The following is a 144179-nucleotide window of genomic DNA, read 5'->3' on the forward strand; positions in this document are numbered from 1 at the left end:
TGAAATAATATATAATTTAATCAATCATTAGTTTTTTATTTTAAAATTAGTTATCATTTAATATATTTGTTTATTAAAATAATTAAAAAATAAATTACAAAAGCTAGAAAACCTAACCATTAAAAAAGAAAAAAAAAACATATTTTTTGTGATTGTGACATGAACTTGTGCAGTGTTGAGAACATCCATTGTTCAGTGATAATGATAGAACAGTCTTTCCATGGAATTTCCCATCACTCTGTTTTCGTCAATTCTGGTTTTCGAGAGAACCATTCAACCATGGTGGGTCCCGTCTCAGTCAAACCCTAATTTTGCATTCCTACATTGAATCTGAACCAAACTACCAAATTCTCAAACTCTTGTACCTCAATTCTTCATCAACTTCGTTTTCAGAATTCCATAAAAAGTATCAACCTTTTTAATTGCAAAAACATAACAACTATAACTGTTCATCATAGATTCATTTGTTTGGCCAGGAGTTGGAAATTTGAACACGACAAAGAACCCAATTCACTCAATTTTTCATCTTCTTCCAAAAGCTGTTTCAATTACAATAACTTTCCACAACTTATACATACAATTATTTTAATTGCACTTTTCAAGGTGGTGGTGGTGGAGTACACACTTTTTCCTTTTATAAATCTAAGTTTCTGTATAATATTTTATATTTGATTTTATTACCAAAACTTAGTGTTTTTTTTTTTTTCAACACAAACACCAATTTTTCTCAAAAAATTAAGAAATATATTTTTTAATTTGAGTTTTGTGTGTTGTCGAAATTTAAATCTGATTCACTCTAATTAAAGTATTTAAGAGATATCAATATATAAAGAATACATATATTATTATTTTTATGAAAAAAGTAAAAAGAAATGCTTAAGCAACTCTTTTAGAAAAATATGACTTCTAATAGTATCGAGATATATCATTATTTAATGAAGTCAACATATAAATCTCAATTCTTATGAAAAAAAAATCGAAAACTCCTTTTAAGGAACTTGTTTTTTAATTAATTATTTAATGAAACGCTAGAAAGCTGAGTTAATAAATAATAAAAAGAAAAAACTACAAAATAAATGGTAATAATTTACCCTTTATAATTTCATTAAAAAATAAACTTTATTTATTTATTATTGTTATTATTGTAATATACCACATTTTGGATGTAAAATAAATAATGTTAGAAAATAAATACTAACATTCTGGTTGCCTAAAATTTTCAACCGTATTAAGCATTAGTCTTGTCGATAAATAATTAGTATTAATGATAAAATTTTAAGTTTCGCACTTTATTTCTTGTTTTTTCCTTTACATATGGACATATGCATGTTCCTCTTGATGATTTAAACTTACCCTTATTAGTATACCTATTAACTATTAGTCTTGTCAATAAATAATTAGTATTAATTATAATTTTTTAGGCTTTGCTTTATTTCTTGTTTCTTCATTTATATCTTGACATATGCATGTTCTTAGATCTTGGATGATTTAAAGTTACCCTAACATGTGAAGTTGATATTTGTATACCTGTGTTTAAAAGGGGTAAGGTATTAATATTTGGTATGTATTTTTAATATAAATCTTATGAAAGATATCAGTTTTCTATTATTAAGTTATATGTATGAATTGTTTGACTAGATTTATTCATAAGTAATTTCTTTTGTGTTAAGAAGTTTGTCATTTTCTTCTTTTTATGTTTGAAAATTGTTGTGATTGTATTTGTTACATGACTAAATAAATAGGGTTTTTAAGTCCATAAACTGAATTTGGAAATGTATATGTACGTGTGCATATGTATACACAACATGAAAATTATTAAATAAAAATTAATTTTAAAAACAAAAATTATTTGATTAAATTAGAAATAATTTTACTTTTTAGTTTTTTTTTTAATTCTCTCGCTTGAGTGATATTCCATCGAGAGCACCCAAAATTTCATCATAGATCTCGCTTGAGTGAGATTCCTTCTTAATTGAGCGAGAATGGACCCGAGAGCACCCCATCTTTCCATTTTATTCTCGCTTGAGCGAGATATCCAGAAAAGTTATGCATAAGCCTGTTTAAATTCTAAAACCAACGTTTCATTCAATTCATAAATTTATAAAACTACATATTACATTTGACTTGATTTAGTAATATTCAAATACATTCATTAACTCATTCAATCCCAAACTCATATACATCCTACAACATCTACTATATCTACAATTTCCAATCTACTTAAATTAAGAAATCTTGCAAATAAAAATTTGGAACTGGTGACCATGTCACCCTTACATCTAGATCTTCTAGCCTAAGGTTTTATTGAAAATTGAAACTAGCTTTCCTTACCTAAACTTAAGTAGATACTCACTAAGAGCTCCAAATCTATCAAAAGCTTAAAGGTCACTTAACCTGCACCAAAGAGTCCTGATTACAAATCTAACTATACCTAACCAGGATCCTGAGATAATAGAAATTACTTCCGAAGACACAAACATCTTATGCAAGATTAACTAAAGACAAACCTAACCAGATCAAAACTAACTCAAAGGAAAAAGAGCCAAGAATGAACTTACTCTATCTAAGATTTTGATCGAGCAATCTTGTAGAGTTCACTGCTAGGAGTCCAATGACGAACTTCGATCGTCAAACTGATGAGCAAGGATGTCAGAAAGGACAGAGGAAAGGAAAAATGAATTTTTAGAGAGTTAATGATTATTTTAAAATAAGATCTGAATAACTAAATTTCTCTTTATATGCTCTTTTAACTTTAATAATAAAATATTCAGGTGCCATTTTAATTATACCAATTCTATTTTAAAACTATTTTTCTCGGTCCTTACACAAACTATAATAAATACGTTACCTACTTATTTTGCATATAAATTATAATAATATTAATATTAATAATTAATAATGTTTATATTAATTATTAATAATAATTATTATTAGAATATGATGTAATGGTTAAATTTTTTATATGTACTACTAGAGTTCAATAATAAGTAAGTAATTGTTACTTATTGATCTCTTCTACTTGCATGCATGGGTGAGAGAAGGATAAAAATTAAGAGGAATTTGAAAATGTTGTAAAGAAGGAGAATGAAAATATGAGAAAAATAGTTTCATGCTATTCTAAGGACATTTATTGGATTCTAATCACACCCCTTATTTAATCTAATCTCACTCCCTTTTTGTTCTAATAATTCCTATAGCCCAATCAACAACCCACACACTCATTTCACATAATTTCAAACTCATTACCACTATATGAACAAATAATGAAAGAAATTTACAATTAAATTTATAGATACAAATAAATTACACATAAAAAAAATAAAAGATTTCTTTTCTTTTTTCATACACAACTAATCGACTTTAGTACTTTAATCTCAAAAGACTATGCTTAGTTTTTGCAAGAGAGAATAATAATAATAAGCAATTGAAATATTAAGATAAGATGTAACAATGCAAAAATAAAATAGCTGATGTAAAAATTAGTTAACATTTATATTAATTTTAAGAAACTTAACCCATATTATAAATTTCTAATATTTTCCTTACATTTTTTATCTCTTATTTCTTTATATATAGATATTTATGTTCTTTTCATCTTAGTATTTTTTTTTAAATGGAAGTGAATTATCCGAGACTAAGAAAATAACTGACATCAAGTTGTAGATCTATATAATAGTTGAAAACTAAAAAAAATGAAAAATTAATTCAATCTTTATATAATATTTTTTAATTTTATTATTATTATTTATATAAACAAGTTTTATATACTATTGTTATGTTAGGATAGGTAAAATAAAGTGTTTTGCTAAAAAAAAAATTAAATAATAATTAATTTAAAAATAAAATTAATTAATTATTATATTAACTATAAGTTAAATATTATTTTATAAATTAAAAAATTATTAATTATTTAAAATAGTTTGTATTATTAATACAAATTTATAAAGTTGTTTCTAAAATAGTAAGTTATCAAGATTTTAATTACTAATTATTTTAAATTTTAAATTAATTATTAATTAAATTAATAATTAATTTAAAATCTAAAATAATTAATAATTAAAATTTTGATAAATAATGTTAAATATTAATTTATAATTTTTATTAATAATAAAAATTATTTTAAATATCAATAATAAAATAATATTGAACTTAGTGAATAAAATGATTAATTTTATTTATATAAATAAATTTTTATTTAATAATTATCTTGTAGTGTTAGTTACATCAATATACTTTACAATAATTAGTATTTTTATGATGGATTTATATTTTCGAAAATTTACAAAAATAACTTGAATTATTGTAAAATATTATAAAAAATATATTTTAATTTTTTTATTGTTTGAAATAATATTATAAAAACAAAAGTAGAATAGAAGGATGACATAGAATTAACAATTATATATGTATTTTATAGAAGAATGAAATGAAATTGAATTGATTTTTGTGTTGTGATTGGTTGAATTTGGGTGGGGTCTATGACATAGGTGGAACCCTAGAAGCAATGAGTTGTGTGAAATAGGGAAGAAAAAATAGGAGAATAGAATCACGCGTGTGTTGGTAAGGAATGAAGATGAGATTGGCGCGTGGGGTAAGGTGATCCCACGTGGTGAGATACATTGCACAGAGCCAAACACAGACACTGAATCGGTATTAATTGGAGTCTAACCACCACTTGCATTCAATATATTCTCCTCTTCACTCTCTCTCTCATATCCATGCATCATTCATTTACCATTCCATCATCATAAATCATTTACCATAATCATCATGTCATATTCTGTCTCTCACCCATAGGATACATTTTTGTCACCACTTCTACCACATTCCTTTTAATATTCTTTTTCATAACAATGCATCACCTTTATGCTCTACCAATCAACTATAAAAATCTATTTTAAATAATTCAATCTTATATACTTAATCTTATTATTTTTAAAATAATTTTACTTTACATCTATATACATATTATTAAAGACAATTTAATTAAGAAGTGTTCTTCTTAAATTTTTTTTTAAAACTAAATTCTTTAATAGATATGAAATTATGTATTTATTTTTCTATTTTTAGTTCAAAGAAAGTAGTTCTTGCATGATTTTTAATATTTTTTCAATTTTTTTAAAGTAATATATTTTTTAAAATTTCTTAAATGGTGTTTTAGATAGACAGAACAACAACATTCCTAAAATTATATATTAACTTAATAAATAGATATAAGTGCTCAGATAATCTCCAATGTTGTAGATCATTAAAAGAGGATATTTTAATTTTTTTATGACTCTTACTATTTATATTCTAATAATCTTTTATTTATTTAATAGAAAAGTTAAAGTTGTTAAAGTTAAAATTATCATTTTGGTACAGAACAAACTTCTTGAATCGACGTTATGAAGAAATAGAAACCACTGGATCATTTAATTAGTAGAAGAGATATTGTTATAAGACAATTTTTTTTTTTAAATTTAAGCTTTTATTTTTAAATTTGATATTATGTGAATATATTATATATATTGAGATTATGTTTACATAAATACGAATTCATGTTTCTTCAAAAACTAATAATTTAATAAGAATGGTAAGTCCAATAATTTTTTTTTATATAAAGTTTTTATATTAGACAGTGTAACTTGACATCTTAACTAGGTTGACTCTCCAAATAACAACAATCATTTGTCATCACATGAAAAAAGTATTATTAAAAGATAAAATAAAAAGAAAAAAATACAAAATAATAAGGGATTAGACAAAAACCTATATGTTAACAAAAACGATATATAGGTAAACTATACCTATTCATAAAGAACTTTAAGAATAGACTAAATGAAAACCTATTATACCAATGAAATGAGTCTCTATGACTAAATCTTAAATTAGTAGCTTATCCGACGAAAAATAAGAGTAACCCTAAATATTATTTTCTCACAGTAATTAAGACAAGTGTTCCACAAAGGAGGTGCAACACGAGGGCTTCCCAAGAGGTCGCCCAAACACACTTAACTGTGGAGTTTTGATGGAATCCGGTGCATTAGTCGGTACGCCCAATAGTTTTACATATTTGAAGAGTCAATGTCAATAGTACTTTAAATACATCTTCTCACTTAATCCTACAAAACACTTTTTAAGAACAAAATCGTAATGAAACTCCAAACTATAAAACAGAAATAGAGAATACTTTAGATAGAAAGATTAACTGTAATAGTATCATCTAAAGATAGTTGAGATTGGAATAAGAATGATATTTAAAATTGAATGGAAGCAAAGACACTAAGAAGTGTTTGAAAAGTAATGTGATGTATTAGAATTAGTATGTGTGAGAATGAAGAAAAAGGTGAAATGAGAGAAAAAAAGGGCATGCAATGAACTGAGACACGTAGAAAGAACGTGGGTTGAGAGATAAGCGTATCATGGTGACCACACCCACGCCCATTCCCATGTTGATTCTTGTCTCGTCTCTTCTCTTCTTCTTCCTATTCTCACTTTCCAACCTAAACCATTCTTCCATTTTTAAACACACTATCTCTCATTTTCCTCAACAAATTTCTCAACCATCTATTCGATTCTCTCATTTTCTAAGAATCACCATCACCCCAATTAAATACTATTATCTCCATTTAGTATAAGTAAACGTAAATTTCATAAAATGGAACAAGTTTCATCTTTTAAATAATTTCTCAAATCAACTATCAAACTCTCCTAAATTTCTATCCAATTTGTTTTTTTTAACAAGTCGTTTTTAAAATCTATTTTTTTAACTAGTTCTATGTAAAAAAAAACTCTTCATTATGATCTTAATTATTGTCTACAAGTCTATTTTTAAATAATTCTCATCCATTATAAACCCTAAGGCAAATAGCTATATATAGACTGAGAGTGCATGTTTTTGTTGAGCGCAAAAGTGATATCTTCTTGTTTTTCTTTTTGGTTTTTAAATCTTAATTTTTTATTTCTTTTTTGCACTTCTTTTCATCTTTTATGCTCCATGTTAAAATAAATAAGAAGTGAAAACACAATATGTTATCTACAACATTTAGATCAAAGTTATCTTGTAAAGTTATAAAGTTAGTAGGCATTGAGTCATGTAAATCTTTATTCCTTTTTTTCTTGCTTGCAATTTTCATTTCTCCTCTTAAGTTTTTCTCTCTCTCATCCCTATGAATCTTTCACTCCAATTCGCATCATTTTCAAGATCACATCCTACTTGTAATAACAACAAGTGAAACAAAGATCATTCATATTCAACTAATTTTCCTTTCGAAATAAGTACCCTGTTGCTCTAAAAAATCTTTTAATTCTCATTTTTGCTTATGTTTGAACTTAATATTGGTTTAGTTAGTTAGGAAAAATGATTATTTTAACTTGTTTAATTTTGCATTAAAATTTGGTTATGTTTGATTATGTTGTTCTAAGTCTTTAAATTCTTATGCTTTCCAACTCTTTCTTAGTTTGTTCTTGTGCTATAAACACTTATAGGTAAGAGAAACTACTTTTGAAAGTATTGTCATACTGTGAATCTGTTTAGGAAGTGAATAACTATACAAATTTGATCATGTAAGAATGGAAAAATATTGTGCATGTATAAGTTGGAATTCTCACATTAAGTCAAAGTGAGAAATTGGAGTCTTGAAGAGAGATATTTAGTTTGACTTAATAAATGTGCAAGTTGGAGTAGAGAAAAAAAGGTGAAATTGAGGGTTAAGAATTGTTAATAAAATTAAAATTGATCAATGTTTAGATTTTAATTATACAATTTGAATTGTACATTGAGCTTCTATGGTCAAGTTTGGTGGTGGTATGATTGTAGAACTAATACTATAAGTAGTAGAAATTGAACATTTTGAACTTATTAGGACAATTGCTTTTTTGTTTTAAATAAAATGGTTTGAGTTGCTTTTAAACTTGTTGCATTTTGGATCATTTATGCATATCTCACTTATTGCAATTCTCAAGCGAGAGCGGTGTGTGCGTGGGCGTGTGCGTGTGTGTGGGTGGGTGTGGGTGTGTGTGTGGGTATGTGGGTGTGTGTGTGTGTGAGTGTGTGTGTGTGTGGGTGTGTGTGCGTGGGTGCGTGTGTGTGGGTATGTGTGCGTGTGCGCGTGTGTGTGTGTGCGCGCGCGTGTGTGTGTGCGTGTGTGTGTATATATTTGATGAATGATTGAGGAATATTACGATGAATTTGTATAAGTTTGGTTCATTTATAATAACATTCCTAATTTTGAATATCCTATCTTTTTTCTTGTTATTTATGTAGTTAGCCACGATTATATTATTATGAATGTACTATGTACATGAGTACATGTAGGTGCATGTTCAGGAGTGTACTAGCATGCGAGTGATATATTAGATTATGATTAATTTTGGATGAATGTACATAAACATGTTACGAGTATATTTTGAAATATTTTTATTTTTGTGTAAACATTTTTAAGAAATTGTTGAATGAAAGCACACTTAAAAGTAAGTGAAGCTAATAATATTGTTATACAATGAAACAATGGTCTTGGATGTATGGATTGTATGGAACTTGATATTATATGAATTGTATGATGAGGTTGTGGGTTGGAAATGGTGGTATGTGTTGTTATACATTTTATACTAACTCTATGAATGCTTTGAAAGTAGAATAAACATAGGTAATGTTTGAGAAACCTTGGGGAAACGTTGTACAATGGGTATAAAGGTTACTATCAGGATGGATATTGCTCAAGCAATGTGTGTTTGCTCAGGAGAGACCCAAGTGGTGCGCATTAATTGTACTAATCTCCTTACGTCGCTCATGCGACATGGTGTATGGCTCAAGCCTTGGCTTGTAGCTTGGACAAGAGAGCCATCTAGATAATCCTATCTCATGTGGAAACATATCACTCAAGCATTGGACATGACACTCAAACAATATGGACTTGTGGCTCAATCATTGTGTAGAACGCTTAAGTGTTGCAGAGGTTTTGCACATATGTCTTGAACATGTGTTAGTGCATTACATGTGGTTCACTCAAGCATTGGATGAGAGCTCAAGTGTCCAAAGGCAGTGGTGAAATTCTCTAGAACTTGTTGGATTATTTTCAATGAGTGCTTAACATTAAGTGTTGGTGAGGACACTCAAGTAGTGGACACTCAATCAATGAGAGGGTTGCCAGAGCGAGGATAACCCCGATAGGGTGTTGCACTCATTTAATAGATGTATCCTAGTTTCACTATTATCTAGTCACAGAGACAGAAATTTATGTGGTGAGAAATCAAATGAGACTTACTTAGGTTAGGTCATTAATTCATTTGGAACTGTTTGAGCCTTGTTTGAAATGTTAAGTTTTGTTTTAATGAATTAAAAAATGTTTTACCATGTTAAAATGTTTTTAAAATTGATAAGTTTGCAAGGAAGAACATTTTAGTCATTAAAATAAATTAAACATTTCATAGTAGGATTGTCTGACTATTTTAATAGATTAATATAATATTTTAATTTATTAAAAATGCATTTTAATGGCTTAAAAATGTGTAGCAAGACATAAGCTTGAATTGATTAAAACAAATTTGAATTGATAGGAAGAAACAACTTTATATAAGAGTTATCTCAATCACTTTTTGAACAATTAATATGAAAAAAAGTTTTGAATAATTTTTAAACATTGAGATAAGTTTTACAAGGAAGAGAATCACTTGAATTATTTTATTGAATAAATGGTTTCAATATCATAGATTGAGCAAAACACATTGTGGTCATCGTTGTATTTTTTTTCTTCTTATCTTGTGTGACTTGTCTATGTAAACTTGTTCCTTTTTCTAATTTCTTTAGTGTATTTAATCTTGATTGTGATTGTCAAAGATGTTTCTTTTGATAAGGTTTCACAAGTGGTGGTGCAAGATCTAGTAAGGTTCAAGATCTTGTAAGATTCAAGATTTGATTGTGTGTTCTATTCTTCTTGCTTTCTCAAAGAATTCTTATAAAACTTGAAAATATGGATTGGTCTAAATAGAATGATTAGAAATGAAACAATATCAATCTTTATATTTCTCTCTTATCCCATACCTTTTCAATTGATATTGTTTTTTCTTTTCTGAAATTAAAATTAAATCTTTAACAATATCTCAAATCTTTATAAGACTTGTTTAAGCACGTTAATAAATTTGATTTAGTAAAAATTAATCATCACCCTAGTGTAAAAATCTTTTGGAGATCCCATACCGATTAGAGATTAGAGCCTTTCATTGTATATAAGTGAGTGTAAACCTCAACCCTATGAGCCGGTTTTATGGGGTTGAGTTAGACTTAAAGTCCATTTCGTAATACATACATCAATTTAACACATCTTAAACTCAAAACTCAGTGCATATCTCTAATAAAAAAAACCTCTAAAATTATTTTAAGAATTATTCTTCAATAACAATACTTAATATTTAAGAGTATTTTAATAAGAACATTTTTCAAAATATTTTAGGACAAAATCTAGTATTATCTTATTGTCCAATCAATTTGAAGTTATATTTCTATAACATATCCGAATCAAATATTTTAATAAATTTTTGAGAAATTCTAATTCTGAATAAATAGCAAAGCATATCATACATACATATATATAAATAAGTTTTGTTCATATTTCTAATCATTTGCCTCCTTTAATCACCATTTTAATCTTATTTCTAAATAGGATTATTTTTTAAATATCAAGAATTGAAAATAAGCTTTCATTATAGTATAAATTATATATTAGAAATATTAAATATAAATATAAATTAAAATATAAAATATATGTATGATGATATTAATTATAAATAATTTATATATATAAAGTGGGTTGTGTTACGTGATCATGTGACACTAGTCTTGGTGATGCTTCTTTTTAGTTTGATATTCTATGCACATAAACATGGTAGGTGCTAGTTAACATCACCGTTTTTTTAAATGGATAAGATCATTTTTATTTTTCATACTATATAAAAATAAAATAGAATAAATATGTATTTATCAAATTTAAAATTGAAACATTTGATTTCAGTTTGAATTAATGATAAACCACTTATACAATTTTCATATATATATATATATATATTTTGGAGATAGAGATAAAGACATTTCATTATATATAATTGGATACAAACCTCAACCTCATGAGTCAGTTTTATAGAGTTGAGTTAGGCTTAAAGTCCACTTTGTAATATGGTATTAGGGCCATTTCGAGCCTATCCTAACGAGTGTTTGTTGGGTTTATCAGGTCACCCGCCATCGGGTCGTTATCGGATGACCCATCATATGTTATCCCACACACGAGTTGTCACTCATAAAAACATTTTATTGTATATAAGTGGATGCAAACCTCAACCTCATGAGTCGATTTTATGGGATTGAGTTAGGCTTAAAGTCCACTTCGTAATATATATATATATATTTTTATTTTTTTTTATGTGTGTAATTAATATTTTCAAACAAATTATCTTTTTTTATACATAGTCTTTCTAATATTTACACCGTGAGTTTCTTTTTAAGGAAATTTGGTTATTTTATGAAAATTTTAATTCTTAGATCACATTTGAATAATAGAGATTAAAGAAAATATAAATTTTAAAATAATCATTTGATCATTAGTTAATTATAATTTTATAAACACATGTTTTGTTTATTTTTTTAAAATATTTTCAAAGCATACATTAAAGTTATTTTCATATAAATTAAGTTTATACAAAATTGTATATTTCAAAATATTCGGTATCCCATTTGATATACATAAAAAATGATATAATGTATTCCTTAAAAAATATATATAAATGTTATTTTTTACTACCATCTTATATTTTTTTGTAAGTTTTGATACTCAATCAAAATCATATATAGTTCTAATTCAGTGATAAGATAAATTAAAACTACAATATGCATAAAATGATTCATAATTAATAGTTTATATAAGTTACATTCCTATTATTTGATTTCTCATAACTTAAATTTTTTTTTATAATTATAACATATTAAATAATTCATTCTAATAAACCCCATACGCATTTGTTAATTTATTCCACTTTTGTCTTAGAATAAGTAAGATTAGCAAACTACACCTTATGATGTATTTAATAAACTCGTAGTTATAATTTACTAAGTCATTCTTTCTTAAATATAAGTCATACCACTAATTTTTTTAGAAACAATAAATTAGTAAATTATAAGTACTATTCGTAAATTCAAATAACAAATTAATATTTATGGTAAATCTTTTTATTTCTTATGATAATTATCTGAAAATTACAACAAACATTATTTTTAATTAATTATATGTGAAAAACAAACACTTTTTACACTACTACGTGATGATAGCGAACATAAAGTTTAATGGTTGACAAATAGCTTATAAGTTATATTTACAAGTGAGAAAACATTTTATTTTAATAATATAAGAAATTTGAATTTATATTTTGTAATCATCAAGAATAAAATGAAAAAAAGTTATTAATTATCATATAACCATTTAGAATGTCTTTTAATTTTTAAACTCTTAGTCTTAGCTCATGAAACACATATACAAAAGGATGAAAAAAAATTAAAATGTCTTATTAAAATATAATGATTATAACACCTTAAACTAACTATACATTAAAATATAACAATATGTATATATTTATAAATTTATTTTTAATTAAATGTGTGGTTCTAACTCATGCTTGATTGTTCAACAATTTTTTCTAAGTATGAACTTGTTCTTCTACGTTGTTATATTTCTTCTCTAGTGAAAATATTTTTTAATCACAAGTACCTTAATGATAATTCTTAATTTTACCATTCTTTACCACAACTAGATATATTTATCTAAAATCTATGATAAGAAGACTTTCGATACTAGAAATCTACGTAACATTTTAATGTTATCCATTTTATATTGTACTCGTCTAAATTGGATACCAATACAATCCAATGTATAAAATAATTGTTGTTGGATTTTATTTGAAAGAAACACTGAAGATATTTGACAAAGATGAATCATGAACAAATTCATATAAGAGATCATGACATCATTTTTAACCTAAAACTTTAAAGCTCTTTGAGTTAAATGTGACGACTTTGTCTCTTATATAAATTTTTTCATGACTCATTAATATCAAATTCATCGAATATCTCTTCTTGAAAAACCAACTTTTACTTTCTAGAAAGTAAAATCACATAAATCACCATATATCATTTAACATCAATCACTCCCTATTATCAAACATCATTAACATCACCATTTATATTAACATATACCCTATTTTCATAATTAATAACTCATAACTCTTAACATTTCTTTTACACATTTTATTCTCATTTTTCACATGCACAATCTCTTCTCATTTTATTCTCATTTTACACATGTTATCATATATAACATTCATATAATCTCATTTAAATTTAAGAGATTGAGTAAAAAGGATGTAGAGGGGTAAACCAATTTTTATTTTATTTGTTATGCATAACTAGCTAGAGTTCCTCAACTATCATTACTTTTTTTTTCTAGAAAGTAAAATATTAAATTGATATTTAAAATAGTAAAAGACTAATACAAGAATATATATATATATATATATATATATATATATGAGAATAAGATAAAATTTTGATAAAGAACCTCAATGAAAATAACTTTTTAGTTGAAGGAGAAGAAAAAGTGAAAGATTGAAGAGAAATGAAGAAAAGTTGTCAAAGTTGACGCAGCCACAGAAAGTTTGAAGCACTGTAGAAGGGATGAAAGTTGAAGATGATTGGGTAAAACTCTCTTTGTAAAACGACAACTTGAATAAACAAATATTAAATACAAATATTTGACATGTTTAAGAAATAGTTTCTTGAGATTATTTGTTAAATAGATTCAATCTTTCAAATAAAATTAAAAGTATATATTTTAAAAATAAAATAAAATATTTAATATATCTACAGCAAGAAAATATTAAATTAGTTTTTAAATATTACAATCGGCTTGTGATGTTATTAGCATCAGCTACGGACTTTAATGTGACAAAAAAACTAATTAAAAAAATTAAAGACTGTAAAATTATTTAAATAAATTTTTGTATTAATGATGGTTTAGTCGACGGTAATAGAGTTCATTTAAGCTTGACATTAACAAAGTTGACTAAGTTAATCAACATAAATGGTTTTTATTAAAAAAAATAAAATAAAAACATAAAATTATTTTTAATGAGTACTTATTTGTGTTAATGTAGGATTAGTGTTAGCTTAGCCGACGTTAATAGACTTCATTTACAATTAAACGTGTCAACCTAGTTAATTATGTGATGACACTAAATATTTTTTTTATTTTTTTAACATGTAAAATTATTTATGTTAAAGTCAGACTAGCATCAGATTTTAATAAGATTAACATCAATGTAACAAACACTAATTTTATTTATTTTTAATACTTATATTTATTTAAATTAATGTCGACTTAGTCACACTAATTTATTTGCTATAAATTTGTATGTCTTTGTGACAATAAACAAAAACTGTAAATTATTTTTAATCTAAAGACTCGTATTTAAATATGATAAATTTTCTCACTTACAAGTTTTCTCTCTCATTTTCTATATAGATCTCCGTAGGCTCATTTTCTTCATCTACATTCACCTCCTTCACCAATAATCATCTCCTTCACTCATATTCATCTCCTTCACTCACATTCATCTCCAATAGTCACACTCATCTCCTTCTCCACATTAAAGACTTAGATTTAAAGATGATAAATCTTTTCATTTACAATTTTCGTCTCTCATTTTCTCACACTCAACTCCTTCTCCCACAATCATTTCCTTCACTCACAATCATCTCCTTCATCCACACTCTTCTCCTAATTGTTTCATTCACACTTATCTACTTCATCCACATTCATCGTTTCATCAACACTCATTTCTTTAATCTACTACATTTTTTCCTAGTTTTTGTTTATATTTTATTTTGTTAAAGAAGAGACATTTTATGAGATTTTTTTATAAAATTACTCTCATTAGTGTTGGTAAAATTGACACACTTAAAATTATTATTAAAAATATATTTGATCTACATTAAATTAAATAAATTTTAAGACTGACGTTAAAATTTTTAGACCGACGCTAAATTAAATAAATTTTTAATTTAAAATACATTAGCGTCAACATTAAACTTTAAAATAAAAGACATTAGCGTCGATCAAGTTGAAACTAAATTAAAAAAGTTTAAAATGAAAATAACATTAGCATCGTCTTGGACGATGCTAAATTAAATAAATTTTAAAATAAAAAATATTAATATAAGTCAAGTTGATGCTAAATTACTATTTTCTTGTAATGTATGATTATGATAAAACATGTGAAACAATTCCCACACAACATGCATTCATCTAATTCAGAGCTCTATTTCATCATCTTCATCACCATCTCCTCTTTATTCATACTTTTAACTCAACAATTCTCATGACTATCTCTTGGAGTGACAACAAATCAACATTTCTATCTCATATGAAAATATAATTTCTCACACATTTTAATTATCACGGAATAGAGTCACAAATAATAATACTTCGGATAAAAAAAATTAAAAAATGGTCACAAACTAAACATTTAATTTGTTTATATTAAGAAGTAGACTTTGGGTCTAACTCAACATCATAAAATCAGCTTATATTATGAAATGTCTTAATCTTTAGTCGATGTGGGATCTCCAACACACACCTCTCACGCCAAGGCTACCAACTTGTACGTGAGACTATATATTATGGGTGGTCCGATAACATCCCGATAGCGGGTGTCTTGATAAGCCAAACAAACAATTGCTAGGATAGGCTTGAAATGACTTTGATACCATATTAAGAAGTGGACTTTAAGCCTAACTTAACTTCATAAAACCAGCTTCTCATTCAATCGTTTCCTAAACAATATTTTTTTTACTTTTCTTTTTCTTCTTTTTACAAGAAAGTGGATTTGAACCCTTAGCTATCTTCTTCTTAAAATGAGGTTGATCCTTTATGTCCATCGGATTCCTCCTTCTTCTTCCAATACTTTTCTTTACGTCCCGAACATCTCCTGAATCCTCTATTTCCATTTTTTCAATTATAAAATTGTAAAGTTCCTTGTAGTCTTTCGTAGTCAGATACAATCGTTCTTCTTCATAAGTTTTTACTTCCTACAGTTCATATTCATAAGTTTTTACTTCCTACAGTTCATATGCAAATGGGTATTTAAGAAAGAGTGATTTTCTGACAACATATATAAGAGGCACATCAGGTACCTTTTGCAGCTCTTTACTCAGCTCAGTGTCCTGAGTTGCAACAAAGAAATGTGCATAACTTCTTTTATCAATAGCCTCTTTTATGCAATCAACTGCATTCAACCATCCATCTTGCTTACATCTTACAACTATAAGTTTACGGGTCGCCGCCTTCGTATGTTTAGAATTTGAGTAACCTAATAGTTTTATTTCTATTTCATCCAATTAATCCAAAATACACCTCGTAATGTATAGTCTGACATTAGTATTGAGGATATATGCAAGTGCATTCTCAACTGAAGTTATTTTATTCACAACAAGGTGACAAATGAATGTTCCATCACATAAAATTTTGTATGACTCCCTAAAACCGAAACGACTGTAAAACCTTAAACTTTAAGCTTTAAAGGTTTATAAGGTGATCTTATGAGTTTGTGCAGGTCAGATAAGATACAAATACAAAAGTTTTAGAAAATATTCTTTGCACAATTCTTTCTTTCTTCTTTCTTTACACTTACACTGTTTTGGTGTTTTTCTATTCCTCTTTGCAGGTTTCTCAAACACAGCGTCAACATGTCACATGTGTTGGGAAAAACAGGTAATTTTCCCACTAAAACAAAACCCTAACAGAGCTACCCGACAAATAATATTGAATAAATAAAGCGGAATAATAAAAGAGATAAAGAGGAAAAAACACACCCGAAAATTGTTAATGGAGTTCGACCTGTTTAGCCTAATCTCCGAGCATAGCAAAAACAACTCACTTTTATTATTATGAGAGAAGATATTACAAATTGGGATATATAACAGTGAAGGAGGAGAGTTTAATTTATAATCCTTAAACCTCCTTCCCAAACAATGAACCCACCGATGTGGGACTTGGAATTAAGCCAAAATCAACAAATCTCCACCTTGGCTTAATTTCAAGTCCCACCTAACACAAATCTTCTCAAAACATAACAAAAACAAACTTTACAGTGCTTCAAATTTGCACCTCCGGGCGCCAACTTTAAATATGCAAAATATTAACCAAGTCTAAACAATGTTCAAACTTGGCCCTTGTAACCACCTTGCCTTGTAACGAACATCTTCTTTATTAGAAAATTCTTCTTTCTTTGCAAATACCCATTTGCACCCAATTGCCTTCTTACCTTTTGGTAATTGTGCCAGCTTCCACATCTTGTTCTTCTTCAAAGACTACATCTCCTCTTCCATCGCACCTGCCCAATTACCACTCTCTGAACTCAGAATGGCTTTTGGGTAAGTGGATGGAATGTCATCAACAACTGGAAGTGCATAGGCAACCATATCCATGAAACGAGCAGGCTTTTGAATATCTCATCTCTGTCTTCTAACTGCAATTGGCGCTGATTGTTGTTGAGATTCTTGGGTAGGAACCTCTTCCTCATCTAACTCTTCTTCTGCCATAGGAGAGTCACTTGTGGTATTTCGTGTTGGGATCACCACTGTTGGCTCAAACTCCACCTGCTTTCGGGCATACTCCACCTGTTGCGGAGTACTATCAGCTCCTTCTAGATTTACCTTCTTTAACATGGCAGATTCATCAAAGGTAACATCCCTGCTGATAATCGTCTTCTTTGCCTCTAGACACCACAAACGGCATCCCTTCACTCCAGGACTAAAGCCCATGAAAAGAGCTTTCTTTGCCCGTGGATCCAACTTTGATTCAATCACATGATAATATGCAATAGAACCAAAAACATGCAAAGAATCATAATCAGTTGCAGGTTTTCCAGACCATACCTCTAACGGGGTTTTGCCATCTATAGCAGATGATGACAAACGATTGACGAGATGTTGAGCGTATGTCACAGCCTCAGCCCAAAACTCTCTGCCTAACTCAGCATTAGACAACATACAACGAACTTTCTCCACAAGTGTCTTGTTCATACGCTCTGACACCCCATTCTGCTGTGGTGTTTTTCTAACAGTGAAGTGTCGAACTATGCCACAATCTTGGCATACCTTCAGGAACGGATCACTCTTGTATTCTCCTCCATTGTCTGTTCGGAGAACCTTAATCTTCCTTCCTGTCTGGTTTTCAACTTCAGCTTTCCACTTAAGGAAAATTTCAAGCACATCATTTTTGTTCTTCATAGTAAACACCCAAACTCTCCTGGAAAAATCATCCACAAAAGTGACAAAATAATGCTTACCTCCGATTGACGGAGTCTTGGCAGGTCCCCACACATCTGAATGCACATAATCCAGAATACCCTTGGTATTGTGAATTGCAGTGCCAAACTTCACTCTCCGTTGTTTTCCCAGAACACAATGCTCACAAAATTCAAGTTTGCAAGCCTTCATACCTTTCAACAATCCTTGCTTGGTAAGAATTTGCAAGGATTTCTCTCCAGCATGTCCCAACCTCATATGCCACAACTTCGCTGCCTCAGCATCCTTCTTAGAGTTAGAAGTTGCTGCCGCTACTGTCTCCATCACTGTACTACCTTGATAGTAATACAATTGTTCTTCATCACGCCTTTCAACATCACCAGTGCTCCTGAAGTTGCTTTAAGAATTCCATCTTGCATCGTCACGACTAGGCCTTTAGATTCTAAAGCTCCCAATGAAATGAGATTCTTCTTCAACTTTGGCACGTACCGTACATCCCGCAAAATTCTAGTGGATCCATCATGATTCCGCAGCTTGATTGAACCTATCCCAGCTGTCTTACATGGATTATCATTACCCATGTAAACAACCCCGCCATCAAGTTCTTGAAATTTAAAGAACCAATCCCGAATGGGACACATATGATAGGTACAACCTGAATCCAATATCCACTCATCTGGATACGATGATGCTGAAAGCGAGACAATTAAAGAGATATCTGATTCCACATCACTTTTGCATTCTGCAACATTTGCATCTTGTGGAGCCTTCTCTTTCTTCTGCAGTTTTGGACAGTCTTTCTTCCAGTGTCCTTTCTCATGACAGAAAGCACACTCATCTTTGGCAACGGCTCGACCTTTAGACTTAGACATCCCTCTTCTCTCCTTTGTTTGGCTTTGCTGACGACCTCTTGCCACCAATGCTTCTTCTGATGTCGTTGATTTGGTTTTCATCTTATCCTGCTTTCTCAATTCATGACTATATAAAGCAGAACAAACAACATCTAACGACACATTCTCCTTCCCGTGAAGGAGCGTAGTCTCCAAATGTTCAAATTCATCAGGAAGAGATGATAACAACATCAAAGCCAAATCCTCATCCTCAAACTTCACATCTAAATTCAACAGGTCTGCTACTAATTGATTAAACATAGTGATGTGTGCATTCATAGTAGTACCTTGTTGGTAGTCAAATCGGAATAACCTTTTTTTCATCAGGAGCTTGTTCTGACCACTCTTCTTCAGAAACTTGTCCTCCAATGCCTTCCACAGTTTGTGTGCAGAAGTCTCGTTTTTTACAGCGTACTTCTGCTCTCTGGACAGGCAGGATCGAATAGTTCCGCATGCTAACCGGTTGATGATACTCCAGTCTTTCTCTTCTACCTCTTTTGGTTTCTCTCCTTCAATAGCAATATCAAGACCCTGCTGAAAAAGAGAGTCCAAGACCTCTCCTTGCCACATGCCAAAATGTCCAGTGCCATCAAATATTTCTACCGCCAATTTCAAAGTGGACACGGGGAACCTCGACCATGATGATGAGGAGCCCGACACTCTGGATACATCCTTCGCTTCTTCTTCTTGATTTGCCATTACAAACTCAAAATATAATATTCAATATCACAAATAATTTCAAACAACCCAAGGCGAACCTTCGGCTCTTGATACCACTTGTTGGGAAAAACAGGTAATTTTCTCACTAAAACAAAACCCTAACAGAGCTACCCGACAAATAATATTGAATAAATAAAGCGAAATAATAAAAGAGATAAAGAGGAAAAAACACACCCGAAAATTGTTAACGGAGTTCGACCTGTTTAGCCTAATCTCCGAGCACAGCAAAAACAACTCACTTTTATTATTATGAGAGAAGATATTACAAATTGGGATATATAACGGAGGAGAGTTTAATTTATAACCCTCAAACCTCCTTCCCAAACAATGAACCCACCGATGTGGGACTTGGGATTAAGCCAAAATCAACAACATGATCATAACTCCCATATTTTTCTAGTTCTTACTCCTGATATTCCTGAAGAGGATACTGACCTTGAGGACGAAGATTATATCCACGTAAAGGTGAAAAAACAAAGAAAACACGAAAAAACTTTAAACTTTTACAATGATCATTTGAATGATTGTCGAACTTTATTGATAAATATCCACTTATAAAAGTTTTATGAATATTCAAATTAGAAAGAACGAGAAAAACATATAAAAAATTATTTAGTGAGTAAAGATGAAATTAGACGAATAATCCTTTCAAAATAAAATTATATTTATAAGTTTTGTAAGATTAAGTTATTATCTAAATACAAATCGCTAATGCCTATCGCTAATGCCTATTTTGTTTTAGTGGTAGACTTAGTTTATTAAATAATAATCTATTCATGATTTTCAATTATGAATTCAAATTGAAATGATGAATGATTAAATAATGAATACATGTAATTAATTTCAATATCTATAACGATCAGAATCATTCAAAGGACAATAGTGAGATTATAACACGAGAAAAACTTAATTAAGGCAAAAAAAAAAGAGTAAGAAATGTGAGAATGGATCATAGAAATGTAATTTATGAAAAAGAAATGATCTAGAAAGGAAAGAACAAAAATGACAGGCAAGTTGAAAGATGAACAGAGCAATAAAGAATAGTTAAAAACTGGAGAGACGTATCAAGAGTGTATATATTGGGATCTGCTGTTATGATTCTGCTTATTCCTATCACCACCACCATCACATTCTTCCCTAACACCACATTCTTTAATACCCTTTCTTTATTATTTAAATAATACCATATTTATTATATCCCACAACCAAATCCAAACTTATAACACCAAAAATACTAATTTTCATTTTTTAATATTTTTTTCTCTCTATCCTCATCAAATAGAATATTGCAACACTCATAATAAATGTCCACTTGCAATATATTGTGCAAATCAAAGTAAGAGTAAACCCATCTTCACAACTTCCATTATTTTTTTTAATAAATTATAGTATAAAATTTTTTATGTATTAAATATTTTTATTCATAATACTTAAATTTATAAAAATAATAATTTATACCAGACAAAGATAAAGAAGTATTATGTATGACCTATGTAGCACAGACACGGACACGGACACGGACACGATACAGATACGAACACGAAAATACGTATAATTTTTAAAATATAGGATACGAGACTCAGATCTATATATTATATAATTATAAATTGACAATAAAGATTTATTTGCACTAAATATTTTTCAGTTTTGTTTTTAGCAGAAATATATTTTTCATGGTTGGTTCGAAATGATTTGTTCCTTATTTCTATAATCATAATAAAAATTTATACAATAACTTTGAGTTTTTAAGAAAATTAATGTATTTTTTGTTTTAAAAATTGTGTTGAACCCGTGTTAGAATTTTCAGAAATTCAACAAATATTTTTTGACGTTAAGATTTAAGTGATAAGTATCTTATGACTATCGTATCCGACACTGACATTTAAAGATTATTTGAGCTTGATTAGTGAATGACTCCTTAGATACTTACTTGACTAGTTATGCTTCAACTGTTGTGTCTTCTAATTTTACCGTTTTCAATAGATTTTAATTAATATAAATATAAAAAAATGTTTAATAATATATTGATAGCACTCTTCTACTCACTGTTGTGTTAAATTAAAGTATTATTATCCCAATTACGTAAACTCAAAATAAAAATATTCACCTCAAGTTAACTTAACCAACCGCACACATCCAGCACGTGGGGCCCACACCACTTGGGTCCATCCATCGAAACTCGCGCCAGAGAGAGAGAAAGAAAGAGACCCAATCCAATGCACCACGCGCCACGCCGCGTATATAAATACCCAAAACCGGTTCTCCACTCTCTCTGTAATTCAATTTCCAAGCACCAACGTTAGCGTTTCGGAGAAACCCACACACACAGTAAGAGGTTTCAGACCACGCACCTTGTCGGAAACTACGCTTTTACCCTCTCGCGGTGTCGGAGAGGAACATGATCGTAGGGAGAACAACAACAACATCATCATCATCGACCACAGAAACATCATGGTGCGCTGTTTCAGCTTAGGATCCGTTCTCATTCTGGCGGCGCTCGCTGCGTCCATGGTGGTCCTGCCGCTCATGCTGCCGCCGCTTCCGCCGCCGCCGCTCGTCCTTCTCTTCTTCCCCGTCGGGATCATGGCGGCGCTCATGCTTCTGGCGTTCTCACCCTCCGATGGCCACGGCGTCGTTTACGCCTCGTAGGATCGGTGCCACATTTCGGTGGTTCTGGAATGTTCTCACGGGATCGCTTCGTTTCGGGGTTTCGATTAGTTTTTTTTTTCTTACGCTGTTTATATGAAAGGGAATTAATTGTAAAAGAAAAAAAAAGAAAAAGAAAAAGAAAAAGAAAAAGGAAGAAGGAAGGATTCATTGTATTGCGGCATAGACACGGAAATTTCATTTTTGTTTAGTTATTATTTATTACTAATTCAACCATTTCTGCATTCACATTTTTATGCTAATTTAAAACAGTTATTATGATTAAAAAAATTATTATTATTATCTCGTTATTACGATCAAATAAATACTTGCAAAATAAAATAAGAAGATACGTGAAGAATGAGACAGAATATATTTATATTTATTTATAGAATATTGGATTTGCTAACTTTACTGATTTTTTTTAAAGTGACTATTTGCAATTTTATATAGTTATTTATTTATCTATTTATTGTACTTGTAAGTACGAAAAAATGTAAGAGTGTAAAAGATGAATTGTTCTTCCTTTGTGGTAAAACATTTTATTATTTTAATAATTTTTAAATAATGGCAATTTCTATCATTTTTAATTCATGGAAATAACTTTTGAGTTATTTTTTTATGAAAATAGTTGGCAAGTTAACTAAAATGAAAAAAAAAATCATACTTTTTGACTGAAAAGATTATCAGTTTGAATTATTAAATTAATTTGCTGAATTAAAAATGTGTTTTATTCCATGATAAGTATTGTCCTTAGTCTTTTAAAGATAAAAGAAAAGTTAAAAAAGAGATGAAAGAGTGTAATAAATTAATGTAGAAGTGTAAATGGTTTAATTTTGTTATAATTTAAGACTTGATTCAACGAGTTTTGTCGAGTTTGTAATTTTTCTTAACTCAATTAAATTTATTCGAATTTTAATTGAGTTGGATTAAATCAAACAAATGAGTTTATTAAAAAAAATATACTTTTCTATAACTGTATAACTTCTGTATAAATTTTAATAATTAATTTTCTAATTATACTTTTATTTTATCATACAAAATATAGATGTATGTGTTTCCGGTAATTAATATAATATGTTTAGATTAAGTTAGATGAAGATGGAAACTTATTAATTGGGTATCTAACTAAAATTTAATTTGGTAAAACAAAATTAAATCTAATAAAATTCAAATAAACTTTACTCAATTGATTGAAATGTGGTTAGGTTTGGTTGATTGAGTTTGTAGGTCCATTTTGACCCACCAACATTTCTAATTTTATGAAATTGATTTAATATTAACAAATTTTATAAACAATTTAAATATTATAAAAATAACACTGGGGTATAAATAAAAAGTATTATATTGAAAAACTAAAATAACCTTTATTTTATACATTTTTAACAAAGTAATTAAAATTACCTATCAAACTCATTAATTTCATTTAAAGATTGTACTCTAACATCACTTTAAATAAATAAAAAAACCATGTTTACTTCTTTATTATGCTTCGAAAGGTTATAATTCTTTCACTATTCATAATAGAGGTATTTTGGAATATTTATAACTGTTCCTGAAATTTGCATAATAATAAAAAAACAATTTAAATTTTATGGGTACTAAGGTTAGCAAATAGTATCTTTTTTGTAAGGATATTTTTTATACTATAAAGAATTTTCTTAAAAAAATAAATGAAGAATGAATATCATATTTAAAAAAAAAAGTTATAAATCATTTTTATTTAAAACTTATTTTTTAACTTTTTAAAATTTATTTCTCTTTATTTTTTCTAAGATTATGAGAAGATTTTCTATTTTTTTTTTAGATTTGAATTATGTCCCTCGAGATTATATTCAAACTATGTGAAATATATATAATTGATAAATATGAATGCTATCATTATTTTTTTTAATCTTTCTTATCTGTCTATATTACAAGAAAAACATACTCTCACACCAAGTGCTTAAAGAAGGATTTTTTTAAAAAGTAATTCAATTATGTTAATAGTAAAAAAGATTTCAATAAATAATTCACTATTAGTTAGTGATTAATTCAACCTATTTTATTTTTCAATGATATTCAAGGATTATATTGGATTTTTATTTTATCAATAATGAAAAAATAAAATTAAATGAGATACTCAAGGATAAGGATCATATTGAATGCTTAAACAACATTCCCCTATTCTTCAAAAGTACCTTTTTATTTAATTAAGTTAATTATTTTACAAAATATATATTATGTGATTGGTAATTGAAATGTATTTGGTTGAGATTTAAATTGTATATGTGTTCAAGATATTATAAAGAACTTACTCAAAAGTTTGAGGAAAACTTATTATTTTGAAATTTTTATTTTTTGTATATAATAATATTGGAAAAATATAGTATAGTGTTGTGTATATGTTTTGTAAAATAATAAGACATGTAATTAAATATGAATTATTAAGAAAATGAATAAAGTTACAAAAAGAAAGTGGAAACTAGTCTTTTATTTATTCAATCAATTTAAGAATTTATTGAATTAAAATTTCATGAACAGTAGTTTTTTTTTTTTCTGAGATGAGAATGAAAATTGCAGGTTCATTCAGTAGTGTTTTATGCGTAAGGGCTGAAGATACCATACTTGTAAGTAAGAAAGCTTCTTTTGGAAGAAGATAAAGATTCAAAAAGACAAATCTTAAATAATTAATATTTACTTTAATAAAAATAAAAGGATTGTAATTAAAATTTGTTTGCTGTAACAGAAATTAAAAAAAAAATGTATAATAAAAAATGAAACTCAAACAAGTATAACATATTTCATTAGTTATTCATATATCATTGTATATATTGGATCGACTTATTATTTTTTAAAAAAACATTTTTTTTTAGTTTCTTTTGTTTTTTTTAAGTATTTTCCTGATTTTCTTATTTCAAAGAAACAAATCCTATCTGGTTCTCAAATAAACATGTTTTAAAATTATTTATTTTATGTTTAAACAAATTTATTTTATGTGACTAAAACTATTTGAAATTAATTAACTTTTGTTATTTTTGTAATTGAGGTTATATTTTCAAATAGTTTTAATCATAGAGAGAATCAAATAGTGTTAGTCACAAAATATCTCAATTACAAAAATATTAATTATTAATTAATTACAAAAAGCTAATCATATTCACATACATTTAAAAATAACCAACTATAGTAAAATAAATATTGTTCAAAATTTTGAATCGCATTTAGAAATAATTTTTTTTCTTGAAATGTTTTTCATCGAAACCTCGTATCGTAATAATAGAGAGTCGTTGAAAATATAATCTCAATTAATTAAAGAATATTTTGGGGAGATATAAAAAGCTGAAAACAATTAAAAAAAATTATATTTTAATTTACTATTTTTTATTATCATTTATCATTGAGTCTGAAAAAGGGTATATTTTTGGCAAATATATGCTTTTATATTGTTCGATTGAATAACCCAAATGTTAGGTGAAGTATGTGTTTAATTGTAAAAAGTTGAATAAGCTCTTTTTTTTAAATATATTCACTAGTTTTAGTTACAAATAATATATATATATTGTTATTTTCCATGAAAATGAGTAGAAAAAGGTTAATGTGGAGAGAGAAAATGTAAAGAAAAATGAAGTAGAATTTAAAGATGATGAAATAGTTGTACCAAACTTACTTGAATTGAATTAGTTGACCTAAGGCTGCTAAATAGACCATGAAAGGGAAATGTATATGAATAATTTTTATATTGTTGACATGCATGCATTGTTTTGGATTGGAAACACAACTAACCTTAAAAACATTCAAAAAACATTGAAAGAATAATGTACATGTGCTACACCTTTGCTTCTCAATTTGATTTCAAACCATGTGACAATAAATGCAATACTTGTGAAATGAAAATAAAAAAAAAATAGATTTAGATAATCATAAACCATAAATCCTAAATTCCAAACACTACTTAATTCAATCGAATTGGAACAAACAGTAATAAGTGACTCAATAAATCATCCACTACAGAAAAATCATTAAATAAAAATTGATTTTCTGATTTTAGAACAAAAAATAACTAATAATTAGTTGTTGTATTGACTAAATTAGAGACCATTGTAGAGACTAAAAAATTATTGATTTTCTAAATTAGTTTTTATTATTAATAAATAGTTTTTAAATTGGTATCTAGTTAGCTACCAAGATTTTTGCTACCAAATTTAGAATCTAAATAATCGGTAGTTAAAACCTTGGTAGTTAATTAGATACCAATTTTAATTTAGAAACTATTTATTAATAATAGAAACTAATTTAGAAAAAAAATCTTAACAACTAATTATTTTTTTATCTCTAAAGTAATTTTTATTTAATGTTTTTTTTTGGTGTAGATTTCATTTTTTTATATGTTGTTCATTTTATTTTTCTCCTTTTTCAATATGGACTTCCAATTTTACATTTAAATTTCTCACAAATAAAAAAAAAATTAAGGAAAGATTATACTTCTCCTTATTAACATAAGATAATATTTTGTTTTGATTTCTTAAAATGATGTTGAGATTACTTTGTGTACACTTAAAATATCTGACAGTATTATTGATCATAGTAAAACATCTGATAGTATTAATTATTATTTCCAACAATATTTATTTTCTATCAATATCATGGAAAAAAAGTATTTTTTATAAAAAAACTTTCATAAGGATTAAAATAACATTTTAAAGTCTATTTTATTATTGAAAGTAATTTTTTATTTATATATTCTTATTCTCTTATTTTTATAAATACATATTCTTACGTATTCAAAACAATAGTATTTATTAGAAGAAAAATAAACTATTTTTTTAATATTCATTGAAAATTAAAACATCATCCATGAAATTGTTATGGTATGCGTTTAAAACATCGAGCAATACATTTTTGAAAAAATTGAAAAAGTGAAGGTTGTTAAAACTATTATTATAATATGCATTAAGTCTTTAAAAACTTTAAGCATGATTAGATAGAAAAACACTCATTGTTTCTCTGATTAAAGAGAGAAAGAATGATTATGCTTTTTTTTTTATGTCATACATTTGTTGCTCAACACCTAACCAAAAACAAAGTTATAGGTTCATCAAAAAGATCTTCACCAATAATGCAAATTATGTTTAAATCAATTTTAAATTTTAATTTAATTAGATCCAATTCAAACCAAAGTATTTGATTCTTACTTGGTTCATTTAGATACTGGATTTGTGATTTATAATCTAATAATCCCAACCAAACCAATTATATATATTTTTTATTAATTATTTCGAATGACATTTTATAATATACTTATACAACTTTTTAAAACAATTCTAATTATTATTTAGTTTATGGAAGTGAATTATAATAAAAAAAATGTTGTTTATTTCGTTTAGAGAAAGAGTTATGTATGAATTTTTGGATAAAAGTATTTTTTTTCTTCTATAGATAAATTTGTATATTATATTAGTTTAGTCTACATTCAATAGATCTAAATTAACCTTTTTTTTATTAGATTAGTTTAGTCTGAATTATGTTTTTTTTTAATCTAAACTAATCAAACCAATAAAATTTGAAGATTTAATTTTTGTTTTCTTAAATCTGATCCAGATCAATCTAATCAACATTAACATATTTGACCTAAAATATTAACACATTAAATTCTTAAGTTTTTCTCCATCTTTGAATGAATGAAGAAGAATATCTTTGATCAGTAGTGACTGCTTCAATGAAATTTCACTTCAATTTCCTTCTGTCTTCTTCTTAACACAACTTTATTCAATACTTCATCACTTGTTCAATGAATTATTATAAAGTCACACTTTCTCCATACATTTCATTGTTAAAACGATTCATTTTAGTCAACTTATATTTTGCATATTTTCTTGGAATTTAGTATTTTAAAAATTCAAATTCACTATTTTTATTCTAAAATTCATGTTCTAAAACCACTTTTATTCTGAATTGCCTTTTAAGGTACATATTTGAACACTACAAACCATGACACATGATATCTAAGAAAGTCACCAAATGAATGTCATAGTAACAAGTGCCAATATAATAGTAGAAACTAATCAACATTTTAACTTTTTTTGAGAAATAAAAGCCATTTTTTCAAAGAAACTAAAACCATATTCAAACCACTTTAAACTGCCAAACTAAGAAAAATAAAAGTAAATTCTTCAGAAGCACCCTTTTTTGAATTTTTCCTTTTTCCTAGAATATCAGAAGCATGGTTGTCACATTGAAATGCACCCAAAAAACACATCATCAAGGTGACAGGATAATAAATTTGAAGCATGTAAGCTGAACTAAGTCACCACCTAACACACACACATTGTCCCTAGAAATATCATATTTTATAGTTTGATGAATGGGGTGCTGCAACTCCATGATTATGTTACATGCATTGTCCTTCCATTTGACATCACATGTGGTACACTACAGAGCATTGTCGAGGTCAAAGCTTACACAAATATCATGCAATTTTATAACCCTTCAAGAGGAAAAATCATATGAATCGGTTAGCACTTCAATTCTGTCCAAGATTTGATACCATTGCACCAGACAGCATATTGCAGGATCCAGGAACAGAAACTGTGTCAGCTGATCATAACCCTTTGCTGTTTCACATATCCTTGTCAATGATGTCCCTCATCATCTGTATTGGTATAAGCCCTTCAGTTCGTATAGCATCTTTGTTTGGATCAGGACTAATAAAGAACACAGTCGGCAACCCACGAACCTGAAATGCATCACATTCATGTGTGTTCTTTAAAAAACTGTCACAATCCAAATTTCAACTGAAGGGCAAAACAATTATCAGGGGTCTTGTCTAGTCTAGGCTTGAAGGTTGAAACACCAACCATTAAAATAGTGCTTTTTGTCAACCATAATACCAGATCTAGACATTTGGGGTTACTATCTTCAAATAAACAAACAGGATTAGCATGTGTTGGTTTATGAGGAAACTGCTTAGACCCCATGATACAATGCATGTTTATTTTTGTCCCCCCATTTTTAGGGTACAGTACCAGAAGTTCACGTGTCATTTTGTAGAGGAAAAAGTACAAAGAGGTCTCAGTAACAGGATACACCACAGTCTAGAGACCCTCATTTGTAATACTAGGATATGAACATAAAAGCATGAGGGATGAACCCATTTACTCTTTATTATAATAACTCTTTGACAATTTTAAGAAAAAATAATGTTTTTTAATAGATCTCTATTTAGTATTTGTGTGCATGAACACATTGTAAACAAAAATGGGCGTGTATTACCTGCATGTCGCGTGAAAATTCATACTCGTCATCAGTATCAACCTTAACAAACACCGCCTTGTTTTCGTACTCAACTGCAAGCTGAAAAAAAATTAAATATGGATGGTTATTTTTGAGATTTCAAATCAACTACTCAACAAGACAAATGTTGAGGGAGATGGTGTGAAATTAAGAACCACCCTATTGATTAAAACATGACATAGTTATTAAATTAAGGAAACAAGACAAAGTATGCAAAGATTGTTCAAGTATTGAGTAAAATGTCAGTGCTGAGGGAAAGAAAACCAACCAGTTGGAGAACAAATTCTAGATCCCCAGATGCTTAAATTGGTTCTACCAGTAAGAAGATATATGCATTCAAACAGAAGATGAACTATTGCAGCCAACTTGATTGTCAGAATTTGCAATGTGTCCTTTAGTGAAGTTTATCAATGTATCTCTTCTAGTGATGAAGTAAAACAAAATATTGAATATTGGCTAATAATTATCATATAAATTAGTGCTAACATTCGTTTGAAATTTCAATAGAACTTTTGTATAAGTGCTTTGCTTGTCAACTGGTTGCAAAGTTGCAGTCAATACTTTGAACTTCATTAATAATATATGCACAACCGTTTTCAAAATCACATCGTCTCTCAACTAAGGATGCATTTGAAAAAGAGTGTTTAAGCTAATCTAGCATAAGTGTTTGGGATCGCTTATGATATGTCCATAAGCTATTTTCAATTTATTTATATGAACTCTTGTGGATAACTTATGAAAACAGTTTGACCTTGTTTCCTCTTCAATTATGGAAACAATTTACATGTAAGTACTTACATTATACGCACTAATTTATTATGCGCTTAATATGGTGTTCATAACCAAACACAATGACAAATGACTAAAGCCTCTTCCTGGTCTTTTAATACTTCCTCTTCCTCCTCCTCCTCTCACCTCACCTCCACCTATTCACTAAGTCTTGCTTGTAGATTAAATTTCAATGCATGAACCCTAATCGTTGATCTAATTCATAATTATTTCCGTCCCCTACATTATCATAAAGTTAAGAACAATATTATACAAGATTTTACTGAATATACAGCATTAGATAAGGAGAAACTACTTCCGATCCTCTTGGATTTTCAAGATCTTCAACGTATTATGAATTTATGGTGAAGAATCAGTTTTGTTATTGATGCCATTAGAATCCTGAAGGGTATGTTCATAATGGCTACAGCACAATTACAACCGTAAATTGGTAAACACAATAGCTAAAACTCATGAATAGACCAAGACTCATGTAACTTAGTTCAGACACGTTAAAAGACTTATTGCAATTTATAAAGCATAGAGGTTCAATCTCCTTAAATAGCATTCAACAAGCCCGAATCTATCAAGTTATTTTTGAGATCAATCTCAATATCTATTAATTCAGAATATGGCACAAGCTCCATCTGAGCAAGTTTTGCAAGCAACCAATACTCTCGCATCTACTATTAATTCAATCATATGCACAACAAAATAATATTAGAGAACATGCTTAGAAGTCATGAAAATGTTGTATATAGCCTGGTCATGTGGAATAACACTGAAAGGAGGGCAAGGATTGCTTATTAAATTATCAATTACTTGCAGAGTTGTCAATAATGCACTATAGCAACATGGCGGATAGCAGTGGCCCCTGGCCGCAACGCACTGCCCTAGTGTACTGTAGGCTCTGAAGTGGTCACCATAGAGGCTTAATGGTGTCTAAAATCCTGAAAATAGCCTCAATGAATTTGAACAACATTGCGACTACTGAACATCCCTGTGCGACCCTCTGCCAACCACTGTGTGTGGTGACTCTCACTACCCTTTTAGCAGCTTTTTTACTTCTCTCATTCTGATTCTCTGGTTTTTTACAGTTGTCTCTTATAATCTCATTTTCTTGCACTCACCAATCTCTGTTTCTTTTAATCTCTTTTCTGTGATTTGTCTCTACTTTGTTCTAAGTTTTCTCTTTATTTCATTATTGTCTCCCGAGTCTATCAGTCCGAGGTCTGTTTTGCAACTATCTACCAGCGAAAGACTCAAACCCTTTCGTTCCTATTTTTATTTATCTCTTTGGTTAGTCACGGCCATCCTTTGTTACTATCTACTTGTATTTTGCTTAAGAGCTAAGACCTATAACATTAATGTTCTTAAAATGTTGCTTGTCCACAAAGAATCTATTTGTAATTTTTCCCTTAAAACATTTTTGTACATAAGTTTCAACCGTGCATGCTATTGGAGTAATGATGATGGAATGAAATATGATAGCCGGTTAGCAACCAAAAAAAGTAGAGAAGCAACAAGCTTCAGCTTATCCGTTGACAATTTTCCATTCCATGTTGGAATAAAATCAGATATGATACAATATGAAAAATAATGAGTTTTAGCAAACAGTTTTCATGTGAAAATCAAAAACCTTTTACCATTTTGTTTTGAACCACCGGTACTAACAATAACCTACATATAATATTGAGTGCAAGAACTAGCTAAAATAACTATGGCCTCATTCACATTGAAAACTGATAAACATCGTGACACTGTTAGGAGGATATAAGGAGAAGCAGTAGTTAGTTGAGATAATTAGAAGGATTAGTTAGACATAAATAGAACAATAAGGATTTAGATTTATTATTGTCATTGAAAATTGAGAATTGATTCTTTGAGAAGGGGAACCTTGGAAGAGTGCTTTCTTCATTGTACTTTTCATTCTATTCAATAAAAACCTTTCTTTTCTTTCTCATTTCAATTCTTGGTTCAAACACACTCAGTGAACATGAATAATAGAAAACCTCAGAAGGGAACAATGCACTTGGAATATATAAATCCATAATCTGTTAAGATCAAACCAGATAGGCTGTCCAACAGATTGGAAACCCTTAATTTTGGGGGCAAGGAAAATGAATAACATGTCAAATTCATTGTCATACTGGACAATTAATGATGAAATTAATCAGTGTATAGAATCAAGGTTTTAAATTGAAGTTGAGATTGCAGTTGTAGTTTTGTTGCAAACATTGACATTGCAGACCAATGTGGCAAAAAACTGCAGCAGTGTTGTTCCAAAAACTTTGATGTTGCACCAAATATGCAGTTGCAGACTTTTTTTCAAAGGCGAGTCAAATATAAAATTGAAACAGAAAAACTAACATAAGACATGCCATTGTTTGTACCTCCAACCAGCCCCCAATAACTATAATAACAATTTCTTTATGCAAATAGGCAAACTTTGTTAACAATTGAATTTCTGGCACTTGTCTGTTTCCTTGTAGGAAAATATTTGTCAAATATTCAATGAATCTAATCTATTTTTTTGGTGAATAGTATTTAATCAATCTCATAACAAATTCTAAAAACTAATTAAAGACTAGAAGCAACGGAGGCTGATTCAAATAAAGGTTGAATTCAAAAATCAGTAATAATACATTATGGCATTGTGCTTGCCTGAAAGTTGAAACCAACATCAGATAGGCAACAACACATCCTCGTAGTGAAATCAGAGCAAAGGTTAAGCATTTTACAGATAATTTAAACCACGTACCATTTCAAGTTCTTGAGCCATTAAGATGCATGGTCCACACCAAGTTGCATAGAAATCTATAATAAGAGGAACTTTTCTTTCTCCCTTCACCAGCTCCTGGATTTCCTCAGCTGACAACTTTTTCTACAAATCGAAAATAACAAACAATGGGATCACTGAAGTGTCAGACTACATTTAATTTATTGAATAATAAACACAAAAAAAGTAAATAGCATATGTTTTGACAACGTTATTTTTTTACATTGTTATTCACTCACAAACTGCCTTCAAAGTCATGCCAACAATTATTTTTTTATTGATTGTGAGTAATGCATTGAAATTGAATTAAGAAAAGGTTAAACCCTTCTATATTCTTTCTTCTTTTCCAGAACTCCTACATTTACACAGTAAGAAGTCATAAGGAAACAAATAAAAAAAAACTCTTTTTTAAGTTCCTACTCATAAAGGGTAAAAAAGTAAAGAATTTTATTAGAAGAAAAACCAACTATTACATCAGAAACAAAAAAAACCATTCATTACATTGAAAACTGGTAACATTTTTGCGACTTAAACGGGTGTACAAAAGAATAATAAGAAAAAAAAAAAACACAAGAAAAGACATTTTGTTGAAACCTAGATAAACTGTTATGAAACATGAAAATTCAGAAAGAGTAACATAGGAGGCATGGGAGGAAAAAACAAGATAGACCCAGAAAGAATATGGTAGAAAGTGAAGTGTTTGAAGTGGCATACCACAAGATAGTCATCCCTGATATATTTTCCTTGGGGTGGCTTGCAGAGGAACTTTCTGGGTATGGTGGAGAGTGAAAGAGGCTTATTGTTGTTGAGGTGAGTGGTTGTGGTGAGAGGATAAGGGTGGTGGTGAGTTAAGAAAGAAGGGTTTGGTAGAGAAGAAGAAAGGGGTTTGGAATTGAAGGGTGAGAGGGTGGGCATGGTGTGGTGAGGAACATGGCAATGGGAGAGAAACATTGTTGTTGGTTTGGAATTTGGAGAGAGAGAGAGTGTTCAATGCAGAGAGGGTTTTTGAGTACAGGGGTTTACCATATCTACTTCTTTCATAGAGATGCATAGATAGATAAAATTTATCTTTAACCTAGGTTTTTTTTGTCACTAAATAATAATAATAATATAATTTAGACAAATTATTTCTGGATTTTTAAAAACAAATGTTAAGGAAAAAACCAATATTTCATTATTAGTTTTAGAAGTTATTTATTATGTTTTCTGAAAAGTACATTAACTATTTTTTTATTTTAAAAGAATTAATCGTTTTAAAATTTTAAACATCTCTTTTAATGGAAAAAATATTTCTACTTCGAACAAAACAAAATCTTCTAGGTATGTCTTTTCAAGTTTTAATATGTTTTTAACTATGTAAATTTCTCTTTTCAAATTTAAAATTTATCTTTATTTCTTTAGATTTGAAATATAATCAAAATTTTCATTTATTAACTACAAGTTATTTACATAATAATCTATTTTAATTTTACATTTGTATCATTAAATATCTAATTATTTGTATGTTATTTTTTAAAAATATTAATCTTAATTTCATATGAAACTTTTGGACGAATAAACGAAACCATTTTTTTAAAAATTACATGAACTAAAGAAATTAATTCTAAATTTAAAGAATGAAAAAAAGTTAACAAATTTAAAAGGAATAAAACATTTTTTTTATTTCCATCATTTGGATTTGGCACATTGGGAAAATGGCTTCTTAATTTTCCATTAAATGAAAGGTTCACCAAGTATTTTCTTTTAAAAAAAATCTAAGTACATAGTTTTAAAAAAATTATTCTTAAAAAGAAAAAAAAATCTCATTTTAGTTTTCTGGAAAAGTTAAACGAGAAAGATATAAGAGAACTTATGCTTTGTTGACTATCTATATCTTCTATTATTTATTCGATATTTTTTTTCTTCCTTTCTTTTCATCACTTTTTGGAATTTCTTTTTATCATTATTTTCAATACATAGGTTTCAATACAGAGGAAAACACACTGAGAAAGCATTTTTAATCACATAAACGAGTCACTATAGATTTTCATGGCATAATTTTATTTTTTTTAGAAAATGAAAATAAAGAAACAAATTTGTTTCTTAGGAATACATGTAGCTTAAAGTTGAACATGACTTGTCATTTGTTATATATAAACTTTTTATAAATTTTCTATTTTAGGTTTTGTACATATCTTTTACACATACATGATTGTGAATAAAGATATACTAACATCAACAACAACAAAATTACCAAGCAATTTTTTATCTAACGAGTATATAATCTTAAACACAAAATAGTTAGTATATTATTAAGATTTAGTTTATTAAGTTTAAGAGATAAGATTTAAATTAAATGAAAAAATATAAATATCTTTTAAAAAGATATTTATGAAAGAAATTCATTCTTTATGTGTACTAAACAATTTCATTTTTCTAGAACTTAAAATATTATATATATATATATATATATATTGTTAACATTCCAATTTTTTTTTCATTGAGATGGGTCTAATGATAGATTATGAGAATTATAACAAGATATGCTTATTAAATTTTAATAAAGAAAAATTTCTGATTAACTGTAGTTTTGTTTCTCTCATTCTATAGTTTTTCTTCTCTTCTTTTTTTGCATGTGGTTATATTAAGACTTTATTGGTTAGATTTGTTTAGGAATAGAAACTCTCAATTAGATTAAACTATTATAACTTTCTATTGTAAGATTTTTATTGCTGAAGCTCTTTAGATTTTGTATTCTTTGAAAGGTTCAAAAGATTATATAAAGACTTTCTTTCCTTAAAAAATTATCTCCAAGTAAGAGAGTTAACCATAGATTATCTCAGTAAGAGAGTTAATCATAGATGTTTTGGTATTCGAAGTTAAAACTTTAGAGTAAAAAATACTTGACTTGATTTGATACTTTTGAGTTGGATTGCTATTTGATAATAAATATGGTATTAAAATATGTTTATAAACTTCATTGAGTAATTATTTGAATGTTGAAATATGAATTGTTGAGGTGGAATGTGTATAATTTGAGAGGGTTATGTGGAATTGAGTTATATTTAAAAAAGAAAAAAAAAGGTAAGAAGGGTCTAACCCACGCTACAGGCCAAAAATTATATTAAAAAAAACAAAAGAGGCATAAAAAGAAGGATGATAAAAACCTATAGTCTATTTATGGACTTATTTGCAAATATGAGTCTAATTGGAATTTTGTTTATTTTTGTAGACCCAATCAAGAGGATAACTCTAGTATGAAGGAATGTACCAAGTATATCCAAAAAGACCTCTAACTCATCAAAACATAAATTAGAGTTTTGGTCAGAAGAATATAAGATGATTGAGTTTCAGCTAACTAGTCAACATTATTTTTGGGTCAAACTTTAGTTTAAATAAATTGTATAAAGTTGTTTAGGATTTCATGGGCCATGTATTGGGTCTAGTAGCATAAAATAATTGAACCAAATATTTGGGCCAAGTAGCATAGATTTTTGGACTTGTATTTGGACCAATAGCATAACAGGTCTAGTTAGGGTTAAAAGTGACTAGCCAAGGTAACAATTGAGCTTATTTGAACCCAATGTAACCCTAAGGTGTTAGGTGTGTTTGTGTGGGTCTCACCGACACTATGTAAGACTTATTACTGAAACCAAATTCACTTTAGGTTCACTTTAAAGACGTGAAGCTTTTCCCCAATTTCTCTGAAACCAAATTCCTAGTTCAAGAAACCCAAAATAGTGCCTCCAATTTTTCACTAGTTGTTCGATTTCTTCCTTTCACCATTTCTTCCTTATTGTGGTTAGTGTAATGGGGAGAGATTAGAAAGTGAGAAACCCTAATCGATTCCAGTTATTGAAATCGTTTGTCTTGGCTAAGCAAATTGAGTTCCAAATCCATTTCAATGGGTAGGCATTGATTTCAAAGGTGAGTTTATTATTCGTTTCAAAGTTCATTCTCAGTTACTAAGATTGGATTGCATTTTTAATTTCTAGTCTTTTCTGCATTTGGATTTAATTGGTACAAAGGTTGTGTAAAGATTTTCTAACGAGGAGCTGAAACGGAGTTGAAATTGCCACTACCATAAATCGTGACTATTATATGACACTAGGGTGACATCTCCATTTTATCTAGGACTGAGCCCTCTCTGGTAGCATCTCCATTAGTGAGGATTGAATCCTTTCTATTAGCGTCCCCATTAGTAAGGACTGAGCCATCATTATTAACCTCTCTTTAGCGAGGATTGAAACCACTCTATTAGCATCATTTTTATAAGGTCGATGCAATTGTCTTAACTTTCAAGTATATATTGTCCATTTTTTCTCCACACAATGTCGACACAAATACACACTTAGTGTCTATTTTTTAAAATTAGTGATGAATTTTAACAGATTTTAAAATGATATTTCTTGTACTATATAAGAATATTTATTTGATCATATATTTATTTGATCATAGCACCATTATATAAGTTTTTATGATATAATTTTCTATGGTACTATAATTGTGATTTTCAACATTTTTATCAAATCTCTTTAGAACTTGTTTTGTTAATTAGGATTATTATCTCACTAAAAATATTATTTCAAAAGCATAATAGAAGGATGCCATGGAGACTGAAAAAACTTAAAAGATTTAGTTTTTTAGTTGGATTATTATTTTTAAAAATAAATGGTAAAATATGGATTAATTCCATTATGCTTTTACATTATTTGTATGTCTATATTTGAGAATAATGTTTATTTATTTATGTAAAAACTTATTCATACAGTTATTTTTATGTTATTAAAGATATTTCAGACTTTTATATCTTACAAAAAAAGTTTCATAAGGGCTTTTGACATGAGTTGTTAAGAATTACAAACCAATAAAAAATCATGAAGTGCCTAAACATGACAAATTGTGTTTTAGATGAATAATATTGAGCTTTTATTGTAGAGTAATTGCCATGAAAAGACCACAAATATGCCAAAAGAGGTGAGACACAATGAAGAAACATTCCTTCATTTCTTAATTAATGAAAGAGAAGGTTACAATTAAAAGTCTATATAATTAAAGTTATAGGAGAGATAATGATTTTACCTCTACCCTGTATATGGTGTTCTCTTTCACTGGTTAGGCAAATTACACATATATAGTTGCTACAACTTTCTCCCTCCTTGAATCTATATATCCCTCTCATGTTGATCAAATTATAAGCTTTGTACACATACAATCATGTCACCATGTACCTGTCATGATTAACTTCTTCCAATTCTCAGTGAAGAATCAACACCTTTGTTGACACTTGCAAAGATCCTAGCAATCTCTAGTTGAGTATTGGCTATGATTTCAGTTCTCTTGAGCTCCATCTCCCCTCTCTTTGCCTCAGCTTCAACTCTCATCTTCTCAATTTCTTTCATTGTGTCCATTCTCGTCTGTTCTGATCTCACCACCACTTCTGCTAGCCACCTTATGCTTTCTGCTATGTCCATGTCTTCATTGTTGTTGTTATTGTTATTACTATTACTGTTCCTTCTCACCCTCTTGTTGTTGTTCTCACTTTTCATCTTCCTCTTGTTGCACCTCACCTTCTCCTTTTCACTGTATAGAGCAGGTGTGCTACTATCCGAGTCCATTAGATTCTTGTTAGATACATGCTCAGATGATTTGCCTCCTAACCCATCTTCCTATTAATGCCAAAACATTAATATTTATATAATATGGTGTGTGTGTATATATATATTTTGAAGCATAAGAGCACAATGCTGACACACTCAAACCATCTTAATTCCAATGGCTGTTCTAATGTCACTTTACTTGCATAATATATGGTTAATTTTATTGAAAGGTAGCAACCTAGTTCCTACACTTTAAGAGACACCTATTTTTGTCCCTTGCAATGATTTTTGGGTAGCATAATGCTTATTTAGTATAATGGAAGAATTAGGTCAGCACCTAATAATGGGTCTTGGTAACTTTTTACTTAATATAGATTAACTGTTTTAACATGAGTAATCAATGTAAATTCTATACACTGTTAGCTAATAAAAAAGTCCAGATATTATATTTTTAAAATAATTGTTATAAAAATAAATGAGTTTGCATTATATAGCAATTTATAATTACATCACAGCACAGAAAAAAATACACAAGACAGTGACTTTTACTGACTAATTTTTTAAAATAGAATATATAATAACTATTGAATAAGTCACATAGTTTAGTCATTTTTCAGTTCATGTTTGGTACTGTTCTTTAAGAGATGAGTTTCACTTACTTTCTGTGAATTGTCTTGTAAAGAAAATCAATCATACATTTTGAAAATCCAAGATTTTTTTTCTCTTTATATGATGAAACTGATCAAGGTCCTTGAAGCAACAATCATACATATTTTATGAACAAGTTGAGGAAAATTATTTGCAACAGTACTATTATGCACAGAATGTTACACTCACAGCATAAAGCGCAATAATTAGCAAAAAAGTTTTGAGCCATGTAGTGCCAACTTCACCAAGTTAAACATCCTTCTGAAATGGATGAGTCATGATCATACAAGGAAAAACAAAAGATCAAGCCAAAGTTAAATAAATAACCACACCCAGAATGAAAAATTGTGCAGCATATAATAATCTATGTCTACCTTGGCTGGTCTTTCAACACCATTGGATCCATGAGAGTTTTGTGCAATTGTGAGTGGTGGAGGAGCAACAGAAGGAGGAGGTTGTGAAGCAGCCAGTGAAGGAGGCTCCAGCAGCACCATAGCCTGGTTATTATTGGTGGTAGCATGTGGTGGTTGAAATGATGGTGCTATTGTTGGTGTTGGTGGTGGTGGTGGAAGTGAAGATACTGGTCCTGTGCCACGCAGGAGAAGATCAAGGCGAGAGTACAAAGGCCAAGATGATGCATCAGCAGTGGTTGCAGACTCTGATCTGTACCTTTTCTTCATGGACTCAATCTTGTTCTTGCACTGAGTCTGAGTCTTTGGTGACTTGGTGGAGTTGGCTCTTGATGAGACATGTTTTGCAACATCTTCCCAGTCATGGCCCTTGAGTTTGGCTCTGTTTCTGAGCACCCATTTGGCCTCATAGGCCTCAAGAAGGGTCGACACAGCCCCTTCACTCCACTCATCCCTCTTCAGCCTATCACTGCCACCACCAATGGCTTTCCTTGGAGAATTGTCCTCCTTGATGGTGCCATGATTAGGGAGGAGGAGGAGAGATGATGGGTGGCTATCATCTTGCTTCTCTGATTTATCCTCCATCTCTCATCCCCCATCTACTACAAAGCTTTTAACCCTTTCTGTTAAGCTGCTAACATGCTTCAAACCTCAGTGTGAGAAACCATCAAATAGAAAGGGTGCACAACCACTAGCATTAGAAAGAGAGCTAGAAACAAAAAAAGAACAAGTAAAATGGAAAATAGCACTAGTGGGCGGTGGAAAGGAAAATAAAATGTTCACCTTTTTGTCAAAGAACTCAATCATATCAATGCCCTTCAACCTTTCTTTTTCTTGCTTTTGTGCAAGAGGTGGTGCTCCATAGTGTTGTTACCTTATGATTTTAAATCCTAGTTAATTATTGCAACCCTGACTCTACAATCAAGCTTTTAAATTAGGACTCTTTTACTTTGTTTATACGTTACTATGGTGGCATACATCACTTAAATATACGTCTCTTAAATTAAATTGTGTGTTTATATTGAACACATATTGAACATCGACGACACTCGTAAGACACGTATTGAACATCGACACTCGTAAAACACATTTATATTGAACACCGACGACACTCATAAGACACGTATTGAACATTGACACTCGTAAAACACGTTTATATTGAACACATTTAATACCGACAACACTCGTAAGACACGAACATCGACACTCGTAATACACGTATTGAATACACGTATTGAACATCGACACTATTACGTAAATCCATATCCGTATATATATATATATATGATACATAGCATCAGAAACATTTGATATTGAAAATTTTGGTTGAGTTAATTTGGCTGTTAGCGTTGATATGAAGCCAAGCATGACATGGAGTGGGCCAAGGAGAAGGGTGGTGGTGGTGGGTCAGTCACGTGGGTCTGTCACCCACTCTCCACTCTCCTCAGAATCCTCATCACACAAATATTTTCACAACCATTCACCACCACCAACATCACCACCCTCCACCATCAGTCAATGTGCTCCCCTCACTCAAAACACCAACACTTACATTAAGCTTTTACTCCATATACTCAAATTTCTACTTTATTCTTAATTCAACTTTACAAAATCAAATTTTAAATTTTTCATAGCATTCCACTGAATTTTTCTATTTAAAGATCAAATACTTTGAATAAAAGATAATTTAATTGAGTTTTAACTATTTTATAAATTTGAGTAATTTTAATTAAATTTTTATTAAAAAATTTATTACATTGAGTGCTCTAAATATTTTTTTTTATCTTCATCTAATTACTTCATCTTTGATTTTACTATTATTAGAAGATATTTATTATTTATTTTTATCTTCTTATCTTTAAGTTGTTGTTCAACTTATATCTTTTTTCTTTGACATCTTTCATCTCACATGATCAACTTGTTTTTCAATAAAGAAAGAACAAATTGACCAATGAGTTAAAAGAGACAAGAAAGGAAAAATAAGTTGAAAATAATTAGATAAAAAAATAAGAACAAAATCTTTTAACATGAATTCAATTAAAAATATTTAAATTTATAATATATATTTAAAAATTAATTAAACCTAAAAAATAATTGAAATAAAATGTTGATTAAAATAATTTTTTATAAAAATGAGTGATTTAAGAAGTTAGTAAATATTAGTTAACAATCTAATTAAAAAAACATATGTTGTGTCTCTTTCAATGTGTTCTTTATAGCCCCTCTTATCTTATCTTTTTTGTGATTTGTTTTTGTTCTCTCTCATGTCATAGGGTTTCTCAGGTTGTGCTTTTGTTAGGTATGTTAATGTGGGTTTTGAAAGGTGATGCAGAGAGAGGCACTAGACCCATTGTGGTGAGGAATCATGCTAGCTAGGCCACCTCACCAAAACCCTTTCTTCCACCACTCATTCTTCCCCACCTACTACTCTAGCCCATTTCATTGTTAAATAATAATAAATACCTTTATATTCATCAAATTTAAATTATTTTATAAAAAACATCTATTGTTTTTAACATCTCTAAACATACTATTTTTAGAAACAAGTTAGATGTGAATTACTCCATTACAAATTTAAGTCATTTTAAACTTGGAATGTAATATGTCTTATATTCAATCTAAGGAATGTGCTCTCATCTCACAATTATGATAATTTTAGATTATACCATGGTTTAACCATAGTTCTTTAATATTCAACTTGATACAGAAAGATAGATGCAGAATGAGTCCAACTATTATTTGTAAGTTGATTTTCTAACATGTTTAAAATGAATTTATGAGATGGTTTATCAAATACGATTTTACATATAAGAAAAATGTCTAAATGATATGGTGAGAAGATTATGATATTTTTAGACCCATCAAAGGATCATGTTATTAATTTTAATTTCTTTAAAGTTGTGAAGGTTTAGCTTTTATATACAAGTGTCAAATAAATAACAATAGATCTTTTCTCACTCTCCCCCTTTCCCTTCTTTGTGACATCAGTGGAATAGATTGACTTGTGGTTTTGGAATCAATTCATATTCTCTTCTCCCAATTAATCCTTAGAGAGAAGAAAGTTTTGCAAAATACTGTTGCCAATTGGTAGATTATCATGAAACTGTCATCACTACACATTTCTATTATAATGAAGTGGGTTTAAGAATGGGAAAAATGTTTACAAAAAATGGTTTTATAAAGAAGAAATTACAGTAAATGGTACACAACTCTTTCTATACTGTTAATGAGAAACCTGGAAAAATTAAGATTTTTGTGTATAATGTTATGTCTTAACACTATCTATTTTCTTTGTTGGATCATAGCAATGAAGATTTTTATAAAGCACATGGAATCCCATGAACAGTGCAAACTGCATTAAGAGAACCATTATGAAAAGGGTTTGATCATAGAAAAGGAAAAGCTTGTGAGAACCAACAACCATGCAAGCCACTAGTGTGTGTGTAAAGCAAAAACCATTATTCTAAAGCAAAGCTTTTGGAAGAAGTCTCCCCTCATATAAAAAGAATGAAAGGCTAATGGTAGAAAATATGGCTTGCAAAGTGAATCCTCTTTATGCTATGCTTACAAAGACAACACAAAAAGAGGGTAATTGAAACCTTCAGCAAGCATGAAAGGACATGCAAAACATTAGATGAGAAAGGATACATCATGCTTAGAGACTATGAAGTGCTTATTGCTTCATTAGGTTCCAAATTTCAAAATGGCCTCTGATTTTAGCCCCTTGAATTAAGGAAAAAGGCATGGAGTTTATTTATGTTATCCTTTTGTATATTTTACATTACAATCACACTCCACCACATCAACATTTGGAAGAGAAGTTAAGATGAAACCTCAAATTCATGCACTGCTGCTGCTGATTCACAGTGCACAAAACTTGATGACCAAATCACTATCATATGTTTCATTTCATTTCATCCAACACCTTTTTTTCTTCATTACCACAATTCGGTTGAGTGAAATGGAACCAAACCAAGTATAATTCACTGTTCTTCTTACCATTTTCTTCTTTCCCTTGAATAGAAACTTTACTATAATGCCAAAGAGTGGTAATTTCATTCCATCACCATTAGATACTCACACATAAAATCAAAATCTACAACTTTATTTCATTCTTAATAGAAGATGGATGAAAAAGAGTGCATATAAAGCCAGGAAAATCTTCTGAGAAATATGACAGATTACAAAATTTACTTGCACATCACTCCATATAAATAGCAAATCTATGGAAAGGACCATCAACATTAGTGCTTTTTCAATAACTATATAACCCAGCTTCCATTGTGCAGCAACATGCCTCAAATCATAAAGCATGGTATTCCCATATATGGTAACAGTAAGTCAACAGCCATTTTCAACATGTCAATGTAAGCCAAAATGTTGGTACATTCAGCAAGTAGTAGATTTTTGTTTCAGATTTGCACAAGGCTACCCTCAAACCAGTAGTCACAATCTGATTTCCTTGAGAATGAATTTTGTCCCTTTTAGTAAAGTTTTCTCCATTCACATATCAGAAATCAAATCCTAAAGTGTTTAAAGAACTGTAATTATCTATCAACTATGTCGAACCTGGTTGGTACATTATTACAAGTGTTACGAACCATCTTCACTACTTCCAAACGCTAACAAACAATCTAATTCAAAACCACAAGGAAAAAACAGAGGTTGCAGTAAAATCAATAACTTTGTTTCTACTAGAATGTACACACAACAAATACTTCCATGGCTCAGTTTGGTGAAGCAGAGTTTCACCAACCAACACCTGGTACCACCCAAAACTAAACCTAACGTTCTTTTGTCTAATGTTTAGTGTTAGATAAGAGTGTAGTGACATTGGAATTTTAGCATCCAAGCTGAGATAACTTTACATACAAAAGGAAAGAAAAGAAAAGAAAAGAAACCAAGTTATTCCCTGCAACTTGAACCCGAATCAGGGTCAACAGGGTACAAATCCTGAACAATTTCACCACTGCTTCCACCATCAAGCAGAAGCTTGAAAAAGGCCACGGCTTTGCTCTTCCCTTTGGGGCTACCGTGTTCCTGCACGTAGGAGATCCCATCCAACGTCCCAACCTTGTTCCTAACCTCCCCAACGACTCTCTCACTCCCATATCTCACCAAATTCAACAACGCCGCAACAGCATTCTCCTTTGTCCTCAAACTGCAGCTTCCATTTTCCGAACACAACATCATGGCCAACCTAGAAACCCCCGAAACCTTAAGACACGCGTCCTCGCTCTCCTCGCACGCCGCAATCTGCGCGATCACCGCAGTAGCATCCTCAATTATGCCAACTTTCCTCGTCCCGTTCTTGTCCTTCGCGACCAGATCGAAGAGCACGGGCACTGCGCCTAGCCGGACCAGAGTAGTTCGGCTCGGCGGGTAGAGTGCGATTCCAAACAATGCTTTCAGAGCGTCCTTTATCGTCCTCGTCACCGAATCAGGATCACTGATTATGCCGATGAGGGCATGAAGAATTTCGGGTTTTGCACCGACGGCGGGGCGGAACTCGGCTACCACGGCGAGGAGGCTGTGGAGGGTGGCGGCGGCGGATTGGACGGCGGAGGCGGCGGAGGATGTGGCGTGGCGGGATAGGAGGTGGGCGAGGGCGGGTAGGAGGGTGGGGGAGGAGAGCAGGGGGCGGCGGTCGGAGATGGAGAGGTTGAGGAGAGTGGCGGCGGCGTGGTCTTGGATGGGGTGGGAGGGGGAGTAGAGGGCGCCGGCGAGGAGGGGGACGGCGCCGGCGGCGGAGATGAGAGGGCGGGCGGCGGGGTCCTCGTTGGAGGTGCGGCGGAGGTGGCGGAGGGCGGCGAGACGGGTTTGGTCGGAGGAGGAAGTGAGGGAGCTGACCAGAGTACGGATTGTCAACAACTTGGTGTCCATGGATTGAATGCAGATAACTTATGACATAAATTTTAAATTTTTAAAGTTTGAATCCATTTGGGTTGTGAGAATTGAATTGCAAATTGCAAATATTTATTGTTGGGAAGTAAAGCAATGTGATTGGTTGGTGGTGTGGAGTGAAAGTGGAAGAAAGAGTAAAGAAAGTGAAGTGTTTCTCAAACTGTTCTTGAAACCTTTGATTCAGTCAGAGCCTTAAGATTTTACCCAAATATAGTTATTAAAAATAAAATAAAAAACATATTAAATATATATATTCATAAAAAGTAATAAAGTTATAACTCAAACTTCATAATTTTCTAGTAAATAAAGCCTACTCTTTTAAATTTTAATTATTTAAATGGATGAGATTTTTTTTTTGAAACAAAATATATAATAATACACTCTAATTTATTTGGTTTATTGACATGACTAAATTATTGTAAACTCTCTTGCATCTGTATAAATATAAAAAATGAAAAAAAAAAAAAATTTAAAACGGTTAATTTAGGTAGCTAGGTTTTACTCGTTCTCATTTCCTTTTTGTGGAGCTTGGCGAGAACAATGATTAGTTTGGTGTGAAGTGTTTGAAAAATTACATTAAAAGAAATGAATGTTTTGAATCTAACTTTTAATCCTGGCTTATTGATTAGGTCAAAGGATCTTCCAAGAAAATTATAAATTTTTAACCATTTTTAATTTACTATAGCATTCCTCTTTTTTATTTATCTTTTTTTAGTCTCTAACATTTTTAACTGTCCTTATAATAAACTATAATTAGTTTAATATTAAATATTAAAAATTACAAATACTAATTAGCATAATTAAGATGATACATATATAATGTCATTTAAGATAAATAAGGTAATTCTATATTTTATTTATACTTTTTGTTTTAATAATTTCTTTTAATATTGTATTTTTATATAAAATAATTATTTTTTCTATATATTAATCTTAATATACCCTTATAACTAACATATTTGAATTACCAACACTCGTTAAGAATTGATTTGATTTGAAATGATTTCTTTTTTTTCTATGCATGAACTTTACCCGATTCTAATTTGTAGAGAATTTTGTTTATGCATGTTAGCTCGACTCAATACGAAAGTAATATTCTTATGAAATTAATATAAATAAATGTATAGATTAAGTTTAAATATGGTGAATTGTCAAATCAAGTATGAAATTAATTGGTTCAGACCATTTTCAAGGCTATAAGTGATTATCCTTTATTAAGATTTCTTAAAGTTTATCTAGAAGAAATGTTTTAAGGTTAGCATAAATAAAATATATTCCAATATTTATCTAAAGAAACAAAAATAGTTAGAAGAATACTTGAATAAGAATTGTGTGAAGTGGAATTTGAGAAATTTTGAAGAAATTAAGTTTGTGGCTGAATAGTTGAAGGATGATCATTGAATTTGTTGATAAAATAGTGGGTGGAAACTTACATAATATTTCTTTTTTTACGTTCAAGTTAGTAAGAGTTAAAAAATTTATTTAGTGAGTAAATAAAAAGATTGAGTGAGTATTTTTTAGAAAATCAAACTATATTTATGAATTTTTGAACCTATATTAATATTCAAATATAAGTTGATACTAGCTATCATACTATTTAGTCTCTTGTAACAAAACCAGTTTTCATATTATTTTGAGTTGTTAGGATTTGTTGGTGGTTATATATGTGATTTTTGGAAGTTGTAACTGTATCTGATTATCTCGGAGCAGGTTGGTGCATAAGTCCCCGAAACTCAGAATCCATAAATAAGATGCAAGTGAATTGATTTGATGGTTGAATGAGTTTTATTATTCCTTGAGCTCGATTTAAGTAAAAACTTTCAGGGTTGCATTTTCACAACCTTAAAGGTTGAAGCTTCGCGACCTTAACTAGGATTGAGATTTTTCCTTAACCGATGTGTACTCGATATATAACATACAAACATGTGTTAATGGTAGGATTATTCCGCATACACATTTATTAAGTGTTTTTGTTCATAATGATGAGTTAATGTATTTTACAAAGCATTATGTCATTTATGCAACTAATATTTCACTTTTTCATGTCATGTAGCCCTAAGACATGTTGTTTGGGTGTTTTTTCGTTTCACGCAAAATAGGAAATGTTTGAAATGCTTAATTTGTTTCATATTTGGTATTACCCTGCCTTTATTGCTTCATATTTTCCTTAATGTTGCTCCAAGCATAATCTAACAAGTTTGTTTCAACACAAGAAGTTCAAACATGCTCAAATAAAACATTCATAATTAAACTAAGAATATGTAGAGATTCATCTTTGTCCATTAAATTTCACATGCAAACGTCAACACCTAAACATGCAAATAATCTAACGAGAAATCATCCTAAGCGAAGGGAAAATGGGAGAATTCACTCTAAATAAAATATGACTATTGGATTATCTTGTCTTCTCTACTAACATCATTAAGATAGATTAAGATATTCACAAAGATGATTGATTAACTCATAATCTTAAAAAAAAAATAGAGAAAATGAAGTTTGAAAAATTAAAATTTCTTATTTATAAACTTTTTAACTTAATTAATAAAATATTCATATATTTCATCTCATTTAAATCATTTATACTCTTCAAACCTGTTTTTATATTTACCCAATAAATATTTTCAACTAAATATATTTTATAAATAAGCATAAATAATGTGATAATTTTATTAATGTATAAAATTATAAATATATATTTGTAATATAATAAATTTATGATTAATATATATATATATATACTAAATATATATAAAGTTTCGTTTGGATAAGAACAGTTATTAAAGTCAAGGCCAATATAATTCAATAATTTTTAAAATACTATTGGTTCATTTAATTTTTTTGATATTTTTTTTAATTTATTAAATTTTATAAAGGTATGAATGAACTTTTATTGGGGCCCAATTAAATTATCTTCTCAAAACATTTATTTTAACCATGTAATCAATATAAACTATTTATTTTCGAAAACAAGGACTAGTTATGTAAGAAACCTTAAACTTCAAAATCTTATTTTAATATAATTTATTCATATATCATTTATTTCAACCATAATTGATTGAGATAACATTATTGAGTGGTACTAGGAAATCTATCCATATTAATTGATCTATAAATAGATGTACAACTTCTTTGATATGACATACCTAGATGTACAACTTCTTTGATATGACATGCTTAAATTGCATACAAATTTAGGTGCTTCTTGAAATCAAATTATGTAGATGTGACTGTAAATAAACTACATTAAATGTTTATAAAAGTAAGTATGACAATGTATTTTTTTAATGTGTTATTAAGATTGTATTCCCACATGACAGGAGAGTTTTTTAAAAAAATATTTTTTTCATAAGATATAATTATTTATAAATAAAATCTCACTTATTGTTTTGAATTAAAATTAAATTAATATTTCAATTTTGAAAAATACTAAGTAAAAATAAAAATTATATATATTTTAACCACTAAAACAAATTTATACATGATTTTAAATATGATGTAATATTTTAACCATCAATTAGTCATTGCTTATAGTAATTCCAATTAAATGCTAACATATTATAGGTACATAATGTTACAAACATCATTAGAGCAATGACAACTTATCATTGTTTTTATGTAGCCACATATTTTTCATTGTATTACTGAATAGTTGTTATGTAAAACAAGATTCCACTAGAGCAACATATACCATATATATTTTTCATCCATTAGATAAAGTGGGTATGATACTTGTGTTATAGCAGACAGTCTTTTCATTATATTGTTATATATGTAGACGATATTCTGATAGCAAGAAATAGTAAACTTGAGCTACAAAAAGTTAAAACTGAACTGAATAGTGAGCTTGAAATGAAGGATTGGGAGTTTCTATGAAGATATTAAACATTGAGATCACTAGACAATGTGACTTTAAGAGTTTGTACTTGTCTCCTGAGACATATCTTAGAAAAATCCTTGATAAGTTTGGCATGACCAACTTAAAACATGTTTCCAATTCTTTTGTTTCTCATTACAAGTTGAGTGATGACCAATCTTCTAAGATGGTGAAGGAAAAATGTTATATGGACGGTCTTCCATACGCTAATCTCGTTGGTTCTATTATGTATGTTATGATCTACACTCGCCTTGACATAATTTATGCTATGAGTGTTGTAAACATATTCATGTCTAACCATGGATGAGCACATTGGCAAGCTCTTAAGTGGATTTTTAAGGGGTCATTTGAAAGAGTCTTGGTTTATGGTGGAGCTAGACAGTCTACCAGATAAGTTCCAATAGAATGGTTTGTTGACTCAGACTTTGTTTGGTGTTTGGACACTAGGAAATCTCTCACTGATTGTGTTTAATCCACGTGGTACTACTATCAGTTGGAAGGCCATTCTACATAAGGTAATGACTTTGTCAACCATTTAGGAAAAGTATATTGCCTTTATAGAGATTGTGAAAGAAGCTTTGTGGCTTAACGATAGGAGCTGAAGGTGCAAGACTAGGCTTTTACAATATATTGTCACAACAATAGTGCTATACAACTTTCAAATAACCAAGTTTATCATGAGAACGAATTATATTGATGTGAAGCTGCATTTTGTAAGAGAGGATATTTCTAGATGGTTTGTGAAAGTGACAAAGGTCTCAATGGATCATAATCGCTCTAATATGAATACAAAAGTTTTGCTTGTCAACATGTTCTTTCATTGCCAAGATCTAATTCGGTTGATAAGTGATTAAGCCTATAATGAGCTTAGAGGTAATTAGTGTTTTATCACTTAAAAGATTTGTGTCAAAGCAAGATGAAAATTTGTGAAGATTTGAATCAGTAAAAATCTATATTCAAAGGTTCCTATACCACCTAGAGACAGTAGACCATCTGTGAGTTTGAACGTTTGATGGTATAAGACCGTCTATCTTGACCAAAACTTCTGACTAGATCATTTGCTGCATCGATTTGACTTCCAACCTCAGTTGATATTTCCATCTCCTAATTGAATCACTGTGCACTTAACTTTACAATTGTTTAAAGCATCTTTTCGAAAGTTAGTTAGATAGTTTTATTTGTATAAATAAAACTTTGTAGTCAACGATTATCTTCAACTTAGTTGAGAGTTTCCTAGTGAACTAGACTTTATGTTGAAATCTCATTTTCTTTCTTACTAATTTTTTAGTAAATTTTCGTTCGTGGTACACTGGATTTCAATTGAACAAGTAAATATTTTGTCTGATTATTCATTCATTTTTTGTTTTTGTTTTACCTTTTGTTGTTCTTGCATTCTCTTTCATTATAGTCTAGTGATAGATACATATTAGCTATTCTCCTTACATACGAAAATATTGAAATTGAAATCTCATAAATTCAATGAACTTGAATAAAAAGGACAAAAGAACTACAATATATAAACCCGTGACATACACCATGAAATAGCTATAACAAATAGCAACAAACTTTTAAGCACAAATTCAATTCCATAGACATAAACATATATATATTAGTAGCTCAAAATCTTGCACTATAAAGTTAGATAGCTAGCAATGCAAGCCTTATTAGCATACTCTAGAACCAAACTTCGTAGAAGAAATAGCATGATCACCCAAAAGACTTTGCAAAGTGAGACGATGAAATAAAAATAGGTTGTTTTTATTTGGTGCAAAGTTCACGAGCAACACCAAGCCTTGAGTTGGGGACGTCGAAGAGCACACGGTGGTTTTGTTGTTGCATGTTGGCTATGACGTTCAGCACTGAGTTAACGTTATCAGGAGCTGAAGCCATGGCCAAGCATGTCGTGCTTCCCGCAGAACTGTGTATCAGAATGTTGTCCTGTGGCAGGGTTACATTCATGCCTGAGAAGATGAAGGTTATGGTCGGTGCAACTATTGGCACTGTGTAGCATGTATCAAACCCTCCTAGGGATGTCACCGTTAGGTTCGCCTTTCCCCCTACTCGTCGCCGGAATTCATCCCGGACCGCCACATATGCCGGCGCAACTAGCCGAGTGAACACCGTGCCTGCAACAACAAAGGATAACGTTTATCACAACCTATATTTTTTATACAACTACATTACAACTTCCAATATTATTATTTTATATAATTTATTTTCAAATTTATTATAAATTTATTTTTAAACTCATCGCATTTCTCAAATTATAATTTTTCAACTAGAAATTACAACAAGTGATGCGAGTTATAATCATCTTATATGCTTTTTCCATCACTAAATTGTTTTTCAAAAAAATATTATTCATTTTTGAAAGACTTTTTATTTATTGTTTCCTTTATTAATTAGTTTCCTTTTTCACAAACATCATGATATTTTTAATGTTTAATTATGTTTTTAATCTTTAAAATTTAGAATGAATCTTATTTTAGTTTCTCATATCTGAAAATAAAACTACTTTAGCTTCTCGATGTTTAGAAAAACATCTAATCTTTTAAATTTATCATTTAGAAACTAAACTAAAATTGATTTGAAAAAAAAAACATTTTAGTATTTATGAACTAAAAATATATTTTCTAAGCTAAAGGACTATATTCAATTTTTTTGTGAGAAACAAAAATCAGATTTAACAAAAATTTTAAAGTGAAAATGAGTTTACTTTGGTAAAAAAAACATGACCATCTTCAAACTTCATGTTACTTAAAAGTAAACACTATGTTGTATTTAAAGTATGTTTTGTATTATTTCATTTTGGTTGAATGAGAGAAGGCATTACCGGAATCAAAGATGGTGCCGGCTCCGGTGGCCGGATTGAACCCCAAGGCCTCCGGAGGAATATCGACAACTCTCCGGCCAACCCTAATTGCAACCAAGTTGACATAATAGAGTGAAGATCTTCTAGGATTCTTGAGAAGAGGGGTGTACTTGATCCTAATGGGCTGGGCCACAGGCCCAAGTCTGAGTGACCCAGAAAAGTTGAGTGATTTGAAGCTGGGCAAGCAGTAAGAGAAAGTGGACTGATAGAGGTTCTGGGTCTGAGAGAGCAAGGATAATGGGCCTCGGCCCAAGCCCAACAGCCCCTGTGGTGGTGTACTGGGCCCAGTGGTCTTTGCAACACAGCCGAAGGTGTAGGCTGGAATAGGGTCAGTGGCAAGAGTAACCGTGTCTTGAACCAGGTTAGCACCAATGGTGGAGCCACCATAAGTCAAGTTGAAGCTGCAGGAGCTGCTTCCACAACTAGGGTTAGGCACCTGAAAATTTATAAAATTGAATTATGATTAAAGTTTATTTTTTTAATAAAAAAGAATGTTTATTATAATTTAGATTTATAAAATTTAAAACTTGGGATCGTAAAAATAAAAATTTATTTATTCTTTACAACAATGAAAATGACCTTAGTGAGTTTTTTTTTTATATACAAAGTTCAAACATCAAATACATTCTATGAAGCTCGGACAATCCTCTTAAATGACGTGTCGGTGTCTGATACTCGTATTGGACACCGACACTTGTATGACACCTGTAGGACACGTATTCGTGAAGTGTCCAATTCAAAAAGTATTTGTTAAATTTCTGACAATTCTAATAGGTTCTAACACAATTTTAAAAAGGAAAAATATTTTTTTTCAAAATTCAAACTTTATTGTATAAATTGATATTATAATTATAAAAATAAGAAACAAATCATTGTGAAGCATTCATGAAAAATATCTTTCTACTCTAAAACATAATCTAGAACTTATTTGTGCACATAAATCTTTATTGTCAATTTATATAATTCATAATTATATAATATATAGATGAGTGTCTGTGCAATACAGGTTACATCCCTTATATTTTACACTAAATTGTTTTAATTATTTAAAATAATACATCATCTGATCAAGATATACAAAGTTCAAGGATCAAATCTTACTTACATTCCTTATATTTTGCACTAAGATTTTTTAATTATTTAAAAACAGTACAGCATCAAACCAAGATATTACTAAACAATTAACACCATAAGAAGGTACAATTTGAAAGACAGAAAAGAGCCTTAGAAAGAGGTTGGTTTAGCATAAAAAAACAAGTCTCGTGAACCCTTCCATCCTTGTCAGGGTGGCAAAGACTGCAGAATTGCACATAGTTTTCAAAAAAATTGGAATTTTTGGATGGAAAAAAGGCACAGTAAGTCAACCCCACAAGCTAAGGGACAAGGGAATGCATGTTTCTATGTGATGATGATAACTAAGAGAATCATTGGACTCTCTTTCTCCTTCCAATTCAAGAAAATGAAAAAGACTAATCACAAAAAATCAATCTTGGCCCTCCAAACTATAATGTTTTTATCGATTATCACAATTTTCTATGTGCTGTACTCTATTCTGGTGGGAAAAGAAGTCACATGTTTCTTAGGAAAAAAAAATGTATGGGACACCACTAAGACACAAAGTGACAGAAAGATTAAGAAAAATATAAACATTACATGATGTGATAAGTAATAATAATTAATAAACAATTTTAATAAAGTGAGTGTCTTCTTTGATTCTTTCTAAGTTTTTAATGATTTCTAAACTCTGTTTCTGTTTTTTTGAACATCTCTTCAACATTTTCTTTTCTATTATATTTTAAGTTGATGGAAGAACAGTGAAACAAATAACTAATACCAATAGTTAGAAGCTATTCAGTCATCACAAGAAAAATAATGTAAAATGGATTTAGATCTTGGCATGTTGTGTTTGTCTTTTCTCTTCTGGTTGCATCTGATAGTTCTAGCATGAATGCTACATTTTAAATAGGAATAGCAACTTTAACCTATTAAACTGGTTTATGCCTTTGTGTGTTATTTACACTTGCATTAACCCTTTGGATTATTATATAAAAAACATTAGACTGTCATGATTTTATAAGCAATATAGCTATGGAGTTTTAGAAAAGCAAAATAACAAAATCATGCAGAATCTAAAAGACTTTGTAAATGTCAGTGTAGTTTAGTAAAGAAAAAAATGATAAGATTCAGAAATGTGGCTAACCTGTTTGCATTCAGGAGCACCACAGCTAACATTCTTGAATGTGGTGGACTTTTCAGGAGCAAACAAGGTTGATGTGCAGCCCTCACAGGCAGTGCAAGGAATCCAAGCAGCATCATTGCTAGTATCCATGGCCAAGAGCAAGGTTTGTGGTGGGGTACCTATTTTGGCTCTTACAATGTAAGTTGGGCTCTGAATAATCTGTCTGCCAGAGGCAATGGGAACAACTGACCTCCCAGCCACCAAGCTAGCCAGAAACTGCATCCTGGATTGGTCCTTGGCCTGCAGTTGTAGGACACTCTCTTCCCATGAAAGTGCCTTTGATGGCCTAAATGGGGAACAAGGGCTGAATACATGGAAAACTTGCAGGGTTGAGCCATGGTCTTGGGTGTCACATTTGGGGTTCAGCCCTTGGACTAGGGAGAAGAGTAGGAACAGGAATAAAGGAGAGAGTGAGAGTGTTGTTTTCATGGCTATTGATTTGCTGGTGTGGTTTTGGTGCTTTCATTTGAGTCCTTTATATAGTAAAAATGAAAAAAAAAATGAACTTTTTATTTTTTAGTATTTTTAGGGAAAAAGAGATTTTTTTGGGGTTTGTAGTGAGGAAGGGGTATGGGTCACTACACTTAGTGGTATTAAGATTGTGGGGGTGACAAGTAGAGTTATTTAGAAGTAAGTGGGAGGTAACAGTCTGTACTCCATTTGCTTCTGTAGCCTACTCTGCTATTTCCTCTGTCACAATTTCAATTTGGAAATTACACCTTCCACTATATACTCCAAATTTTTCAACTAAACAAACTTTTTTAACAACTCACTTATAAAGGGTAGGTTGGATCTAGATATGAAGTTTTTTTTTGGTTAGAACAGTTTGCAATGATGCAGAATTATTTGGGTTCATGGATTTGGGACAAATCAAGTAGCTATGACAGATAAATGGTTAATAATAGTGTGATTTTGCAGGGATGCTACTGTTCTAGAATGTAAAACTAGCAAAGCCAAGCATAATTGAAAAGTTATGGGTTGAGATAAAGTGTTCTCTTTCACAAACCAAAGTGAAGTGTTCTTTGGTTGTTAAGGCAAGAAAGGATGGTGCAAATGTGGGGGCGTGGAAGTACCATAATGCACTATATATAGATTGGACTTGGAACACTTTTTCAGAATATCCATTATTGATTTCTCCTCAAATTTTAACTGCAAGAGAATTGCTTTGAAGACTTGGAAGAAACTACATAGATCAGGTAATTAATTTTCTTGCAAAAGAGACAAAGCAAGCATAGCACCAAACCAGAAACCGTGATTTCAGCTGAATTCTTGTCCCTTTTCTTCCATAGTTGGATTTACCTTTTCACGGGTGGTGTTGCATTTTTTTTCTTATCTTATTCCTTGACTCCACCACACAGTTATAGCCAGGCATTATATTTGCTATGCTGCATCATTATTACAAATCATTATACTCCAAGAAATTCATACATTCAGCTTGGAACCTTTACAATAGGTTTCCCTCTTCACCAAATTGTTCCAGCTATGTAGAATGAAATCTTACAAGGTCAATTTCACTGTCTGTGCTATAAACTTCAGTCTTTTATTGTGAACAAAGTTGTTCCCATCCCAACTGACATATTCTGTAGTATGTGCAGGAATATACTATATATATTAATGGAGTCATATATGCATTATGGTATTTGTTTAAACAAAAGAAAAGCTAAGTGAAAACTAGGTCCATGCAGGTAAAATGAATCAAATCTGATGAAGTAGTGCCAAAATGATTAGACCCCAGAAGCTGATTTGTTCAAGAAAAGTGTAAGAGATTCTTAATTATCATTGCTTAGTGCTGATTGAGAAAAGTTATAGTTATTTAAATATAAAGCTGCACTATTATTTGCCGTGTAGGACCCCCAGAAAATGGGAGTTAATCATACCAAAAAATTGATTTGCTCTGTCGGTACCATGAATGAAAATTGTGAGAGGTTACACTCATAACCACATACAGACACCCACTAAGTGGACAACTGACATGGTTGTTTCATAAGCAATAAAGATTAAATATTTGTAGTGTGATCTTGATCTGATCAGTGAAGTTTAAGAACATGGAACATTTAATTTGTGGAAGAGATTTATGGTCATTTTCTTCACTTCACTTTCAAATCCCTTGATAAAGACCCTAGTGCCATCAAGCTCAGCTTTGAAGGAACCACCTTGGGGACATTGTTCTATTATACAAGTTAATAGACATCAGGACCAAGGGAATCTATGCCATTGGCAGTGTCACATGTGAGTTCATCACTGTGCTTGGCACTTGAGAAAAGTTTGAGATATAGTCATGTGCATCCTGGTTTACCTCATTCAGAAAAACCAATATCTTCAGTATATATTACACTTTTAGTTTGAATCCATGCCATCCAAAATGACAGAATTTGAATTCAACAATAAACTACAACAATTTCACAAGACAACAAATTACTTCACTGGTTACCAAACTTCATGAATTTTGACTGTCTTGGATAAAAGTGCAGTTTTAACTTAGACCAAATTAATCAACTTCCTTTTCTCTGGGGCTAAAAGTAGGTGCAATCATAACCTTTGAAAAAAAAGGCCCTTTTAATCCTATTACTGGTTAACCTGTGAGCACAAAGGCACTGTTAAATGCTACTTTTTCTTCCTAAGCTTTAATTAGTACATGATACACTAAAGAAGTCATTAACCAGAAAAAGAAAATTGAAAGAGTTTGAACATAAGTCTCTCTTAATCTTGGAGAATAAATCATCTGCAATTATTGTAAGTGATTCCATGACCTTTATGTGGAAATGCATATGCATATAGTCAAATCTTATAACAAAGTATCTCATGGTAGGAAAGAGTAACAAGGTTTATATTTATATAAAATGAAAATATTAAATTTATATTTATATTATTTATTTCAAAGAAAAATAGGAATGACAGAATTATTTTTGGTGGGGCTTAAGAAAAAGAAACTTTCACTAATGGGAATGGGAAAGTTGCAATTTTTTAGATTTTTATGGAAATTAAATACCTTTAGAAAATTATTATCTTTGGTGGGACTAGTTAAAGGGAAACAAAATTGTCACTCATGAAACAGGGAAAGTATTAAATAAACCATTTTCAATAACATTAAAGTATTAAATACTCTTATATCAAAAAAAAGAGTAAAAGAGTTATTATTAATTTTTTGAATTATTAGAAAAAAATTACAGAATGTATTTATGGTATTAGTATGAATTATTAAAAGGGTATCACCAAAATTGTAAAAAAATTCACTACTTATATAAAAAAAATATTAGTAATCCAATGCTTACATAAATAAATACAAAGAAAATCTTTTCTTTTTCCAATTAAATAACCCATTTTTTATTATATTTTCTTTATTTCTATCTATTTTACTTTTTTCCTGTTACTTCTTTACCTCCCTACTTTTTTATTTGTACAAAGTGTAAATATTTTAAGGCTAAAAATAAACAGGCATGTCATAGTAGCCCTCCCTCCAAAAATAGAAAATAGAAAAAGCATTTTAGTTTTTCTCGGTAAAGAATTTCTTGTGAGTCTTGTTAATATTTTAAAGTGAAAAGCTTGAGGGGTTTAACAAGGGTAAATAGGAAATGTAAGGTTCTAATTTATTGGTAGTTAGGACTTGAGAGTTTGTAATAAGAATAGATAAGAGATTAATTAACATGTGTTGATTGAGAAAATTAGTATAAATATATACACCAAAGAACATTTTATTATCTTTATGCCCCTTCTAAATATCACTATCTTAATTTGTAATTAATTACACAATTATATTAAAACATATGACAGAAAAATATTCTCATAATATTAGAAGATATGAAAGAATATTATATCATGTTGAACATGAGTGGACACATATTTAGTAGTAATGTTGCTTATGAGAAATTCATTTTGTATAAAAATGACAATCAAATTCAATGTGTTTAATCTATTCATGAAAGACAAGATTAGCAATAATATGAATAGTTGTTTGGCTATTGCATTGGAGTTTCATAGGATGCCAACAATCAACTCTTAGAGACAAGAGTCTAGCTTTTAGCCATTTTAGTTCACAAATTGTGATAGTCATGGATAGATACTCAGCTTCAACAGAAGAGCGAGAGACAATGTCGTTTTTCTTGGTTTTCCAAAAGATGAGGGAATTACCAAGAAGTACAAACTAGGTTGTAAGTGAGCGTCTAGTTAAAGGACAACTTGCCCAATCAGTCACACCAGTCATAGAAGAATATTACAATTAGCATGAAACGAAATTTCTTGGCCTAGATTACCCTTCAAATAACAACTAACACAAAGAACTACTTGTTAATGTTCTTGATGTGGATTTTGTATGAATTGTGCAAGCACGTGCACAAAATAGGAAAAGATAAATAAATCAAATGTATCACTAGTTGAGGATAACATTTTGGGTTGGAGAGTGACGGTCCATTAGCCAATGGAAGAAGATGATTTAGATAGAGATAAAAAAAAAAGGTTTAACTCCAAGCATGTCAACTTCATAAATGATGTTAAGAATATATTTTTTTTGAGAAAGAGTTTCAAGCTACTTTAATGTCCAAAAATAGTTCAAAAGACCAAGATCCTTCATGCGAAAGTAGGTGCATAAGTATTGTTTAAAGACAAGTATGACATTTCCTGAAATAATCATTTCACCACTATAGACTAGGACATTGAGTTGTAATGAATTGTTATAGAGTAAAAAAGGAATAATCAGAAAGAGATTGCTTGAATCCATATTGTTCCAAGATTTTGATCAATTTAGCAAACCAACATCTAGGACGTTGTTTTAAACCTTATAGAGACTTTTGAAGACAACATACTTGATTTTAAGTATGATATTAGCCTCAACGAATGTTTAAGGTTCAATTATTGTAGTAATGGCTACCAAGATATGCCTATATTGTGCAAAAAAAATATTCTAGTTTACATAATGAGCTATAGGATAAGGTGTACCTAAGAATTGTGATGAGCAATATGAACTTTTTGAGAGGTGTAATTTGCATATAATGTTGACTACAAAATCTTTTAGATGAGTGGTAGGTATCTTAGTGCATCTGTCATGACCTAGAGATTCCTCATTTACAACATTTCATGTATATTTTCATGGTTATTGTCATGTCTTGTTGCTATGTTAAGAAAATGGGCATACGAGAGTCAAAGGTTGATGATTTTTCTTACAGATTTTCATTTGTGCCACTTGTCTTATTGATCTCATTGCCAACATGAGGAACAATATTTTTTTTGCATGTGACTTTGGAGCATTGCTTTGTTCTTGATTCTCATATACACTTGTTGTAGAACATAATGTAGAATTAATGTGCTCATAAAGTGGGTTTTGTTGATCATTAGTAAGATAAGGAAAAAAATTCCCATATAACCAAACATCTCTTAAAATTAAGTATACTTTAGATTCAAGATCATAAACTCGTCACGTTTTTTTCAATAAAAATAATCAAGAAAACACATTTATGGTTGCAACTAGAAAATTTATCCCCTTTATTCATTTATGCACATAACATAAACATCCAAACACACAAATGTCCAAGTTGAGGCATCGTACCATATAAGACTTCATATGATGTCTTCCTACACAAAATAGGTGATGGAGTTCGATTTATTAAATATCTAGTAGTCAAAATACACAATTCCTAAAACAGTTAAAAATTATGAAAAAGTATTTTCCATAATATCTTAAGATATGAGAGAATATTATAATCGACATAATTTGAAAGTTATATAGTTAATTTGAAAGAGAATGTGATAACATTTGTTAAACTAATTGAGTTAGATGCTTTCTTTTTATCTTAAGTGTCGAGATTTTGTTAATTAATAATTAATATATCATAATATTATAGTTTATTTTAAAAATAATTTTTAAAACACAAATTATTGAATATATAGATATATATATATATATATATTAAAAGATACAATTATATTAATTTTCAGGAACATAATTATTTTTTATAAACAAAACAACTAAAAAATGAAAAAAAAAAGAAAAAGAAAAAGGTTTCAAGACATTAAATATAAAAAATTGGCACCATGTAGATGAGGGGCACCCTTATTTGTTTACCAAATCACAAGCAATGTGGAAGCGTGCCGCACAAGTACCAAACTCTACTCATCACATCATAATCAATCTCACACATCATCAATACTCAATTTTTTTTATAAACCAAAATTAGGATTTATAATATAGCATACATTATCTATAAGAAAATAACATATATATCTAAATTCTTATTTTTAAGTTATATATAAACTAGTTTTACCTTATAAAAAAATCATTTAGTTTTTTTATTTTTCTCTTTTATGAATTTAAGGAGAAGTATATTTAAATAAATATATATTAGTTTGGAAAAAACTTACTTAAAAGGAATTTTTAAAACTATAAAATAAAAATTTATATAAATAAAAATTAATTTATATGTAAATTAAAAACCAGAATTTAGAAAAAAAATCATAGGAAATGGTTTTGACAAAGTTTATGTATAAATTAATCTTAATTTGTAAAATTTGTTTTATTTTATTTTTTCTATCCTAAATTTTTGGGAAAAAGTTTATTCAATTAAACCCGTATGTGTTTTTACCATTACTATTCATAGGTGACTTATTAAACTGAAGCATCTAATGGTGCAGCTGGAGATTCTTTTTACTGTTTCTTTAGGCACTTTGAAAACTTTTTGTGGCATTCTATAATTTTTCAAATATAAAAATATCCTTTATTTTATTGATATATTTTATTTCTGAATGAGTGATTCAGAAAACACTGGATTATAGAATTTAGAAGAAATTTTTACCTTCTAGATTAGATTATAGAATCTAAAAATATTTTCAGATCATAATATAATTATTTTTTTTAAAAATGTGAATTGTAGAATCCAAGAAATATAAATAGAAAAAATAAATTTTAAAATACGAAATGTATTTTTTTAAGGACAAAAGCTTTTCGTCTAACCTACGTGTGGTGCCAGGAGAAGTTATAGAGGTGAAGGAAGAAACATGTTTTAGGCTCAAGCTGATTGGGCTTTAGAAACACTTTGGCCCAACTTGTGTCCATTTTAGAAGGCAATTGCTTCCTGCACCATATCATTGTACCCAATTCTACTTGAAAAGACGAAAATGCCCTTAAGAAATGGGTACATATAAAAATACATGTCAGACCTCCTTTTCTGGAATATGTTTCCGGATTTTTTTTCCAGAACGAATTTTTCATATTGTGGATTTCCTTATCTAGAATGAGCTTTTGATTTTGTTTACGGATTTTTATTTCCAGAAATAAAGGTATTTTCAAAATTTTAAAATTGTGTTTGGTGCAGGTTTAAAAATATTGGGTGTAGGAAGAATCTGGCCTTTTAGTTTTAGAACACTATAGGATGATTCAGTTATATTTTGGTGATGCCTGAAAACAGGGAAATTGAGTTTTTGGGTGTTCCTCTGAATCTATGGATTGGTAATTGAAATAATGATTGTTCAAGAGTGAACAAATCTGATCCTAATAAGCATTTTATTCTAAAATAAGTGAATTGAAACTAATAAGTGATAAAAGGGAATAAGATCTTTTGAATTGCATGGTTATGAATTATGTTTGAATTAACAAACTAACAATGAAAGAATAGTGATCCTTTGGAATCAATATTCAAGGTCTAACTTGCATGGTGTTCACAATTAATTATTTTTTCCATTTTGTTTGACGTGAGCTATACTTGTGATTAGGAATGAAAATAAACCTAATCCATTTGTCAATTTATAAATTTAATAATATAAAATGAAACTAATTAGGAAAAGAAAAAGACAAGTTTGCTAAAATAACTGTTTTAGGTTTTGAGTAACCTTATTGGGAAGTTAGTGCATATTCCTCTAAGATCAAACATGGACAAAAGGTAGATTTTACCTTCATGTAAGATTATCTCTTTAAAGACCTGGACATTCAATTACCCTTTTTTATTTTATTTCAAAATCTAAATGTTAATCTCACCAATTACAAATCAGTTGATAATCTATCATGAACTAAATGTTTTTGAACTTCGAGTTCGGATGGTATATGTAAAAGGCATTCTGACGCTCAAGTAAAATTTCAGCACACGACACTCAATGTATTTAGTACTAGATTATGACATGCTTGATTCTTAAAATTTGTGTTTATTTATATAATTATCGTGAGCCCTTTATTAGTGACATTGATTAGGGGTTTAATCTATGATTAAAAATGTACTACTTAATGTTTGATCTTTGATTAGTCTTGTATATCCTCTTATTGAGTGTAATGGTATCGATCGGTTTTGACCAGATACTAGACTTCAAATCGATCATATGGTCCCGACCGATATACTAACATATTGTGTTAGGGTGGTGATAGGTTAACAACACAAACAGTAAAAAAAAACACTTCACAAACCAATAAAACAATATTTTAACCATATTGAATTTATTTTTTAATTTTAAATATTATAATATAGGGTCAAGTGTACGTGTTTTTGTTGTATATGGTGTCAAAGAAATATTTTCCCTTCTTAACTTTGATTACAAAACCATGTAGTAGATCATTAGTTACTTGTTTTAGTTTTCCCAAATTATAATTTGTTTTATATTTTTCTTATTTATTTTTAATTAAATTGTCTTATCCTTTTAATTTATTCTTAAAAAAACACAAGAAGTTTTTCTTCTCTTAATAATAAGACTGTGTATCATCTATTTATTTCAATTTTACCAGTAAGTCTCATCTAAACACCAACTACCATGTATTGTGCAGAAGCTTTGGGTTCAAAGACAACAAATGGGACAAAGCTGATAAGTGTGAGAAACTGAAACATCATAGGAAGCTCAACAAATCAATGTCTTAACAATGAATCCAATGTCTAAAAAAGTATGTACAAAGAGATGAAGAACAAATTGAATAAAATAGAAGAAAGAAGAATCATTGGTTCATCATGAGTGCAAACTCATGAAAGTTGAGGAGGCCATCACCATTCAAATCAAAGTGGTGAATCATAGCTGTGCATTGGTGGATGGATTTGGATTCTCCTAACCTAGAAAGCATCATTTGCAAGCTTTTGGGAGTTATAAACCCTAACATTTCACAGTCATTGTACATCTCAAAAGCCTCTCCCAAATCCCTCAACTTCTCTTCTTCTCCTGCTGCTTCCATCACCTTCACCAAATCCTCCAAACTCAGAAACCCATCACCATCACAATCCAATTCCTCCATCAACAACTCAACTTCTTTCAACCCTAACTCACCACCCATCATCCCCAGCTTCTTCCTAAGCTCCCATGGGGAAATCTTCCCATCCCCATCTTCATCAAAATGCTTAAGAACACGTTCAAAATCTGTGTTAACCATCCTCATATATATATTGGCACAACACAACACCTGTGAAATGGTTATGCAGAAGATTATGTGATTATGTAGGTGTTTGATGGTGGAGATAATGATAAAGATATCACAAAATCGTGAAACAACACCGATTTTCAAAGCAGACACGTGTCGAAGCAATATATTAAAAAAAATGGTGGAGGTAATGGTGTATAGGATGTTGTAAGAATGGGATATTTATATATATTGGTAGAGCAATGGAAAGGTGAAGATAGAAAGGGAAGGAAGGAGAAAGGAAAGAGGGTTTACGCGCCCAACCCTAAACAGCGTTACACGAGATTGCTGTGAAGGAGAGGAATCAATGCTTACCTAATACTTAATACAATTTATTCAAAGACGTGTAATAAAAAGTCAATTTTGTCATCAAATCTGCTAATAAATTCATGTCTAAAATAATTTTTAACTAGTAGAATATAAAATTCTCTACACTGATGTTACTTAGAAAATAAAGTTTATTTCAAGATAGAATATTAATATTTGTAATTCAAAATATTTAATTTTTTTAATAAAAATATAATCAAAATGTAAAATGTTAAAATTAAAAAAATTATAAATAATTAAAATATTAATATTTATTGGAGTGTAAGATATATGCGTGTCAAAAAATCATAAAAGTAATGTACATAACAATTTTTTTATAATAATATAATAATATTTTTTAAGTAAATATAATTAAAATATTATTTTATTGAGTTATTAAGGGAATTTTTATTGTATACGGTGTCAAACCGTCCAAAAATAAAATTACAAAAATTGGTTGTCTTTCTGAAACTCTTGTTTTGCTTTTCTTGTGACAACAATGTATGACGGCAATATTTGCTGGTTACGTGACAAATTTCATTAAATATATGTTTTTCTCCGAAGAGTTTTGATTTAAGTTTTTCTATTTTCAGTCCCTCAAAATTTGAAAATCACTTAAAAGTTCTACTACTACATAATATTAATTAACTAGACATGTTCTTTTAAGTATTTTTATTATTATAATTTATAATATATAACAATATATGAAATAATTTTTCTTTTACTTAAAAAATATTTGTAAATCAGTTTATCAATATCATTTTTTTTAATTTTTAAAAATAGAATTAACAAAATAAGTTGATAGACTGTCTTAAAAACACTTATGAAATTGGTCAAGTTTAAAAAAAAATAAAACCTAACATGAACTATGCGGTTTTACATGTGTGAAAATAATAACTCATAAAAATAAAATTACTTTCTCATCAACAAATGACATTTCATTATTATCAAAATTGTAAAATTTATAATAATTGAAAGACATACAACTTCAAAACATTAATTTCTTCATATTTTCATGAAGAAGAAACAAGTCAAATATATAATTTTCTTCATATTTATGAAGAAGAAACAACTCGTAAACTGATGACAATCTTTCTAATGTAATTACTCCTCAAAGTAAGCAAACACCGAGTTTTTGAAATAAAATGAAAATTACAATATGTTTTGCTTTATTTTATTAAAGTCCTATAAATAAGATATTGTATTTATTTATTTATTTTAATCCTAATAAAAATGTTTTTATTTATTTATTTTAGTTTTACATTGTATATTATAAATATTATTAATTATTGTTGGTTATTCTAAATAGAATTTTTCAAAAACGGTTAGTATTTGACCTTGTTTTGTATTTATATACTTGTGCGGTAATAAAGCGGAAGAAACACGTTTCTTATTAAATTGGTTAAGCATTCGTTATTCCTTTGGCATCGTATTCTCCTATGATGCTGTTTTTTGGGCGCGTTAAACCCTTTTCCTTTCTCCTTCCTATTTCTGTCTTCAGATCCCAATCCAACATATAAACATCACCCCCCACTTACTATAATCACATCATCTCCTGCATAACCATTTCACAGGAAATATATACAAGTGTATTGGAAAAATCAGAATTGATTCTTTCTCTTTCTCTCATCCTCTATACAAAGAGAACTTTTGAGAAAGAGAAAAACAAACAAGTGAGAAGAGCAACAAAAAGGATGGTTAACACAGATTTTGAGCGTGTTCTTAAGTGTTTTGATGAAGATGGTGATGGCAAGATTTCTCCATGGGAGCTTAGGAAGAAGCTGGGGATGATGGGTGGTGAGTTAGGGATGAAAGAAGTTGAGTTGTTGATGGAGGAATTGGATTGTGATGGTGATGGGTTTTTGAGTTTGGAGGATTTGGTGAAGGTGATGGAAGCAGCAGGAGAAGAAGAGAAGTTGAGGGATTTGGGAGAGGCTTTTGAGATGTACAATGACTGTGAAATGTTAGGGTTTATAACTCCCAAAAGCTTGCAAATGATGCTTTCTAGGTTAGGAGAATCCAAATCCATCCACCAATGCACAGCTATGATTCACCACTTTGATTTGAATGGTGATGGCCTCCTCAACTTTCATGAGTTTACACTCATGATGAACCAATGATTCTTCTCTCTTCTATTTTATTCAATTCATTCTTCATCTTTTTGTTAGTCCACTACCATACTAGTTTTTAGATTCTAGTTTATTCAATTCATTCTTCATCTTTTTTGTTGGATTCATTAAACGTGTAGAAAATTAGCACAATCAAATTGCACTTTTGATTGAATTAATTGGATTGTGGGAAGTTATGGATAATCACAACAAATTTAGTGCCTTTTCTTTTATAAAAACAATCTATCTATTTATTGTTAAGATCCAAATTACCTATTTACTTATTTTTAAAATTTTGATTATAAATATAACTAAATATTGATGTGTTGAAAAAAAATACATTTTATTTATATTCATACAATGTTAATCTTGAAACAAAATATCTAATAGTTCAATCGATTTATTGCAAATTATTAACAAAATTTCGTAAACATGATAACTCCTACCTTTTAAATTAATTATATTAGATAAGATGCACCACTAAAATTGAGCTAAACATTTAAATATCACCCACGAGACTTAAACTTTCTACCCAAAAAGTCTAATAATTTCAAGAACAACTATAAAAGATCTAAGTAGGAGAAAGAATTGATAAAAAAAAAATTCAAACGCTTACAACGAGTTAAATAAAAGAAAACATTCTATTTTTTATATAACTCGTGCTTAAAAAGGAAACACAATATTCTATAAGAAGACAAAGACAAATAAATTGTAGTAATTATACACAACTTATCATATAGATACAAAAATTATGAAAAACAATATAAAAAAATATCATTCAAGTAATAGTCTCATTCGAGCGATCAAACAAAATATATTGGTTTATACCTTCTAATATTTCTATTGTTTGAAGCCATATTCTTAAATAATTATCTAATTGTAGTTGGAGTCTTATCTACCAAAGCTCCTCTACTAACAACATTTATCATTTGTCTGTCCATTGTTGTTAGTCCTTCATAAAAGTACTCGACGAACAATTGCTTATGAATTTGGTGGTGTGGGCAACTTGCATAAAGCCTTTTGAATCTTTTCCAGTACTCATACACTTCTCTATGTCCAAGTATCTTATCTCACATTTCTCCTCCTGAATCATAGTCACTCTAAACACATGGAAAAATTTCTTCAGAAACATTCTCTTCAAGTTCTCCCAACTTGTGGCTAATCCTGGTGGAAGGTAGTATAACCCGTTTTGTTTTGTCTTGCAAAGAAAATAGAAACACCTTCAATTTAATGTGTTCTTCTAGGATTTCATACCAAATTTAGATTCTAAATAATTGGTAGTTAAAACCTTGGTAGCTAATTAGATACCAATTTAGAAACTATTTATCAATGATAAAAACTAATAATTTTTTTAGTCTCTAAAACAATTTCTAATTTAGTGAATATAACAACTAATTATTTGTAGTCTCTAAAATTGTTTTTTATTTAATAATTCTCTAGTAGTGTTTGTCATCTCATCTAGTCATTCATCGATTTGTCTTATTTAATTTTTATCAAATGATTAGTTAAGAGGTTGATAGTCTTACCATGTTTTAATGCTTAAATGAAACACCTTAATTAGTTCAAACGATTAATTTTTACATATTTTTCAACAAGTTTGTAATTATTTGTCTTAGTCACAATTTTTTTATGTACGAATTATATTCTAACATCTGATTTGTTTCCTCTAATGTCTCTCTGGATTGTGTTAGACTTTAATGTTTATTATTAAAGACTTTAAAGAAGATAAAAATATATTATTATTTATTGTTATTATAATATAATGTAACATTTGAAGTGGTTAAACTTATATTATGTTTATATGATATTGATAACACAATTAATAAATAAAAGAATTTGCTTAAATTTGGGGTATTTAATGATTTATTTTTTAATGAATATTTTCCCATTACACTTTGCCACCCAATTAATGAGAAATACTTATTGATGATGCATGTGACTGGGTTGTTGTTGGCTTGAAGATGAAGAACTCACACAAATTCCAAAACCAATAGCCATTCTCAATCTAACAAACTAACGGCTTAAGACAAGAAACATATCTGCGATCAAAACAAAAAAACACTATAATTAGGACCAAACAAAAATGGCATATCTGCCACCACCATTCCTCTGCTTCCTTCTAATTGTTCGGTTCCCTAATACCTTTCGGAGCCTTAATCGCAACCCACTGAACCATGAGTTGAATCCCTTTGGTCAAACTCCAAATCAACAGTCAAAAAATCAAACAAAACAAGGAAAAAAAGAAGAAGAAAAAAGAGAAAGAGAAAGAGAAATTGCACAAAAGCAAGTAAGAAAAAAAACCAGTCTTCCAATGACTCTTTTGATTTCCTCGTCAATGCAACAACATTGTTGTTTCTTTCAAAATCTGAAGACAACCCATTTTACACGATCACACAAATAATACAGAGCCGAAAGCACAAAAGTTTCTTTTTTTCTGTCTTGTTTTTTTTTTCAATGATTCCTTCCATTCTGTTATTCTGTTCTGGGGTTGGTGCAGAAATGTTTTCTGCCACATTGCATTCTTTAAAGATGTTGTTGTTGATTGAGGGGCATTTGTGTTGTTGGCATTGATGGATGAAGGGGAATAAAGGTGGGGGTGTGGGGCGAGGGTTTATCAAAGTGGATACCTTAAAGAGAATGAGCAGAGAGATCAACAAAGCCTGGGAAGCAAGAGTTCGCAAATCGAGTACGAAGAAAAGGGCAAACAGCACCTTCACACAAATGTCTGTGGCCCATGTGGATGACGATGAGTCAGCTTTGTGTCAGGTTGAGAAGATTCTCCCCAATGGTGACTTCTACACTGGCCAATGGCTGGACAGTTTCCCCCATGGCCAAGGAAAATACCTGTGGACAGATGGGTGCATGTATGTTGGTGAATGGATCACAGGAAGCACCATGGGAAAGGGGAGGTTTAGTTGGCCAAGTGGTGCAACCTATGAGGGTGAATTCAAGAGTGGTTACATGAATGGGAAAGGCACTTATATTGGTTCTTCCGGGGACACATATAAGGGGTCTTGGGTGATGAACTTGAAGCATGGACAAGGGACTGAGAGCTACCCCAATGGAGATTTCTATGATGGGGAGTGGAAGAAGGGGTTGCAGAATGGGCAAGGAAGGTACCAGTGGAATAACGGGAACCAGTACATTGGGCAGTGGAAGAAAGGGGTGTTATGTGGGAATGGGACAATGATGTGGGACAATGGGAATAGGTATGATGGGAGTTGGGAGGAGGGGTTGCCTAAGGGGAATGGCACATTCAGGTGGAGTGATGGAAGTTTCTATGTTGGGGATTGGAGTCAAGATCCTGAGGAGCAGAATGGGACTTATTATCCTTCTAGTTCTTCTGATAGTCCTATGGATTGGGATCCTCAGAATCTGTACACTGTGGAGCTGAATGATTGCCAGATTTTTCCTTGTGAGAATGTGGCAATTTACCCTTCACAGAAGACATTGAGTGGGTGTGGTGGAGAGGAGGATAATAGGCCACTGCTTAAGAAGAGAACTGATGGGAGTGGGAGACCAAGGTGGACTTCAGAGGATGGAAGGATGAGTAGTTACAGTTGTAATGATGGGAATGATGGTTTTGATTTAGGTAGGAAATCTGGATTCAGTGCCATGGATATCCATTGCCTTTCGAGTCGAAGCAGTTTGCCGAGGTTAAGAGTAAAGAATCCCAAGAGACAAGGAGTGACCATATCCAAAGGGCACAAGAATTATGAGCTTATGTTGAATCTGCAACTAGGTATCAGGTACTGATCATATTTTTATTTTCACTTTCATATCTGTGGCTGAGCCTTTTCTTCTGTCATCTATTTAACAAAGTAGATTTTTATCTTCTTTTTTCTTTCAATGACAAATGTATTTGCTAAAATGTGAACATTAGTTGAGTTAAATGATGTCTTAGGTAGAATGGTGTAATGATGTACATGGCATTTTAACAAATAAAATTTCCTTCTAATTTTTGCTACTCCATTGTTAACTTCTTGTGCCATAGCACAGACATTCTGTTGGAAGACCTGCTCCAACTCCATCGCTTGATTTGAAGTCTTCTGCCTTTGATCCCAAAGAAAAAGTATGGACAAGATTTCCACCGGAAGGATCCAAGCACACACCACCTCACCCGACTTGTGAATTTAGATGGAAAGACTACTGCCCAGTAGTGTTCAGGTAGACACCATGGCCTTTGTAATCTTGTTTTTCATTTCAGCAAACTTTGGTCTTGATTAGGTGAACCATGTTTTGTAACAGAATCTGCTATGTGCTAACTTGTTGAGAGTGCCCTTGAAAATTTATAACCTTCCTTTTGAGGCACAAAGAGGTAACTGACATGCTCGGAGGAAGGGTTTTATTTCTCTAGAAAGTGCCACTGGAAAGAAAAACCTTTTTGACATCTCTCTAGGAAGAACAAAGGGGGTCAGGAAATACCATGTTCATTTCATGGTTGCTATTATAATTGTTTCTTAATCTTGCATAAACAAATAGTCTATAATTATATTCAAACTCTGATTGCATTTATATTTCTAGGGCTCTCAGAAAATTGTTCAAAGTTGACCCAGCTGATTACATGATTTCAATATGTGGTGATGATGCCCTTCGCGAGCTCTCGTCCCCTGGGAAAAGTGGAAGCTTTTTCTATTTGACAAACGATGATCGTTACATGATAAAGACCATGAAGAAAGCTGAAGTGAAAGTGAGCTCCTTTTTAGTTGGTTAAAAAGTGAACTTTAAAAGCGGCTTATAAAATGAGATTTGTACCTGTGAAATGTTGTTATTCTAGTTGATGTGTGATCTCCAACAAATAGTTTCACACGTAATATGAGTTGTAAGTCCAGTGGTACAGTAGATCTATGCAATACAAAAGAACAACAGTTACTATGTCAAGAAAATTATAAGTTTGTCATAGATGTGTGTACTATGTATTACTCCACTTTGGCATGATGCTTGTCAATTAATGTTTTCCCTATAAAGGTTATATATATACACTGAGTGATTGTGTAATCCTATGTTTGTTACATGATTGCAGGTTTTTCTGAGAATGCTTCCTGCTTATTACAAACATGTTCGGGCTTTTGAGAACACTCTAGTTACCAAGTTCTTTGGGCTCCACTGTGTTAAACTAACAGGGACTGCACAGAAGAAGGTAGTACACTAGTACAGAGGTGTGTATAAGTTGTGTTTTGGTATTAAAAGCTTTTAATACTAACTAATTACACTTCCAACCATTTCAGGTTCGCTTTGTCATCATGGGAAACCTATTCTGTTCTCAGTATGCCATCCACAGATGCTTTGATCTAAAAGGTTCAACCTTTGGTCGCACTACTGATAAACCCGAATCAGAAATAGAGCCTACAACAACACTCAAGGACCTTGACCTAAACTTTATATTCCGGTTACAGAAGTCTTGGTTCCAAGAATTCTGCAGGTGAAAATTCCCTGCTTTTTTTCTTGGTGTAGCATGTTGAATAAAGTTTCTTTGACACTCTAATAGTAAAAAACAAACATTTTTTAGAATAAAATAATTTTTTTGCGTGTCAAGTACATTGTCCTAACATATTGGACACTGCCTATGCTAGTATTTGTTTCATTAAAGCATGTTTTATTAGCTGCTATGACAATAAAGTAAATTATAACTTCAGTTGAAAGATACAAGCTTCACACCAGCAATCTAACAGATATGAAACATTCAGTGATGAGGTTGCATAAGCTGGTTAATGATTGTCTACATTCTACAATATTGTATGATATGATTGATGAACTAGAATGTGGCTTCTGTGTCTTGACATTGATGTTATGGACTATTTGGAAGTTGGTTATATTTCTCAATATGCTGTTATGCAGGCAAGTGGATAGGGACTGTGACTTTCTTGAGCATGAGAGGATTATGGATTACAGTATGTTGGTGGGTGTTCACTTCAAGGAAACAACAGCTGCTGGAGCTGTTACACCTAGTTGTATCAGTTCAGCTGGTTGCTACACCCCAACTGGCTTAGAAGATGGAATGCCCCGTCTTTCTGGAGTGGATGTAGATAACCTTTTTGTAGATCCTAGCCGGTATATAGTCAATAACTTCATCTTTGCAGAAGTTTCAATCTTTTAGCAACTTTAGTTTTGCCTGAAACAATCACATAATCAACTAGACCAAGCATTAGTTTTCAGTCACTGAACTTTTTACCAATTCAAGATGCAGTCAATTTATCTCAAAGATCAGTGAGACATTTTTTGGATACATTTCACCCCTTTAATCTTCCCTTATATCAGTGTGTAAATGTTAGTCTTACCATGTGGACCTGTTTGGAGAAAGTTCTTCATAAGCACTTCTAGAAAGTTAAGTGGTTTTTTATTTACATTGTGTTATATGTTTCAGGTGGATTCAATTAGGAGTGAATATGCCAGCGAGGGCTGAAATGACAGTGAGAAAAAGTAGTAGTGAGACTCCTCAGCTGGTTGGAGAAGCAACTGGGGAGTTTTATGACATCATAATCTTTTTTGGTATCATAGACATATTGCAAGACTATGATATCAGTAAAAAGCTTGAACATGCTTACAAATCATTTCAGTATGATCCAACTTCAATCTCTGCTGTTGATCCAAGGCAATACTCAAAACGCTTTCGTGATTTCATCTTCAGAGTTTTTGTAGATGACACTTGAAGATGAGGTTTTGATGCTAAAACTTCATCTTGCATCAGGTGCACATCAATGTATAGTTAGTTACAAAGGAAATGACAAAGTTCTAACAATCACAAATGATACTCATACCTAGTTTTACTTTATGTATATGGACAACAAATGTATACTGTAGTGTAGATCAAATGTTGTTTAGTGTTAATCAATGCCTTTTTTCCTATTGAAAAATGAATCAGCAAAAATGGTTCACGAGATTCAACATTATTCTTTTCTATATGCATTTTTGGTCCACAAATGAGGCTTTTGGAAAAAAATAATAATGATAGACAAATTTTATTGCACTAATAGAGGCTTAAATTTAAGTCAAAACTCTTCCTCCACTTCTATATCTTCATTATACCTTCCTTTCAGCCGCAACACTTCGAGGATTAACGAAAAAATTAGTTGTATTCGATGTTTCCAGTGTAAAAATATTTTTAATTTTGTACTCAATTTTTACACGTGACTATTTTTTTTTCTGAATTTTGTGATTTTCCAAAAAATAAAAAAAATAAGGGAATGAAAAATACAACCACCACAAGTAAAAACATTAGAAAACTTACTTCAACAACTGATGTTCATACCATCCACTACCAGTCATCCGAGGAAACCACAACCACTTAAAAAATGAAAAATAAGACATCACACTTTCCATCATATTCAAAATGATATTATTGGAATTAAAAAAATATATAAAGATGTATAGGAGATACGAATGTGCAAAGAGAATTTGTTCAATTTAACTTCTAATGACATTAATTCATTTAAAAATTTAACAATATAACATAATTAAAATCAATATCTTCAAAATGATTGAACTTATTGTTTTTTAAAATAGTTTTATAATGAATGCATTTAATTGTAGATACTAAAAAATAGTAATCATATTTTTTTCCTACAATCACTACAAGAAAATCATGAAATAGAAACCAATTTTTAGAGACCAAAATAATTAGTTACAATAGGAACTAAAATAGAGACCATTTTAGAAACTAAAAAAAAAATTTGTTTCTAAATTAGTTTCTATTATTGTTAAGTAGTTTCTAAATTGGTATCTAATTAGCAACAAAGGTTTTAACTACCAATTATTTAGTTTCTAAATTTTGGTAGCAAAAACCTTGGTTGCTAATTAGATACCAATTTAGAAACTATTTAACAATAATAGAAAATAATAGAAACTAATTTAGAATCCAAATTTCTTTCTAATTTCTAAAATGATCTCTAATTTAATTATTATTGCAACTAATTATTTTGGTTTCTACAAATTGATTTCTATTTCATGATTTTCTTCTAGTGTGAAAAGTGACTTTTTAACTGATCGTTTAAATTTTGACTTAATGGTTAATGTTATTACTTAATTTTCCTCTTTTCATGATTTTCACCACTTAAACTTATTTTACATCAAAGTTTCAATTTTTACAATATCAATGTTACTTTTCAAAAATTGACAAAACTTTGTTGTTTTAGTTATTTTATTTTATTTATATGTGACACTTAATTATTCTGTAAAAAATGTAATTGATAAGTAAAATTTACAATAATTGAAATATTTGATAGTAAAATGAAGAAAAAGAAAACTTAACTTGAATTAACCATTGGACATAAAATCCCTCAACATCAATGTCCCTAATCTGCTACACCAAACTTAACAGTGGCCCTCAAGCTTTGTTCATGAATATAAACACTTTTGGAAGAGAAATTTACACAATTTTTAAGACCACTTTAGCATACTTGATCAGTTTTTCCCAGAAAATTTGCAAAATCAACTTCTTTCCTTTCATGAAACTGATCCATCACCTGTTATTGCCATAAAGAACGTTTGAATGTTGTTAGTACTCACTAATAAAATTGTACTTTGAATAATTATTCTAGATTAAGAAAAAGTATCACAAAGATTTCATTTGTTAACACTAATTTCTTTTTGCTAGATTAAAATATTTCATTAACTAATTTCCTTTTTAAAAATAAATAGGCGTATAATAGTAAATCCGAAGAAAAAGAAATAAAAACATTATTATTATTATTATTATATATATAAGTGGTGAAGCATGGAAGTTTTGATCCGGCGGTGGAAATGCAACAAAAATGGCAACGTGGAAATGCAACATAACATAATGGACATTGAGAACTGCACCATAACTGCTTTTTTCTACTTTCCTTTTCTTTTTCCAAACTCACATTTCCAAAATTCCCTCTCTCTTTCATCGTTAAGAAGGTCGGACACTCTCTTAAATAATGTATCCGATATACTTATATTACATGGGTAAAGGTATTTGTGAAGTGTTAATTTTATGATATAAAATAAAATCTAATATATTTTTATAATTTCTTTATCTCACCCAATAATAAATGTCTCACTCAAAGTTTCACTTGCATATTTCTGATGAAATATTGTAACCCAGTTGCAAAGTCTTCTTCTACCCTTTCAGTGTAAATTTCTATCTCCTTTTCTTCTGTTCTCAATAATGGTATTCATATGAATTTTTTATTTATTTTATCTTTCCCTTTTTATCTCAAAGTAAAAGACATAAAAAGGAAAAAAAAAGTGTACCAATGTGTAACTAAGCATTTTCAGGCATTTTCTGTGTAACTTCCACTCAGATGTGATGTATCAGTGTAAGATTTTCAAGAAAATCTATCATATTTCCAAGTTTAAAAACATCAATTTAAAACTATCTATTTAAAAAAAAACTGTTTTTAGTTATAATATAGATATTATGAGCATAATCTGGTGCAGAATTATGAAACATTGAGTTTGAATTAAAGTGGTACCTGTTGAGAAATGTTGAGGTGGCAGAAGCAGGGTATGCAGTGTTATTTGGAAGTCCAATTGCAGAAGAACATTCTCTGTTCTTACCACTGCAATTGTTTCCCAGTTGCAGTTCCGAAACACAAGGAACTGCATTTCCAATTTTGCCATCAACTCCATGGTCATACAGAAACCCCTTGAACACATGGCCACTGATCTGCACCGTTGCCAAGTACGCAAACTCATCTTCACCATTCCCAATGGCAGAGACTCTGTGACACTTGAACACTGCAGGTGCACGAACATGCCCTGGTAAACTCTCTTTCAACCTCCCATCTGCAATTCCAACACAATGCCTCAATTTCATCTTAAACTTCAATTCATCAATCACATCAAATAAAACCAACAACTCACATCCAATTTGTTCCAAAAACCACAAAAATTATAGCATTCAAGTTGTGTTGTGACATCAAATAATGTATAAAAAATAAACAACTATAGAAGAAATTAACAACTAGTGAAGAACATGAAAAAGAATGAGAAACTGAAAGTGAAAGTGAAAGCACCTTGGTGAGAAGAGATTGTTGCTAAGCTTTTGGGTGTTGTGGCATTGGAGTTGGAACTGTGAGAAGTGGCAGTGGCATTTTGGGATGACCCCACTATAGCTCTTGGCCTCTTACTGCCACCACCAGCGGCGGAAGCCACCACCATGTCCCGCTCCCGGCGGCGGATTGAGGGGATCCATGTGCTCTTCACGTGAGTGTTGCAGTCGTATCCACGTCCCTTACAGCAAGTTCTGCATCTTCTAAAGATGCAATCTTTTTTGGCCCTGTTGCCGCAATCTTGACACACCCTGAAGTCAGGTCCATAAATCCCGTTTTCCTCACTCTCCATCACTCCCTTATGCTGATGATGTCTCTCATCGTCTTCATCCTCATCATCATCCATGTTCATCACACCCTTCTTCGGAGGATTCACTTCTGGGCACATCTTGAGGTTCCAGTAGTTGGTGGTGGTGGCGGCACCGCCGCCGCCGCCGCCACACTCTTGAATCTCATTGGTTTGGTGGGGGTGTGGCACACAGGGTGTGGCAGTGAGGAGAGGGAAAATGCCAAAGCCAACACTGAGAGCGGCTGAAGAAGGCAGAGGAAGGTTGGGAGTTTGGTTCTCTGAGATGGGTTGTTGTTGGCCTTGGTGCTGGTGGTGGTGGTGGTGGTGGTGCTGGTGCAGGGAAGGGGTTTGAGCTATGAGAACTAGGTCTCTCAGGCCTAACATGCTCATTGGAACAAGTCACAAGCTCTGAGATTGAGATTCTTGTTCTTGGTAAAAGGGTATGTTACAAGTTCTAAGACCTTTTATCTTATTCACCTACCTGTTCATGAACATATATGGAGATCTCATTATATGGGTGAATTGGAACACAACCTGAGTTTCCATTCTTTTTATGCAAATTTTACGAATGCTTTCATCTTAAAAAAGCATTGTTATAAAACTATCATTTTTCTAATTATCAAATTATACGTAATTATATAATCTTAATTATTTAAGTATGAGTTGAAATATGTGACAATACGGAATAAGGCAGTATATAAAAGAAATATTGTGAATTTTTGGATAGTGGCATTGAGAAAGGGTGATTGTTTTGGGTAGTGGTACAGGTTCTGACACTGAAAGTCCACTTAGAGATTCTTGGATTGGTAGGGTTTAGGGTGAGAAATAATTATTATTGAACTTTTGTGCAACCAAGCAATTTTTGTGCCCGCATGTGTAGGTTAAGGATTAGATCTCCTCTTTCACCTTTTTGTTTTCAATTCAATTTTAGAGAACACTTGGGACCTTCTCTGTTTTCTTGCACACCAATTACCCTTTCCACTTTCAAACAACACAAACACAAACTAAACTCATTTCGTGCTTTCTTCTTCAATTTTCACCTAAAACTACCTTCTTCTTTTTTACCTAATGTCACAACACTTGTATCAATTTCACACAAATAGATACTACAACAATTTTCAACCTTAATTTAAGTGGGTCCAAATTTCATCTAAAACCAAAACTCAATTAATGTTTTCTTTCTTTTATGATTCATGTAAAGAAAAAAAAAGTTTTCTTTCTCATGTTTTTTCTCTTTTAATAAATACTTTTATTTTTTTTCTTTCTAGAAATTTTCCAATTTTTATTATTAAATGAGACTGTTTTTTTTGTCTTTTACCTGAAAAAAAACAATTGCTTGATACGGGTATATATTGCTTCTAATTATAGAATTCAATCCCTAACTTAAATTTTGGGCAGCAACACAAAATTCAAATTAGATCAAGAAATTGTGCTGAATTACATAAATGAAAAGAAAATTACAGTTAAAATAATAAATTAAAGTCAACAACGTCTAATTAATGACAGTTAACTTAACTTTTTTTTTCTTTGTCTTGAATATCTCATGTATAATTATTTAAATAATTTTTTTATCGTAATTTTGTAAAATTTATATTGGACCGGTTTATTTGTACATAAATTTTAAAAACATTAATTGAATTAGCAAATTTTTTTTTGTCTAATCTACTTATTTAAAAATATGCAGTTTTATATATTTTTTCAATAAAACAAATTGTGTTAACTTTTAAATTAATTATTTTATAAACAGTTATTAGTACGATCTAAATTTAAATTTACTCAGTATTAAATTATTAAAGTGAAAGTTTAACTTATTTTTGTAAGTTTTATTATTAATCCTACGTATTAATACTTTCTTTGAAACATAAAAAATATTCTTAACCATTATTTTTTAAACTAATAATATTTATTTATACAATTAGTAGTGTAATTTTTTTGGTATGTGCATATTTTCTTTACCATTTGTACTCTTATAAAATAATTCAAAAAAAAAACTATATTGATGTAAAACTGTTATATAACTATAATATTATAAACTAATAAATAAATTATTTGTATGATTTATTATGTACATAATTTTCATAATTTCAATAGAAAGTCCAGTAATCATATTTCATTTTAATAATTATCATAATAATTAATTTTTATCATTAAAAAAGTGGACACTAAACTTACACACTATAAACAATGTTACATCATATAGTTTAATTACATATTTTATTAAACAACATTGTTTATCTGAAAAACAACACTTAAAAGCAATCACCAAGAAATTAAACCTTTTCTTCTTGCAAATGTTTTGTTTTTTAGAAGATTATTAAATTTTTGCCATGCAAACACTCTTTCTACCCAAATGCATACCTAACTCAACAGCATATTTTAGAAATATACTCATAAACCTAATTTTAATTATGCCTCATGAATATTTTCATTCACTTAAAAAAAATGAATTTTAAAAGGAAAAAAGAACAATTATTAAAAGGGTATTCTAGGTTGTCCCAGAAATGGAGCAGGGAGGGACAAGGATTAATCTCATGTCAAATCTTAAGAAAGTACTCACTCACATGAAAGATTAAAAAATGAGTAGAAAACAAATTAATAATTGTCTTTTAGTCATTTTAAACTAAAAAGAATAAAACTTAATTCAATTAGCTTCAAGGGATTAGACTAGGTAGAGCTGAAGGTATTTAATGCATGTGTAGATAAACAGTGGCATGTTAGCACATGTGAAAAAGGGTTTTACAAAATGAATTTATAATGAAAACAATAAAATCTTTAATTTCATTTCAAGTGCATTTACACCCTTACATAATTTAATATTACTAAAAAATTATTAAATAAAAAATAAATTTTTTCAAGAAATTTAAATTTATTAAATTGATTTTTTTCAAATTGTTTTATTTTTTAAATATTTATTTTGATAAGATGTTTTAAATTTTAATTCTTTTAGATATAATATTTCAATCACCACCAAATAATATGTAAATCAGAAAAAAATGTTTAAAACATTAATAAAAAAGTCCATTATAAAATTTAACAAAAAAAGATATTCTATATTTGTGGAAAATAGCCTCATCAACATTTATCAAAGAAAAATCTGATAAACATGAATCAATAAATAATCCCAACCTACCTAAGAGCAAAAATGGTTAAGCCATTAACTTCTTAGAACTAGAGCTTTTCTTATATAGGCTATGAAAGATTGTAAAAGGGCAAAGCTAAAATACTCAAATGGTGGAAGATGAATGCTACAAATTTCCACTAGATAAACCTTCTAAGATTAACAACTCCTAAACTAAATCTTATGATTATCTCCTTAATTGATGTATGAGCTTTCGTACTCTCATTTCTAATCCTAAAGAGAGAAAAAACTTATATACATAAAAGAAGTATTAAAGGAGAGAATTATTTTTTTTATCAATAATAAATAAATAAAATAAATGAGACACTTTCTAACCTTTATAAAAAAAATCAGATAATTTTTTTTAACACGCAACCAACGGAAGATCCAACATACTTTACAAAATATTAACCATAATGAAATAAACATGATAAAACTGATATAAGCATAATCACGTTAAAATACAATAAAAAAAAAGTATTATAAGGGAGTATTATCAAAACTGAAAACCAAATTATTGTTTGTATGAAGGGGAAAACAACTCATTTTGGGAAGGTTTTTTTTTTTTGTTCTGAGTTAAGGGAAATTGAAGTTCACTTAATGTATACATAAATAGAAAATCAAATATCATTAAAATTACTAAAATAATTACAAAAGTATCAACTAAATACATATATTTTAAAACATCAATTAAACATACATATATTATAACCAATCAAATCTTTGAGAAAGAAGTTCTGTCGACAATGATAGCAAAGAGGTGAGTATGAGACTAAAATAATTTAGTCTGCGCATATCTTAAAAAGATGTTTAAATAACTTGATTTAGTCCTAAAAACTAAGACAATTTAGTCCTTATAATTTTAAATATTTTTAATATTAAAAAGTGGACAATCTTATTAATTTCTTGAACTAAATTGAAGTTCACTCATATTTTCTTGAACTAAATTGAAGCACACTCTTTAAAGATAGATGAGAAATTTATTATAACTTCTTCCTATTTAAAATTGTAAACATCCACTAAAGGCATTTTCTTAATAAAATAATAGAATTATGAACAATTAAGCATCACAAGTCAAATTTTATAATAATCTCTTAAGTATCGATTAAGTATCGATTAAGTTTTCTTGATTTACTAGTTAGTATTTTCTTTTTAAAATTATATTTCATCATATAATTTGAAGAGAAAAAAAAGAGAGAGAACAACCCATTTAAAGTTACATTTTTTTTTCTTTTAATAGGTTGATAAACCAACATAAAAACCCTAAAAAAGTTAGGTTAGTTGAAATTTTCGACCTAACACAAAAAATGGGTCCAACAACAACTCATATTTCAATGGGTTGAAGATGATTATAGGTTGAATTGATGTGTTGTGTCCCTTAAATCAAAATACATTTCTTTCATTGAAAGGAATGAAAGTACTATTTGATGGTCGAAGCTTCTTTCTAAAGCATTAGAGAAAAACAAAATTATATTAACATTTATTTGCATACAAATAATTCATATCACTCACAACAATTCAACAAAAACTTAACTTACATAGGAATATAACAAGAAGAGAAGACACTTATGTATGAGAGTGAATTTTGTTTATCAACAACAAAATAAATAAAAAAAATAAAACATTTCCGAGATATCTTAATCCTTATACGTAAAAACCTCAAATCAATTTTCTTAATATCCAACCAACTAGAATTCAATAGACTCTACTAAACTTCTAACTATAGTGACAAATACATGTCAAGACTGATACAAACATGAACGTAGTATAATATAAATACATCATCCCTCCAAAGAAGGTATGTTCTCACAGAAAAATATAAAATAAATAACACCTGCATCCTTCTCTAACAGCTGAACATGATCTTTGTCAGCAATGAGAAACAAACCAAACACCAAAGAATCATAAATATTAATCCAAACCTTTAAAAATCTACGAAAGACAAAAACATACACTGAAACAAACCGAACATTAACAAGGCGTTGAGTATACTTAATTCAAAACTATAAAACATGCCTCAAAACTATAAAACAACAATGACTACATATTCTTCAACAATAATAATAAAAAGACCTCTATCTATCATCTAAGAAGTCAAATTTTACTTTATAGCTTCCATAAATATTTGATCTTATATATCAAGCATCACATGATACCCAATGTTCTTGCCCAATAATTTTATTATAAGTGCCTCTGCACAAGGTATACACAGTTCTTGGAAATGATTATAAACTAAAAATGTAGGTAGTAAATAATTACCTATATTCCACTGAGACCATGTTGCATGCAAAAATGTTAATTCTTTCTTAGGGCTTCAAAGGTGCTTTGCCTGCTATTTTGTCTCCGAAGGAGACGACTTCCATGAGTGCATCATCTGGTGGGGTTGGTCATAGCCTCTCATTATCTACATGAGTACAAAAAGAGTTTATTGGCGAGTTTAACATATTTTATTATTAAAAAATTATTAAATAGAAATTAATTTTAAAAATAAAAAGTAATTAATTACTATATTAACTAAATTCTATACTATTTTAAAAATTAAAAAAAATATTAATATCTAAATTAGTTTTTATTATTGATAAATAATTTTTAAATTAATTAGCTACTGTATCGGTGAGAGCCGTACAACCGATATCATGTCTCAGTTTTCATCAATGGGCCAACTGGCACCACGAATCCAATTACGCTTAAACAAGTTAGTGAAACTAATAAGCAATCAAGAGTTATGTAATATACTTTTAAACATGATCCAAGTTCTCTAGTTTGGCCCAATAAGAAAGGTCTACTAAAATAATATAAATCATTAAATAAAAACTAATTTTAGAGATCAAAATAATTAGTTATTATTTGATTAAATTAGAGATAATTTTATAAACTAAAAAAACTATTGATATCTGAAGTAGTTTCTATTATTAATAAAAATTTATAAAATGGTTTCTAAATTGGTATCTAATCATTAGCTACCAAATCTTTTAGTTACTTACTACTTCATATTCTAAATTAGTTTCTATTAAATTAATCTTTTAAATACTAATTTAGAAGTTAAAAGATTAGTCGCTAAAATTTAGGTAGCTAATTTAGAAACCATTTTTAATTTTTTGTTAATAATAAAAACTATTTTAGATATGAATAATTTTTTAGTCTCTAAATTAATATCTAATTTAACTAATATAGTGACTAATTATTTTTAATTTTTAAATTTAATTACTATTTAATGATTTTCTTGTAGTGTACATAAGGAATCCTTTAAAAAAAATAACTGAATTATTAATTATCATAAAACAATGACATTAAATATTAGTTTGAATGTTTTACGTATTAATTTAAAAGTTAAATTAGTAACACTATGTTGAAGGATGTCATTGACGGTTTACCCTTCAAACTGAACCAAACATGCACATAATAATAAATTGGATTGCAATTAATAGTATGCTTGTAATGATAAGAGGTTTTTATAAATATGTGAGGAATTGATATTTGGGAGACTATCTTAATAGTTTTATATGCGAGAAATCGATATAAATGAATTTTATATGAACATTAATATCAATCAAAGATAGAATATTAGTATGCTTTTCAAAATACAAAAGAGTGAGAAAGATGAACCCTAATCCCAATTTTCCTAATTGAATCAACAAATCTTTACTTTACTTCATTTACATTCTTGCAATCATACACAACAAACTTCCAACAAACTTTATTATATTGTGTGTAAATACAAAAATAGTCTTACTGCTTATGTGTTCATGCAATTTGCTTTTCATGTGCATGACAAATATGATGTAGCAAGGTGCACCAAGATCTGGAACCGCGAGTGACTAAGGAGCCCCATAACCGATTATCAACTACAAGCATAATCGGTTATGCTTTATTTGTCAACTGATAATCGATTATCCCTTCTTATCAAAGTCACTCATAATCGATTATGACTTAAATTTCATATGATAATCGATTATATTCATATCATAATCGATTATATATATATATATATATATATTTTTTTTTTTACTAGTAATCGATTATGCTATGTATTTTTAATTAAAACAAATAATTTTTTAGCCAATTTTTCATATTCTGACAATTTTATATAATTCTTATTTTTTCAAATTTAGTTCTTACACATAAGTAGGAACAATGTTTTCATTACAAACAACTAAAATCCACAAATATATCAATCATATTTTTTTTAATTATTTATAAATACAAAGACAAATTTGCAATGTTACTTTTTTATCAATTAAAATAAATTACAATTTCAATCACACCATTCACATCATTTACAAATTTTCAAAATTTTTTTCTTTATCTTTTACTCTACATTAATTTAAACAACCTCATTTTTCTTCCTCTCAAATCTATCTATGAATCAATTCCTTTATAAAGAAAAGCATAAGTTAAATTGGTGAGAAAATGATAAAGTTGATGGAAGCAATATTATTAAAAAGAAAAGGTAGGGTAAGATTTGATGGTTGACGAAGGGTGGCAATCTTAGTGTTATTAAATTGGGGAGCACAGTTAGGTAAGCATGAGTGAAGGTTGCTAATACTGAAAAACTTGACATAATAATAGAAATGAAAAAGAGTTACATAAGGTGTGGGGGACCAACCTAGAATGCTAAGACCACACCAGATAGGGTCTATGTAGGTCAAGATCACAGCCTAACCCTAATAGCCCTATATACTTGCCTTATAGGAAACAAAAATAGGTCACTATGGCCCTATGGAACCCTACCCTTTCTACCTCATTAGTCATTCCACTCCATAAAAGTTCCTCATCTTTTCTTCTTTGCCCAACCCAACTCACAAGGATGTAGCATATTCACCCTCCCTTTACCTAATTATTTACCCATTTTCTTTCTCCATTTCCCTCTCACTCTCTCACCACACATGCATTGATCACTTCTTATAAATACTATATTTCTAATAAACTTCACTTAATAAATTCAAATATCATTTTATCTTTATATCCTACAAATTAGGGCATATTGGAACTCATAGTATTGAGAATTTGGATCTTTTAAAACATTTCATTCAAGTATCATAAAAATAAACAATAATTTTATAAATTTTTAAAAGTTAAGACTAAAAAAAATCATGAAAATAGAAACCAATTTTTAGAGACAAAAAATAATTAGTTATTATACTGACTAAATTAGAGACAATTTTAGAGACTAAAACAATTTTAAATTTCTAAATTAGTTTCTATTATTGTTAAATGGTTTCTTAATTGGTGTTTAATTAGTAACCAAAGTTTTTGCTACCAATTATTTAGATTATAAATCCGGTAGCAAAAACCTTAGTTGCTAATTAGACACAAATCTAGGAACCATTTAACAATAATAAAAACTAATTTAGAAATCAAAATTTTGTTAGTCTCTAAAATGATATCTAATTTAGTCACTATATCAACTAATTATTTTTGGTCTCTAAAATTTGTTTTCTATTTCATTATTTTCTTGTAGTGTAAAGTATAAATTAAAAAAAAAAACTATTTAAGTATGAATCTTGTAAAAATTTGAGTGAAAATTACAATTTTTTTTTTGAGAAATAAATAACATAACATTATGCTGCCTTTACATTTGACATAACCTTAATTAAATTGCATACTTAATAACTTTTTATAAAATGTAAATTTAATCAACTCTACTAGTTGAATTTCATGTTGTTATCTTAATATATATTTATAGAAATTTCACTTACTTTAAATTTTAATAAAAATGTTTGCATGTTTTTAAATATTATATTGTATATTTAGACAAAGTAGAAGTAGTATAATAAATTTCTAAATAATTTCAATATTATACTCAATTTTATATGCATAATAAGAATATAAATTTAATAATTAGATTGATTAAATTTTTATTTTATAAAAAATTGTTAAAAATATAATATATGAATTAAAAAAATCTTAATCTATATATATCATTTCAGAGTATATTAAAATATCTTAAGATGTTACTATATTTACAAATCAAAAACTTTGTTTGGTATTAACTTTTTATAAAATAAAAACCGAGGAAAAGTGTTTATAACACATAGTTTAATACCTTGGAAAGTAAGTAAATAAATTAATAAATAAATATATAAATAAATAAAGTCTCCTTATTTTAATGTATTTGGCCCAAAACTATCACTCTTTCTGTCATTGTCTTGAGACACTATATAGAATATGCAATGCCTAAAACAGTGGTGAAGCTTCAGTAATCTTTTTTAAGAATTAAAGTAACAATTTCTCCTCTACATTCAAATTCCAATAGCTTACTAACTAAGGTTAATAAAATTTACATATAACTAATATGACTTTTAAGGATGAAATTGTTTTGGATGGAATTATAATGTTCAAAAGCAAATAATATTTCTATTTGAAGTGGTTTCCTCTAATTCAATAATACTTTATTGTAAAAATTCATCCAAACTAAGAGCAAAAATTATGCATATATTTCCAATAGCTTACTAATTAAGGTTAATAAAATTTACATATAACTAAGATGACTTAATGAAGTTGTTTTGAAGATAGTATTCAACTCTATATATTATTACAAGAAAATAATTAAACAATAATTAATTTTAGAGACAAAAAATAATTAGTTGATATATTAACTAAATTATATACTATTGTAGAGACTAAAAAGTTATTGGTATCTAAATTAGTTTCTATTATTAATAAATAGTTTATAAATTGGTATCTAATTAGCTACCAAGGGTTTAGCTACAAACTATAAATAATTGGTAGCTAAAACCTGATAACTAACTAAATATCAATTTAGAAATTATTTATCAATAATATAAATTAATTTAGATACCATTTTTTTTTAATTTCTAAAAAGATATCTAATTTACTCAATATAATAATTAATTATTTTTATCTCTAAAATTGATTTTTATTTAACAATTTTCTAGTAATAGTGTATGAAATTATAATGTTCAAAGCAAACAATATTTCTATTGGAGTAATTCACTCTTATTCAATACTTTATTGTACAAATTCATCCAAACTAAGAGCAAAACTTATGCATATAAAGTAACATAATAACATCTGAAGTTGTCATTAAAGAAACAATATAACAATTACTTTATTGACTTAAACACTGAGACTAAACTCACTTCCCAGTCTTCTTGTCAAATTCTATTTACACCCCTGTTTATTAAGTACACCATTTTCATTAAGTGATTCTATTTATTCTTAATTTTTTTTAAACTTTATTTTAGATATCACCGTGAAACCTGACATCTCAACTAGGTAGATATCCTAGGATCCAACAAATGTGCTATTATATGAAAAAATATTATTAAACATGAAAAAAAAAACAATACAAACAAGTATGAGGGATTAGTCCAAAACTCATACCTCAAACCTAGATCAATAACACCTTTTCAAAAAGAATCTCAAAGAGAAACTATAAGAAAAACAAAAGAACCAGATCAACACCTATAAATGAAGACCCCAAAAAAAGACCTATACATAGAAAGAAATCAGAAAAAACTAATAATCATTTTTTCTTAGTGCGCTTCTTAACACATTTTCTCCATGTTTCCTAGTAGTTTGAATAACATCATATCCGTTATCACTAAGAGAGTGTTCCATCTCAACTTTACCCTTCTAAAACATAGAAACAATGCCACATTCTTTCACGAAGTTGTTTTCCAAAGGAACATCAACATCCTTCACCAAAGCAACAACATCTACATCTAACGCACTAGAAAAATGAGTAAATTTCAAAGTGACAATTAAATGTAATGAGAACAATAGTATAAAATAGTATAAGGTGGGTTGGGACTATTAGAAAAGAAGTACATTGTCTATTAGTTTTCTCTTTATTTGTTGTGTAGTAAAATGAAGTACGGAGTACAATGTGTTCGGTTATTGACATACCTACAAATGCCAATGTCTCCGTAGAAAAATTCAGAACACATAAAGTTGATGAAAACATACTTTTATGTAAATAAGATTAAAGAATAATGAATTAAGATAATGAAAGAGGTTTGAATTAGGGTTTAAAGAATAATAAATGTAGATGATAAATAGTATTCAAAGAATACAAATATGGTGTAAAATACGGTTCAAAAGGGTATATTTGGTAATAAAAATATTGTATAAAAGGAGGTGGGTTGTGCTTAGTAAATAAGGGATTGTAAATAGCTAAAGCCTTGTCAAGTTGTAGGTGCTGGTTGTATAACTAAGTTGTGGGTTGTTTTAAATTTGTCTGAAAAGCTTATAAAATATTTGAATGACCATTGCAAAATATTTGTTTGTATGCTCCCACTCGAAGAAAAGATATTTTATAAAAAAATATGTTATAAATTTTCTCAAAGAAATAGAAAAAAATGATTAAAAAGCCATTAGAGCTCCTATAAAGCATAACTATATAATTGAGAGTGATGATGATAGATTTGAATAAGGGTCAATATCAAAGGTAAGTTATATGGTGGCAAGTGAGGTGAGTCAGTTCGTGAAAAATCCAAAATAACGTTTCTTATAGGCTATGGATACAATCCTTTAATATTTTAATACAAGTCTAGAAAGAGACTTCTCAAACATAATTTAAATATCCATATTTACTTTTCAATCCTTTATTAAACTGATAAATTGATGTTTTGTCAAAGAAAAACTAAATAATGATTTTATCATTGCTTCTTAGATCCCATAAGGAATCCAATTATCATACGTGTTTACAAAGAGTCTGAAATATGTAAGGCAACTAAAAAATTATCAAGAAGATGGATGATGTTTTAGGAGGTTGGAGAAGAGGATGTGATTAAGATTGTAAGTAATAATGCAGTAGGCAGTTGGGGACTTGTTGATACCAAAGAGAAAGAAGTTATATTGAACATCTTGTGTAAATCGTTGCATTGATTAATGTTGGAAGATTCTAAGAAGAAAATACACTCCATCAAGAGACAATTGCGAGTGATAAAAAAATCACAAGTCTTATTTTGTTACTATATGAATTTTTTAAAAGAATGAATTTGATAAGACTAACCAATACTTATTTTACATTAGGAAGCTTGAATGACAGATAAATGATCACTTATTAAGTTGTTTACATCCAAGGAGTGACAATCCATTCAATTTGGAAAGACTAAAGATTGAGTGTGTGAAAAAATTGATATTAGATAAAGTATTTTTGAAAAATAATTTAAATTGAACGAGAAACGCTCTTCTCCTGATTAAGGTGTTGCATATGATACATTAATATGAGAAATTAACCATGGAATTCATTTATGATGAATGGATATGGTTATAGAGAAGATATGAAATTATTATAGAGAAGATATTGTTTTTATTTTATAATTTATTTTTTAGAATTATAGAATATTTTTGGGGATTAATTTCTTTATTTTTATTTTTCTTAGCAACACTTTCCTTTGAAAAATTATTAATTAAAGATGGGAGAATGAATTGCATAGTTCATATTGTTATTATCTTAACACTCATCTCATGTTGCAGTATAATCTTGAATTTAAAGTTATTATGAAGTCAAAAGTGGAATGCATAATTGTTGTGTAGATAGGTTGATGGCAAGCATTGATGAGATTGTTCTTCAGATCAAGAGTTCAAACAGTAAATTTGAATTTTTTTAGTAGTCTCATAACTCAACATCCATTTAAAATAAAAATTCCAATACAATTATATGAATCATATGGTGATGATAATCCACATTAGAAAGGTTTCTCGTTCATCCAGTTGCAAGAATATTCAGAGTGCGTTTGAAAGAGTAAAAATTTGAATTTATAAATTTGATTTTATAATTATTTACCCATACTACCTCGTAGGCTAATATAATTTGTAAATTATTTAAGTCTACACTCTGAAAAAAAACCTTTTAAAAAAAAGACCATTATAAATGATGGTATGTTTGTGATGATTAATTCAAGATTAGACAAGAAAGATGTTAGAAAATAAAGACTATAACATTGATGATTTTGTTTCTTATGATGAATGGAGTGGTGAGGAGAATGAAACAAATTCATAGAATCCAATGAAGACACATATTAATTGAAGTTGGAGAAGATGATGGTGTTGTAGCCATGAAGGTGATGACATAAATGAATATGAAAATCATGAGGAGGAAAATAGCTATCCTAATTATTATATGATTGATATTTTGGATAGTTTGTATTAAGCAATTGTGAGGTTTTTAGTTATTATGAGAAATTTTATGAATTCTGAACCTATTTTTAGTTATGCATTAGATATTACTATTTATGATTTATTATGAGTTATTTTTATTATATATATTATTTTAAATGCATGCACATGTTTATGATTATAGTTTTTCGTATATTCATAACTCTTACTATTTAAGTTACTATCCTTGACTTATGATTTTTTTATCTCCATTTCAATGATCTTACCATCATCAAGTTTGACAACATTGATGTTTTACAAACACAAATTTATAAGGTTTTGACATTCTACATTGTTGTTACCGTTTCATTTTCCCCTAATCCCTACTTGCTTGGACACTACTAAAATATATGACAAAATGTTGCTTCAGTCATGGTTCTGGTATCATATCTTATATTACTTTGTCAGAGGAAAACCTGTTCAGTATATACATGAATTGTACAGAGGAAATGTGCATAAGGTTCACAGAATTATATAATTACTGGAACACGGTAATAATAGGGAGTTTTCATTGCTCCCTATATAAATATATGGTTGTTACTTTCAACCATCCTATGTCTAGTGTTATATCTCTCTTTATTGCACAATTTTGTCCACTTCAGCTGCTGCGACCACCCTTTTATTGGTATGATTGCAAAGCATTCAAACCATTGGAAAAACTACAGCTGTTGTATACCCAAATCTCACTGTTGGTGTCCAGAAAATACAACAAAACTTGCAGTGGCGTACCTTTGGTTTGATGCAAATCTTCTTCCATTTTGTCTCCATCGAGATGGAAGAGGAACTACCATGGTTCAGAGTTATTACCAAGAAAATTCCTGGCATAAGATGGCCGAGTCCACCCTTGCTCCATCAGGACGAGATTCAAGCGCATCATCAGGTTATTCACAGCATCTTCTTCCAGGCAGCTAAGAGAATTTGATAATAATGTCTCTTGTGTTGATGAATTCTGCAGAAGTTGAATGGGAAAACACCTCAATCAGTTAACTTTGAAAAGCAGTCACATGCATTTCATAGAATTGGAATAGTACCTTTAGTTCCCGGTACTTCTTCAGGTATTCCAGAGACTGCTCATATAATCCACAGTGATAGAGAAGAATGCTGTAATCTCTTAACTCATTTGCATCATTTTTCAACAGAATAAGACGCTCACATGCTGTTTGATAGGGAAAATATTTGGGATCATATCAAAACACAAGAAAGTGTGTTAATTGCTGCTCAATACTGGCCAAATTTGACAGAAGACAAATGCCAAGGAATAATGTCCAACAAACTTTTTAGAATATCCGGAAAACATCTCAAAATATTAATTGTATTTTATGAAATGTTTAGAGTATATCAAATGGTCTCTTGAGTTGTCTCAGATTTCATTATATTTCTTTTTGTTTCCTTGTTTAACAGGACTAGTTGTTTTATCATATTAGTAGGTCTGTGCTTATACTGGTAATTTTTTGGGTTTGAACCGAGAGTATTATTCTCCAACCGATAGTTAGAAACTAATTCTTTTCGAAACGTAAAAACCATCAAATTGAATCTTATCTATCCCAACAAAGTTTTCTCCATTTAAATGTGCAGGAATACAACTCCTAATAATATGCTTAAGGAACCCAGCCAACTGTGCTTAAGTGGATTATGCTAGTAAAATTCCACTATTTGTTGACATAGGACCTTTCAATTGAACGTCTCCATAAAGACTTCTATAAGAAGAAAAATGACATAAGCTTATCCATAAACTAAAAGTAGCTAAATATGCAAGTTAAAAATCTGATTTTGGAGAAACTAATATGAAAAATATTTTATAAATCAGCTTATACATAAACAAATTTTATTTTATGGAGAAAATTTTCATCTTTTCTTATTTTTCTTTTCTATAAATGCTTATGAAGATACTGACCCAAATAGGACCAATATTATTAGTATAAATAGAACAAATGATTCAGTATTTCATATCACATTATCAATATCTAGCATCTCCAGACCTCCTGACTTTTCTCTCTCTAAACAACACTTGTACAACGACTTTAACCAAAACTTAGCAACTGATCTAGAGGGACGGATGGCATGCATAACCAAAACCTTACAATGACTTTACAGCCACTGACACAGAGAACAGAGAAACTGAATCAAATACATACCAGACAAACAACGCCTCATGTCCCCAAAACGCACACTGGTCCAAACACCTCGGTCTAGTCTATGTTGAGCAGCCTTAGCTGATGCAATTTGTGAGCCACTGCAGTTTGACAAACTTTAAAACTAATTCTTATATAAATTAATTACATTAGAGAAAATAAGAGATGAGCATGTCATCGAATAAAGTACCTTTCTCCAACAAAATCAGATCTGTCAACACAGTTAGCAGCAGTTGCTGCCCTTAAGAATAAAGTTTTGGTGTGATCATGTTGAAAAGGCCAGAATGCACGCTTCAGATCATTTAAGATCTGCACATAAGTCAACATAAGTTAAAAAGGCGACTAAAGGTTAAAGCAGCTAAAACAACATAGTAGTTGAGATTGGCATAGATAAGAATGATTCACTTTAACAGAAGATGTAAGAAAAGAAACCTAGAGTGAAAAAAAATAAAAATAAAAGTGCATGCTCCTATGTCCACAGACAAGAATCTGATGTCCAATGTCTAGCATATATTCATGCATCGCACCATTGCTCTTGGACTTTATTACAGATATTACTGGAACAGCCAGCAAGTGGAAAACACACTCCACAAGTCCACAAAAAACCTCAGGAGCATAGAACTTATTTTGCTGTGAGCATGCTTAAAAAAGATGCTTATGCAGCCATGCCCAAGTTGGAGGTTGTCTCCAACCGGTAGAACTTGTGAACTATGATCACTAGGTCACATGGCAGCAATATATTTGTGCCATGGCTCTCCCTCCTAGTTTATGGCACAGGTGAGTTACTGATCTTCAGATTATTGGTTGAAGAGATACAGAGCAAAGTAAAAGGGAATGGAGAGCACACAATCAGAAATTACCTCAACTAATAGGTTTCCTGAAGTCATTATGTGAGCTTGGTCTGACTCCTTGCTTTTTTGCTTATGATAGCCTTTGGGAAGGCTAAGAGCATCATGAGGGAAGAAAATTTCAGCATCAAAATACAAAAGGGTCCACAGACGAAGCATTTTCAGAATTTCTGAGTATATAACCGATAGCATTGCAGCAGATCCTGAACGATGGGTCAAAACCTGCTCAACACATCAAAGTAAATCTATCAAATGCTACCCTTCACAGATTTCTCTTCAGAAACAACCTGTAAAAATGAAATATATATTACCGAGTGGAGATAAAGAGCTCTTGGCTCCATATTTGTATTGGCTCTCCTGAAACCCTATCAACAAGAAAGTGATCAGTAAAAGTCAAGAACATTGAGGTAAAAGGATGAAATTGGTTTAAAAGCATATAATTTAAGAGGAGTGAGAAAAAAGTACAAAATCTATTACAGGCTGTCAATACCGAGTTCTTAACCAGGAAAAAAAAAGATAATTACATATTCTACTTTTCAAGTTTTTCTGACCTGTCACTCATCAAGGTCAACGTAGTATAACACATTTAAACGAACTGATTGAACACCTTTAATGAATTTATTGGTATATATAAGTACTTCATAGTTAATAATACTTTACCCTGCTCCTGATGTGCAGAGAATGGCATTATCATGAACGCAGTGGGCATTCTTATAAAAAATAAATATAAAGTGCACTTCTTAGAAGATATTTGTTAGAGCGTTAGCACAAGTTTACGTTAGCATGGAGAAACACATGGGCAAAACCAGGCTGCAGTCTGCATGTGTATGAAAGTCTTAAAAAAGTTAAATTTAAGTCTAATTTAAACTTACAAAACAGAGTTGCTAAAGTAAGATTAGCACTCACTTGTATACTATAAATTGATCACATCTCTAGTGCATACAAGATCTCCAACACACCTGCTTACATCAAGAACTAGACATCTAGAGGATGGATCTGAAATTGGATGATAATAAAGCCCAACAAATTTGAGTAGGATAAACTCTGAATAATTTTAATACCATCTTTAAAAATAGAATTAAAATCGACTCTTTAAAGGTAAGCTCTGCAGCCACTTATATATACTATAATTTGATTATATTTTTAGTTGATGTAGTATTTTCTCTAGAAAGAAAGAAAAAGATGAGAATAGGAGGAACTGTCCTCACGCAGACTAAAAAATAAAAAGAGGAGGTTGTTAATAGCCAGGACAGTTGTCATGAATGTAGATGGAGTGATTTTGGTATCAGCGCAGAATAGGATAAATGTGAAAAAGAGGCTAGAATTGGGAGGATTTGAAAAGGTGTGGGACATCACAAGACCCCTTTCTATAGGGAAGGTGATTGAGAATTGCAAGGCCGCAAAACGCAAGATGAGTTTGCTTATTATTGCTGCTTGGAGGAGACAAAAGTATCTCAAAAAGGTGGTTCTGTTCCTTTATTTTGGGATGATATATATTGATTAAAACCAATGACCAATGTTTCCTATCTAAGGATGGTGTTTGAGATATTTACAAGTAATTCCACGGTTGAATTACGAGAAATGCAACTATGGCACGATAAAATTGGAACAATTAGGAAACATAATTGTCAGAGAAGTTTGACAGCCAACCTAGGTGGAAGCAATGAAAATTTTGCCTCCTCCTAAAGCAGATTGTCAATGTAATATAAGTCCTAACCTTACGGTAAGTCAGTAGATCAATTGCTCCGATTTTTTAAGATAAACTTCAAAAAAAATATTAAACTCAAAATGTCTGAAATAATAAAGGAACGGAAATCTTTAAATACAAACACAATTAGCATTTATCTGAACTCTTGACATTGCAACTTCTGAATTCTCTCATTCAAGATTTGACTTAAGAAGTCAAACACGGATACGACACGGATATGAAGATACGACTAAATTGAAAATTATAGGATACAGGACACAGCTATATATAAATTAAAATGTAGTAATATATTTTATTATAAAAATCAAGAAAAACATAATGTTTAACTTTTACATTTATTCATCTTAAGTAAAAAATACAACTTCTAATTTTGATTCATCAAGAGATAAGCTAGCAATATCGAGAATTTTATTATCAATTATTCCTAATTTTCTCTTTTCTTTCCAAGTTTTCTTAACATTTTTGTATAATTTTTCATTTAAATGAATCTTTTGAGATTTTGTGTGGAAGATGTTTTTAAACACTGGATCGTGTCTTTTCTGACTTTTCCAGTGTGTCCAGAAAGAGGGTCATTTTCAGCTCATTAAAAAGCGTCCGACACTGCATCGTGCATGCTTCCACCGCATATCTGTGTCCGTGGTGTATCAGATACACTAACGACGTCTTTTTTGCCGTATCCGAGCTTCAGCTAATTACACAAGTTTGAACATTTGTTGCATTTTTAAACCTAAAATGAATCTAACTGCTTGCTTCCATTCAAGCTTCAAAAAACAATTAGAGGTTCTTTTAATAAGCCTGCGGTCGGTTTCTTATGCAGGGTACTTTGCAGCTGTTGTCTTAGAATAATGCTTCAGAACCCTTGAGTGTTATTAGCTAGAGGAAATTATAATGACATCTATTGAGACTTTTTCAGATATCACATAAGACTTTTGTTTTTTTAATGTTTACAGTAACCATCTTCAGACATAACTTGGTAATATTTTTCAGACAATTAAGGAGGGGAGGATTAATGTAATGTAATGTAATGGATAGAGTGTCTATGTATTACTACTAAAAGGGGTCTAGGTCTCTAAAAAGGAGGGGTATTGGCCAAATAAGAAGACGAAAGGCTAGTCAAATGTAATTTACTTGTTAACTATTAGACGTTCACTTATATGAGTCAAGCACATAACTGGGAGCATGAAATCAAAGTACAAACCTTGTGAACATATAGAAATCTCTCGATGCTCTCTAAGAACTTCTCAGGCGACGATTCATATTTGGGGCTGAAGTGAGGACAAAAGTCCATGGAAAGATCATCTAATCTGGTGATGAAATCATCCACGGGAAGTGGAACTGATGAATGTGACACCAAAGAATCATCCTCTGCAGCAATGTAGAGAGCAGTTCTGCCCAAGTCAACACACCTGTTGATACAAATGCTGGTTTCCTTCTCAATATCAGTAAATCTCCCAATTTGTAAGCAGAATTGCTCTCTAGCTTCCTTCTCATGTACCAACAATGCAACAAATGAGAATGAATCCACAACTTCAAAACCCAAAAAAGGTTAAAAAAACAATTTCAAAATGCATCAGCATAAACCATTATGTTGAAAAAAGATAAATAAAATTAAATAATTAGTTATTTGATATACTAAAAATATATATATATATAATTATTTTTTTGAAATATTTGATTTAGTTGATTTGATAAGAAAAATAGAAAAATAAGTAAATTAGATTAAATATTTAGTCATTTAGTAGAGTACAAACACATAAAATATAAAGAAAAGGTATTTAAAAAAAAATGATAATTTCATAAAAGTAAAATTAAGTAGATGAATTAAAATTCTTTTATCTATTTTCTCCTAACCAGACAAACAAAATTTCTCATCCATTCTCTCCTGAAGTCTCTCTTCAATCCAAATCTATGCTAATGGTCTCTATCTCCCTTCCTCTACCTAACAAACAAAACACCGTACAATCAAATCAAACCAGCAAACTTTTCCACACTGCAACTAACGCAAATTTAATAAACAAAAGTAAAGCAAAACTCAACCAAAATTGAATTGGGAAAAGGATGAAAGAAAAACTGAACAGGCAAAGAGATGTTAATGTTTCAGGTAGCTAAATTTGCTGCTTGCAAAGAAAAATTCAGATTAAACATTAACACAAGCTACTGAAACGAAACTCAAATTCCAATTACAAAACAACAGCGAGTTTGATCGTTGATTCGGTGATTACTCTGGCGTGTGTGGTGTCGATTCCGGAAGCGTTGAGAGCGTCGTGCAGAACGAAGTTGAGGTCGCCGGCGATGTGGCGTTGGGCACTGGAATTGGAATCGACGTGACAGAGAAGGCGAGAGGAGGAAAAGGGGCAAAACTGGGATTTAGAAAATATGGAAGCTATGGAAAGAGGAGTGGGCGAGAGCGTGAAAGAGCGCATGTTTGTTGTGAGTTTCAGTTTCTGAGCAGTTTTCACTCACATTCATAACTAATTAACGAAACCAGATAAAATAAAGACAAATAAAATCATAACAAACTAGACAAAAATTTGGAGAACCAGAAAAACGTGTCGTAATCGTGATGGCGGGAACTGAAACTTTAATGCTAGATTCATGAACTAGAAATAAATTATTAGAATAAAAATTAATTTTAAAGATAAAATATATTAATTAAATTAGATATTATTTCATAAATTAAATTATTAACATTTAATTTTTATTAATTATTATTATTAATAAATAATTAATTATAATTTTTATTTAATAATTTGTTTATAGTATAAAAAATAAAATATTTAATTAAAGAAAAAATGGTATTACAAATCCGATAGGGGTGATAAGATAGACCCAACACAAATATTCGCTAGGATAGGTTTGATGAGGTGAAGTTTGCATCCACTTATATACTATAAAAGGATCTAATCTCTAGTTGACTGGGATGTTCAATAAATGGATTTGGAGATTATGAGTTTTTTTTTTATTGTTTTAGGAGATAAAATGATAAATATAAGTTTTATATAGGTAGATTATTTTAAAATGTGTATAAGAAGTTTATTTAAATGAGTTAAAATTGCTAAAAAAAGTATGATTTTTTTTAATTCAATAAAATAGGAATGATTGTAGCCACATATATTTTGACAAGATAGTGAGAGATGAATGATTTTGGTAATATCTAGTTTGTTGTTGAGAGAAGATAAAATATACATGGATGTGCAAAAACTGCGGATTCTCTACAATGGGTCTTTACAAAAGCTGCTTCTAATCGTTTTCAAAATATCCATTCTATAATTATTAGTTTTCATAGGAGAATTTAGTTTGATAATATCTTTATGACGTTTTCTGCAAAAGGAGCTCCTCCTTTTTCTTTACTTTTCTCTTCTATTTTTTTTTCTTCCTAATACTTATGTATTTCAAAAATTACATCATCATAGATGATAAATTAGATGAGGGGTTGGGACGCTTAAGCTAGAATTGTCTCTTGAGCTAGCCTAAAAAAACTTCTTTTATTTCTTTTTTTTTTCTTCGTGTCATTTTAATGATTTGAATTATGCATGAATTATTTTTTTCTTATGCAAAGTATACATTTGTTTGTAAATTCAAATGATTTGTGAAAGTTAAATGTTGTGTATACATATACGTATACATATATACATATGTATATACGTATACATACATATATATATATATATACGTATACATATATATATATATATATATATATATATATATGAGTGATATTGTATCATTAATTGAATTGAGTAATTTCTAAATGATATGGATTATTGTGAATGATGAAAGATGTATGAAATTAAAATATATGTGTAATTGATTTGAGAAATTTTAAATAATGTATGAGTGATTAATATACATTGTGTGTGAATGATAAGTATTGTATCTGAGTGATGGAAGCTTGTATGAAAATTGATGTCATACATTTAGGATAATGTATGAGATGTTATCTAATGGTACATTAAGAATGAAAAGCCTATATTTTAACTATATTTTAACAAAGATCTTCTACCTTCACTGATGATCTAAGTAACGTAGACTAAGATATCAGGTGGTGAGAAACTAAAGAAGGAGTCCCTACACACTGTGACTCACAGAGACACGTGATATTGGATGTTTGGACTTACCTTGATCATACATGAGTGTATTAGATGTTAGTCCCTAATAGGGGCATACTTAATGAGTCTTTCAGAAGACGATAAATCTCTATGCAATCATTATGATTGAAATGAAATTAAAAGTACTTTAGAAGGAAAGCAAGGTATTGTAAGGCAAATGGATCTATGAGTAGTCAGTATGAGTGAAATAAAAATGATAGTTGATGATGGAATTGGAACGTATTTAGATTGTGATGATTTGTATTGACTACTATATGACTAGTGAAAAAAAATAAAAAATGAAATTATTTAAATGAATGATTAATCTAATTGATTATTCTTACTTATATTTTTGTATGTTAGAATTTTTTTTTTGTTAGCTTACCCTTACATGTATAGTTTGTGTATGCAATGACGATATGTACATGAGCAGATATATGTGTATGTGCAAGAGAGACTCTGAAAAAGAATGAAGATTATTATTTTATTTTATTTCCTTTTGTAAAATGTTTTGTGTATTTTAGAGTGTTACACCCTATATTTTTAAAACATTCAAAATGGTCTCAACTTCTTTTAGGAAGAATTTAATGTGGTTCGTTTGGTTAGATTTCTCTCATTATAATAGATTCACCTTAGCGGGATTCTAAAATTTCACTTTTGAATTATATGTGTTGTTATCATATTAAATCGCTTTTAAAAAAAATGAGACCATCACATTGAATTGTTTTAGAAAGATGAGACCACCCTAAAATTTCTAAAAAAAGTTCGGACCAAATTGAACTTCCTAAAAACTGATGGGATCATATTGAATTTTCTAAAAAAAGTTTTTGTATAATTTTGATTTTTTAAAAAATATAAAATAAAAAAGTTGAGTCCAAAAAGATATTTAAGCCTTGTACTTTTGTATTCTAGATGTTTGAATTTAAGATTTAGTCATTAAACTCTAGTATCATTCAAATCTATAATTAGTTAGTATGAGTTTCTAATATTGTAAAATCCTGAGTTACCTTATCAAATATTTATGTCATGATGTTTAATTACGAAATGTTTTCTTAATCATACTATTATATCACAAAATTTTATCCCTTCATATAAGGATTTTCAAATATTTACATCATCAAACAAAACATTAAAGAACTAAAAGGAAATCCCATCATCTTCACTCTGATGTCTCAAAACCTGCAACATCCTTTACTCACGCGCAATCACGCGCAATACACGATCGTTGCAGATTTTTAAAGAGAACAACACCAACAAGAAAGTAGGGTAAACCCCCAATAAAAATTTTGATTTTGACTAATCCAATAACAATCACATGAATCATCACACTTCGTTCATTCCAAATATATCAAAACACCAAGTGTCTGTAAATATTTCATGTTTCACATCTCTCCTTCCAGAAATCTATTGTCATAGTTCAATATCACTCACATCAGAAATTCACTGCCATCCACACACAAACATTTGACTCTACTTTTGGAAGACTCATTCATCGATTCAAACTCATAGATTTACATCTATCATGCTACCCTGCTATGAAATGTACTCATCTATTCACATAAGAATATCAGTACCAAATCACTTCATATGACATCATTAATTCATATGATCTGTTAGACCAAATTATTTTTCAAACAATAGACAAAGTCAGCTGAACCTCCTTCGACTCTCACCACCTGAATATCTTCATCTATATGATTCTAATATATCAATATTATCAAGATATCCTTTTCTAGACAAATCTCTAACCAATGCGTATCCTAACCAATCTTAAGATTGTATTTCCTTTCCTAAAAATACCATGTCTCAATCATATTTCACATGATTCATATTTCATTTCATTCATCAATATATTATTTCATCATACAAAAATTTATACTTTTAACACTGTTAGAAAATATCAATAATAGTCACATAATATTAAATTTCATAAACCAATTCAATAACTGAGTGTACGAAATTTGGCTAAGCGGATTTGAGGTTGAGAGCACCCCAAAATTGTAGCTCGAATCCACTGAGCACGGGGAAATTTCGCTATGCGAATTTGAGGCTAAAATTTGCTTTAATGCAGAAAAAAATGTGATGCGAATTTGGGATTGAGAGAACCCCAAATTTGCATGTCCAAATCCGCTGAGCTTATGAAAATTCTATTGAGCAGATTTGAGACTAAGTGCAAGTATACCTTCTTTTAAAATCTAATTTGTGAAGTAAAAATCTCTATTTAACTTCATAATTATACCACAATTCAATTTAAATCATCAACCAGTTATCCAATTTGTTTAAAACTTTCAATCATTTTCATAAATTTACATATTGAAAAAGAATACTAACTTCCCTTATCTGAAGAACTTGTCTCCAAAGAGATTTCCAAAATCACCAATAGGATTACTTCAAAATCTAGGAACTTAGAAAAAGTTATGCAAACATAACAAAATCTCAATATGTGGTAAATCAAGTTGAGATAATCACTTTTCTCAACTGGTCTCACCAAGATTGATAATAGAAACATGGGAAAAAAATCGAGAACCATGAATCTTTTGAAAAAAAGGAACTTTCTTTATTTAAAAATCTAATAAGGTGAAAGTGATAATTGGTTCCTCAATTATGGTGAGATACAATCAACTTTTAAAATAGATAAGATTTGGAAGGAGAAAAATGAAAAAAGAGGAAGAAAGAATAAAAAAGAAAAAAAGAAAAGAAAATGACACTGGATGAAGCTAGCAACTATGTTTGTGTTTTAGGGGTACTTAAGCTTTATTTATTTTTAAGACGGTTAAAAATATGATTTAATTCATTATTTATGAGGATAATTTTTTTTTTTTGGATATTTTTAAATAAAAGTAAGATGATTTTTTTTTATAAATTTAAATTATTTTAAATATTAATTATTTTACAAAATATATTTATATTAGTTTTTCTAAATTTAAATTTTTATTGTTTGTATAAATTACTTTTAGGTTATAAAAAAAATATTTTCCTTTTTTTTCATCTTGTTCTCTTATAAGTGTTTATAAATAGATTTATCCAAAGATGTATAATCATGATTATATAAGATTTATTAAATTTACAAAATAAATTTATGATTATTTTAAAAATATTATTTTTATTTGTATTAATATTTTGTTGAAACCGTGTTAGAAATATATTATAAATCTAAAACATATGTGTTGTAAAAAATTGTCTAAGATATAAACATTATATCCAAGATTAGCAAGCAGAATTACACTACACTACAAGAAAATTATGAAATAGAAATCAATTTTTAGAGACCAAAATAATTAGTTGCAATAGTAACTAAATTAGAGATATTTTAGAAACTAAAAAAAATTGGTTTCTAAATTAGTTAAAACCTTGGTTGCTAATTATATACCAATTTAGAAACTATTTAACAATAATGGAAACTAATTTAGAAATCAATTTTTTTTAGTTTCCAAAATGGTATACTATTGCAACTAATAATTTTGGTATCTAAAAATTGGATTCTATTCCATGATTTTCTTGTAGTGCTAATTGACAGCTAAACTAACAGTAAAATGAAATGAGGGTTTTTTTTTTTACTTATTTTTGGCAAAAAGCACTCACATAAACTGTCTCCACAATCCCATTTCTAAAATGAATAATCAGTTAGCAACTGGGTTTATGAGATGCAACGATTTCAGAGTAACTTAGTACGATTTCAGAGTAACTTAGTACCATGACCACAAATATATAGAGTTTTGTTATTACTATTTATCCCTAAAATTCTTCTGGCAATGCCTTTGTAAATTTAAATTCCGGTTTAACATAGATGATGACATTATAGTTCTATACGAGATTCAAGCGAGTTAAGTCCTCACTTGTAAACAATAAGGGGCTATGGTGATGTTTAGCCTCTCCTTTTTGCTTTTCTTCTCTTAAAAGAGTAGAAGTTATGTGGAAACTATATTTGTTTGTATTTATGTTCTTATAAAAAATTGGAAAAATCTCATTACTTTCTTAAATTTTCTAAAATTGTTGCTAATCTAGGTTGATCATGTCGTGTAATTTTCGATTTTTTAGTTAGAGTACTTTTTAAAAAAAATATTTCGATATTTAAGTCAGAATTCGATATGAGATAGGTAAATGTAATAAATATTATTTAATTTGTAAATGTATCTATTTATAGGACCGTAATCAGTCTTTAACACTAAGTCAAGATTAAAGTAAGTTATTGAATTAATCTTCAGATTTTAGATAAGATTTCGTATCGTGATTATGTTAATCATTTTGTATTAAAAGATATTTGTGTGATCCATAATAACTATATCAATCACGTTATTCAAAAAGTATTTAGTCAATGATCTTGATGGAGACTCTCTCAAAATCGTACAATATAATTTGCATAACTGGAAACCCCTTGTGTTTTTCTTTGATAGACAAATAATAGAATTTCGTCCAATAAAATGAACGAATTATAAATCTCCAAAATAATAGATAAAAATATTGCAAATAGAACCATTGCAACACCGAATAGTTGCACTTATTTGCTAACTAAAAGAAGAACATGAAATACGGAAAAGACATCAACAAGAATGCAACACCCTAACATTAGTTGTTTAATGTTGCACTCCCATGTGATATTTTAGGGCGCTGCAAAGGCAAAAGATATCTGAGATTTTAGGATATATATATTAATTTGACTATATTTAGAATTCATTTATAATAAGTTTAGAGATAATTTCTTTAAAAAACCAAAACTAATTTGTGAGATTTCCAATAAAAAAAAATAGGTTCTCTTATCTGAACTTGTGTGAATCATTTGTTTATACTATTTTCTTATTTATCTATATTAATTAAAATTAAAAAATATTATTTCGTTTAATTTACAGTATCTGGAACAATTTCACCTATACAATATTTTTCTTTAAAGAGAAATATAAAACAACAAATACGATTAGAGGAATATATTGAAAGACTTATTTTATTCATATCTCCTCAAATTTAAAGATATGTTACACATATAAAAAAAATAAGAAAGAATATATATATATATATATATTTTATTTTTTTTAGACCTTGGTGCTTTGTCTGAGTTCTTCTGATCATGGATGAGTAGGATCACCATAATTGTAGTTTCGTGGAACATCATAAAGAAGGTGTCCATCTTAAAAGTTCCAAAACATTTGTAATTGAATAAATCAGTATATAATTAATACACATAAAATATTGAGAAAAAAGAACACAAATAATGAAAATAAAAAGTTATAGAAAGAAAAGTTGTTGTTAGACATGGTGGGTTACTTACGTGGTTTGTGAGGATCTGAATTCCAAAGGGGTACCCTTGCTGTGGCCATTTTCATTGATAAAAGAACCACAACTACCAAAATCATCTTCATCAAAACCTTCTTACACTGACCCATCTTAGAAGGAAAAAGAAAATACAAATATGTGAGAATATAGGATGGAAACTACATATTTATATATGAATAGAGAGAGGAATCCATGTTAAGAAAAATGCTATTCCACAACCTCTCAATTTCATCATTAATTTCGTTCATAATTATTGAAGGACTGATATGTATGACTTTGAAAACAATGGAGGATCATGTGTTATATTTATAAAAAAAAAAAATTGATGAGTTTATAAAGGTTAGTGTGTTTAAAAGTCAAAATAAATAAATAAAAGACTGACACAAAATCGGAAGATTCTCAGAAATTAATGGTTTTGTGTAAAGGGTTTTCATACATACAAGTTAGGGTGATAGTGAGTTGGGATGAGTTAAACGTGTTTAAGAATTGAATCATATTTAAAAAATGAAAAATAATTGATAAATTTTTTATGATATTTTAATTTTTAATTTTAATATCTTAGAAAGACAAATATTTATAAATGTATATATTGATTAAAAACTTTAAAATAGTATTTATTATTTATATATATTAAAGTAAATTATGAAATAAAATTTAGATTAAAATTTATAAATGTATGATATGGATGAAATATAATATTTTTCTATGGATAGTTATATCACATAAATTATCATGCACCAATTATCTTAATTTAGAAAACTAGCATGTTCATACTTAAATCACGTTGTTTCTTCTTAAATGATAAGAAGCAACAGTATATGAAAACGAGAGAGCTGAAGAATTGTAATAAGACTTTATACAAAACCTAAAAAAAGCGTCGTTATACATGTTTTAACATTTTCAAAAGAATAACTTCTTTATATTTATATTGTATATACATTTTATATACCTTTTCATTAACTTCTCACATCTTTTATAAAACTTATTTTACTCATTTACATAATTTTCTCCTCCTATCTAAATCTAGATTCCTAAGAAAAATTAATATGTTGCAATTTAACAATTAAACTAAAATAATTTCATTGAAATCAATCTAACACATTATTATACCGTCTACTATCAAATAGACGATAATATAGACAAGAATAAATGATCATAAATTCTCTTCCAACGATCCAATAGTAAATTGAGTTAATATAGTGTTTAAAATTTATCTGCAATTAAAAGAATTAGATATAACAATGAAAATATAAAGGAATTTAGGATAATTCTGCCAAAAAATAAAGTAGAGATTATAAAATAGTAAAAGAAAGCAAATAATTCTCTAGTTTATTCATAAATGAATTTATTAGTGATTTTTTTAAGAGTTTAACTCTTTCAACCCTCACATAGTGTCAAGCTTAACTAAACATACTTCAATCAAATTTAATAGAATCTTATCAATAAAATAAGTGTCCACTAATGTATTCACTAGTTCCAATATCTACTTATTGGATGTTTATCTTCTACCTCTTGAATTAAGTAAATAAAAAATTGATTAAGACTAAGTATTAAAGGATATAAATACCAGAGTTATAGAAGGATCATAATATTAATTGGGTGTCTTTTTTAATTATTAGTTGTTTCTCTTTATAGAGGAGAATAATTTGGTGTCTTTTCTAATTATCAGTTGTTTCTCTTTATAGAGGTGATAAACCTTTATTTTGTCTTGTGTGTTATGATTCTAGTATTTAATTATTGATTCTTTTCCTCTTTAGTTAAACCTATAATGAGTGTACTACTTGTATATATTCAGACCATTTGTTTTGATTTGAATAACAAGAAAAAAAAGAGATATTCATTCTCATATCCTTTGTCTTCAGTCTACTCTTTTGTTCATCTCTGTTCTATTTTGTAATATGGTATCAGAGCTCTGATTAGAGCTCTGGTTAGAGCTCTGATTAGAGCTCTGGTTAGAGCTCTGATTAGAGCTCTGGTTGCTACATTTATCTATGGGTGAAGTTGTTGATCCTACACAAGATCTTTGTTCACCTTACCATGTTAGTTTATCAGATAATTCATCCTTGAATAGAGTTTACTCTCTCATTACACAACAAGAGAGGCAAGTTTTTGGTGATCAATCCAAGGCAATGATTGCTACTAGCAAAGGAGATTATAATAACAATGCTACGACCTATAACATGGGTGGTGGATATGGAAAAGGAAGCTATGGAGGAGGATATACTTCCGAAAGTTGCAGTTATTGTGGAAAGACAGGGCATACCATTGATATATGCTATAAAAAGCGTGGTTTCCACCTTATTTCAAATTTAAAAATCAGAACCATCATCAAAGTCATGCAGCCTTTCACAATACAAATTTTAACAATAATGAGCAGAATCATGAAGGTTCAAAGTCAGAAGTGGAGTCTCAACAAATTGGTTTTACTTCTGAGCAGTATCAAACATTGTTAGCTCTTTCACATCAGGTCAAATCCAGTGACAATGTTTCTAGTCAAGTCTCTGTTATTCCTTCCAACATGACAACACAAACTGGTAATAACTCTATTTCTTCTTCTAGTTCTTGGATTATTGATAGTGGTGCTACTGATCACATTTGTTCATCCTTAACTTACTTCACTTCGTATCATCAAATTGATCCTATTTATGTCAAATTACCAAATGGAAATCAACTCATTGCCAATTATTCTGGAAGTGTTTTTCTCAATCAAAATCATGTCATAAACAATGTTTTGTATATTTCTTGCTTCACTTTTAATCTTCTTTCAATAACAAAATTGGTTGATAGACTATCTTGTGTTCTTACCTTTGATTCTAATGGTTGTCACATTCAAGACAAAAACTCCTTGAAAATAATTGGTTCTGCTAAGATGCAAGATAGACTTTATATACTCAGGATCCCATCTTACCAGAAATTTCAAATTAAACCCCTTGAATCTACACACATCATCAATACTGTTAATGTCAGTGCTAGTGATGTAGAAACCCTTTGGCATTTCCGATTAGGTCATATTTCAAATAAATGTATTGATATTATCAAGAATAAATTTCCTTTTGTTAAATATAACAAATCTTTTGTTTGTGATGTTTGTCATTTTGCAAAGCAAAAAAGACTTTCTTTTCCTACTAGTACATCTAAATCGGAAAAATGTTTTGATTTGATTCATGTGGATATTTGGGGACCATACTCAATACTGTCAATTCATGGCCATAAATATTTTTTGACCATAGTTGATGACTATTCGAGGTACACATGAATTTGTCTTTTGAAACAAAAATCTGAAGTTGTTAAGGTTTTGGAACATTTTGTTATTTTTGTTCAAACACAGTTTGAGACAACAATAAAAATAATAAGAAGTGATAATGGAACTGAGTTTGTCATGACTAATTTTTTTGTCAGTAAAGGAATAATACATCAAACATCATGTGTCAATACTCCACAACAAAATAGTGTAGTTGAAAGGAAACATGGTCATTTATTAGATGTAACAAGAGCTCTTATGATACAATCTCATTTACCCAAAATTTATTGGTCATATTCTATGATACATGCTGCGCATATTATAAACATGCTTCCCACACCTGTTTTAAACTATTCTTCTCCTCATGAAATGCTTTTCAAAACTGATGCAGATTTTAATGGATTAAAGGTGTTTGGTTCTTTATGTTATGCTAGCAGTTTGTCAACAAATAGAAGAAAATTTGATCCAAGAGCATCAAAATGTGTTTTTATTGGTTGTCCAAGGGGGACAAAAGGATATATTTTGTTGAATATTCAATTAAGAGAAACTTTTGTGTCTAAGGAATGTTGTCTTTTATGAACATGTTTTTCCATACCAAAGGGTTCAAGATACTAGTAATGAAACTAACAGTCCCAATATTGATGATCAAATTTTGTTTGCTGAAGATCAATCTGTCTTAAGTCAGCCATCACAAGTCATTCTTGCACCTTGTGATAATACACCTTGTGATAATGTTGAAAATAGCAGTGATAATAATTGCGAGTCACAAATTGAGGTTTCAGACGTAGATTGTTCCCATATAGACCAAAACCTCAATGAAAATCATGATATAGAACAAAGTTCTGAATCAGATCCATCTGTCCGAATGAGCACAAGAATAAAAAGACCACCTGAGTATTTAAAGGATTATCATTGTAATCTTAATGTTTCCAGTACATCTTCAAGAGTTAAATATCCTTTGAATTCTGTTTTGTCTTATAGCAATTTATCACCTTCTTACAAATCTTTTGTTATGTCTCTTTCTTCACATGTTGAGCCAAACACTTATTCTGAAGCTGTGAAACATGACTGTTGTAGAAAAGCTATACAATGTGAGATATCTGCTTTAGAGTCAAATCAAACTTGGGAGATTGTTCTTCTGCCTAAAAACAAAGCTGCCATAGGTTGCAAATGGGTATTCAAAATAAAATATAAGGCTGATGGGATAATTGAAAGGTATAAAGCAAGGTTAGTGGCAAAGGGATATACACAAACAAAAGGCATTGACTACCTTGATACTTTCTCTCCAGTAGCAAAGATGACCACCATAAGGTTGCTTCTTTAGCTTCTATTTATAATTGGGAATTGAAACAATTAGACATAAACAATGCCTTTTTACATGGAGATTTGAAAGAAGATGTATACATGGTTGCTCCTCCTGGATTGACTTCTATTCCACCAGGAAAATTTTGTAAACTAAAAAAGGCTTTATATGGTCTTAAGCAAGCTAGCAGAGAATGGTTTGCCAAACTGTCATCATTTTTGCTTTCTATGGGATATATTCAATCTATGAATGATCATTCCTTGTTCATTAATTCTTCTTAAGGATCTTTTACAACATTATTGGTATATGTGGATGATATAATATTGACAGGAAATGATAAAGAAGAGATTGCTCGAATCAAACAAGCCTTGAATCAGACATTCAAGATTAAAGATCTTAGGAATTTAAGATACTTTCTTGGTCTAGAAGTAGCAAGAAGTAAGACAGGAATAATGGTAAATCAAAGGAAATATGCATTGGAATTATTAACAAATGCAGGTCTTTTAGCCTGCAAATCTGCACCCACTCCTATTGATAATCATGAGAAATTCTCTTCTACTGGAAGTGTTCCTTTCACAGATATTCAAGCCTACAGAAGATTGATTGGAAGACTTATGTATCTCACTAATACCCGACCTGACATAACATTTTCTGTGCAACAACTTTCTCAATTTCTTGCTAAGCCTACAATTGTTCACTATAATGCAGCGATTAGAATTCTCAGATATATCAAAGGGGCTCCAAGTCTTGGTCTATTTTTCTCTTCCACTACCTCTATTCATCTGAAAGCCTTTTGTGATAGTGATTGGGGCACCTGTAGTGATTCAAAACAGTCAGTGACTGGTTTTAGGGTGTATCTTGGGAATTCTCTCATATCTTGGAAATCAAAGAAGCAAGGAACAATATCAAAGAGTTCTTGTGAAGCTGAATACAGGGTAATGACCACTGTTACATGTGAAATTCAATGGCTAACTTATCTTCTTCAAGATTTCAAAGTTTCTTTTGAGCAACCATCTCTTTTATACTGTGACAATGACTCAACAAGATACATTGTAGCAAATCCAGTGTTTCACGAGCGTACAAAACATATAGAAATAGATTGTCATGTGGTTCGGGAAAAATTAAAGAAGGGTCTCATCCATTTGCTTCCCATTTCCACCACAGAGCAACTGGCTGATATTTATACCAAAGTTTTAAGTCCTCAATCTTTTAAGAATATTTGTTCCCAGCTGGGTCTCATCAATATTTGCTCCCCAGCTTGTGGCGGGGTATTAAAGGATACAGATACCAGAGTTATAGAAGGATCCTAATATTAATTGGGTGTCTTTTCTAATTATCAGTTGTTTCTCTTTATATAGGAGAATAATTTTGTGTTTTTTCTAATTATCAGTTGTTTCTCTTTATAGAGGTGAATAACCTTTATTTTGTCTTGTGTGTTATGATTTGAGTATTTAATTATTGATTCTTTTCCTCTTTAGTTAAACCTATAATGAGTGTACTACTTGTATATATTCAGACCATTTGTTTTGATTTGAATAACAATAAAAAAGATATATTCATTCTCATATCCTTTGTCTTCAGTTTACTCTCTTTTGGTCATCTCTATTCTATTTTATAATACTAAGCGAATTAGCAAGAACTCCAATTAAGAAAAATAATTGAATTCTCAACAAACGTTCAAAAACAATTCTTTTGACAGAAACCAAATTTCAGAATACGATAAAACAAAATTTGTTATCGATAGTTTAAGAATAAAACTTTATTGAATAAAAACCTCAAAATTCATTGTAGAATCACAATAGAATCAATCCCAAGAAGTTTAGTCTTTCATCGGAGGCAAAATGAAAAGATTATAAAGAAAAAAAAACGAAAACTAAAAAAACCCTAATGCTTTATTTTTCGAACGTTGTTGTGAAGTTTGATGATTTCTCCTTAAAACTTGTATCTTTTTATAGATTTCTTTGCTCCAAGGATCTCGTAAAAATATTTCAGTTCAGATCTTGTTCAAAGTTTCTCAGTTTCCAACATTCCAAAATTCTTGAATTTTATTTCGAGTTTTATCGTGATTTTGTTTCTTCCAATTTTGTAGAATGTTTGTTCCAATTTTATTTATAAGATATTGTAGATTTTATATTTTCTAATTCTTCTCCTCGTATTTTGTTTTCTATTTTGATTCAAAGAAACAACTTGAACTTTCAGGTCTTCAGATCACTTATATAGGTATAATCATCTACTCTAGAAACACAAAATTAACAGAAAAAATAGTTAAGATCCAAATAAACCTAAGAATATCAATTAAAACAATTAAATTATTCATGATTACAGTTCAAGAATCTACTATTAAAATTTTAAAGTATGAATAAAAATATCTTCATGATTAATAAAATAATGATATCAAAAAATTTTAATGTAGGAAAACCTCCTCAAGTCGAGAAGTAAAAACTCCCGGAACCTAGTTTAAAAGATTTATCCGTTGTGAAAGTAGATTATAATATTTGTTTTCCCCCCTCTATGAGGATAACACCTAATCTCGGACAACTAGGATGAAATACAATGTCTTTCTAATCTCTTATTAAGATTTCTAGTCTTATTAGGATGAATATTAATTCTCTCATTTACTCTCTAGGTGCTCTTCTCACTTGCTTGTCTTTATATTCCTACAAGTCTTGTAAAAAATTTCTAAGTTAAAAGTCTTGTAAAAAATTTCTAAGTTAAAAGTCTATTCTTATTTTAGAAATTGATTTTGAAACTTAACTTAATTTTATAAAATTGAATTTTAAATTAATTAATTATGTATATATTAATTTGATTATATTTAGAATTTATTTATAATAAGTTTAGATCTAATTTAGTTTTAAAAAACCAAAACTAATTTGTGAGATTTCAAATAAAAAATAGGTTCTCTTATGGTTTGGAAATAATAAGTAGATAAAAAAAATTATTATGGGTTCTCTTATTTTGCTTTTAAATTTTAATATCTTATAAGAACAAATATTTATAAATATAACAGTTAAAAAAACTTAAAAATAATAATTTATTACATATATACATTAAAGTAAATTATGAAATAAAATTTAGATTAAAATGTATAAATATATGATATTGATGAAGTGTAATTTCGAACCATTATTTTTTAATAATGATTACAAACTGATGGCATAATCCGTGAGATATTATCATTTCTAATTAATATTCTTCTATAGATACTTATATCACATAAAAATTATCATGCACCAATTATCTTAATTTAGAAAACTATCATGTACATATTTGAAACACGTTGTTTCTTCTTAAATGATGCATTTTTTTTTTGTCTTGATAAGAAGCAACAGTATATGAAAACGAGAAAGCGAAAGACTTGTAATAAGACTTTATACAAAAGCTATACGTTATGCATGTTTTAACATTTTCAAAAGATGTTGACTTGATAAAGCAGGAATAACTTCTTTATATTTATATTGTATATACATTTTATATACCTTTTCATTAACTTCTCACATCTTTTATAAAACTTAGTTTAGTCATTTACTTCATTTTCTCCTCCTATCTAAATCTACATTCACAAAAAAATCAATATGTTGTAATTTAACAATTAAACTAAAATGATTTCACTGAAAACAGTCTAACACAGTATTAGACCGTCTAATATCAAATAGATGATAATATATATATAAGAACATATGATCATAAATTCTCTTCCAACAATCTAATTGTAAATGTAGTTAGTATAGTGTTCAAAACTTATTTGCAACTAAAAGAATTAAAAATAACAATGAAAATAAAAAGGAGGTTGGAAAAATTGTGCTGAAGAAAATGATTCTCTAGTTTATTAAAAAAATGAATTCATTATTAATTTTCTAAGAGTTTCACTCTTTCAAACCCTCACATTGTGTTAAACTTAACCAATCATACTTTAATCAAATTCAATAGAATCTTATCAATAAAACAAGTGTCCATTAATGTATTCACTAGTTCCAATATCTATTTATGGAATGTTTATCTTCTACCTCTTGAATTAAGTAAATAAGAAATTGATTAAGACTAAGCGAATTAACAAGAACTCCAATTAAGAAAAATAATTGAATTCTCAACAAACGTTCAAAAACAATTCTTTTGACAGAAACCAAATTTCTGAATACGATAAACACAATTTGTTATGGATAATTTAAGAATAAAACTTTATTGAACAGAAACCTCAAAATTCATTGCAGAATCACAAGAGAATCAACCCCAAGGAGTTTAGTCTTGCACCGGAGGCAAAATGAAAAGATTATAAAGAAGAAAAAAAATGAAAACTAAAAAAACCCTAATGCTTTATTTTTCAAACGTTGTTGTGAAGTTTGGTGATTTCTCCTTAAAGCTTGTATCTTTTTATAGATTTTTTTTGTTCCAAGGATCTCGTAAAAATATTTCAATTCAGATCTTGTTCACAGTTTCCAACATTCCAGAATTCTTGAATTTTGTTTCCAGTTTTATCGTTATTCTATTTCTTCCTATTTTGTAGAATGTTTGTTCCAATTCTATTTATGAGATGTCGTAGATTTTACATTTTCTAATTTTTCTCCTCATATTTTGTTTTCTATTTTGATTCAAAGAAACAATTTGAGCTTTGAAGTCTTCAAACCACTAATAAAGATAGAAACTTCATTCATTGTCTACTCTAGAAAAACATAATTAACAGGAAAAAAATAGTTAAAATCCAAATAAACATAAGAATATCAATTAAAATAATAAAATTATTCATGATTATAGTTCAAGAATCTACTATTAAAATTTTAAAGTATGAATAAAAATATCTTCATGATCAATAAAATAATGATATAGAGAATTTTAATGTAGAAAAACCTCCTCAATTCGAGAAGTAAAAACTCACGGGACCTAGTCTAGAAGATTTATCCGCTGTGAAAGTAGTTTTACAATATTTGTTTCTCTCACTCTATTAAGAAAACACCTAATCTCGCCCAACTAGGATGAAATACAATGTCGGTCTAACTTCTTATTAAGATTTCAAGTCTCATTATGATGAATATTAATTTTCTCATGTACTCTCTACGTGCTCTTCTCACTTGTTTGTCTTTCTATTCCTCAAGTCCTGTAAAAATTTTCTAAGTTAAAAGTCTATTATTATTTTAGAAATTGGTTTTGAAACTTCACTTAATTTTATAAATTTGACTTTTAAATTAATTATATATATATATATATATTAATTGGATTATATTTAGAATTTATTTATAATAAGTTTAGATCTAATTTAGTTTTAAGAAAACAAAACTAATTTGTGTGATTTCAAATAAAAATAGGTTCTCTTATGGTTTGGAAATAATAAGTAGATAAAAAGAAATTATTATGGGTTCTTTTATTTTACTTTTAAATTTTAATATCTTATAAGAACAAATATTCATTAATATAATAGTTAAACAAACTTAAAAATAATAATTTATTACGTATATATATATATATATATTAAAGTACGTAAATTATGAAATAAAATTTAGACTAAAATTTATAAATATATGATATTGATGAAGTATAATTTCGAATCATAATTTTTTTTATAATGATTACAAATTGATGGTATAATCCGTGAGATATTATCATTTCTAATTAATATTTTTCTATAGATACTTATATCACATAAAAATTATCATGCACCAATTATCTTAATTTAGAAAACTAGCATGCACCAATTATCTTAATTTAGAAAACTAGCATGCACATATTTAAATGACGTTGTTTCTTCTTAAATGATGATTTTTTTTTCTCTTGATAAAAGGCCACAATATATGAAAACGGCAAAGCGAAAGACTTGTAATAAGCCTTGCTACAAAAGACTTAAAAAAAAACGTCGTTTTACATGTTTTAACATTTTTGCCAAGACCTTTGACTTGATAAAAATGCAATAACTTCTTTATATTTATATTGAATACATTTTTCATTAATTTCTGACATCTTTTATTGAATAAAACTTATTTTTTTATTTTCATTGCTGACCGTATACCACTCAAGGGGTTATGGTTTGGAAAGGAAAATAATAAGTACATTTTAAAAATCAATCATGTGATAAAATTATCTTAATACCGATCTATGTAAATAATGGTTATGAATTATCAGTGTCATTGGCTTGTGCCCGAGGTTGAAGGCTATGGAGATTGACCATATATGCAGGATTGTAATCAATTTGAAAATATAACTCAAAATAAGACCAGATACGAAAAGATACTAGTACAAAAACCCTTAAAAATGACAGTGATAACGACAGTTGGTCGAAACCCGTCGTTGAAAAAAACATTGTGGCATTTTTTCGATATTAACTCAACATTTAACTGCAAAATAATGATGGTTCTTTTATGAACCGTCGTTAATAGTTGTCTTGGGTCATTTATAACGACAGTTCTTTTTTGAACCGTCATTAATAGTTGTCCTGGGTCATTTATAACTACGACTCTTTTTTGAACCGTCGTTAATAGTGATTTAGGTGATATATAACGACGATTCTTTTCTGAATTGTCGTTATAAATGGGTTTTGCATCCGAAACCAAAAATAAACCCATCACTCGCACACTTATTCACTCATCTTCTCCCATTCATGCCTCTCTTTCTCAAAGCTCCACACCTTCCTCCTCCTCCAATCTTTCTTTCTTCTTCTCCCATTCTTGCCTCTCACTCCCTAATACACTCAAAGATCAGATCTGACTCCTCCTCCATTCACTCTTCTTCTCCCATTCTCGTCATCTCCTCTAATACACTAAAAGTTGTGCACCATCTTCTAACTCTGCGTTGTCCTCCAGCTTTAGCCCCACCCTGCCCCGTCGTTGCTCCTTATCTCCAACCGTCCACGCCTCACCATTGTGCCACATGCCAAGCGTCTTCTCTCCTCCGCGCACACAAGCAAATAGATGTTTATGCCTTCGCGCGCCAACCCTTCACCTCCTCATGCCGGCAACACCTTCCGCACACCGCCAGCACCTCCACCACACGCTACTGTCACGAACTAGGCTCCAAAAGGTTAGTATTTTCAGGGTTTAGAGTTTTAAATTTTTTAATAAATATTTGAATGTATATGTTGATTAGTTAATAGTTTAGGGTTTCATTTAGAGTATGTTTGATGGAGGAGTTCTGAAATTGAGGAGAAGAGTGATAGATTTAGGGTTTAGGGTTTCATGTGAGACATAGAAATCGTCTCCGACAGTGTCATCCACCCGCACCTCTGAAACTCCCTTCGAAGCCCCACCCCACCTGCCGTGGGAACACCTTACCATAGTGACTTCCTCATAACTTTCTTCTTCAAAAGAAATTTGGCAAAGAACATCATTAATTCTTACAACTTTAACTAGGTTTGTCAAAGCTCCTAACGACATTCTAATGCGAAGTCTTGCAAATTCTAGAGCCTTCCGTGAAGTTGTTGCTTCATCCACCTCAATGAAAGTTCCAATCAGAGACCCTACAAGCTCAAAGCACTGATTGCTCCAAAACTTTAGAGGAATTCCTCTACATCGAACCCATATGAGTTTATCCGCTCCCTCAAAAGACTAAGACCAAAGAACGATAGAGTCGAAAATGCCATCCAACCATTCTTTATTTTCTTCCATAAGCCTTTCTACAAAACCCTCTACATCACTTGATAACAGGACATACTTCGCTCCTAGGTATCTTAGCCGCACAAAGTTAAACCCTCCCATAAAAAAAGCTCTCCTTCACTACCTTTATGTCTAAAGCTTTAGTAAGACTCCCGAAAAAACTGTGTTCCAGCCAAATTGGAACCACTTCCTTGACTGAGAACGAAGGTGTATCAGGACCCAAAACCACATCCTAGCCCTAACACCCCCTCCCTTTACCACTTGTGCAAAGCTTGCATTCTTGCTCTTCGCCTTCACAACTCCGATGACTTGATTTTGCGCCTTTTTTTTCCATGCTTTCCAAGTAGCAACTGGCCTCTTCTAGGGGATCTGTTCTTTATTTTGAAAATCCCTTCTACCATACTTCGGTTTATTAACTTGCAATTTCCATAAACCAATTCAGATTGAATCAAGTCTTCGTTCTAGATCCTCCACATCCCTTACACCTTGAAACCTTACAAACCCAAAGCGTTTGTTTCTCGCGTCTAATCTTCTAGAGATAAATACGTCAAGAACTTTGTCCCACTTTTGAAAAACTTTCCAGAGATCCTTTTCCGCATACTCAAGTGGAAAATTAGTGAAGAAAAACGAGAAGTCCGACATGATCTTTGCACACTCTTCCTCACCGAAAAACGCTCACACTCCCACTATGACTTCTTGAGTACTACTAGTAGGGTACTGTTGGTTAATTCTTCAAAAAGATGCATGAACATTCGTTGTTGGTGTAAATAACATCATAAGTTTGACTTTTTTTTACACGTTTTCATATTTAATTCTAAATTTACCCTTTATTATATATATTTATTTATAAATCTATCACAATATCAAAAATTTATATAAATTTAAGGATTAAACTATCATTTTCCTTGATGTTACTCCATGCATGTGGAGAATGAATATACTTGTAACTGCTCACCAAATGCGAAAAGAGTTATTATAGAAAAATGTTGTAAGTAGACGTGATCTTACTTATTTGGTCATCATTCGCATTGATCAATAGTTTATACATAAAGGTTTCAATAAATTCCATTAATAATTTGGAATCAAACATCAAGGATTATTTGTTGAACATCCTTAAATCAATGGTGAAGTTGAGGTAGAGAACAAAGTATTGTTAAACAAATTCAAAAAGAAACCCAGTCACGAGAAAGATCAGTGGGCCAAAGAGATACTCAGTATAATCAAACAAAACATTATTTCATCTGTTGTTGTATTATGATGACCAACACACTTAAAAGAAGTCTAACTTACACTATTTATAGCATATTTCACCTAAGGGAAATATATGCTACGAAAGTAAAAAGTAGACTTAAGATGAAAACATCTACACATATTTTAGCATGTTTCGTCTAATGAAATATAAAACATTTGAAAAACTTATTTTATTCTTATCTCTTCTACAGATACATGTTAGTTGACATAACATATAAAGAAAGATAAGGAAGATAACATATATGTATAAATGAACTTATAAAAGAGAAATCTGCTTCTTTTCAACACATTTATTCTTCAGACCTTCGTGTTTTGTCTCATTTATTGTGAACATCAGGAAAATCATCAGGAAAATCATCAGGAAAATCATAATTGTGGTTTCGTGCCCTATCACCAAGAAGGCGTCCATCTTAAAAGTTCCAAAACATTTGTAATTGAATAAATCAGTATATAATTAATACACATAAAAATATTGAGAAAAAAGAACACAAATAATGAAAATAAAAAGTTATAGAAAGAAAAGTTGTTGTTAGACATGGTGGGTTACTTACGTGGTTTGTGAGGATCTGAATTCCAAAGGGGTACCCTTGCTGTGGCCATTTTCATTGATAAAAGAACCACAACTACCAAAATCATCTTCATCAAAACCTTCTTACACTGACCCATCTTAGAAGGAAAAAGAAAATACAAATATGTGAGAATATAGGATGGAAACTACATATTTATATATGAATAGAGAGAGGAATCCATGTTAAGAAAAATGCTATTCCACAACCTCTCAATTTCATCATTATTATTGAAGGACTGATATGACTTTAAAGTTAAAGGAGAGTAATATTAGGAATTCCAAATTTTATAATTGATACAATTTTTATGATATTTTACTTTTAAATTTTAATATCTGATAAAAACAAATATTTATAAATATAATAGTTAAAAAAACATAAAAATAATAATTTATTATTTATATATATTAAAGTAAATTATGAAATAAAATTTAGATTAAAATTTATAAATATATGATATTGATGAAATGTAATATTTTTCTATGGATAGTTATATGACATAAATATTATCATGCAGCAATTATCGTAGTTTAGAAAACTAGCATGTACATATTTAAATCAGGTTGTTTCTTCTTAAATGATATGCATTTATTTTTCTCTTGATAACAACCATCAATATAAGAAAACGACAAAGCGCAAGACTTGTAATAAGACTTTATCAAAAGCTAAAAAAAAAAGAGCGTCGTGTTACATGTTTTATCATTTTGCAAAGACCTTGACTTGATAAAGCAGGAATAACTTCTACATTTTATATCTTTTTCATTAACTTTTGACATATTTTATTCTTTAAAACTTATTTTAGTCACTTACATAATTTTCTCCTCCTTTCCTGTCGTTTAGACAAACACAAAAATTAATATATATTTGATAGTTGTCTTTTAGTAATTATATTAAAATGATTTTTGTGAATTTTTTTTAACATGGTATCGATTAACATCAAATTAATGATAGTATAGATAAGATCACATGATCTTAAGTCATCTTCCAACTATTCAATAATAAAATTATTGAAAAATTAGAACTAAATCTCTCAAGTTTGTGTAAATACAAAATAGACCCTGGCAAAAGCAATAATCAGGCAAAAAATTGGACTAATGACACCGAAATTTTTAAGGTGGAAAAATCTCTTCAACTTGAGAAGTAAAAACTCATAGTACCTAGCTGGACAATGTCTGTGCTATGAAAGTAAGATTACAATATTTGTTTTTCTCGCTTTATGAGGATAATACTTGTACCATTCCGGGTCTGAACGGACGTGGGCCGATCTAACATGCTCCCATAGGTGGCCCAGTTGCGTTCGTACTGGGTAGCGTACCTGACTCGGGTAGGTATTTGACCGACCGGGTCTGAACGACGAGAATTGGGCCTAAGCTCAATTCTTGAGTTTAACCAAGATTCTTAGATTATTGTTAATGAACTCCCATGAAGTTATCATCACGTAATAACATTAATTTGGATAAATATATAATAAGAATCAATCTTATTAATGTACAATGTCCCGACCTCTTTGAATGCTCTGATTTACTTACCCAATATCCATTATATTACATAAAAGCTCTTATTTACCTGCACAATGTCCCTGATTATATTACATAAAGACTCTGATTATATTATGTATCGTCTCGGATTTGATCGGACATATACCTATCAAAGTTCAGGTTTGATTTTTAACTTGACCTTTCTCACATGAAAACTTATACTAACAAATGAATTGAACGATCGGACTTATAGCCGCAAATGTTTTTAACAAGCCTTTTCACCTAGCTTGCTCAGTTCAAGGCTGGGGGGCTGTGTACCGTCCTGGATCCGATCAGACATACCGATCAAAGTTCAAGTCGAATGTATTCATTCCATTTAGGCATAAATTGTGAGAAAACCGAGCAAGCCGACCTCCTCCATTCTGGTAGCTCGAGGTTTAGGTCAAGCACATCAACCTCCTCCATTATGGTAGCTCGAGGTCCAAACCGACCTCCTCCATTATGGTTGCTCGAGGTCAAGGCCGAGCAGGCCGACATCCTCCATTCTGGTAGCTCGAGGTCCAGGCCGAGCAGACTGGCCTCCTCCATTCTGGCAGCTTGAGGTCCATGACGAGCAGGCTGACCTCCTCCATTCTATGTATCGTTCAGAACTACTAAGAATATGGTTGATCAAACCCACTATATGTACCGTCCCGTACTTGTAAGGAATTGGGCCGACCAAACAGTCAGAAAGCGTAGTAGAATGGACCCAGACCCATCCTGACTCGGTTTGGCAAATGGTGTGGGAAACAAGCAATCCTGCCACAACATGATCAAGGCGTTTTTGACACACAAAATCCTAACCTCATTAAGTGCCCCGATTTATTCGCGTAATATCCTCGATTACGTCATAAATGCTATAATCACCTGTACAATATCCATGATTATATTACATAAATGCTCTAATTTACTTGTCCAATATACCTTATTATATTACATAAATGCTCTAATTTACTTGTTCAATATACCTTATTATATTACATAAATGCTCTAATTTACTTGTTCAATATACCTTATTATATTACATAAATGCTCTAATTATATTACAGAATACTCCGATTTATATAGATGATATTCAAATTTTTTGAAAGGATACTCTAATACGCCACATTAAAACATGGAGAAACCAGGTTAAAGATCCAAGCCCATAAAGGCTTATAAATACATGACCACTCACAAGGAGTATAGGGGTCTCACATCTTTGCACTATATTCACTACATACACAGTAGGAGCCCCCCTCGTTCTCTGAAGGTTGGATCGCTAAAGTTTGAAGGGAGACCATTAGGAGCTTATCCAGATTCCAACCAACCTCGAGTCGGCAATAATATATTACAAAATACTCTGATTTATATACATGATATTCAAATTTTATGAAAGAATACTATAATATGCCACATTAAAACCTGGGAAAACCAGCATCAAAGATTCAAGCTCATGAAGGCTTGTAAATAGATCACCACTCACAAGGAGTAAACTCAACTCATATCTTGCACTATATTCACTACATATACAAAATTTTATGCTCTTATTGACTTAAGCGTCAAAGTATTTTTTTGCAGATGGAGACCCCTCATTCCTTAAAAGCACATATTTAGTTGATATTTTTCTAAACCTCTGGCAACATTAGTGGATTTTCTTTTAATGAAGTAAAGGATTTTAATTTTGTTCTTTTCTCCTTCTTGTTGGCTTCTCGTTCTTTTTAATTATGCTCTCTAGAGTTAGGTACACGTCTCCTAATAGATCTCCTTCCAACATACATCATTATTTTCATTATCCAATGGCTCGTTCTCTTATTTCCCTCTTTGTTTTGCCTTCAATTTTTCACCTTCCACCTCACCACCACAATCATGTACCAACCATACTTTCTCTTCTTCTTCTTCTTCTTCTTCTTAATATTTCTTTTTACAATTCTCTTTCCTTTATTTTCCAGGTTGGGTTGAGTGTGGGGAGGAGGCCATCACGAAGCTCCGGGAACAAGTAACTAAGGTAAGAGACTCTCGTTCAGCTTCGTAGTTCCAAGCCTCCTGGTTCACCTTCCGTTATAATAAAGTGTTGCTGCACCAATATCGAGAAGAAGAGAATGGAAGTGTTGCATGCCAAAAAGAGTGCAAAGGAACATGACGAGAATGCGAGGGTTTTCGATAAGAGTCATCAGTCATGTTGTCACTTGTGAATTTGGTTAGCCACGGTGCTCATTTCGTTGGAACCCCCAAAACCCTCGCCTACACAATTTCCTTTTTGAATCCAAGGTTGAATCTCTCTCCATGGAATTGATGATACGTTTTACAAGATTGAATTTTAGGAAGTTGTCAATTTAATCAAGTTTTTTATATCTTGTGTTTCTGTTTGACTTGTCTTTGTTCGTGAGGATTTTATTTTAAGGAAATGGGTGTTGAACAAGGTGTTTTGATGTCTCCAAATGCAAGTAGAATGCATGAAGACTCTTGCTGCTAGTTGTGTGTATGTCTAGAGTATTTGAATTTGTTAATTCACTATGTGTAATGATCCAAGGTTGTTTGATTACAATCCTTTTGAAAAAAATGTGTTTCTAAAGGAAGTGAAAAATCAACCTGCTGAAATTTCGATTCAACCGGTTGTTTTATACTTAGTGTATTTTGAAAAAGATTTGAAAAAGTTTGACTTTGTTTGACTTTATTGTCAAAACAATTCAATCGATTGTTTCGTGTTTTCAATCAGTTGTTTTTTTGAAAACCTTAACAGAATTTTGTTAAGTGTATTAAATGCTTTGAGAAACTGATTGGAGTTTAAATAAGTTGTTTTATGCTCCTGGACATAATTTGAATTAAGAGAGATTATTCAAATCAGTTTTCCAAGATTTCAAAAAGCTTTGGATCATTCTTGAGAGTGGAATAGGCTATGTTGTATTGATCATGCTTTAATCTTTGAGTGTACTCAGGTGTACTCCATTCGTTTCTTTCTTGACTACTGTAATTCTGTGTGAATTGGTGTTGTGCAATTTCATAGGTTGTTCTGAAAAATGTAGTGTATTTGCCAAAGGTGGTGTGTGTTCTTGAAGGGTTCAAGATCACCACTTTGGTGTGTTGTGTGTAATCAAGACTTTTTATTACTTAGTGAATTCTCAATGGTTGTTGAGGACTGAATGTAGCTTTTGATAAAGAGTGAACCAATATGAACTCTTTGTGTTAATCTCTCTATCCTTATTTTCTTTAAAACTATTTTGTGTTTTGTTTTTAACATTGTTGATATAAACAACCGATTGTTTTACAAAAACAACTGGTTAATTTTCTACAATCATATTAAAAACAACTTTCTAATTGACTGAAATGATTTGTAATTAATTCATTCTTCATTGTTTTTCAATCTACCTTTAATATTTATGAAAATATTTTATAAACAATTTACCCTATCTTCTTTAAGGCCTATATTTCTAACAATGGATTCATGTTTGCTTGCCAAGATATAGATTCAAATAAATGGTGCATGCTTCTTTTCTGGTAACGGAATGGACACAAAGGAGAGGTCATTATAATTTTTTATTAAGTTAATTGAATAATGATTAAGAGATTTAAAGGTTGGTATCCTCTTGTTGAAAACCGATGTAATCTAGTCATGATTGCAAATTTTCTACTTTTGCTTTTTAATGATTGTATTTGTTAATAATTGTATTCAAAACTGTTAGTTCTAAGCCTTAACGTTACCCTTTTGGTTTTCTCTTCCCCACTACCTGAAACTATTTTGTGTTGGAGACCCGATGAATCTGAGCTTGGTTTTTTTGGCTTTGTGGCTGAAATCAAATTGCTAATAATACTACTTCTGTTGAATACGAATACACTGAGGTTGACAAGTACCAATTTTTTTGCGACAGTTGAGGGGATGTGGGGATTGGTTTTCACCAATTCTTTAGTTTTCAATTTTAAATTTTAGATTATTATGATTTTTTATATTTATATTTTTATCTTCCTCTAATAATAAGAAATGCAAAAATTTGAAGTTAATTTAATTTTTTAATTTTTTAAATATTTATGTTTTATATTTTTTATTTGTGCTAGTATTTATGTGTATTAAAAATTGAAGTCTATTAAAAAAATTCAACCCATTTAAAAATTCACAAAAAATAAAAGTAACGAAAGTTTTGAAAACTCCTAAAAACAGAGGTTTGAAAAATCTGTAGAGTAATGGGGTTTATAAACTTCTGGAAGTAATGGGAGTTCAGAAACTCCCGGAAGTAACAAGGGTTTATAAAACATATGGAAGTAATGGGGTTAACATAACCATTGGAAAATAATTGACCTTCCAAGGGTTACTAAAAAACGTCGAGAAATAATTGACGTTCTAGGAGTTACTCAAAATCGTCGGTAATCCGTTAACAATGCTAGATCTTCTAAAAAAAATACAATCTGCAGGTAACACATTTATCGGGAGTTAAAACTATCAAAAACACTAAATATGACGCATGTTAAAAATATTTTTTTGTTGTGTATAAAATTGTTCTCATTAAACAATGAGACTGGTGGAACCAAATATCATTTAATTTATGATACTTGAGTGGATAGTTTTGTTTGTAAGATAATTACACAAAAAAAATTCTTTTATTTGTTGTACTATGACAAACACACTTGTGTAAATCATTTGTTTTTTTTTATCAGAATAAATATTAATTAAAGGGGATATAAAAGGGGTATCCCAATCCTTTTACACTTATCAGAAAACATTAAGGAATACCCAGAAAAGAGTATCCCAAAGTGTAAATCATTTGTTAATGCTTCTTTCTTATTTATTCAGATTAGTTAAAATTAGGAAATGATTATTTTGTTTGATTTTGATATTTAGAACATATTTCACCAAGAGGAATTTATAACAATAAATATAATTAGACGAATATAATGAAAAACTTATTTTATTCATATCTCTTCTAACTTAGAGACATGTTACTTGACATAACATATAAAAGAAAGATAAGAAAGAGAATATATAAATTAACTTATAAAGAGAAAGTATATTGTTGAGACCTTCTGAGTTCTTCTGATCATGAATGTTTAGGAGGAACACCATAATTGTAGTTTCGTGGAACATCATAAAGAAGGCGTCCATCTTCCAAAACAATTGGAATTCATTAAATCAGTATAATAAACATTAAAATATTGAGAAAAGAAAAAGAACACTAATAATGAAAATAAAAAGTTTTAGAAAGAAAAGTTCTTTCTTAGATATGGTGGGTTACTTACCTGGTTCGTGAGGCTCTGAATTCCAAAGAAGAACCCTTGCTGTTGCCATATTCATTGATAAAAAAATCACAAATAGCAAAATCATCTTCATCAAAAGCTTCTTAGAGTGAGCCATCTTAGAAGGAAAAAGAAAATAGAAATATGTGAGAATATAGAATGGAAACTACATATTTATATATAAATAGAGAGAGGAATACATGTTAAGAAAATTCTTGTTTCTGTTCTTCCACAACCTCTCAATTTCATGCATTAATTTCATTCATAATTATTGAAGGAATGATGATGTATGACTTTGAAAATAATGGAGGATCATGTGTTATATTTATGAAATAAAAATAAAAATGGATGAGTTTATAAAAGGTTAGTGTGTTTAAAAGTCAAAACAAATAACTAAAAGAGTGACAAAAAATCGGAAGATTCTCAGAAATTAATGGTTTTATGTAAAGGATTTTCATACATACAAGTTAGGGTGATAGTGAGTTGGGATGAGTTAAACGTGTTTAAGAATTCACTCATATTTAAAAAATGAAAAATAATTGATACATTTTTTTATGATATTTTAATTTTATATTTTAATATCTTGGAAAGACAAATATTTATCAATGTATATAATGATTAAAAACTTTAAAATAATATTTATTATTTATATATTAAAGTAAATTATGAAATAAAGTTTAGATTAAAATTTATAAATATATGAAATTGACGAAGTATAATTTCGAATCATAATTTTTTATAATGATTAGAAACTGGTGGCATAATCCGTGAAATATTATTATTTTTCTCTTGATAACAACCATCAATATAAGAAAACGACAAAGCGCAAGACTTGTAATAAGACTTTATCAAAAGCTAAAAAAAAAGAGCGTCGTGTTACATGTTTTAACATTTTCAAAAGACGTTGGCTTGATAAAGCAGGAATAACTTCTTTATATTTATATTGTATATACATTTTATATACCTTTTCATTAACTTCTCACATCTTTATTCTATAAATTTATTTTACTCATTTATATCATTTTCTCCTTGAGTGTCTGACAAAAAAAATCAATATATGTTTGTTTAGAATCAAATAAAAATAACTTTTTTTGTTAAAACTTTTTAAGAGAGTGTTAAACCATATAACATCAAAAATATGATAGTATAGATAAGATCAGATGATTTCAACTTATCTTCTAGCGATCCAATAGTAAATTTAGGTAGGATAATATTCAAAATTATAGAAAATCATAACTAAATCTTTCACGTTTGTGTAGATACAAAATGGGCATTGACAGAGCAATTAGCAGACAAAAGAAAATAAAACAAAATAGAATAATGATATCGAGAATTTTAATTTAGGAAAATCTCCTCAATTCGAGAAGTAAAAACTCACAGGACCTAGTTTAAGATTTATCCATTGGGAAAGTAGAATTACTCTGTGAGGATAATACTTAATCTCGCACAACTAAGATGAAATAGAATGTCTTTCTAACCTCTCATTAAGATTTATAGTTTCACTATGATGGATATCAATTCTCTCATTTACTTTATACGTTGATCTTCTCACTTGCTTGTCTTTCTATTCCTCACAAGTTCGTGTAAAAAATTTCTCTAATGTTAAACATCTATTCTTATTTTAGAAATTCTGTTTGAAAATTATTAACTAACCAACAATGCACCTCCTGCATCTTAATGATCAAGAAAAATAGAAATTAAAATAAAATATTTTCCTTAATGAGTTCAAAAGGTTATGGTGAAAGCCTTATTTTACACACAATAATGAGTTCTTTTGAAAAGGATTCTCCTCACGTTTGCTTAAATGTTTGGATGATGATAAAGCCAAATTATGTATTAGCAGAATTCTTCGTGAAATATGCAGAATGTATAAAACATGTAATATGACTTATTGAGTACTATTAGTTGGGCACTATGGGTCAAGTCTTCAAAACGATACATGAATTTTCGTTTAAAGGTGTCAAAATTGTCAAAAGTTTGACCCCTTTACACATTTTTCTTTGGAAGAGTTGCATGTCATTGCTACTCCATGCAATGTGGGGAATGAACATATCTCATAATATTATTCTTGCGACATGTGATCATAATATTATTCTTGCGACATGTGAGTAATAAGATATGAGTAAAAATTTATAATAGTGATTTGATATTTAGTGAAATTTGAATTTCAATCGTACTAATAAATTGACTAAAAAAATACCTCTTTAATTAGATACAATTTTTTAAGGTAATACACATGATTACTATTTTAATAAAAAATAATAAAAATAATATATATAATAATAATACTATATTTAAATTTTATTATAAAAAAGAGTAAGGTCTGACTACTACATTTAGAATTTTATAAGTATTGAAAACTAAACAATCTATGCATTTTAGAAATATAAAAACACTATTAAATATTAAAAAATTATTATCAAAATATGGGGTGCATAAAAATTTATGGGGTGTAGATTTTATTTTAAAAAATATGCAAGTTATGTGAACCATTTCACCCCGTCCCGCACTTGGCCCGTGGGGCCTGCAGGTTATGCAGGACGGGCCTAAGCAAGTTGAAATAGACAGTCTGTCCTGCATTTTATTAAGTGAACCGTGGGCCGGCTCGCATGACCTTTTCCGCTTTGTCATTCCTACTTTTATCAAAGACCAAGAAAAATTTATGATAATAACTATATATTATTTTACTAAATGAATAAAAGTTGAATCATTGGCAATTGTAATTGCTCACCAAGTGCAAAACTTCTTCTAGAAAAAATGTTGTACGTAGACATGGTGTCCCTTATTTGGTTATCATTTACATTGGTCTATAGTTTATGCATAAAGGATTCAAGAAATTCCTTTAATAACTTATAATCAAACATCAAAATGGTCAAGTTGAGATAGAAAACAATGTATTCTTAAAGATCAAAATGGTCAAGTTGATTTTCCTTCTAGAAGAGTGTTTTTTCTGAGGTTGTGCTCTTTGAGCATTTCTTCTGAACCTAAGTTGACTGAGTTTGGAAATTGGGTAGACGGAGTCTGGGAGTGGAAATTAGTTTGGAGAAGGAATCTGTTTGAGTGGGAAAAGGCTTTGAAGAGTCAACTTCTTCAGGAACTCCAAGGCACGAGGTTAGAGTTGGATTTGGAGGATAGTTGTGTTTGGAAGGATGGTGAATTTTCTTCTTTCTCGGTCAATTCTGCTTATGTTTTCTTAAGGGGTGAGTCTGAAGGGGGAACAATTTTGTGTATGAAAAATCTTGGAAGACTAACGGTTTGCCTTTGGCCCAACTCACCGCCTGAAGAGTGTTGAAAAATAAGTTAGCCACCAAGTACAATTTGGTAACGAGAGGGGTAGAGTTTGAGAGTAATTTATGCATTATGTGCGAGGTGGAAGAGGAGTGTAGCAACCATTTGTTTTTTGAATGCAGGCTAGCTTAGCTTGTCTGGAGCCAATGCTACGCTTGGTTAGGTGTGACACATTTTGACCCTTAATTCCATTTCCTACAGTTTAGGATGTGCAAAGCATTTGGAACTGTTAATGTGATTTTGGGGACTATCTGGATTGCTATAGTAAGTGAGATTTGGAGACTCAAGAATAAGATAATTTTTAAAAGAGGGGTGGTGGATGTTTTAAAAGTGTTTGCTATCATTCAACTAAAGACTTGGTCTTGGATTGTCTCCAAGGTCCCTTCAACTAGTTTTTCTTATTCTGACTTGTGTCTTAATCCTTTGGTGTGCATGTTTCTGATTTAGTGTTGGTTTTGAGGGTTGACTGTTTGGTTGGTTGTTGGTGGTTGTGCTTTCCGCAATTGTTAGGTGTGTTTGGGCTTTTGTGTTTATCCTCAAGGGATAAGTTATTGTTCTGGATAAGGATTGGACAATCCTGAAGTGGTTCATATTTTATAAAAAAATATCTTAGAAAAAAAAATATTTATAAATATATATAATGATAAAAAACTTTAAAGTAAATTATGAAATAAAGTTTAAATTAAAATTTATAAATATATGAAAAGCATATTTTTGAATCATAATTTTTTATAATGATTACAAACTGATGTCATAATCCGTGAGACATTATCATTTCTAATTAATATTCTTCTATGGATACTTGTTCTCGTCGGCTTGAGGTTGGTCGAAATCTGGATGTGCTCCTCGTGATCTTCCTCCAAACTCTAGTGAGTTAACCTTCAGGGAAAAAAATGGGAGCTCCACCTGCGATTACACTCCGACGCTCAAGTCAGTAAAAGCATAAATACTGTATATTAGTGAATATAGTGCAAGAAATGTCATTTGAAAAAAATGGGAGTTCCATCTGCGATTATACTCCGACGCTCAAGTTAGTAAAAACATAAAATATTGTATATTAGTGAATATAGTGCAAGAAATGTCATTTGAGACACTCCTTGTGGGTGATTGTCTATTTATAAGCCTTCTTGGGCTTGGATATTTGACTTTGGTTCCTCCAAGCATCAATGTGTCATATTATAGTAACCTTCCATATAAAATCTGAATATATTGTAATATAATTGAGCATTCATGTAGTAAAATAAGGGATGTTGAGTATGTAAATTAGATAATTTATATGATATAATTAGGGATATCGTGCAAGTAATTATAGCATTTATATGCAAGTATTTATGGCATGTGAAAGCTACGTTACTTGCGTGAGGACCCCTACTGTTATTACTGTCGTTGGGCCAACGATAAGGTCCATTGGGCTCAACCAAGCTTCGGTTGGGCCCGTGCTTCTTCTCATGGACACAGGAGCTCGGTCGGATTCCTAGCTGGGACTCGAACGGTACAATTCTCATAATATATCTATCTAATTTAATAGTATTATATGTTGGGAAAAACGGGTAATTTTCCCACTAAAACAAAACCCTAACAGAGCTACCCAACAAATAATATTGAATAAATAAAGCGAAATAATAAAAGAGATAAAGAGGAAAAACACACCCGAAAATTGTTAACGGAGTTCGGCCAATTTAGCCTAATCTCCGAGCACAGCAAAAACAACTCACTTTTATTATTATGAGAGAAGATATTACAAATTGGGATATCTAACGGTGAAGGAGGAGAGTTTAATTTATAACCCTCAAACCTTCTTCTCAAACAATGAACCCACCGATGTGGGACTTGGGATTAAGCCAAAATCAACAAATCTCCACCTTGGCTTAATTTCAGGTCCCACCTAAAACAAATCTTCTCAAAACATAACAAAAACAAACTTTACAGTGCTTCAAATTTGCGCCTCCGGGCGCCAACTTCAAATGTGCAAAATATTAACCAAGTCTAAACAATGTTCAAACTTGGCCCTTGTAACCACCTTGCCTTGTAGCGAACATCTTCTTTATTAGAAAATTCTTCTTTCTTTGCAAATACCCATTTGCACCCAATTGCCTTCTTACCTTTTGGTAATTGTGCCAACTTCCACGTCTTGTTCTTCTTCAAAGACTGCATCTCCTCTCCCATCGCACCCGCCCAATTACCACTCTCTGAACTCAATGGCTTCTGGGTAAGTGGATGGAATGTCATCAACAACTGGAAGTGCATAGGCAACCATATCCATGAAACGAGCAGGCTTTTGAATATCTCGTCTCTGTCTTCTAACTGCAATTGGCGCTGATTGTTGTTGAGATTCTTGGGTAGGAACCTCTTCCTCATCTAACTCTTCTTCTACCATAGGAGAGTCACTTGTTGTATTTCGTGTTGGAATCACCACTGTCGGCTCAAACTCCACCTGCTTCCGGGCACACTCCACCTGTTGCGGAGTACTATCAGCTCCTTCTGGATTTACCTTCCTTAACATGGCAGATTCATCAAAGGTAACATCCGTGCTGATAATCGTCTTCTTTGCCTCTAGACACCACAAACGGTATCCCTTCACTCCAGGACTAAAGCCCATAAAAAGAGCCTTCTTTGCCCGTGGATCCAACTTTGATTCAATCACATGATAATATGCAATAGAACCAAAAACATGCAAAGAATCATAATCAGTTGCAGGTTTTCCAGACCATACCTCTAACGGGGTTTTGCCATCTATAGCAGATGATGGCAAACGATTGACGAGATGTTGAGCGTATGTCATAGCCTCAGCCCAAAACTCTCTGCCTAACTCAGCATTAGACAACATACAACGAACTTTCTCCACAAGTGTCTTGTTCATACGCTCCGAAACCCCATTCTGCTGTGGTGTTTTTCTAACAGTGAAGTGCCGAACTATGCCACAATCTTGGCATACCTTCAGGAACGGATCACTCTAGTATTCTCCTCCATTGTCGGTTCGGAGAACCTTAATCTTCCTTCCTGTCTGGTTTTCAACTTGAGCTTTCCACTTAAGGAAAATTTCAAGCACATCATTTTTGTTCTTCATAGTAAACACCCAAACTCTCCTGGAAAAATCATCCACAAAAGTGACAAAATAATGCCTACCTCCGATTGACGGAGTCTTGGCAGGTCCCCACACATCTGAATGCACATAATCCAGAATACCCTTGGTATTGTGAATTGTAGTGCCAAACTTCACTCTTCGTTGTTTTCCCAGAACACAATGCTCACAAAATTCAAGTTTGCAAGCCTTCGTACCTTTCAACAATCCCTGCTTGGTAAGAATTTGCAAGGATTTCTCTCCAGCATGTCCCAACCTCATATGCCACAACTTCGTTGCCTCAGCATCCTTCTTAGAGCTAGAAGTTGCTGCCACTACTGTCCCCACCACTGTACTACCTTGATAGTAATACAAATTGTTCTTCATCACGCCTTTGAACATCACCAGTGCTCCTGAAGTTGCTTTAAGAATTCCATCTCGCATCGTCACGACTAGGCCTTTAGATTCTAAAGCCCCCAATGAGATGAGATTCTTCTTCAACTTTGGCACGTACCGTACATCCCGCAAAATTCTGGTGGATCCATCATGATTCCGCAGCTTGATTGAACCTATCCCAGCTGTCTTACATGGATTATCATTTCCCATGTAAACAACTCCGCCATCAAGTTCTTGAAATTCAAAGAACCAATCCCGAATGGGACACATATGATAGGTACAACCTGAATCCAATATCCACTCATCTGGATACGATGATGCTGAAAGCGAGACAATTAAAGAGATATCTGATTCCACATCACTTTTGCATTCTACAACATTTGCATCTTGTGGAGCCTTCTCTTTCTTCTGCAGTTTTGGACAGTCTTTCTTCCAGTGTCCTTTCTCATGACAGAAAGCACACTCATCTTTGGCAACGACTCGATCTTTAGATTTAGACATCCCTCTTCTCTCCTTTGTTTGGCTTTGCTGACGACCTCTTGCCACCAATGCTTCTTCTGATGTCGTTGATTTGGTTTTCATCTTATCCTGCTTTCTCAATTCATGACTATATAAAGCAGAACAAACAGCATCTAACGACACATTCTCCTTCCCGTGAAGAAGCGTAGTCTCCAAATGTTCAAATTCATCAGGAAGAGATGATAACAACATCAAAGCCAAATCCTCATCCTCAAACTTCACATCTAAATTCAACAGGTCTGCTACTAATTGATTAAACATAGTGATGTGTGCATTCATAGTAGTACCTTGTTGGTAGTCAAATCGGAACAACCTTTTCTTCATCAGGAGCTTGTTCTGACCACTCTTCTTCAGAAACTTGTCCTCCAATGCCTTCCACAGTTTGTGTGCAGAAGTCTCATTTTTTACAGCGTACTTCTGCTCTCTGGACAGGCAGGATCGAATAGTTCCGCATGCTAACCGGTTGATGATACTCCAGTCTTTCTCCTCTACCTCTTTTGGTTTCTCTCCTTCAATAGCAATATCAAGACCCTGCTGAAAAAGAGAGTCCAAGACCTCTCCTTGCCACATGCCAAAATGTCCAGTGCCATCAAATATTTCCACCGCCAATTTCAAAGTGGACACCGGGAACCTCGACCATGATGACGAGGAGCCCGACACTCTGGATACATTCTTCGCTTCTTCTTCTTGATTTGCCATTACAAACTCAAAATATAATATTCAATATTACAAATAATTTCAAACAACCCAAGGCGAATCTTCGGCTCTTGATACCACTTGTTGGGAAAAACGGGTAATTTTCCCACTAAAACAAAACCCTAAAAGAGCTACCCGACAAATAATATTGAATAAATAAAGCGAAATAATAAAAGAGATAAAGAGGAAAATCACACCCGAAAATTGTTAACGGAGTTCGGCCAATTTAGCCTAATCTCCGAGCACAGCAAAAACAACTCACTTTTATTATTATGAGAAAAGATATTACAAATTGGGATATCTAACAGTGAAGGATGAGAGTTTAATTTATAACCCTCAAACCTTCTTCTCAAACAATGAACCCACCGATGTGGGACTTGGGATTAAGCCAAAATCAACATTATACTGACATAATTATGTGGGGGTTTATAATAATAATCATAAAAATCATGGTGATCTTGGTCATGGGCCACTTGACACGTCGGACCAATCGATGTATGAGCGATCAAATTCGGGATGATACAATACTTATATCACATAAAAATTATCATGCACCAATTATCTTAATTTAGAAAACTAACATGATATTTAAATCACGTTGTTTTTTCTTAAATGATGCAAAAAAAATTTCTCTTGATAACAAGCAAAAGTATATGAAAAATGCGTCGTTATACATGTTTTTTAACATTTTGCCAAGATCTTTGACTTAATAAAAATACAATAATCTTAATTCACATATGGCTGAGAAACTGTAATCTTAATTGAGTTTGGGTAAACATCTCAACAAAGACAATTTACCCGTGATAATCATAAAAAAGGAAAATCACAAGAAGAAAGGTTGAATTATAATTTCAATAAATTTAAAAGAATTTCATAAACATTATTTAATTTATGATACTTAAGTGGATGATTTTGTTTGTAACATAATCAGATAAATATTTATTTCATTTGTTCACTACAATAACTAAATTAGAGAACAAAATAATTAGTTGCAATAGTAACTAAATTAGAGACCATTTTAGAAAAATAAAATTGGTTTTTAATTTAGTATCTAATTAGCAACCAATGGTTTACTATATATTATGGGTGGTCTGATAGCGGATGGCACGATAGGTCCAACACAAACACTCGCTAGGATATGCTCGAAATGATTCTGATACCTTATTACAAAGTGGACTTTAAGCCTAACTCAACCTCATAAAACCGACTCAATGAGGTGAGGTTTGCACCCACTTATATACTATGAAAGAGTCTAATCTTTAGTCGATGTGAGATCTCCAACAGATGAAAACATTACACATATACTTTAACATGTTTCATCTAATGAAATATAAAACATTTGAAAGATTTATTTTATTTTGATCTCTTATAAGTGAGAGACATGTTAGTTGACATAACATATAAAGAAAGATAAGGAAAATAATATATATGTATAAATGAACTTATAAAAGAGAAATCTGGTTCTTTTCAACACATTTATTCTTGAGACCTTCGTGTTTTATCTCAGTTCTTCTCATTATTATGGAGAACGATGATAATAATAATTGTGGTCTCTTGGAAGATCTGCAGTATAAAGAAGGTGTCCATCTTAAAACTTTCAAAACAATTGGAATTGAATAAATCAGTATGATAGACATAAAAATATTGAGAAAAAAGAACACAAATAATGAAAATAAAAAGCTTTAGAAAGAAAAGTTCTTGTTAGATATGGTGGTTGTTACTTACTTGACTGAAGCTCTGGAAACGAAAGAAGAATCCTTGCTGTTGCCATATTGATTGATAAGAGAACCACAAATACCAAAATCATCTTCATCAAAACCTTCTTAGAGTGACCCATCTTACAAGGAAAAAGAAAATACAAATATGTAAGAATATAGGATGGAAAGTACTTATTTATATATATAAATAGAGAGAGGAATCCATGTTAAGAAAAATCTTGTTTCTGCTATTCCACAACCTCCCATTTTCACTTTTCATTCATTATTATTGATGGACTGATATATATGACTTTGAAAGACTTTGAAAATAAGGGACCAATCATGTGCTATGTTTATGAGTTTATAAAACTTAGTGTATTTGAAAGTCAAAATAAATAAATAAAAGACTGACAAATCCCAGAAATTAATGGTTTTATATAAAGGATTCTCTTACATATAAGTTAGGGTGATAATGAGTTGGGATGAGTTAAATATGTTTAAGAATGCACTCATATTTAAAAAATGAAAAATAATAGATAATTTTTTATGATATTTTACTTTTACATTTTAATATCTTATAAAAACAAATATTTATAAATATAATAGTTAAAAAAACTTAAAAATAATAATTTATTATTTATACATTGCAAGAAAAACATGAAATATAAACTAATTTTTAGAGACAAAAAAAAAATAGTTGCTATAGTAACTAAATTAGAGATCATTTTAGAAACTAAATTAGTTTCTATTATTGTTAAATGGTTTCTAAATTGGTATCTAATCAACAATTAATTTTTAAATACTAATTATTTAGTTTTTAAATTTGATAGTAAAAACCTTGATTGCTAATTTGTTAGAAATCATTTAATAATAATAGAAACTAATTTAGAAATCAAAAATATTTTAATATCTAAAATGATCTCTGACTTAGTCACTATAGTAACTAATTATTTTTGTTACTAAAAATTAGTTTCTATTTTATGATTTTCTTGTAGTGATATATATTAAAAAAAATTATAAAATAAAATTTATAAATATATGATATTGATGAAATATAATATTTTTCTATGGATACTTATATCACATAAAAATTATCATTCACCAATTATCGTAGTTTAGAAAACTAGCATGTACATATTTAAATCACGTTGTTTCTTCTTAAATGATGCATTTATTTTTCTCTTGATAACAACCATCAATATAAGAAAACGACAAAGCGCAAGACTTGTAAGAAAACTTTATACAAAAGCTAAAAAAAAGCGTCGTTTTACATGTTTTAACATTTTGCAAAGACCTTGACTTATAAAAATGCAATAACTTCTACATTTTATATACCTTTTTCATTAACTTTTGACATATTTTATTGATTAAAACTTACTTTAGTCATTTACATAATTTTCTCCTCCTGTCTTTTAGACAATAAAAAAACTTAATATATGTTTGATAGTTGTCTCTTAGTAATTAAATTGAAATGATTTTAGTAAAAATTGTTTAACATATATCGTTTAACATCAAATAGATGATAGTATAGATAAGATCACACGACCTTAAGTCGTCTTCCAACTATTCAATAGTAAAACTATTGGGAAATTAGAACTAAATCTCTTAAGTTTGTGTAAATACAAAATAGACACTAGCAAAACCAATAATCAGACAAAAAAATATATTAATGACATCGAGACTTTTAAGATGAAAAAATCTCTTCAACTTGAGAAGTAAAATCTCACAGGATCAGTCTAGACAATGTCTCCACTATGAAAGTAAGATTATAAAATTTGTTTCTCTCACTTTATGAGGATAACACTTAATCTCACACAATTAAGATGAAATACAATGTCTTTCTAGCCTCTCATTAGGATTTATAGTCTCACACTATGATGAATATTAATTCTCTCATTTACTCTATATGTTGCTCTTTTCACACTTGTTTGCCTTTCTCTTTCACACAAGTTCTGCTTATATAGATAAGAAGAGAAAAACTTCTTCATAAAGAGATTCTTAACATATTTAGTTTTTCTATTTTAAGTTATTGGACTTTGTGTTTGTTTGGCCCAACTTTCCTTTTCTGTTTCAGCTAGGTCTTAATCTTTTTCTTATATATACACCGTATATTTTACCCTCTAATATACAAGTAAATAAGAATTTCTTTTGTATTTTCTTTTCTCTGTTTTTCTCTTTTTTATGCTTAAGTCATTGTCTCTTTTTCATTTGCAATTAGGGTTGATTAGAACCTCCCTTTCTCCATTGCGATTTCGTGTGCTCCATTTGATGCACCACATCAGACAAGGAATATTCATTTTCATTAACGGTAATATGGTATCAGAGCTCTTCGATTGAAGAGCTCTGCTGCGCTTCTCTCTGATCTTTATTTCCCCCTTTGTTGTTCTTGGTTATCTTTTTTGTTCTCTTTCAAAATCTTAATTGGGTTTAAAAATCTCTTAGGCAATGTTTAATGAAAACCCTAGTCTTCATAGTCTTAATAGTAGTCACACTATTACATGCAATTTCTGTGGTAAATATGGTCATGCTGAGGCTGTTTGTTTTTGCAAAGTGGGTTTTCCTTCTAGTAATGTTAAAACCTCAAAGTTTTCTTCTACTAGAAAAGTCTGCTCTTTTTGTAATCGTCTTGGCCACACTGTCGACACCTATTTTAAAAAGCATGGGTTCCCTCCTGACTACAAATTCACCAATTGGACATTCCAAGTCAATAATATGATTACTACTGACACTTTTTCTGAGCTTTTTTCTAAAGAACAAGATGTAAAGAAGATTCAACTTACATCACAACAGTGTCAATTCCTTCCCAACATTTTGCGTCAGCAAAACCTTGAGAATCCTGCCCCTCACACTCAAATTAATCAAATCGGCACCTTCTCTGCAAATGAAATCCCCAATACTGAGCATTCTTCAACAGGTAAGTTTCTCTCTTCACTATCTGTTATAAAAGAATCTTGGATTATTGATTTTGGTGCCACGGATCATGTTTGTCACAATTTGAACGTTTTTACCACTTATACTAAAATTAAACCTGTCTTAATTAGTCTTCCAAATGATCAAACTGTTTATGCCACATATTCTGGTTTAGTACATTTTTCTGATAAGTTTTATTTGTCTGATGTGTTATATGTGCCTCATTTTCAATTAAACTTAATATTTGTTTCTAAACTCACACACCAACTTAAATGCACTTTAACTTTCACTTCAAGTCACTGCATTATACAGGACAATCTCACCCAAGAGAGAATTGGTACAGTTAAAGCCACCGCTGACTTGTACCTTGTCACTAACTTGCCTGCCTCTAGTAGTTCTAAACCACATTGTTTTGCTCCTTTTATTAATTGTAATATCACGGGCAAAACACTGTGGCATTATAGACTAGGACACCTGATGAGTGATTCTCATCAACACCCTTCACTTGAAAGATTACATGTCTTAAGCAAACAATACTCTTTTATTACTCTTGATACTCATCATGTATGTGACACTTGTAGTTGTGCAAAACAGAGAAAACTTTCTTTCACTCACCAGTACAAAAAGGTAGATTAACGACAGTTAAAATCAACATTTAAAGACGGTTTCAGAACCGTCGTTATTACAAGCGTCGTTAAAAGGTATGGATTTTTCACGACGGTTCTGGGAACCGTCGTTAAAACTCTGACTTATAACGACGGTTGTGAAAATAACACAAATAATGAAAATAAAAAGTTTTAGAAAGAAAAGTTGTTGTTAGACATGGTGGGTTACTTACGTGGTTTGTGAGGATCTGAATTCCAAAGGGGTACCCTTGCTGTTGCCATATTCATTGATAAAAGAATCACAAATAGCAAAATTATCTTCATCAAAACCTTCTTACAGTGACCCATCTTAGAAGAAAAAAGAAAATACAAATGTGTGAGAATATAGGATGAAAACTACATATTTATATATAAATAGAGAGAGGAATACATGTTAAGAAAATTCTTGTTTCTGCTATTCCACAACCTCTCAATTTCATGCATTAATTTCATTCATTATTATTGAAGGACTGATATGTATGACTTTGAAAATAAGTTATGACTTTGAAAATAAGGGACGACCATGTGTTATATTTATAAAAAAAATAAAAATTATGAGTTTATAAAAGTTAATGTTGAAAGTTAAAATAAATAAATAAAAGACTGACACAAAATTGAAAGATTCTCAATAATACAATCTCTTTTTAACCTCTAATTAAGATTTACAATCTCATTACGATGGATATTAATTTTTTTATTTATTTTTTACATTGTTCTTTTCACTTGTTTGTTTTTTATTCCTTATAAATTTCTGTAAAAAAATTCTCTAAGTTTTATTTTAGAATTTTGGTTTGAAATTTAACTTAATTTTATAAAATTAACTTTTAAATTAATGAATTATAATAAGTTTAGATCTAATTTAGTTTTACTATGAAAGGTTGTCCTTGTTGATATGTAGATTTGGTTAGTGAGTTTTGTTTCGACCTAATCTTTTTTTTATAAGGTTCGGAGTTCCCTTAACTACTTTAATTTTATTCATTCTCTGTAGAAAAAAAATCATAAAACTTACACAAAATTTCTCTCTTTAAACAATGACACTAGTGGAACTAAAGATCCATCCGCAAAAGCTTTGACACCTCCCGAATAATCCATTGACCAACTACACCACCCATTTTATTAATCACATCCTAAGTAGGAAAATTAACTAACCAACAATGCACCTCTTGCATCTTAATGATCAAGAAAAATAGAAATTAAAATAAAATATTTTCCTCAATGAGTTCAAAAGGTTATGGTGAAAGCCTTATTTTACACGGTGTACAATAATGAGTTTTTTTAAAAAAGGATTCTCCTCACGTTTGCTTAAATGTTTGGATGATGATAAAACCAAATTATGTATTAGCAAGCTTCATCGTGAAATATGCAGAATGTATAAAACATGTGATATGACTTATTGAGTATTGGGCACCATTGGTCAAGTCTTAAAAAAGATACATGATTTTTCGTGTAAAAATTGTCAAAAAGTTTGACCCCTTTACACATTTAAAAGTTGGATACTAATATTTGTTTTTCCGGTAGTGTCCTACACTTTCTTTCTTTCGTACAACTATTACGAATTGGACTTTAAGCCTAACTCAACCCCATAAAACCGGCTCATAGGGTTGAGGTTTGCACCCACTTATATACAATGAAATACTCTAATCTCTAGTCGATGTGGGATCTCCATCATATCCCCCTCACGCCGAGAGTGATAGATAGAAGCTCGTGCGTGGGATAACATATTATGGGTGGTGGCATGATAAACCCAACAAATACTCGCTAGGATAGGCTCGAAATGACTCTGATACCATGTTACGAAGTGGACTTTAAGCCTAACTCAACCCCATAAAACTGGCTCAATGGGGTTGAGGTTTACACCCACTTATATACAATTAAAGACTCTAATCTCTAGTCGATGTGGGATCTCCAACACTTGGAGTACTCAGTAGAGAAAAATGATTCTCTCAACTTTATTAAGCTTAAGCTGAAATTTGGTAATATTTGGATACTTTGCTCTTGGTCCCCAAATTTAATATAATATTACTGTTTGGATTTGGAAATTTGCTTTGAAGGGAAGTATTTCAAGTAAAGGAAGCTATTTATGTTTATGATAAAACCTTAGGATAGATGATCTGGAATTGAGTGTGTTGTGATCATCATATATTGAGTTTTATGCAAGGTTGAGTGTTGTTGAGCATGTTTCTAATGTTTGAGTTTTAAATGAGATTTGCATGGTTTGGTTGAATGAAATTTGTTGTGCATTCTCAATTTTTGTGTTAGATTAATGCATTTGATAGTTGTATAGGTTAAACTGATTTTGGTTAAAACAACGAAAAATAGGTTTGTTCTATTGCATGAGGTTGATTTTTTGATATTTTTGTTCAACCGAGTCAATTCTCGCTCAAGTGAAACTAGGACTACCCCTCAACCTTGCTTTAAACCTTATGTTTGCTCAAGTGAAAACAACATTGATAATCAACACTCTCTGTCAAATTTTCATTAAAGCTAAAATATTTTCACTTAAGCGAGACCATTCTCGCTCAAGCTAAAACAATTTTTTTTTTCTTTTTCTTTTCTTCTTGTCACTTCAATGGATTGGATTGTAAGGATGATTCGTCACGTCTATGCATAGATTGTAGACAATTAAACAAGTTAACAATAAATAATAAATATCCTCTTCCTAGAATTGATGATCTGATGGATCAGTTGCATGGGGCAATTGTCTTTTCTAAGATAGATCTGCGCTCAGGTTATCACCAAATTTTAGTGAAAGCAGAAGAAGTTCAGAAGACTGCTTTTAGATCAAGGTATGATCACTATGAATTTCTAGTTATGTCATTTGGTGTGACCAATGCTCCAGCTATTTTCATGGATTATATGAATCGGATATTCAGACCTTTTCTTGATAAGTTTGTGGTAATGTTCATAGATGATATCTTGATCTATTCTTGTTCAAATGAAGAACATGCAAAACATCTTAGAACTGTCCTGAACATTTTGAGAGAAAAACAGTTATATGCTAAATTTTCTAAATGTAACTTATGGATATCATAAATACAATTTTTAAGACATGTTATCTCTACACGGGAAATATTAGTAGATCCTTCTAAAGTGGAGGTTGTACTTCAGTGGGAACGTCTTAAAATTGTTATAGAAATTAGAAGTTTTGTCAGGTTAACAGGATATTACAAGAGATTTATAGAAGGATTTTCTAATATAGTGGCCCTTTGACCCAATTGACTAGAAAGGATCATCCTTTTGCATGGACTGAACAATCTGAGAGAAGCTTTAAAGAGTCGAAAAGAAGGTTGACTAATGCTCCTGTATTGACAATCCTTGATACCAATCAGCCTTTTGAAGTTTTCTATGATGCTTCCTATTAGGGATTAGGTAGTGTTATGATGCAGAATAAGAAAGTTTTTGCCTACGCTTCTTGTTAGTTAAATGTTCTTGAAAGAAGTTATCCAACTCATGATCTAGAATTGGCAGCAGTTGTCTTTGCGTTAAAAATATGGAGACATTTTCTTTACAGAGTTAGTTTTAACGTGTTCAATGATCATAAAAGTTTGAAGTATTTGTTTGATCAGAAAGAGCTTAATATGAGGCAGAGGAGGTGGATTGAAATTTTGAAAGAATATGATTTCGAACTATATACCATCCTAGAAAGGAAAATGTTGTTGCAGATGCCTTGAGTCGAAAAAAGATACAGATGTCGTCGCTTATGATTAGAGAGCTGACATTGATTGAAGATTTCAGGAATATGAATTTGGAGGTTTCCATATCTTCAAATTGCATTAGTTGTAATACACTTGCTATAACTAATGAATTTCTGGAGAAGGTGAAGGAGAAGCAGTTGAAAGATTCAAAATTGAAGAACTTCATGGGCTTATTAAATACTGACAAAGCTAAAGACTTCTCTTTAAGAGTGGATGGTATTTTGAGATTCAAAAATAGAATATGCATACCAGAGGATGATGAACTAAAGCAAACAGTGTTATCTAAAGGTCATAAAAGCAAACTCAGTTTACATCCAGGAATGACCAAGATGTATCAAGATCTCAAGAAGTCTTATTGGCGGCATGACATGAAGAATGATGTAGTCAAGTTTGTAGCTGCTTGCTTGACTTGTTAAAAATCAAAGATTGAACATCAACGACCTGGAGGCATGTTAACTCGGTTAAACATTCCAGTGTGGAAGTGAGACAGTATCTCAATGGATTTTGTTACCTACTTACCACATACTTCAAGGAAGCATGACTCTATTTGGGTCATAGTGGACAGGTTGACAAAGACGACACACTTCGTACCTATAGATTTGAGAATCTCTATGCGGAAGTTGACCCGTACTTACATAGATGAAATAGTTAGATTGCATGTTGTACCCTCCAGCATAGTTTCAGATAGAGATCCCAAATTCACCTCCAGATTCTGGCAAACACTTCAAGAAGCTTTGGGGATTAAACTCAGACTTAGTTCAGCATACCATCCTCAGACTGATGGACAACTAGAGAGAATTATCCAGTCCTTAGAGGATTTACTCAGGACTTATGTGTTAGATCATTTGGGCAGTTGGGATGAAATTCTACCATTGGTAGAGCTCACCTACAATAACAGTTACCAAACAAACATAGAAATAACTCCTTTTGAGGTGTTGTTGTTGGAGATTGATGGAGATCCCAATCGACTAGAGATTAGAGCCTTTCATTGTATATAAGTGGATGCAAACCTCAACCCTATGAGCCGGTTTTATGGGGTTGAGTTAGGCTTAAAGTCCACTTCGTAACATGGCATCAGAGCCATTTTTTAGCCTATCCTTGCGAGCATTTGTTGGGTTTATCAGGCCACCACCCATAATATGTTATCCCACGCACGAGCTCCTATCTATCACTCTCGGCATGAGGGGGGTGTGTTGGAGATCCCACATCGACTAGAGATTAGAGTCTTTCATTGTATATAAGTGGGTGTAAACCTCAACCTCATGAGTCGATTTTATGGGGTTGAGTTAGGCTTAAATTCCACTTCATAATACCAAGATTGATGACAAAATCATAAGAAAATGAATATAATAGATAATATTGGCGGTAAAGAAAAACTTAACTTTAAAAAGGTAGAAAAAGATTGTTAAGAGGGAAAGAGATAAAAGAAATAGACGAGAAAGTGAGAGTGGAGATTGTAGGGGTTACAAGAACGTCTTTCGATATTTTTGAATAGAAATCGGTAACTTTCTAAAGAAGATTTTTTTTTAGTATTATACTTTATATCTTATTTTTTTTTAAAAAAGTGCTCAAAACTAATCAAAAGTGATGATCATGTTATAAGATTTTTATTGTAAATATGTAACATTTTAAATGATATTTTTTTATAAACTAATTAATAACTTTACATTAGTTACTATATTGATAACTTTACATTAGTTATTTATATTTCTTGTTCTAGATACATATTTATATTTCTTGTTCTAGTTACATATGAATACTTGTAATTAGTTAATTCAAGATTTTTAATAAAAAATTCAATAAAGATTGCTTGAATTGACTGGATTTAATTTTAAATGGAATTAACCAATATATCTATCTTTCCTTTTTATCTTATCTTAATTTATTTTTATTCTTAGTAATCATTGTTTATTGCTTTTAATTACCTTCATTAACAACATTTTTGGGAATACACTTTTAGAATCTTTTAGTCAAATTTTAAATCAATTCATCTTTTGAGTCATTCTTCGGTTTACATTATTTTTGTCACAATAATTGACTCCATTACTAGGATACAAGCCTACAATATTTGACTATCATTTGCCCACAATATTTGACTATCATTTGCCTACAATATTTGACTTTACAAATTATTTTTTGTTTACTTTAGTAATATTACAAATTACAGCCAAAAACTCATGTGGAAGATAAAAAGAAAATAGTAAAGAAAAATTACCATTTGTACCAAAAATAGCTGGGTACACATATTTTATTTATCTTTTACTATTATAAGTAACACTAAATGAGGACAACACACTATATATTTTTATAGATTAAAACAATA

The 144179-nt window shown here is 30.2% G+C and overlaps 9 protein-coding genes and 3 long non-coding RNA genes across 14 annotated transcripts; 2 read left to right on the forward strand and 10 right to left on the reverse strand.

The window, feature by feature from the left end:
* Positions 1–28824: 28824 nt before the first annotated feature.
* LOC137834784 (thioredoxin-like protein CITRX, chloroplastic) lies at positions 28825–34480 on the reverse strand. The gene is made up of 4 exons (XM_068642973.1): positions 34118–34480; positions 33386–33508; positions 29836–29916; positions 28825–29299 (listed from the first exon to the last, which is right to left on the reverse strand). The coding sequence occupies exons 1-4, from the start codon at positions 34352–34354 to the stop codon at positions 29183–29185; spliced, it is 558 nt and encodes a 185-aa protein (XP_068499074.1). The 5' UTR covers positions 34355–34480; the 3' UTR covers positions 28825–29182.
* A 3880-nt stretch (positions 34481–38360) lies between these two features.
* On the reverse strand, positions 38361–41021 carry LOC137834785 (trihelix transcription factor ASIL2). Of its 3 annotated transcripts, none has more exons than XM_068642975.1 (3): positions 40824–41021; positions 40005–40682; positions 38361–39051 (listed from the first exon to the last, which is right to left on the reverse strand). In XM_068642975.1, exons 2-3 carry the CDS (start codon positions 40623–40625, stop codon positions 38623–38625), a joined length of 1050 nt encoding a protein of 349 aa, XP_068499076.1. In that variant the 5' UTR covers positions 40626–40682; positions 40824–41021; the 3' UTR covers positions 38361–38622. The 3 variants fall into 3 exon arrangements, with proteins under 3 accessions (XP_068499076.1, XP_068499078.1, XP_068499075.1); XM_068642977.1 differs by having other exon boundaries at positions 40005–40671; positions 40824–41000; XM_068642974.1 differs by lacking the exon at positions 40824–41021 and having other exon boundaries at positions 40005–40820.
* Positions 41022–44945: 3924 nt separating this feature from the next.
* Positions 44946–45923, reverse strand: LOC137836129 (U-box domain-containing protein 1-like). Its single transcript, XM_068644987.1, has one exon. The coding sequence runs from the start codon at positions 45921–45923 to the stop codon at positions 44946–44948; it is 978 nt and encodes a 325-aa protein (XP_068501088.1).
* Positions 45924–51272: 5349 nt separating this feature from the next.
* On the reverse strand, positions 51273–56256 carry LOC137834786 (aspartyl protease AED3-like). Its single transcript, XM_068642978.1, has 3 exons — positions 54891–56256; positions 52652–53126; positions 51273–51944 (listed from the first exon to the last, which is right to left on the reverse strand). Exons 1-3 carry the CDS (start codon positions 55356–55358, stop codon positions 51577–51579), a joined length of 1311 nt encoding a protein of 436 aa, XP_068499079.1. The 5' UTR covers positions 55359–56256; the 3' UTR covers positions 51273–51576.
* A 7446-nt stretch (positions 56257–63702) lies between these two features.
* LOC137834788 (putative calcium-binding protein CML19) lies at positions 63703–64431 on the reverse strand. The gene has a single exon (XM_068642980.1). The coding sequence runs from the start codon at positions 64258–64260 to the stop codon at positions 63829–63831; it is 432 nt and encodes a 143-aa protein (XP_068499081.1). The 5' UTR covers positions 64261–64431; the 3' UTR covers positions 63703–63828.
* Positions 64432–66123: 1692 nt separating this feature from the next.
* Positions 66124–66918, forward strand: LOC137834790 (putative calcium-binding protein CML19). Its single transcript, XM_068642981.1, has one exon. The coding sequence runs from the start codon at positions 66282–66284 to the stop codon at positions 66705–66707; it is 426 nt and encodes a 141-aa protein (XP_068499082.1). The 5' UTR covers positions 66124–66281; the 3' UTR covers positions 66708–66918.
* Positions 66919–69032: 2114 nt separating this feature from the next.
* LOC137834787 (phosphatidylinositol 4-phosphate 5-kinase 6-like) lies at positions 69033–73578 on the forward strand. Its single transcript, XM_068642979.1, has 7 exons — positions 69033–70444; positions 70695–70862; positions 71220–71385; positions 71719–71835; positions 71924–72117; positions 72534–72746; positions 73060–73578. The coding sequence occupies exons 1-7, from the start codon at positions 69270–69272 to the stop codon at positions 73343–73345; spliced, it is 2319 nt and encodes a 772-aa protein (XP_068499080.1). The 5' UTR covers positions 69033–69269; the 3' UTR covers positions 73346–73578.
* Positions 73579–74922: 1344 nt separating this feature from the next.
* Positions 74923–77570, reverse strand: LOC137834791 (protein LATERAL ROOT PRIMORDIUM 1-like). The gene is made up of 3 exons (XM_068642982.1): positions 76676–77570; positions 76133–76445; positions 74923–75157 (listed from the first exon to the last, which is right to left on the reverse strand). Exons 1-3 carry the CDS (start codon positions 77388–77390, stop codon positions 75154–75156), a joined length of 1032 nt encoding a protein of 343 aa, XP_068499083.1. The 5' UTR covers positions 77391–77570; the 3' UTR covers positions 74923–75153.
* Positions 77571–90622: 13052 nt separating this feature from the next.
* On the reverse strand, positions 90623–97509 carry LOC137834792 (uncharacterized). Its single transcript, XM_068642983.1, has 8 exons — positions 97157–97509; positions 96133–96417; positions 93538–93591; positions 93239–93448; positions 92569–92687; positions 92382–92479; positions 91278–91402; positions 90623–91195 (listed from the first exon to the last, which is right to left on the reverse strand). The coding sequence occupies exons 1-8, from the start codon at positions 97355–97357 to the stop codon at positions 91031–91033; spliced, it is 1257 nt and encodes a 418-aa protein (XP_068499084.1). The 5' UTR covers positions 97358–97509; the 3' UTR covers positions 90623–91030.
* A 20119-nt stretch (positions 97510–117628) lies between these two features.
* LOC137834793 (uncharacterized) lies at positions 117629–118451 on the reverse strand. The gene is made up of 2 exons (XR_011084966.1): positions 118214–118451; positions 117629–118071 (listed from the first exon to the last, which is right to left on the reverse strand). It is a non-coding gene; the product is annotated as an uncharacterized lncRNA (long non-coding RNA).
* A 6158-nt stretch (positions 118452–124609) lies between these two features.
* On the reverse strand, positions 124610–125094 carry LOC137834794 (uncharacterized). The gene is made up of 2 exons (XR_011084967.1): positions 124954–125094; positions 124610–124819 (listed from the first exon to the last, which is right to left on the reverse strand). It is a non-coding gene; the product is annotated as an uncharacterized lncRNA (long non-coding RNA).
* An 8930-nt stretch (positions 125095–134024) lies between these two features.
* On the reverse strand, positions 134025–134779 carry LOC137834795 (uncharacterized). The gene is made up of 2 exons (XR_011084968.1): positions 134636–134779; positions 134025–134473 (listed from the first exon to the last, which is right to left on the reverse strand). It is a non-coding gene; the product is annotated as an uncharacterized lncRNA (long non-coding RNA).
* Between the last annotated feature and the right edge of the window lie 9400 nt (positions 134780–144179).

This window comes from Phaseolus vulgaris, chromosome 5 (genome assembly GCF_000499845.2).
Source record: "Phaseolus vulgaris cultivar G19833 chromosome 5, P. vulgaris v2.0, whole genome shotgun sequence".
In the NCBI taxonomy this organism is placed as follows: domain Eukaryota; kingdom Viridiplantae; phylum Streptophyta; class Magnoliopsida; order Fabales; family Fabaceae; genus Phaseolus; species Phaseolus vulgaris.

Excerpts from the sequence above, each read along its gene's own strand:
- LOC137834784 (XM_068642973.1), bottom strand. The coding sequence starts at position 34,354 with ATGTTTCTCTCCCATTGCCATGTTCCTCACCACACCATGCCCACCCTC. Across the intron at positions 29,917-33,385 it reads TGGCTCAAGAACTTGAAATG|CTTGCAGTTGAGTACGAAAA; the intron begins GTACGTGGTTTA and ends ATTTTTTTTCAG. Across the intron at positions 29,300-29,835 it reads AATTTTCACGCGACATGCAG|GTTCGTGGGTTGCCGACTGT; the intron begins GTAATACACGCC and ends GATGCATTTCAG.
- LOC137834785 (XM_068642975.1), bottom strand. The coding sequence starts at position 40,625 with ATGGAGGATAAATCAGAGAAGCAAGATGATAGCCACCCATCATCTCTC. Across the intron at positions 39,052-40,004 it reads GTGTTGAAAGACCAGCCAAG|GAAGATGGGTTAGGAGGCAA; the intron begins GTAGACATAGAT and ends TGGCATTAATAG.
- LOC137836129 (XM_068644987.1), bottom strand. The coding sequence starts at position 45,923 with ATGGACACCAAGTTGTTGACAATCCGTACTCTGGTCAGCTCCCTCACT.
- LOC137834786 (XM_068642978.1), bottom strand. The coding sequence starts at position 55,358 with ATGAAAACAACACTCTCACTCTCTCCTTTATTCCTGTTCCTACTCTTC. Across the intron at positions 53,127-54,890 it reads GTGCTCCTGAATGCAAACAG|GTGCCTAACCCTAGTTGTGG; the intron begins GTTAGCCACATT and ends ATAAATTTTCAG. Across the intron at positions 51,945-52,651 it reads CGGCACCATCTTTGATTCCG|GCACGGTGTTCACTCGGCTA; the intron begins GTAATGCCTTCT and ends TTGTTGTTGCAG.
- LOC137834788 (XM_068642980.1), bottom strand. The coding sequence starts at position 64,260 with ATGAGGATGGTTAACACAGATTTTGAACGTGTTCTTAAGCATTTTGAT.
- LOC137834790 (XM_068642981.1), top strand. The coding sequence starts at position 66,282 with ATGGTTAACACAGATTTTGAGCGTGTTCTTAAGTGTTTTGATGAAGAT.
- LOC137834787 (XM_068642979.1), top strand. The coding sequence starts at position 69,270 with ATGAAGGGGAATAAAGGTGGGGGTGTGGGGCGAGGGTTTATCAAAGTG. Across the intron at positions 72,118-72,533 it reads TGGTTCCAAGAATTCTGCAG|GCAAGTGGATAGGGACTGTG; the intron begins GTGAAAATTCCC and ends GCTGTTATGCAG. Across the intron at positions 72,747-73,059 it reads CTTTTTGTAGATCCTAGCCG|GTGGATTCAATTAGGAGTGA; the intron begins GTATATAGTCAA and ends TATATGTTTCAG.
- LOC137834791 (XM_068642982.1), bottom strand. The coding sequence starts at position 77,390 with ATGAGCATGTTAGGCCTGAGAGACCTAGTTCTCATAGCTCAAACCCCT. Across the intron at positions 76,446-76,675 it reads AACAATCTCTTCTCACCAAG|ATGGGAGGTTGAAAGAGAGT; the intron begins GTGCTTTCACTT and ends TTGGAATTGCAG.
- LOC137834792 (XM_068642983.1), bottom strand. The coding sequence starts at position 97,357 with ATGCGCTCTTTCACGCTCTCGCCCACTCCTCTTTCCATAGCTTCCATA. Across the intron at positions 92,688-93,238 it reads CAGGAAACCTATTAGTTGAG|ATCTTAAATGATCTGAAGCG; the intron begins GTAATTTCTGAT and ends ACTTATGTGCAG. Across the intron at positions 92,480-92,568 it reads TCTGATTTTGTTGGAGAAAG|TGGCTCACAAATTGCATCAG; the intron begins GTACTTTATTCG and ends GTCAAACTGCAG.